The 144,179-nt window shown below is 38.6% G+C and overlaps 2 protein-coding genes and 1 pseudogene across 15 annotated transcripts in view; 1 reads left to right on the top strand and 2 right to left on the bottom strand.

Annotated features, from left to right (window-relative positions):
• Positions 1-6,302: 6,302 nt before the first annotated feature.
• LOC112825307 (large ribosomal subunit protein uL30 pseudogene) lies at positions 6,303-6,959 on the bottom strand (annotated as a pseudogene).
• Positions 6,960-14,267: 7,308 nt separating this feature from the next.
• GLCCI1 (glucocorticoid induced 1) lies at positions 14,268-117,713 on the top strand. Its single transcript, XM_073898878.1, has 8 exons — positions 14,268-14,846; positions 48,104-48,255; positions 69,908-69,994; positions 89,541-89,654; positions 94,483-94,635; positions 100,137-100,347; positions 113,470-113,590; positions 114,793-117,713. Exons 1-8 carry the CDS (start codon positions 14,396-14,398, stop codon positions 115,136-115,138), a joined length of 1,635 nt encoding a protein of 544 aa, XP_073754979.1. The 5' UTR covers positions 14,268-14,395; the 3' UTR covers positions 115,139-117,713.
• A 16,297-nt stretch (positions 117,714-134,010) lies between these two features.
• The window catches only part of ICA1 (islet cell autoantigen 1), a 142,793-nt gene continuing 132,624 nt past the window's right edge, over positions 134,011-144,179 (bottom strand). For 12 of the 14 annotated variants that reach the window (XM_073898862.1, XM_073898872.1, XM_073898864.1 and 9 more), the window contains 3 exons: positions 137,338-137,433; positions 136,468-136,557; positions 134,011-134,273 (listed from right to left, as the gene is read on the bottom strand). In XM_073898862.1, the coding sequence (XP_073754963.1) occupies positions 134,152-134,273; positions 136,468-136,557; positions 137,338-137,433 (308 nt within the window). In that variant the 3' untranslated portion in view covers positions 134,011-134,151. The remainder of the gene's footprint in view (positions 134,274-136,467; positions 136,558-137,337; positions 137,434-144,179) is intronic. The other 2 variants (XM_073898863.1, XM_073898873.1) reach the window with 2 other exon arrangements.

Consider the following 144,179-nt stretch of genomic DNA (forward strand, 5'->3'; position numbering starts at 1 on the left):
AATAGCTTAGGTAAGAGATGATGGTAGTTCGTGGACTAATGTAGTAGCAAAGAACATGGAGAAAAGGGGATGGATTAGACATCTATTTATGAGGAGCAAATGAGAGGACAAGCTGATGGGTTGGAGTTAGGGAGGGAAGGAGAGTAAGAAATCGAAAATATTGCTCAGGTCATGTTATTTAGAATAAGTGAGTGGATGGTAATACCATTTACGGAAGTGGGAAAAAAATACAGGTAAAACTTCTAGATAGAGGGGAAAGCAGGAATATAGAAATGAAGAGTTTAGTTCTATTTCAGATACGTTACTTTCAGATATTCATGGAGATCTGACACATCAGATAGGCAGCAAAATACTGAATTTGGAGGAAATGTCTGGGCTGGAGAGATTAATTTGGGAGTTGCCAGCATGTTAGAGTATTTAATGTCATGGAAATGCTTGAGATCACCAAGAAGAAAGCAGAAGATAGAGCCTGATTTTTAAAGGCGATTGGAGGAAGAAAAACCCTTGAGGGACACTGAACGAGACTGGTTAGAAAAGTGGGAGGCAGAAATACATACTTAGCAATAATTACTTTGAATGTAAATGGATTTAACACTCCAATCAAAGACATAGGGTGATGAATGGGTAAAAAAGCAAACCCATCTATATGCTGCCTACAAGAGACTCATTTCAGACCTAAAGACACATGCAGGGGTGCCTGCATGGCTCAGTTGGTTGAATGGCCAACTCTTGATTTTGGCTAGGTCATGAGCCCTGGAATTCCCTTGGAATCAAGCCCTGCATTGGGCTCCCCATTCCTCAGGGAGTCTGCTTGAAATTCTCTCTCTGCCCCCCCCCCCCCCCATGCTCGCTCACTCTAAATAGCTGACTAACTAACTAAATAAAATCTTTAAAGACACATGCAGATTGAAAGTGAAAGGATGGAGAAACATTTATCATGCAAATGGCTGTCAGAATAAAGCTGGGGTAGCAATACTTTTATCAGACAAAATAGTCCTTAAAGACTGTAACAAGAGACAAAGAAGGACACTATATAATAATAAATGGGACAATCCAACAAGAAGATATAACAATTGTAAATATTTATGGACCCAACACAAGAGCACCCAAGTACATAAAACAGTTAATAACAAACATAAAGGAATTGATAATAATACAGTAATAGTAAGGGATTTTAACACCCCATTAACATCAATGGACTGATCATCCAAACAGAAAATCAACAAGGAAACAGTGACTTCGAATGACACACTAGACCAGATGGATTTAACAGATATATTCAGAACATTCCATCCTAAAACAGAACACACATTCTTTTCAAGTGCACAGAGAATGTTCTTCAAATAGATCACATATTAAGCCACAAAACAAGTCTCAACAAATTCAGAAAGAGCAAAGTCATACCATGCATCTTTCCTGACCACAACACTATGAAACTAGAGGTCAACCACAAGAAAAAATCTGGAAAGACTACAAATACAAGGAGGTTAAATACCATGCTGCTTAATGAATGGGTCAATCAAGAAATCACAGAGGAAATCAAAAAGTACATGGGGAAAATGAAAATTAAAACACAATGGTACAAAATCTTTGGGATGTACCAACAGCAGTTCTAAGAGGGAAGTTTATAGCAATACAGGCCTACATCAAGAAACAAGAAAAATCTCAAATAAACAATCTTATCTTACACTTAAAGAAGCTAGAAAAAGAACAAACAAAACCCCAACAGAAGGAAGGAAATAACAAAGATTAGAGCAGAAATAAATGATTTAATAAATAAATGATTTGGTTTCTATTATAGACACTAAAAAAAACCCGATAGAACAGATCAAGGACACCAGGAGCTGGTTCTTTGAAAAGAGCAACAAAATTGGTAAACGCCTAGCCAGACTCACCAACAAACCAAACCAAACAAATGAGGGAGGACTCAAAATCATAAATGCCAAAGGAGAAATAACAACAGACACCACAGAAATACAAAGGATTGTAAGATTATGAAAAATTATATGCCAACAAATTGGAAAACCTAGAAAAAAATGGATAAATTCTTAGAGCCATATAACCTACTAAAACTGAAGCAGGAAGAAAGAGAAAACATGAACAGATTACCAGCAATGACATTGTATCAGTAATCAAAAAACTCCCAACAAACAAAAGTTCAGGACCAGATGGCTTCACAGATGAATTCTACCAAACATTTAAAGAAGAGTTTATATCTATTCTCAAACTGTTCCAAAAACAGAAGAGGAAGGAAAACTTCCAAATTCATTCTATGAAGCCAACATTACTCTTGATACCAAAACTGGATAAAGATGCCACAAAAAAAGAGAACTACAGGCCAGTCTCTCTAATGAACATAGATGCAAAAATCCTCAACAAAATACTGGCAAACTAAGTCCTACAATACGTTAAAAAAATCGTTAACCATAATCAAGTGAGATTTATTACCAGGATGCAAGGGTGGTTCAATCTTCACAAGTCAATCAATGTGATACATCACATCGATAAGAGAAAGGATAAAAACCATAGGATCATTTCAATAGATGCAGAGAAAGCATTTGACAAAGTACAACATCGATTCATAATAAAAACTCTCAACAAAGTAGGTTTAGAGAGAACATACCTTAACATAATCAAGTCTTATATGAAAAACCCACAGCTCACACCAGACTCAATGGGGAAAAACTGAGAGCTTTTCCTGTAAGGTCAGGAACAAGACAAAAATGTCCACTCTCACCACTTTTATTCAACATAATACTGGAAGTTCTAGCCACAGCAATCAGACAAGAAAAAGGAATAAAAGGCATCCAAATTGGTAAAGAAGTAGTAAAACTTGCACTATCTGCAGAGGACATACTATGTATAGAAAACTCTTAAGACTCCACCAAAAATACTACTACTAGAACTGATAAATGCATTCAGTAAAGTCACAGGATACAAAATCAATGTACAAAGATCCGTAACATTTCTTTTTTTTTTAATGCTTTATTTATTTATTCATGAGAGTCAGAGAGAGAGAGAGAGAGAGAGAGAGAGGCAGAGGCAGAGGGAGAAGCAGGCTCCCTGCCCAGCAGGGAGCCCAATGCAGGGCTCAATCCCAGGACCCCGGGATCACGACCTAAGCCAAAGGCAGATGCTTAACCATCTGAGCCACCCAGGTGCCCCAATCCGTAACATTTCTATACATCTAATAATGAAGCAGCAAAGAGAAATTAAAGAATCAATCCCATTTACAATTGCACCAAAAATAATAAAACACCTAGGAATAAGCTTAACCAAAGAGGTAAAAGACCAATACTCTGAAAATTATAAAACACTGATGAAAGAAATTGAAGATGACACAAAAAAGTGGAAAGACATTCCATGCTCATGGATTAGAAGAATATGGTTAAAATGTCTTTACTACCGAAAGCAATCCACAGATTTAATGCACTCCCTATCAAAATACCAAGAGCATAATCCATAGAACTTGAACAAATAACCCTAAAATCAGAAAAGAATCAGAAAAGACCCAAATGGCCAAAGCAATCTTGAAAAAGAAAAGCAAAGCTGGAAGCATCACAATTCCAGACTTCAAGTTATATTACAAAGCTATAATAATCATAACAGTATGGTACTGGCACAAAAATAGACACATAGGTCAATAGAACAGAACAGAAAGCCCGGAAACAAGCCCACAATTATATGGTCAATAAATCTTCAATGAAAGAGGCAAGAATATGCAATGGGAAAAGACAAACTCTTCAACAAATGGTGTTGGGAAAACTGGACAGCTACATGCAAAAAGGATGAAACTGGACCACTTTTGTACACCACACACAAAAGTAAACACAAAATGGATTAAGGACTTAAATGTGAGACCTGAAACCATAAAAATCCTAGAGGAGAGGACAGGCAGTAATTTCTTTGACACTGGCCATAGCAACATCTCTTTAGGTAGGTCTCCTGAGGCAAGGGAAACAAAAGCAAAAATAAACTATTGGGACTACATCAAAATAAAAAGCTTCTGCACAGCAAAGGAAACAACCAACAACACTAAGACAATCTACTGAATGGGAGAAGATATTTGCAAATGACATATCCCATCAGGGGTTGTATCTAAAATCTATAAACTCAACACCCAAAAAACAGATAATCCAAATAAAAAATGGGCAGAAGACATGAACAGACATTTCTCCAAAGAAGACATAGAGATGGCCAACAGACACATGAAAGATGCTCAACATCACTCAACGTCAGGGAAATGCAAATCAAAACTACAGTGACCTATCACCTCACACCTGTCAGAGTGGCTAAAATCAAAAACTCAAGAAACAAGTGTTGATGACGATATGGAGAAAAAAGAACCTACATGCATTGCTGGTGGGAATGCAAACTGGTGCAGCCACTGAGGAAGACAGTATTCATGTTCCTCAAAAAAATTAAAAATAGAATTACCTGGTGACTAACATAACATAATAAAATTAAATTAAATTAAAAAAAACAGAACTGCCCTATGATCCAGTAATCACACTACTGGATATTTACCCAAAGAATATGAAAATACTAATTTGAAAAGATATATACACTCCTGTGTTTATTGCAGCATTATTTACAATAGTAAAACTATTGAAGCTGCCCAAGTGTCGATTGACAGAGGAATGGATAAAGAAGGTGTAGTGTGTGTGTGTGTGTGTGTGTGTGTGTGTGTGTGTGTGTGTACAATGGAATATTATTCAGCATTAAAAAAGAACAAAATCTTGCCATCTGCAACATGGATAGAGCTAGAGAGTATAATGCTGAGTGAAATAAATCCATCAGAGAAAGACAAATACCATGTGATCTCACTCATATGTAGAATTTAAGAAACAAAACAGCAAACAAAGGATAAAAGAAGAGACAACCCGGGGCACCTGGGTGGCTCAGATGGTTAAGCATCTGCCTTCAGCTCAGGTCGTGATCTCAGGGTCCTGGGATCAAGTCCCGTATCAGGCTCCTTGCAAGGTGGGGAGTCTACTTCTCCCTCTGCCTGCCGCTCCCCCTGCTTGTGTGCTCGCATGAGCTCTCTCTAATTAAAAAAAAAGGAGAGAGACAACCCCCCCAAAAAAAAACAGACTCTTCACTACAGAGAACAAGTGGATGGTTACCAGAGGGGAGGTCAGCGGGGAGAATGGGTGAAATAGGTGATGGGGATTAAAGAATACACTTATCATAATGAGGACTGAGTAATGTATAGAATTGTTGAATCATTGTACATCTGAAACTAATATACCACTATATGTTAACTACACTGGAATTAAAATTTTTAAAAATTAAGTAGGAGAAAAAAGAAACAAACAAACAAAAGAAACAAAAAGAAAGGAGGAAAGAAAGAAAAAGAGAGAGAAGTAGAAGGCAGACCAGGCAGTTGCAGTTAGACTCCAATAGAAGAGATCTTTTGTCAAAAGTTGAGCCTGACCAACTATGTTGAAAACGCTAAAAGTCAGATTAGGATGAGGTCCAAGGAATATTGATTGGGTCTGGCAATATGGAGGCTGTTGACAACATTGATTAGCAGTTTTCAGTGGCATGTGCGGGTAGAAGCCAGAATAAAGCACATTGAACAGGAAATCAGAGTTAACTTGTAGACAACGTTCTCAAGAAGCATTGCTGTGAAGGGATCAGGGAATTAGGGCTGCAGATGGAAAGGGATAAAACAAGAATCTTTATTCTGCTTTTTAAAAATGTTCCAATGGAGCTTGTTCATACATATTTGGGAATAATCAAGCATTGGATGATGAACAAGAGGGAGGGGAAGAAAGGGAGGAATTTAAATCACAAGTAGAGGAAATGATTTTTGGTAGGAGAGCAGAAAATGCATCACTTGTAATAGAAGGGAAAGAAAAATTGGGCCAAATGTCAAAAGATTTGTAGACTTGATGGTAGGGATATACTGGAGTTGTATCAGGAGAGACAGTTGTGGGGACGGTTTTAGATGATTGAAAAAAGAAGGGGGGTAAGACACAAAATAATCCTCTTGCAGAACTGAACATACTGTCAGCTCCTCTCTCTCTCTCCTCCCCCTCCCACCTAACTTATCTTCAGAAACACCAAACACTCTCCATTTTATTAAGGAGGGCTTCCTTTCTGCCTTCTTTTCTAGTTAATTTTTTTTTCTCCATTTGAGAGTAGTCATTTATTAACTGACCAGATCACAAAAATAATCATGGTAGATACCTTAGGGCATCCTTCTAATAAGCCTATTGATCTGGTCTTCCCTGTTGCTAGCCTCTCCACCTTCTACAAAATGGGTGGTCTTTTTCTTCATTCCCCCTCGTGGAGAAGATAATTTGAGGGCCCTAAAAAGTTTTTTTTGCTTCTTTGAAACGTTTTCCAACAGTATAGATCGCGTGAATCAGATCCTCCATGCAGATGATGTCATATTCACCAAGAGATCGGGCAATCAATGTGTTATCTGTCAGGGCAATTCCCTTCTTATTGATTTTGCCATAACCACGCTTGTAGATCAGTTCATTCACCAACTTCAGGTCTGGGTACCCCCAAGCTATATACGGTTCCACAATCCTTAGTCTGTTAACTGAAGCCTTGTCGAGCTTAACGAAGGTGCCACTGAAGATCTGGCGAAGGCGAGGAAGCTGCAACACCTTTCCAACCTTTGGGTTCACACCACTGATACCTCGGATCCTGATGACAAATGCCAATTTGGGTTCCACAGGTACGTAGACGTTGCCAGCTTTTCTTGCCATCCTCGCCATTCGGATCTCAGTGCTGTACATCTGCCTACATTCCTTGTGGTAATGCTTAGCTTTTTCACAGATAAGCTTCCTTCTTGCCTTTCGAAGCATCTTCTGAGCAAACTTCTTCCTCAGACGCTTGATCTTCAACTCTGCGAAATTCCTTCGCTTCTTCTTAAGGGTTTCTGGCACAGCAGGAACCTTCTTTTTCTTCTCTTCTGCACCCTCCATGGTTCCAGCCGGAAAAGAGTCTTTTCTAGTTAATTTTGTTCTTGATCCTCTTGTCCTTTATTTCTGCACTTTTCTCCCCTGTCAACTTCATTTGTGCCCCTGGGCTTCAAATACCACATATACGTAAATACCCCAAAATCATCTCTCTGCTGTTCTCAACTTCGCTATCATTTAAAAACTACCGTCAAACATTTTTTTCCCTCTTTCTTCTTCTTGTATCTATAAAAGATGGTCAGTACTAACCAAACTTATTGTGGTAATCATTTTGAAATACTTATATGTAAATCCACTCTTTATGCTGTATACCTTAAATTTATACCATGCTGTATGTCAGTTATAGCTTACTAAGACAAAGAAAACACTGCGTCCACTTGAATAGCCTCTGGTTCTTTTATTTATAGCTGAATTCATAATTATCTTCTCACCAAACCTACTCATTTTCCTGGCTGCCCTGTTCAAGCCACTACTATCCTGCCAGCATTACAATCCCAAAGCTTTGGAGTTGTCTGACCTACTTTCAAGGTCTATCAGTTGAGAAGGTCCATCACTTTCATCTTTTCCTCCTCTCAACATCCTCTGTCATTCCCCTAACTCTCATTACATAAACTCACATGGATTATTGTCCAAGTCTGCTAAATCATCTTCCACTGTGCAGTCTCCGATCCAGGTTAGAAACTGTCCTTGCGTCAATCTTCATGAAGCACAGCTCCACTCATGTTCTCTCCACCCACTCAAGAATCTGACAGCTCCTCACTGCATACTCTATATAAAGTACAAGACTTGCCTACCAACCTCCATGGCCGGTCATCAGCAGATCCAGGCTTATCGTTCATTAACAATCAATCAGGGTAGACTCTCCAATTGTCTCCTAACATATCCTGTGTCTTCCTAATGACAAGGCTTCCTCATATGCTTCTTCCGGATGTCTTTCCTCAAAAGAGGTCTTTCCTTCCCATCACTTCCATATTATACCTCTCTCCTCTCGAAGACATGTCTAGACATCATTTTTACCTTGATTTGTAGACATAGCTTTTTGCCTCTGACAGACCACAATTTACCAGTGTGAGAACCAGTGTGCCCTACAGAGTATACAACAATGTCTGACACTCTGAAGACATTTAATAAGGAACTTGATGAAGCCTGCTGCTATTGATGTGCTATTAAACCTTCATATAGGCCTATTAAATGTATTAGTACAGGCCTTTTCAACAGGATGTGGAGTAGGACACTAAAAATTGTGTACTACAAAAAACTTAAATAACAAGAAACTTCTCTTGTCAAGCACTGCTGATGAATTGATTGCACCTTAACAACAGTTCCTCAACTCACTAATGTAGTAAAAACTAAAATTCAGACACATAACAGGAAATTAACACACAACACATTTTGATCACTCTAAAGTCTCATAAAAAAATAACACTATGATAATCAAGCATACTCTCTTCACAGGACTACTACTGCTTAATGCATTGTTGACACCATGTTTGGAATTAAAACAAATGGAATGCCACAGCATGGAAAGAGAATATTTGCAGTTTCTTTGGTCCCCACATCTTTAGCCTCTGAATGTCCTGGCTTTGTACAATATAGTCTTTTAGTTAAATGATAAAAGTCAACTTGTATATCAGCTTTGGGAATATGCCCCGGCATCATAGTTGGGTATAGAAATTGCTGAGGAAATGAAAGCTGAAAAACTGGGGGTCCTCATCACTGTTTTCTATCCTTGTAGGAATAATTACATACTTACTCTTTAAAAATAAAATGTACACTATATCTACTGCTTCTTTTGAACTTCTTTTAGAAACAAAACAGAGGGGAAAAGCTCCCTGCCATTGGTCTTAGCAAGGGTTTTATGGATACGACGCCCAAAGTACAAGAAACAAAAGCAAAACAAAGTGGAACTACATTAAACTAAAAAGCCTTCTGCACGGCAAAGGAAATGGGCAAAGGACCTAAACAGAGACTTTTTCCAAAAAACATATTCACATGGTCATTAGGTACATGAAGAGATGCTCAACATCGTTAATCATCAGGGAAATGCAAATCAAAACCACAATGAGATATCACCTCACACTTGTTAGAATTTCTTTTTCACAAAAGACAAGGGATAACAAGTGTGGTTAGGTGAGAGAAGGGAACGCTTGAGCACTGTTGGTGAAGATGCAGAGTGGTACAGCCACTATGGAAAACGGTACGGAAATTCCTCAGAAAGTTAAAAGTAGAACTACTATGTAAATCCCACTTTTGGATATATATGCAAAGAAAATGAAATGAGCATCTCAAAGAGGTATTTGCAATCCCATGTTCATTGCAGCATTATTTACAATAGCCAAGACATGGAAATGTATATAAAATATATATAATACAATGTAATACTATTTAGTCATAAAAAAGAAAAAAAAATTCTGCCATTTGTAATTACATGGATGAAACTTGAGGGTATTTTGCTAAGTGAAATAGGTCAGATGCAGAAAGACAAATACTATACATTCTCACTTATATGTGGAATCTTAAATAAAAAAACAAAAAACCCCAAAACTTATCAAACAGAGAACAGATTGGTGGTCACCAGGGGCAGGGGGTGGGGAGTGAGGAAAATTGGTGAAGGTGGTCAAAAGATACGGACTTCCAATTATAAAATGAATAAATTCTGGAGCTATAATGTACAGTGAGGTTACTGTAGTTAACAATACTATATTGTATATTTGAAAGTTGCTACAAAAATAGATTTTAAAAGTTCTCACCACACACACAAATGTAACTATGTGAAGTAAGGGATGTTAAATAATCTTATTGTGTTAATCTTGCACTACAGACCTATAGAGTGCAAAATCATTACATTGTACGCCTTAGACTTATACAATCTTATATCATTATATCTCAATAAAGCTAGGGAAAAAGAAAGCAAAAATTTTATTATTTACATGAAATGTTACTTTCTACTTAAATACAATTTTTTTCAGTTCCTTTATACAGGCCTCTTGGGAATAACTGTTCCTAACAGTGCGAGAGAACCGACTAGAAATCAGCAGATGTCATTCCCTAACTGTCCTCAACTGTGCTTCTCTGTCAATTTCACTTGGTTATTTTTTTTCCTGCAAATTTCAACTGCCTGTTTCTCTATCACCAATTTCACTGTCCATTTCCAACCCCTGATGAGCCCCCAATAGCCAATAGGACTAATACTTTTCACTTTGCCTGTTTAAGGACCAGAACACAAGATATGCTCTTTTTTTGAACACCCAACTCCAATGCAAATATCTGTATGGTTTATAGGAGCCACATGGAACATTTTTCCACTCTGTGGCTATGTCTTTTCAGCAGATCTACCCATGGTTATATATATTTTTCTGTTAAAAGGCACAGTTTTGGTTCAACAAGCACTGGTAAAAATATGCTACTCTTTCAACAATATTGAGCAAATATTGATTGTCTACCATGTACCAAGCACTGTTGTGAAGATTCAGCAGTTATAAAATAAAAAGTCTTGCTTTCACAGCTCTTACATTCTAGACGGACAGAACACAAAATAACTATAATATATAATAGGTTGGATTGTGATAGGTTTTCTGGGGGAAAGAATGTAGGATAGAGAATTGAAAATGCCTAGGGGTGCTTGCAATTTTAACAAGGGTTTTCAGAAAAGCTCTCGTCATGAAGGTGGTGACATCGGAGTCAAGAGCTGGTGGAAATGAGGGAGCAAGCCACGTGGGTATCTGGGGCAAGAACTTTTCAGGCAGAGGGAACCCCTAGTGCAAAGGTGCACGTAGGCTGTCACAAGCAGTAAGGAGTATTACTGTAAGCATCTGCCAGGGACAAAAATTCAGGCAAGGCTTTTTTTGTTGTTGCTATAAAGAATCCACCTACAAGAGAGTTTAATCAGCTTAAGATGAACATCAGTGCAGATCTGTTCAGTGTTCTCTCTCAGCCATGACCTCATTGCTAATACTGACAGCCTGGCCTGCCTCTTAGATTTGGATGAACCTTGGATGTGCAGCCTGGCAAACCTGGATGAAACCAGAAAAGAGAGGCTTGATAGCTGAGTAGGCCCAATGCTTCTTTACCTCATTTTCTCTCCCCATGGGCCTGCATATTAATCATATGTAGCCACTGATTCCAAGTTTAAATTTAATCCATAATATGTCCACTACTGTATATGAACTAAGAAGTAAATATAATAGAACTTTACCTCAAATGAGCTAATGGTGGATTTCTGTCCCACAGACAGCCAAGACATAAGGCTACTGGGAACAAAGGTGGTTCCCATGCCACCAAATTGTTTTTTCAATGTTGTTTTCTTCTAGACAGGGCAACATAGGAAAGAGATCATTACTAACATTAAGTATCCTATAGAATTTGCAGAGATTGTCCCACTTATATTCAACCAATAGAAATAATCTGCTCTGGACCTTTCTATCCCATAGCTAGCACAGTAGTACAACAGTGCCCTGCTAGCCAAGCAATCCACACCTCCTTCTAAAGGTTTTCCAATTTACTGAGGAGAGTATTTTCCTAAAGTTTCTGTTATGCCCTGAGAGCCTACTCTCATTCTTGATAAGAATAAAACATTATTAAGAACTCAACAAGTGGATATTTGAAAGCAGGGTTTAGTTTATTTTAGCCCATTTTTTATTTGTTTGGAGACTGAATTCCTTACACATGAAGATCAGTACTTATTTTGCGAGAATAAAAGTTTAAGAGACGATCAAGATTTCTTTAGCAAAGAGAAGCTGATTGAACATCCAAATAGGTCATGATGACTTATAAGTAACTGAAAATAGGATTTTAATGTCATAGTAGTTCTCTGTGTGGGTTGTTTAGATATGCATTAGACGGCTGATTTAATTGGCTATGGTAGATTTGAAAGACATAGAAAGCCTTTAAAATATGGCTAGGTATGTGGTTTTAGATCCAAATCAAGTATTGATCATTATGACTGTGGCTTGGTATAAATTTAGAATTATTGTAATCTAATGTGTTGAGGTTGTTCCATACTTATATTTAGGAGTGGCCAGAGAGGACATTTCTATAATGAAACTATGCTGTAATCAAATCAACAACTTAGTAATTTACTAGCTTTTTAAACTTCACATATTTTAATCTTTCAAGATTTTTATGATATGCTAAAAGTTATTGCAAAGAAGCTACTTTTTCCTCATAAAAGAATGCAATTTCCTAATTAATGAAGTCTTTAATTTTAGATGGAAAAACTAACTCAATAGATTACACCAAATTTAAAAGAGAATTTACTGTATGTATAACTAAAATACATGTTATTGTGGAAAGAAAAACATATAGGTAGTGGGCTATCTTCACTTGTAAAATTTCTTTTGAACTAATGGGAACTTATCTCACACTCATGGACTGTTGTAAATTACCAGTCATGTATTCCACAGCTTTAAGCTGTGATGTGCTAGAACAGAGGGCTTACTCACAGATTCAAGTTAGTTCACCTAGGTTGGATTCTTAGCTCCCCACTTACTAGCTAAGTAATCTCAGGCAAGATATTTAACTTTTTTGTGCTTTAGCTGAGAACATATCTACCTTGTGGATTATAGTAGAGCTAAATGAGTTAACACATAAAACATTCTTAGACCAGTGGCTGGCACGTGATGAATGTTCATTAAATGTTAGCTATTATTCTAGTGTGTGATAAAGGGAGGAACTACCACCGTTCTTAATGGGAAGTACTGGATGCAATTCTTGAATTTTTATTGGGTTTCATCTACTTTTTACAGAAGCTAGTATGCTTTTTGGACTGAGAGCACAAGGAAGCAGAGAGGGATGGCTCCTCTAAGTGAAACTAAACCCTGCATATAGTGCCTAAAATCACAGGAAGCTTGTCAGTGTGGGCAGACACCAAGAGCAGACCAATCTGAAAACCCACTTCTCTATCTTATTATCTCATGGAAATTAATGGAGAGTATCTGATGTAGACCCTTAAATTAACTGTTACTGCATAAGGTTTATTTATTTTTTTCTGAATAAGGTTTAAAACGTTGGTTTACTATGGGGTAAACTTAGGTTTTTGATAGTCATCCAAAATCTTCCTATCTATTCAGTCTCACTGCAGAATAAAAACTAAATTTACCACAGTGGATTGTTACATTAAGTCTGGTATTTATTTCTCCCAAGAGGCCATCTGCTTCTGGGGAAAGGCAACAGGGTGCCCTCCATTAATATATCTAACTGATGGTGTAATGATGTACAATTCCTTGTTAACCCTTGCAATTCAGTTACTGTCTTGGAACCTAAGATGGATTCTCTTTTCACTGTATAACTACAAATCTAAGGATAGACTTTTATAAAAATATTGGCCCCTGGTTCAGTCCAGCTTCTAGACTTTGCTTCTGATGCCTTGAGGTTCTTTTGATCCATTAGTCTAGCTGCCACAAAAACTCAGATTACTAAAGTTAGAGGGGAAGGGATGGGTTCTTCTGGTTCCAACTCTAAAACGTCCCAACAGAACAGGTGTACTTGCAAAGTAAAGTTAGCCTTAAGTGTCGTCTATCTAAAGTTGTACAATCGGCACAGGAGGGTGGAGCCCTCGCAACTGGCTTACCGGGGTGTGCGTGTGTCTTTGGGTGTCGAGGCACGCGCAGGACACGCACGGACCCACTTTCCTACGGCAGCCCAATCAAACTCTGGCTCTCACCTCAAAGGCTGTCAACTCTCACGCCTCTCCCTGCGCGCACAGCCAGCCCCCTCCTCACTCTTCCACTACCTCACGCCCCGCCTCCAAAGTAGCACGCACCACTCTCATTGGCAAGTGCTCCTCTCACTCCTATTCCTCAACCAATCACTCGAGTTCTGGTGGAGAGCGGCGGAGCCAATGGGAATGCTCGTTGCGGCAGCTGCCGGGTCCGAGCGCCGGGGAGGCGGTGCCGGGGGCGGGGTGCGGGTGGGGAAATCAGTTGCCATTTGGAGTGAGGAGCAGGCGGAGGCGGCGGCGGCGGTGTTTGCGGTGGCGCGGGATCCGCGGAGAGCCAGACACCTCGAGGCCCTTTCCTCCTGTCCCGATCCCCAGAAGCAGGGGTCCGGGCCCTCCCTGCAGTTGCCGGGCGATCCCGCGCGTGCAGCCCTGCGAGGCAGCGAGCGGCCCCGAGGCTGCGTGATCCGGACTGTTGCCCCTCTCCCCTGTCAGCGCGATGCCCGGGGCGGCGGCGGCTCCGGGCTCCTCGCGGCCCCAGCCGTGACCGCCACACCGAGCACGGCCCGCCGGTTGGGGCCGTTGGGCGTTTGTTTTTGCAGCCTTCCCCTCCCCCCCTCGCCGAGGCGGCGGGGGTGCGCGTTGGGAAGGGGGAGCCGAGAGACTCCTCCTCCTCCCCGATACCCCCGCCCCTCCCCCTTACACACTCGCACGCACTATCGCGCCGGCTCCCACACGCTCGCGCGCCTCCCGCTCTGCGCCTCCGTGTCGGCCGGCGTCGTCCCGGGCCCTCGGAGCCACCATGTCCACTGCCTCCTCCTCCAGTTCCTCTCAGACCCCTCATCCCCCGCCGCAGAGGATGCGGCGCAGCGCCGCGGGCTCCCCGCCCGCCGCCCCCTCCGCCGGCAACGGGAACGGTGCGGGCGGCGGCGGCGTGGGTTGCGCCCCGGCTGCGGGAGCCGGCCGGCTGCTGCAGCCCATCCGCGCCACGGTGCCCTACCAGCTCCTGCGGGGCAGCCAGCACAGTCCCACGCGCCCACCCGCCGCCGCCGCCGCCGCCTCGCTGGGCAACCTCCCGGGCCCCAGCGCGGCCCGCGGCCCCAGCCCGCCCAGCCCGACGCTGCCGCCCGCCACGGCCGCGGCCCCTACCGAGCAGGCGCCGCGGGCCAAGGGCCGCCCGAGACGGTCCCCCGAGAACCACCGGAGGAGCAACTCACCTGAGAGACGGAGCCCCGGCTCGCCCGTGTGCAGAGGTAGCGAGCCCAACCCTTCCGTCCTCCCGGGCTGCGTCTTCCCCGACGGTTCCCTCCGTGGAAACTTCAGCCTCTCCGGGCTTCTCTTTGCTAGTGCATTATCGAAGGTGTGAAAGTGGCTTTGGGAATCTCACCTCCCTGCGGTCGCTGCGGGGCTTGGAGGAGCGAACTGCAAAGCAACTTTTATTTGACCCACATGCCGCCCCTCAGATTTTATCTTCCATCACTCGCCTGCATCGAAAGGTTTTTCAGTTTGTGAGCTGATTAGCTCACTCATGTGTTTGCTGTTGGTAGCGGGGGAAGGAGGAGCTGGGCGAAACACTTAAAAATACACGCACACAAACTCTGGCAGCCGATAAGGTGGTGGTTGTAATCCACAGCCTCTTTGTGCTTTCCTACAAAGTTCCTAACGTGTCTGTGACTACTGGGATATATATATATTTCTTCTGTTTTGGAAGGGTGATGGCATTAGTTATGAGGATATCTGTTGGATGTGTAGAAGAGACAGTTTTGGATATGCAATTGAAGTGTATAGTGTTTTGGTGGGGTTTTTTTTTTTTTTTGGTCTCTTTTTTTCTACTTTATATAGTCATATGCATCAGAGCCGTACTTCGCTGAGAATCGTCTGTGCCCAACTCAAGATTTTCATGGTAAATTTCTAAAGACCTATTTGTGGAGTGTGCTCACTTTTTCCTTCCATTTTTAAGTACACTTAACAGTTCAGTTGAGCTGTTAAAGGATCTCAAGTTTCTTTTTTGTTAGGTGTCAAAGGTAATGGTGAGCTAGTGGATGCTGTCGGTTTCCCTTAATGTTTTGTGTTTTGGTTTGGTTTTGTTTATGTCTGGGGACAGTGCATGATCTAGTTGGGTCCTGGGGGAGAAAAGGAAGATTAGCCAAAACAGGGACTTAAAGCTCATAAGGAGTAGCTAATATAATTAGATACCAGGCTAGAGCTACAGATGCTGCTGCAGCAGCAGCATTGTGGAGACAACTGATCATACCGAGTGGGGAACTCTCTGCTTGGAAGGGAAACACTGTGGAGCTCTGTACGTTGATGTGGTATGTGGAAAAAAAAAAATTTTAATGGAGCTTTTTAATGAAAGACTTGGAGAAAGTGATTATGTTATGATGGATTGCAGTTTTGGTGGTGGTGTTTTTTTAATATTTCTGGCTGGTAATTAGCATGTTGCTAAGGCACTTGTTTTCAGACCACTTGATGGTGTGGCAGAGTAGGATGTAGTGCAGTGGTATGTGTACATGAGCACCAAGAAATACCTCCTGTAATCTGTATGCGCCAGGAGGAATTTGCTCCCCCACTCCTCCCCCAGGTCAAGCCAGCTGCTGCAGAAACTGACATCCTCCAGCAAATCCTGAATGAATGAATGAAAACAACGTGATCGCCCTAATAATGACCACAACTGAACACACATCTTTGGCTGTATTTTATAGAAAAGGCCACCATTTTCTAACAGATTAATGCCATATGCAGCTCCCTTGCACATTTTCTGGAGCTATATGAAATGAGAGGTAAAAGACGAATAGAAGGCAGCAGTTAGAGAAATTTTTGAGTGATTTAACTTCAACAGTGCATAGATTGAGTTTTGGGATTTTCTTTTAGGGACTAATGTGACAGCCATAGAATAAGCATCTCAGACTGTACAGAGGGTTTTGTGGGCAAAGTAAGAGTAGTTGCTGCAACAATATAATGGCCACCTAGTGCCTCCTCCCCTTTTGTTGATAAACACTAACATCTTACAACACGTCATAGTACAACTTGTTTTTCTGCATCCTTCAAAAGCCTTAATTGCTTAAGAATTACATGGTCCATCATAAAGTAGTTTTAATGAAATTTGTGATCAGGCTTAAACTATCCCCTTTGTTGTAGTGTGGCATATCTGAGTTTAATGCAATTTTAATGTAATCATGATGAAAACACTTCCCTGAGTCTGGTTGTGCAGCAGACAGATTTGCATCACTAGAGAGCTTGTATTGGGAATAGAAGAGGCTTTTCTGCTGTTTTTAACACCAGGTGGTTTTATCAGTTTCTTACATTTAAGGGATTTTGAATGCAGGCTCTTGAGCCCCCAGTTCCCTGATTATATTACCTTTATGTTACTTCTCCACATCCCGCCTTGCTCCTCTCTACCCATATTAAAACTGCAACTAATCTATTCTGTTTAGCCATTTAAAATCCATTCTGTGAACATTTGAACATTTTTTTCAAACATTATCTACTCAGTTTCTTTTGAATTCTGTGAGGTTCTGACTTCAGTGGATTTTAGCCTCCACAGGTCAAGGTTCCTGCCGCCGCGGCCGCTGCTGCTGCTGCAGACACTGACATCACTATACTGCATGAATGAAAAACAACAACGTGCTCCATTTCTTGCTCTCCACCTCCTTCCTTTTCTGCACACTCCTCTGTGTGTGTGTGTAAGATGGTGTTACGCTGCATTTGAAACTACATTTAAAAATGTTAAATTAAGTAGATGGTGGTTCAAGGGATATGTATGTAGTATAGAGGCATATTGTTTACAAAAAGCTTCAAGTGCTATGAGCATTTAGACTGGAGATGTCATAACTGAGCTTTCAGTATTTTTTTTTTTTATCTGGACTGGTGGTTATGGAAGAAAATACAGAAGCTTTAAACACTTTTCTTTGTAATTGTTTTACCAAGAAATTATGAAACAACATGATTTCTAAACATGTTGGATCATTATTATTTCCCTCTTAAACATTCTTACTATGCATATTTATAGGGTTAAATCTGTAGTAATAAAGAAATGATGCTCAGATTATTTCACAAAGCTGAGGAAAAGCTGAATTCTGTAAAGAGGTACAATCACATTTTAACATATTAATTTATAAAATTCAACAAGATGGCAATTTGCTTTATTTTTGGAGCACAGTTTTAGATGATTTAAAAGGGTATCATAACAAGACACATCTTTACCTGGACTTTTACAAATTAAAACTATCTTGTTTATGCATGTGGATCATATTTTTGTTTGCATTTTTTAAAACTTCAAGGTTTGTTATTTATATTCATTTCTTTACTTCTGCCATTAGCAAAATGTCACCCTCCCCCTTGTTTGGTTCTGAAGGGTCTTGAAGTGGTGAATGACAAGCTGCTGAATGCATCCTCAGGCTCCCTGTGATGTGTTTGTAATAGATGTAAAATCATAAAGTATTATGCAAATAGTTATTTTTTTGTAATGGTAATACATAAAGTCTACCTTTGAGATAAATAGGACAACTCAAATGAGAATATAGCGGGATGTTAGTGTTAAAAATTAATAATCTGTAAGCTAAAATCATATGTAATAACCAAAAGAAAATAAAGTTGCTTCTTTCTGAAACCTCAGAGCAAAACCTATGGATTTAGAAACCTAGCAAATGCTCACAATTTTACTGTGCAAGATAAGATAGTAAGTAGCAATTGCAGATCCTATTGTGGTTTTTTGTTTTTGTTTTTTTTAAGGATTGAGCATTAGGATGAATTATAAATTCTAAAAGATATAAAATCAGTTGCATTAGAGTACTCTGGATGGAGAATACTGCTTATTTTTAAGTGTACCAAATCTAGTTAAAAAAACATGGAAGAGCTTGTAATTTATATGGCTCCTGTTATGGAAAATAGCATGCGTTGATTCCTGGTTTAACATAACATTTATTCAGGCCTAATATGCTAGCAGATTACTAACTAACTCTAGAGTGAAATTTGATTAGAATTTTTCGTGATTATTATTGAGAGCTTTATTGTTTTATGCATTAAGAAGTTATGATTATATTTTAAAAGAAAATACAAAGCCAGCCAGCATGTAATGTTGAATGACTTCATGCAATGTGTACGTGTATGTCTTTGTGTTTTAATCAATTAATTTGCTTTCAGTTTTTTAATCTTTTCATTAAATTTCCCCTTTTGAGTCATTTTTATGCTCTGCTCAGTTTGTGGAACACAACATTTTTAATTACTTTTTTCTCCCCTTAGTTTTTAGAGATACTCAGGCATTCTCTTCATACAAAGTTACCTCTCAGGGTATTCTTAGAAATTAAAGTCCTTCTCATGGCCCCCTCTTTTAAAATTAATTTTCTTTGAGTGCTTAGAGGAAATTGTTTCAAAGCTCTCCTGTACTTGAGTAAAAATAGTTAAGAGTTGTAGGGTTTTTTGTTTTGTTTTGTTTCTAAAATGACAGGTTTCAAATACTGGTTTTTGAGAAAGGTTTTAGGCCTTTGAGAACTACACTAAGTATCAGCAGCATTGATTATTTAGCCTTTCCCATCAGTTATGGTGCATAAGATTTCTAGGTCACTTAAACAGATAAGTGAAATTATAGAAGTTATTTCTTCTTAAACTACTGTCTTATGATCAAAGATTATACTCCTCTCAAATAATGTATGCTAAGCATATTGAATATCGTACACCTAAGATATATAAAAGCATCTTGGTCAATTTAACTGTATGTGTAGTTTTGTGTGTGTATACTGAGCTAAAGATTATTTCATTATTTACAGTACTTATTACAGAAGGACATGTCATTCACTGCAGTGTACATTTCTTCAAGGATTTAATGCAAATTAGGAATTATGCATTGGGAAATGCTGAAGGGTAATGACATCCTTGTGGTCTTTATTTTATTTGTGATAATGCAGACTAAATGTGAATAAGAAAACAAATAATTGGGCTCCGTGGCAATGAATAACAATGGAAATAAATGGTAATGTTCAATAAATGGCTAATAGGAGAAGGTTTTTCTTAAGTCTGAAACTTAAATTTCTAGACACCTGTTTTATCAAAACTTTCACATGTCGCTAATCTGCGAAAGAGTACATACTGACAGCCATGATATTCTTAATTTTAGTTCAGTCTTTTCTCCAGTGCTTAAAATTGCTGGACACCACCACCAAGACAGGCTTTTCCACAGCACCTGTGCTTGGCGCTGTTGTATTTTGTTTTCAATATATAATTTTGTTATTAAATGATAAGGAAACCGAATCACTGGTGCTGTTTCTGTCCTTTTATACTTGTATTTTAATAAGAGGTTGATTTTGAGACTGATAGTCTTTTAATTGAGTTTGCCAAAAATGGAGGAAAGAGAGAACACTGCTCACCTATTAATATGGGGAGCCTAAGGAACTGATGGAAGAGTCAGAAATTCCCTCCACCTAAACTGACCATGAGTCCACCCATCATCCGGCTGATTCTAAAAGAATAAGATTTGTGTTTATTCTGCAAAACAGATTAAAAAGAAAGAAAATAAGGATTTTCCTTACATTATGAACAATTTTAGAGAAAAATACTTCTCCAGTATTTCGGTTTAGTGGGGACAAACATGGCAGATACCTTTAAGCAGTGTTGTTTACTTCAAAGGAATGTTATTGAGGCAAATAACAGGAGGAGGCAAGTTCATGAATACCTGAGTAACTTCCCCTATATTATGTTGTGTTTCTAGTTGTAGGTAGAAAGGAAGAAAGCATTTTAGTGCTTTTTTATATACTAGGCAATGTATATGTTCATTTATCAAGAAAGTGCATTTGAAGTGCAAATCTTCTGATTCCAGATCTAGCGTTTATTCCACAAGACTATCCCGTTGCTCCTAACTCAAAAAGACTCTGATATTGGTGACCAGCTGTGATTTCTGAGCTAAAAGAATTACTAAAGAATAGGTTTTCTGTTTTCACAGCACTATTACACTTTGCTAGGATGTGCCTTGACATTTTCAGAATGTCTAAACATGTAAGACACAGGATGGTCAGTGTAACCGGAATGGAATATATGTGGATTGGTCATATTTCTCCATTGTTCTTAAAAGTATAAGTGTGTGTGAGAGAAGGCAAGAAAGTGGGAAATCCTTTTTCCTGAGGACTCAGGGATATGAACTTGACTGTTTCTGGCCCTGTTCTCATCTAGAATTTGTGTTGTCCTTGAATCATAGTGAGAAGTACTTTTCTCCACGAATGTTAGAAGTTAGTTACACATGGTGGTAAACTAATGAATGCTTCAGGAATCACTAAGCAGAGACTGGTCTCAAGTGATTGTCTCAGCAACTGGTGCTAGGTTAATTCAGCCCTCCCAAGAGCTAACAAGTTATCACTGCAATTTGTGGGTTTGAACTGTGAATGTTTGTAACTTAATGAAGTGCCACCATGGTGCACCTTAATGATGGCTCACCAAAAATAAGGATGAATGGAAGAAACTAGTGAAACCCACTGTTGTGTGGCAAAATCAGTGTCCAAAATTGTCTTACAAGTCATTAGAATTAAATCTACTAAACATGTGAATGTTTCATAAACTGCTACAACTTGCTGCCTAGTGTTACTAAAGATCAAATACCTACCACCTACTGACAGTATAAACTCCTTATCTAGCCAGTATAACCACAGGGAGAACTTTTGTGAATAGTCCATATAGCTAATTTTAACTTTTACATTACTAAGAAAGAAACTTTCTAAAGGCATCATGCACTTGTTTTCTTAAGCAGAACAAACAAGACGTAAGTGAACTCTTTGTGGCTTATTTAGCTTTATTAATACTGATATACCTAACAAAATAATTATTATAAATCGTATTGAATATAAGATTGAATTAGCATTGACTGACAACTAGAGTTGCCCTGTAACTGATTCTATAAATTTGCTTTTGGGATTGTCTTTTTTTGTTTTTAGAGATGGAAAGAGAGACTCTTAAGCAGGTTCCATGCCTGGTGTGGAGCCCAATACAGGGCTCAGTCTCATGACCCTGAGATGAAATCAAGAGTTGGATGCTTAACCAACTGAGCCACCCAGGTGCCCCGGGATTGTCTTTTTTCTGATGAAAGTGGAATGAAGCAATGTGTGACTACGTTATTCCTTAATAGAATAACTTAGCTCTTTTCTCCAGAATTGTCACATTAAAGTCCAGGTTATTTCCTAAATGGTACTATAAGAGTCTTAGAAACAAAAGTATACTGGAAAAATATTAAATTTGGAGTTAAGAGACTTGGGTTCTATTTCCAGTTTTAACATTTCACTTACAGCAAGTCACCAATTCTTGACATCTTATTTTCTCTATCTTAGAGAAGATAGAGCCTGGGTGGCTTAGTCGGTTAAGTGTCTGCCTTTGGCTCAGGTCATGATCCCAGGGTTCTGGGATCAAGCCCCGCGTCGGGCTCCCTGCTCAGTGGGGAGCCTGCTTCTCTGCCTCTGCCCCCTCCCTCGTCTCTCATGAATAAATAAATAAAAATTTTTTAAAAATGAAGTGAGAGGTGGGATTTTTAAGATTTTGGTTAGGTAGAGAAAAAATTCTGAAAGGAAAAGTAAGGTTATTAAACTAGATAATTTTTTTAAGTATTTTAAGTATTCCCCCCAGCTTTATTGAGGTATGACTGAGAAATAAAAATTGTATATATTTAAAGTGTACAGTATGATGGTTTTATCTGTGTATACACTATGAAATGATTATCACAGTCAAGCTAATTAACACATCCATCACCTCACATAGTTACCATTTGTTTTGGTGTACGATGAGAACACTTGAGATCTACTCTTGACAAATTTCAAGTGTACAATACAGTATTAATTAACTAGAGTTACCGTGCTGTGTAGTATTCATCATTATTTACCCAGAACTTGGTCATCTTATAATTGAAAGTTTGTACCCTTGACCTGTATCTTCCCATTTCTCTCACCTGCAAGACCCTGGGAACCACCACTGTACTCTCTGCTTCTATAAATTTGACTTTTTTACATTCCACTTGTAAGTGAGATCATACAGTATTTGTTTTTCCGTGTCTGGCTTATTTTATTTAGTACAGTGTTCTCCAGGTTCATCTGTGTTGCCAATGGCAGGATTTCCTTCTTTTTTTTAAGGCTGTATAAAATGCGTGCACGTGTGTGTGACATTTTCTTTATCCATTCCTCCATCAGTGAACATTTGTTATTTCTGTATCTTGGCTATTGTGAATAATGCAATGAATGTGGGAGGGCAGATATCTCTTTAAGATACTGATTTCATTTCCTTTGGATGTATGTACCCAGAAGAAGGATTGCTGAATCATATGATAGTTCTAATTTTAGTGTTCTGAGGAACCCCTATACTGTTTTTTTTCCCTCCAAGATTTTATTTAGATTCAAATTAGTTAACATGTAGAGTAGTATTAGTTTTCAGGAACAGAATCTAGTGATTCATCACTTAACATAAAACACCCAGTGCTCATCACAAAGTGCCCTTCTTAAAGCCCATCACCCTTTAATACATCTCCCACTCCCCTCCTCTCCAGCAAACCTCAGTTCTCTATCTTTAATAAGAGTTTCTTATGGTTTGCCTCCCTCTGTTTTTATCTTATTTTTCCTTCCCTTCCCCATGTTCATCTGTTTTGTTTCTTAAATTCCAAGATGAGTGAAATCACATGGTGTTTGTCTTTCTCTGACTGACTTATTTTGCTTAGCATAATACGCTCTAGTTCTGTCCATGTCATTGCAAATGGCAAGATCTCATTCTTTTTGATGGCTGAGTAATATTCCATTCCATTACACACACACACACACACACACACACACACACACACACACACACACATCTTTATCTGTTCATCAGCCAATGGACATTTGGGCTCTTTCCATACTCTGGCTGTCATTGATAGTGCTGTTATAAACACTGAGGTGCATGTGCCCCTTTGAATCAGTATGTTTGTATCCTTTATAAATACCTAGGAGTGCAATTTCTGGATCATACGGTAGTTCAGATAGTTCTACTTTTAACTTTTTGAGGAACCTCCATACTGTTTTGCAGAGTGGCTGCACCAATTTGCATTCCCACCAACAGTATAAGAGGGTTCTCCTTTCTCCACATCCTTGCCAACATCTGTTGTTTCCTGAGTTGTTAATTTTAGCCATTCTGACAGGTGTGAGGTGGTATCTCATTGTGGTTTTGATTTGTATTTCCCTGATGATGAGTGATGTTGAGCGTTTTTTCATGTGTCTGTTAGCAACTGTATGTCATCTTTGGATAAATGTCTCTGTTCATGCCTTCTACGCATTTCTTAACTGGATTATTTTTTGGGTGTTGAGTTTGATAGGATACTAGCCCTCTATCAGAAATATCATTTGCAAATATCTTCTCCCATTCCATCAGTTACCTTTTAGTTTTGTTGCAGAAGCTTTTTATCTTGATGAAGTCCCAATAGTTCATTTTTGCTTTTGTTTCTTTTGCCTCTGGTGACATGTCTAGTAAGAAGTTGCTATAGCTGAATCACAGAGGTTGCACTGAATGTGTAGATTGCTTTGAGTAGTATAGACCTCTTAACAATATTTGTTCTTCCAATCCATGAGCATGGAATGGTTTTCCATTTCTTTGTGTCTTTTTCAATTTCTTTCATAAGTGTTCTATAGTTTTCAGCATACAGATCTTTCACCTGTTTAGTTAGGTTTATTCCCAGGAATCTTACGGTTTTTGGTGCAATTGTAAGTGGGATTGATTCCTTGATTTCTCTTTCTGCTGCTTCATTATTGGTATATGGAAATGCAACAGATTTATGTACATTGATTTTATATCCTGCCGCTTTGCTGAATTCATGTACTGGTTCTTCCATTTTTTTTGGTGGAGTCTTTTTGGGTTTTCTACATAGATATACCGTTTTCTATTCCCACCAATTTACATTCCCACCAATGGCATATCCTTGCCAGTGCTTTTTATCTCTTACCTTTTGATAATAGCCATTCTAGCAGGTGTGAGCTGGTATCTCACTGTGATTTTAATTTGCATTTCCCTGATGATTAGTGGTGTTGAGCACCTTTTCACGTACCTGTTGGCCATTATATGTCTTCTTTGAAAAATGTCTATTCAGCTCTTTTGCCCATTTTTTAATTGGGTTTTTTGTTTGTTTTGTTTTGTTTTTTGCTGTTGATTTGTAATAATTCCTTATATATTTTAGATATTAACTCCTTATCAGATGTATGATTTACAGATATTTTCTCCCATTCCATAGCTTGCCTTTTCATTTTATTGATTTTTTTTTTTCCTTTACTGTGCAGGAGCTTTTTAGTTTGATGTAGTCCCACTTATTTATTTTTGCTTTTGTTGCTTTGCTTTTGGTGTATATCCAAAATGTCATTGCCAAGACTGATGTCAAGGGGATTTTTCCCTCTATTTTCTCCTAGGAGTTTTACAGCTTTGGGTCTTATTTTTTTTTCTTTTTTTTTTCTTTTTATTTATTCACGAGCGACAGAGAGAAGAGAGGCAGAGAGAGAGAAAGGCAGAGGGAGAAGCAGGCTCCCAAGGAGCAGGGAGCCCGATGCGGGACTTGATCCCAGGACTCCAGGATCATGACCTGAGCCGAAGGCAGACACTTAACCATCTGAGCCACCCAGGCGCCCGGGTCTTATTTTTAAGGCTTTGATCCATTTTGAGTTAATTTTGTATTTGGTAATAAGAAGATGGTCTGGTTTCATTCTTTGGTATGTGGATATCCAATTTTTCCAACACCATTTATTGAAGAGATTGTCCTTTTGTGCCATTGTGTGTTCTTGGCACCCTTGTCAAAGATTAGTTGACCATACATCTTTGAGTTTATTTGTAGGCTCCGTTCTGTTACATTGGTCTATGTGTCTGTTTTTATACCAGTACCATATTGTTTTGATTACTGTTGTATAGACTAGATAATTCTTAGTAAAATGATCATTTATTGAGCTTTTATGTCAGCCACTAGTCTTCACTGAAACCTAGTGTAAAGTACTTTTATAACTTCTCTGTGTAAATGACATCCTACAAGTTAAGTAATTTGCCCAAGGTCAGGCAGCATGCACATAAGGCCCAGAGGGCCCATATAACTCTTAAGTCCCAACTTCAAGTTAACTGAGAGTTGCTTTTGGAACCCAGTTCATTATGGGACAGGAAAGCAAGCATAATGGGTTATCCCATTGCTTATACAGTTAAGTCATAGAAAGGCCAAAAATAGCATTAGAGGGTTGGGTGAAGAGAAACCTAAATGGGACTAGACTCTAGGGTCCACAGAACTTAAAATAGTTGCAAGTATTCCCAATGATTCAGGCCTCAGGTATGCATATAAGAATGTCATAGCATTTCAAAACCTTATTATGCCATTAATAAAGCCTTTCTCTTGGTCCTAAAAGGATCTACCACTTTGTTAAAGCAGAATTTAGATTTATTTTTTTTAAACTGCCTTTCGTATGAATTCTCAAAATCTGGATAGAGTAAGGTCTTTTGTATTTTCTTATTTGACAGTTTAAACTTTACATGTCTAATGTCTAATAAAGCATCATAAGGCTCCATTCATCCCTAACATGATTCTTTACTCTTGCCATCCTTTGATATTTTATTTTATTTTTTTTTAAAGATTTTATTTATTTATTTGAGAGAGAGAGAATGAGAGATAGAGAGCACGAGAGGGAAGAGGGTCAGAGGGAGAAGCAGACTCCCCGCTGAGCAGAGAGCGCGATGTGGGACTCGATCCTGGGACTCCAGGATCATGACCTGAGCCAAAGGCAGTCGCTTAACCAACTGAGCCACCCAGGTGCCCCATCCTTTGATATTTTAGCAGCATTCAAAATAGTACCTTTTTATATGTCACTCTCATGGCAAAGCAACAAGGTGCACTGTCTTCTCATAACTGCCTGAACTCTTCCACTTTCTCTGGGTTTGCTGATGTGATCCAGAAAAGATATTCTGAGCTCCATTATAATATTATCTTCCATGGTGATTTGGGTTTTTTTGTTTTTTTTTTTCAGTGTCATTTGTGCTTATTGTAAGCTCTCTTTAATAGTCTGGAACATGAGCCATTTCATAAGTAACATTAGAAATGATATTTTTATTGTTAGGATATTGAAAGTGTTGTATAGAGTCTGTGTGATGGATTGAGTTTTCGTGATATTTCTTCTGTAATTATATTAACTTTTCTAGTTAAATACATCAGTTTATAAGTTGAATCAGTGAAGTAATATTTCTATCTTAGAAGATAATAAAAACTGGTAGGGCTCAGTTGCTCAGGGTTACATCAGGTCTAGCCATAAAAAACTTTGCTAGTCTCATGTATACCTGTGAAGTGATCTTTCCATGAAGGTACAAAAAGATCATAGTGAAATATAGATTTGTTTATATATGAGCTGGTAGTCTGTAAACAAAATATTTTTACAATATCTTTGAGGGTTCTGTGACAATGTCATTTTCTTCTAAAGTATTGTTGGAGGCAATCTGATATATTGCTGTGAAAAGAATCAGCTGTAAGTTAGACTGTTTAAGTGTCTAACAGTTACTAAATAGAGGTTAGCAAACATTGCTAAATGCAGTTTCATTAGTTTCTTAGAAGTGGGGAATTAGACTGTGCTCAGAAATAAGGTTTTTTTGAAAACTACAATATTCTGCAATATTTTGGTCAGGTAGCTTAAAAAACATTTTAAAATCCTTTACATGCCAGAGTGACCCATTATTAAAAAACAAAACAAAACAAAACCTCTAGTCAGTCACATTTGCTTACTCTTTGGCTTTTTGGTTAACATATGGCCAAAGTTTAGTGTAGCTTTAATGTAATTTCCATGATAACTGTTCATTTATTCAAGAAATGTTTCAGTTACTGTACTAGTTGCTGGCAGTATGTTAGTGAGTAAAACTAATGGAATTCCTCCTTTTTTTACACAATAAATATTTTTTGAATCCCCACTGTATCTGAGGAACTCTGACCCTTACAGAATACATATTCTAGGTACAGTTGATGTACTCACGTTCATATTTCGCAACCAAGTCAATTCATTTAAAATCTGCCAAGATTTTAAACCCACTCTTTTCTCTGAGCTTTGGGCTTCACATAGGAATATGTTCCTTTGCTTGCTTTTCTAAGTTAAGTTGAGCTTTTTGGTATTTATTGAATACCAAATATTCTATTTATATGTGTTTTTCTTTCATTAGATGAAGTCTAGGAGACCTTCCTTCTGTGGCTTTTCTATAATATATCTAGGTCTAACTTATATTCTTGCGTGGGTGTACAATATTCTGCTATAGTTGGCCTAGGATTACATCATTGACACTTTCTGTGCACCCATATACACAGATACCCTCTTGGTATTCTGAACGTTATTGCTGGATGTGGCTGGCTTCTTGTATAGAAATGTAGTAGTATGTAGTAATGATGTGTGGTGATACCTGGACATTGATGTCTTGTGAGACTATTGAAATGAGTACAGCTTGGTTTTGGCTTAACATCTGCTATTATTGAGCTAGAAGAGAATGGAAAATAAGCTTTTCATATGTTGTATTACCAGTAATTGATACCTTGGTTGAATGCACAATGACTTATTTGTCTTTACTATACTCAGAATTTAGTTTTCATTTTTATCTATTCATTAAAGTTTTTATCTTAAAGAATTATTAGCCTTAAAGTCTTTGGTATTAGTATTTGGATATATTAGTTAATCTTTAAGACAGTTGTCCTGTTCTACTTTGTACTAAGCCAAGTGGTCAAAAATAACATCGTTATACAGATATTCCCATTTAATGGAATAAGTATTGCACCTAATCTCATGGTAAAACAGATGTTAGGTGAAGTGTATGTTCTGGGTCAGTTTTTTGTTTTTGTTGTTGTTTATGGAACATTGAAGAAATTCTTATAATCCCTGAATATAACCATATAATAAACCATGTAAAATTGTATGTAGGAATTTTAGAAAATAGGAAAGCATAGTAAAAGTAATGAAATAAATTAGTGTTAATATTTGCTGTGTCATTAAAAATACTATTCCATTCTTGAATTAAGTGCTTCAAAATGTAAAAGAAAGTAAATATAGATTATGGTAGCTGAATCTTCGATTAGACTGACTGTATCATTCCTATAGTTAATATAGCAATTCTAGAGACTTTAACAGTTTACTTATGATTTTTCCTCCAAACATTGTCGTAATGTTTCTGTAATTCTGTATTCAGAGTGATTTTGATGGATGTGTGTGCTTCACCAAATAGCACCTTGTCATTTTTAGTGTTCCAGTGTGGAGCATAGTGGCTGGTACTTAGAAAGCCCTGCAGCAAACACTTGATAAATCTTTACATAGGAATTACGAGAGATTTATTTTGGGTATATAAGGGTTCAAATCACTGAACAGTGATTTTTATGACATGCAGTCTTATAGGTATCTGGCAAAGATGAAAATTAATAGATTACATTTGTTTTGCCATTTTCTAAAATTCCTAAATGTTTGGGAAACTGATGGGTTTTATCTTCATTTAGGGCCTATCATTCAGTGGTAGTATGTAAGGTTGGAAAAGCACTGATTTAAACCTTCATATGAAATGGGAGCTGGGTGCTCCTGCTGGTAGAAATAGGTGGGACAGGGGTGGATGATGTCAGGACAGTCCACATTTTGAAAGATGGAGAATATACTTCTACAGAGTGAGTTTCTAAGTTACAGTGAGAGTTCTGTTAAGTGAATTTTGGCCTGTTGAGGCTGTGTGGAATCAGCTTCTAAAGCTGTTAAATTTAGAGAAACTAAACTTGTCATTCCCCAAATTCGATGGGCTTTTTCAATTAAAATTCTAAGTGTTTTTACAGTCTTTCATAAAGATCATGATTATACTAAGCTCCAAGTAAGGAGAATGTAAATCACATATTAATTTGTGCTGCCTTATAATGTAAAAAAATTTTAACTGTAGAGTGGATTTTGGGGTAGTTATTTGCTTTAGAGAATGTCTAACTTATGTGCAAGTAAAATTATTCAATTTACCAAAGTGTTATTTACACAAACTTTTTAGGAAGTCAGTTACACAAGGTTGAGGTTCATCTGAGGTTGTAAAAACATATTACTGAATAGTGTAATTTCTCATTGCTGCATAAAACGTTCTACTGACATTTAGCAGAATTAACTAATATCCTAAGAAGTTGTTACAAATGAGCATGAATAGGTATTTTCCATTCCCTTTCTAGTCTGAATTTAAAGATTCTAAGAAATTTGGTATTCAACTAACCCCTAAAAGGGAAAGAACTCATATGCACTAATGATTTTATGTCTCACATTTCTCTGTGGAAAGATACGCTTTTAAGTTATTAGATAAATATTCCAAGGCTTTTTCTGGAATATTTTGTCCTTATAAAAAGAAGTTATTCAGTTATAATTTCCTAGCAAACTGTTTCTAACCAGCTTCATGGAGGAAGTATTTCTTCCTTCATGAAAAACTTTCACAAAATCTTCTATTGTTACTAATGTCAGGAAGACAAAGCAATAAGAAGTGTAATTAGACTAGAAAGATGATTAGTGCTGTGGATCATAATTTTATTTATAATTGTATATTACTATAGGCTGATTTTAACTTGGTTTCTTTATATACTTACAGACCAGGAAATTAATTAACCAACTAATATGTTCATTCTGAAGGTCTATACAGTATGGGAATGTGTGTGTGTGTGTGTGTGTGTGTGTGTGTGTGTGTGTGTGTAAAAGAAGTCCCTTAAATTCACATGCCTTTATCAGCAATTACTGGGTAATCACTGGCTCCTGATACTTTTCTCCATACAGAGTAGAGATTCGTGGTCATCTTTTCATAATACTTTAAGTACTTTCAATATACTGGTGGTAGTGACTTAGGGATTTGGTTTATCTCATGTCAGATGAAAGCAGTGGACATATAACTAGGTATAATTCTAAACATCTCCCTTGTGATTATGGGGAAACTTGCTATTTATCATGTTACAGTTATATTTCCTTCCTGGAGGCATGTTTTGAATGCTGACTTCTTTGACTAAACTGTTTACTTCAGGGTTATTTGGTAAAAAAATAAGTTTGTTGGGTTGGTTCGGAGAAACAAATTAATCAGTTAAAATATAAATTCCCTCTTCTAAATCATCTAACAGTTTAGAATGCCAAACCAGTTATATGCAGTTTAATTTTATTAACAAATGTATGATAATTTTCTCTGCTGAAGTTGGCTTTGTGATTTTTTTTTTTTTAAAGATTTTATTTATTTACTTGACAGAGAGAAACACAGTGAGAGAGGGAACACAAGCAGGGGGAGTGGGAGAGGGAGAAGCAGGCTTCCCGCCGAGCAAGGAGCCCGATGCGGGGCTCGATCCCAGGACTCCGGGATCATGACCTGAGCCGAAGGCAGATGCTTAACGACTGGGCCACCCATGTGCCCCAGGCTTTGTGATTTTTGAGCAGAAGATTATGTTGGTATTTAATTTCAAAGTTTAAACAAGCACTGAAGGGTGTAATTGCATTTCTACAGACAGGAGAGGGTATTCTAAGTGGGACCTGTGTATAGTAAATTAAAATAGACATTATCCTTACATTCTGCAAGTTGTCATATCATTATAAATGTCTTTGGATGTTTTGCTCATGCTCTTTTTTTTTTTTTTAAAGATTTTATTTATTTATTTGAGAGAGAGAGAGAGAATGAGAGATAGCATGAGAGGGAAGAGGGTCAGAGGGAGAAGCAGACTCCCCGCTGAGCAGGGAGCCCGATGTGGGACTCGATCCCGGGACTCCAGGATCATGACCCGAGCCGAAGGCAGTCGCTTAACCAACTGAGCCACCCAGGCGCCCTTGCTCATGCTCTTTATCTTCTTGTTAGTCTTGTTACCATCTGTATAAAAGGTTTTAATTTAAAGTGTATTCAGCCGGGGCGCCTGGGTAGCTCAGTCAGTTAAGCATCTGCCTTTGGCTCAGGTCATGATCTCAGGGTCCTGGGATCGAGGCCAGAATCGGGCTCCCTGCTCAGTAGGGAGCCTGCTTCTCCCTCTCCTCCTGCTTGTGCTCTCTCTCTCTCTCTCTGTCAAATAAATAAATAAAATCTTTAAAAGAAAATAAAGTGTATTCAACCTATGTTTCACAGGGTAGAATATATCCTACTCTCTTAGTTAGCATGCTTTTAAAATGTGGCCTATTTTTCTATGCTATTGAGAGAAAAACAACTTATTAATAACTTTTACCTGATATAATTCCAAATTTGGGTCATGTGCTCTAATCATATATAATAAGATATGATTAGGAGTACAGTTATTAAGGTAAAGAATATCAAATGAGTTAAATTTAAACTCAGAGATTTGGTACAGAAATGGAGTTGAATGGTTTCTTTTATTTGCTAATTGGCACTATGGTACACAACCTTGATTAAGACTTTCAGACACAGGGCATCATTGGGTTAAGTTCTGACTTCCTGTCAGCATAATCATTGACTTTTTCCTCCTCTCTCGTTTCTCCCATCCTGCTCATCACTGTATCTTGTCCCATCTCCTCTGAATTATGTCCTGAATCTGGTGGCTGCTTTCCATCCTTTCCATGTTAATTATTGTTGCTTGTACTGTTGTGGTTTCCCCTGCTAAAACCTCCCATCTTTAATCGAGCCATCATACTGCTATAAGCACAGTCTTTCTTAAAAAAGAAAAATCTGAAGTTTAAAATCCTTAGCTTGGCATAAAAGACTCATCTTGGCACCCTCTGTTGTGTACTTCATGTTCTTTGCGAACTGAACTCACTTTTTATTGATAATGGCGTTATCCTTTTATAGCTCCATACTACATGTTCCTTGTCAGGGTAGGGTACAATAGATTACCTTAAATTAGATTAAGTTAGATTACCCTCCTTGTGGTGACAATTTATGGTGATAATTAGTGAGATTGTAAAATCTGGCCCAAACTATCTGCAAGGATAATTGTAGATGCTAGTGCTACCTACTTTACTGCATCTCAGAGTTTAAAGAAAGGTGGTCCACCAGCTTTTACTACTAGAACTACTTTGAAAATTCACCTTGGAAGATCTACTGTATTCTCATCTGATTCAACACTTTGGCAAGTGGGGTTCATTGTTATTAGTACTTATGTCAATATGCAAGAAATACTGTATCAAGTTTGATTGTGTGACTTTGGTGGAATGTATTTTTATATAATTTTCTATGTATTCTCACTAACTAAAGATTCTATATCTACTCTTTGACTGCAGTTTTAAAAGACCATCTTCAAAAAAGTTCAGAGATGTTTTCCACAGTGGTAGCCTTCTAAAAATAAGTCCATGGTCTCCCAGGGTGCTTGGCAGGACAAGAAGTTTAGTGTATTTATTAAATGGTCTTATTTCATATACACATGGTTCTTGAATATACACCATATCAAGAGTTTTGTATTGAATGAACCTATTTTAATTACCTGTTTGTGAAGTACCTGAGCACAGAAATTTTAGTCTTTTAAAAATAGATGTGGAAAATAGGATGACAATAGGACCTGAATTCGAGTGTTTGTCACTGTCTTGTACTTTATTCACAATGATTTTTTTTTTGGATGAGCCTCACATACAGAATATTAAAAAGAAATATGGAGCTACTCTATTTGAGGCTCTTCTAAAAAGTCTTCAGTAAGGAGGTCCAGAATATATGCCAGGTGATTTCTAGTTTTTTAATACTTATGTCATAAAGGCCAAGGGAAGATGGATAAATGATATCCACAAGTTCAACAAATGTTTCTTGAGTAGTTGTGCTAGGTGTTAGAGAAACCAAAAAATTGGTGGGATGGAATCAATCTCTGGTAGATAAGTCTTTCATTAATCATTTAAGTATGAACTAGGTACAAACTAAACAGGTTAGTGAATGGTATTGGGTTTTTCTTTCTTTAAGTGAAAGTACAATAGCTAAAATATAGGTGGAAAGAGAGAAAGGTACGTGAGTGACTTGATATCTCCATCAAAAATAAGTTAACTGCATTATTCATAATGTTTAGACATATATTGTTCAGTACTTGTATCTCAACACTACATACGAAGGATTTTAAAGATTCTTTTTCTTCTTTTTTTATTTGACAGAGAGAGAGAGAGAGAGAGAGAGCACAAGCAGGGGAAGCAGCAGGCAGAGGGAGAGGGAGAAGCAGACTCCCCGCTGTACAGGGAGCCCGACGTGGGGCTTGAACCCAGGACCCTGGGATCATGACCTGAGCCGAAGGCAGACGCTTAACTGGCTGAGCCACCCAGGCACCCTCCCCCTCACTTTTTCTTTTTAGAGAGAGAGAGTGCAGGAGCAAGGGAGGGCAGAGGCAGAGGGAGAGAGAGAAGCTTAAGCAGGCTCCACACCCCATGCTGATGAGATCATGACCTGAGCCAAAATCAAGAGTCAGACACTTAACAGACCAAGCCACCCAGGCGCCCCAGGATTTAAAAAATTCTAACCAGAGGTAAAGAGGGAAAGAATGTAGAGAAAGGGGAAATATAAATCCAACTGACCCACCTTCTTTGTGTAATTGGCTTCGTCTGGGTTGGTTTTCCTCCCACATTGAGATGGGTCTTTCCAGTATATCTGGAGATGTTTGTGAGGGTTTTGATTCCAAATGCCCCAGCTATTCTATTCAGATAGAATAGAATTGTTATTGATTGTTAATGATTTCAACCTGTATCCAAAACTATAGTCTGATATTTGTTCACTCAGTTCTTGGGCACTTGGGTTGAACATTGTTATTTCATCATTTCAGGAAAAAAATAATTCAGATCTAATATAATAAACTCTGAAACTTTGTGACTTTATTCCATTTGTAGGTCCTAGGCAGTGCCTACTGAAGTACAGTTCAATCAGTATCAATAGACTATTTTTGACTAAGATTATGGGCAGTTCTGTGGCTATTTTAGAGGAATAAAATATGATGCTATTCTAAAATATTTTATGACACTTTTCCCTGCACTTAGTCATGCCACTAGTAGTTTTATTTTTTCTTAAGTTGCTCTCAGTCCCTGGCAGCATTTCCTGGCAACGTTTTATGCACAATATTTGTTGAATTGTTGAGGTGGAAGGTGTTCTGTGTATGCAAACACAGAATTGGTTTTTTACCACGTTCTGTTTTACTCCATAGCCTCGACAAAGGTGTCATTTGTATAAGACATTTTCCTTCAGGATGTTTCCTGCAGCTTTTGGCCATTTCCAACTTTAATGAAGCATCCAATTTTGGATAAACTGCTGCTTCACAGCTACATATTTGATTCTTTGGTGTCAATATTTAGGAAAGAAAATGCTAGAATAAACATCTGTGTTTCCTTATTTCTGAAGCCTTCATTCTGTTCAGCCTATTGGTTCTGGGTTTGTAGAGAAGTGTAGTTAGTTGTGTATTTGCCAGTCAATGACATGTTCACCATTGCTGGACTGGGGGACACAATGTGGGGGAAAATACAGCTCATAGACTAAGTTTAATTTATTAGATTCTTTTTTGTTAAGCAGATCAGTGATATCCACACATATTCCAGTATAGATTTCCATTTATCATCTGCCTACCATCAATAAATTTGCTTTCCTGGCAGTCATATCTCATTGGGATTAAGCAGTTAACTCTTTCTAGGCCTTTACTCTTAACTTCTACATTTAACCATAGAGTTAACCTATTATGCTATTATGAGCTAATCTATAGTTATTATTACCTAAGCAAAGTGTTTATAGCTTAGACTTAAGTGCTTAAATCTTACCTTTGTTTATAAATTGTATGTTAAAATAGATTTGGATTTAGAATTCTTACAAATATTCAGTGTAGATATCATGAGAAAAAATATTTAATGGTCTAGGAGACTGTAGTGCTTTTTGTGTTATATTCATTCTTAATTCAAATAAGGGGTCGGAATGCTGATAATTTCTTTTTTCAGAAGCTTTTCCAGAACCAGAGGAACTATAGTTGTCATACAGATTTCTAAAGATCTCATTTTACATGGTATAATTTATCCTTTTTCAGTAGTGGTAAGACCTTTATCCCATAATGTTAGTAGTCATAATCAATTCTTTCTCAGCCTTGAAAATTATTTTAAGACTCTTTGTTCTTTATTGACATACCCAGTAGATGGCGGGATAGTGTGAAAAGAGCCTGGTTATTTTTGTCCCTTCTAGATTTAGCCCCTTACAAGGAGGTCTTCTTCAAGGCTTGTTTCCATCCTGTCTTGTCCACATGACTCTCTTCAAACCTCTCAGTCCATTGCCCTAGCATTCCATTTGTCGTGGTGAACTCTATCTTTTCCCATAAAAGGAACTCTTGTCCATTGACCCCTTCCTGGTTCTTGCTGCAGGCTTCCATAAGGTGCACTTGGAAACTTCAATCTGTGATTGCCCTCTCTAGAGGGAGGGGATAGGCAAAAATCCTATCAGTGGAGTGACTGTGGATGCTCCATTTCAGGTAGTTTCCCCTCTAGGTTAGGCGAGAGCTCATTTCTTTACCAGGCTACCTAGGAAGAAAGTGTACCTCTCTAAGGCTAGCTTCAATTTTTCTTGGAGTCAACACAATCACAATATTAGAAGAATATTAAAATTTTAAAAATATATGTATCTGGTTCTAGGAGGAACTAAACTCACATTTGGTTTGCAGCTATTCTGTAAATTTGTAGTCTTAGATTCAAATATGCTAAGAGGATAACTATGTGAATTTCAGATCTTCCTCTGGTCATTACTTCGTGTAGTGATAGAAGACTTGCCTTAGCACTATTAGGCAGTCTGCTGCTCCCTTGTCCTTTCAAAGTTACTACCTGAATGGCTCATACCTCCTAGCAGTTTTTATGTTAATTCCTTTCCAAGCTCTTGGTTGTATGAAGCTTAGTCTTTGGTAGATTCTTCAGGAAAAACTCATGGGAACAATATTCCTTGTGTTCTCCATACTTTATGTAGCAGGAACTCAGCTATAGTTTTTAATCTGTGCCTCTAATACTTGTAGGTCACTTTAGCTTTATTAAGATGTGTTCAATGTAGGCTGTTGTGGATAATTTTCTCAAGATAAATAAATAAATACACACACACACGCATATGTATACATACACATATACTTTTATTTTAGGGTTTTTTAGGTTTTTGTTTTTTTGACAGTGCAGGAGGGGAGGGGAGGGGCAGAGGGAGAGGGAGAGAGAGAGAATCTCAAGCAGACTCCATGCTGAGTGCAGAGCCTGACAGGGGGCTCGATCTCATGATCCTGAGATCATGACCTGAGCCAAAATCAAAAGAGTCAGACACTCAACTGACTGAGCAACCCAGATGCCTCTGTATGTTTTGGTTAGTTGCTTTTGTTTCCTTCAGGGACTCCTATTAAACATGTTGAACCATCTTGCTTATGTTACATATTAATCATTTTCTCTTGAAATCTTTTGATAAGTATAAAATTTGTGTTCCATGTTCTATTTCTATTTCTGTTAAGGCATTGCCCATTGTGCTTTTGGTAATTTAGTCTTCATTCCTGAAATAAATTTTTTTTAGGTTTCTAAGTCTTTCCTGAGTTTGGTCACCTCTCTTTTTATTATCTTCCTTGCCCTCAAACACATCACTTCTGATTTTTCTAATTCTGAGATTTTTCGTTGCTTCTATCATTAAAAAAATATTTTTTTAGCTAGTTTTGACCTACTAGTTTACAATTTTCATCCTATGTGGGCATGTTTTTCTTGCATGTTTTCATTATCCATAGACCATCATTTATTCCTTGTGCCATTTTCCCTCATGGTGTAATTATGTGGGATTAATTAGCTTTTTTTTTTTTTGCTCACAGTTTAAGGGAAATGAATTTTCCTGTACTTTTAGGAGGGATACCTCATTCAGGATAGCTTTTCTAGCCTCAAAACTAGTATTCTCACTTCTCGTTTTTATAAAATGACTTAAAATCTCTTCCTTCTGTTATCACCCTCCTTGACTACCTTCCCCAACTTTATCTCAGCTTTCCCTTTGCTTTGCTTATATTGTCCCTGTAACGTTCAGTTTAGATTAGACTCACAGTAATTTCTCTTTCGTCTTGGACTCTGTTGGAAGCAGCTTTTGTTAGGTTTGAGACTAGTCATATAGTTCCAGTACTTCAGACTTTCTTCAGTTGGTGCCTCCTGCACTCCTGTAGAACCCCCTCCCAATTTTGGCTACTGTTCTCAGATTGGCCTTTTACATTTACCTTCTGGTGATTGGTGTTCTTTTGTTCTCAGGATCTTCAGAAGCCCACATTCTTTCCTTCTGCTGCCTCTCACACAGATGCTGAAAACATGAAAACATTAACATGATGGTTAATTTCTGAATCTTTGTCCCTACTAACTTATATTTGAAGTTTTTGTGGGGCTATTTTGTGACATTCTTATCTTGCAAATGCTGTCCGTGAGTCTTTGGTTTGGCTAGTTTTGTTGCTCTGTTGTCACAGGGAGCTTTAAAATCTTTTCTGCTACCATATTTTCTCCTTTTGGAATGTTTTGACATAACTTTTATATGAAGAAGTGTCTTAAATATTGAATATTGATTTACTGTTCTACCTAATGGAGAGAAAATGCTACATATATTAGAAACCTGCCATGATGCTAAAATAAAAAATAAGACGTTAGTATTATGAAGTGAAACTGTTCCTGGACATATAGAGAGAGGGTGTGTGTTTGTGTGTGTGTGTGTGTGTGTGTGTGGGAGAGAGAGAGAGAGAGAATTACTGTATTTATGGACATAAATTCCAAATAAAAGTAGCTGAAAAAATGCTGGTAATATTCTCTTCTAGATGGATGGATTTTTTTCTGTTTGTGACTTTCTTCCTTTTCCCTCATTAAAAGGTAAATTTTGAGGAAAAATGCCTTTGTTATATATCACAATTTGGGGGAAGTTTTTCCCTACTATAAAAAATCCAAGGGTTCATCAGTAATATTGGTTGTTACACTGTGGTCAAAATATGATTCATTTTGTAGCCTTTTTTTTTCCACTTTATAACATTTATTTTCCTTTTTTCCCTTTCATTTTCCAAGTTTTTATTTAAATTCCAGTTAGTTAACAAACAATGTAATATTAGTTTCAGGTGTAGAATTTAGTGATTCATCACTTACATACAACACCCAGTGTTCATCAAAAAAAAGCAAACCAGAAAACAGACTCTTAACTCTAGAGAACAAACTAAGCATTACTGGAGAGGGCATGGGAGTGGGGGAGGATTGGGTTAAATGGGTGATGGTTATTAAAGAGGGACTTGTTTGTTTCTCTTTTTAAATTGGGATATAATAGTGAATCTACCTCATTTGGTTAAAAGTTTTCCAAATGTTGGGATGCCTGGGTGGCTTAGTCAGTTAAGCATCTGCCTTCAGCTCAGGTCATGATCCCAGGACCCTGGGATCGAGCCCCCCACATTGGGCTCCCTGCTCAGTGGGGAGCCTGAGAAGCAGGCTCCCCCTGCTTGTGCTCTCTCTCTCTCTCTCTCTCTAACAAGTAAATAAATAAAATTTTTAATGATGCAAGAAAAAATTTTTTTCCAAGCTTTAACTGGAAGTTTGCTCTTTAAAACAAAATTTTAAAGAGCAATTTTGCAGAATCAGTCTTCTGATTACAGAATATTTGCTTTCCTTTCGATTACAATATTACTTTCCATCTTTGACCATCTTATTTTGGTTCCTTTATAGTTTCTAATATGCTGTGATTATTTCTTTAGTGTCTAAGCCCATTGGTCATAATGGATTTAGATGTTTGGAGTCTCTATGAATTGAATTCATTGGAAGTTCGTAAGCTTATGAACCTTCTACTAATTATGACTTTACCAAGGTTTTTTAAAGGACTATTATTTTGGGGCAGCTGGGTGGCTCAGTCAGTTAAGCGTCTGCCTTCAGCTCAGGTCATGATCCCAGGGTCCTGGGATTGAGCCCCGTATCGGGCTCCCTGCTCAGCAGGAAGCCTGCTTCTCTCTCTCCCACTCCCCCTGCTTGTGATCCCTCTCTCACTATGTCTCTCTCTCTCAAATAAATAAATAAAATCTTTTTTAAAAATAATAAGAAAATAAAGGACTATTATTTTGCCACCAGAAAAAAATGAACTAAAACATCTATAGCATCTTATCTGCCATATATGTAATTGCTTTGTAGATGTATTCCAAATGTCAGAGCTCCATCTTACTTTGTTGTGTATTCTTCCATTGCTTGTCACCAGGCTTTATGGTGATCTTAGTGAAGTTTTTTTTATAACCTTGATTCAAAAAGATACTCTTTTGGGTTTCCTTTAAAAATAGGCTGAAGGCTTTTCTCCAAATGTCTTTTCTCAATTTATGTGCCATTTGACACAAATTTGATTGAGTGAGCTATAACCCAAAGAGTCATTCCTAAATGGCTGTGTGACTGCATTTTTTTAAATAACTGTTTTTCTTGACAGACCTCGGGTTACCGGCTGTGTCAGGCTTCGTTTGGTCAGAAGCATGTTTGTTTCTCTTGTCAACTTCTTGATTGGTTCCTTTCCAGATTTCTGCAGGGCAGCCATATGGTCATTTCTGCATGTTTTCTAGATTGCCTCTGTGGCAGAATTCCAGGTCTGGTTGATTAGTGTTTCAGAATCTACCCACACTAAGAGGGCTTCAGTTTTTGCCCTTCAGTTTGATTTCCAATAGCATGTTCAGATCTCTTGTCCTTACTTTCTCTTATCTGAAATTTATTTAATTTTCATGATTTTATTTTATATGGCCAATGTATTTTCATATTCTTATATGTCAAGGAAGAAAGACCCATAAAGGCCATTAGTAAAGTCCCTGGACTATGCTGATTTTGGAGAACTGAACCTAGTAATAATTGTACTAGATGACCAATATTAATGTATGTTAGATTGGCTAGAGAAGTATACTAGTTTCCTTTCTACATTTTTTAATTATTGGTTATACAGTTAAAAATATTTTTTAGTGAATTTATTTTGAAAATCATTCTCTATAACTCAGGTAAGGAGAAAATTACTCAATGTTAGTGATGTTAAAGAAAAAATTATTTATGAGACTTGTTAAAGGTAAGCCAAACTTCATTCAGAGAGACTATCATGTCTGAATGAATGTAGTGTAGGGACCACTGCCATGGAGTTTTGGAGTGGGGGAGAGAGATTAGGCTCAAACTCTGAATACAACAAGGATTAGTAGGGATTTCTAGGCAAGGAGCAGGGTGAGTATTAGTGGATGAAAAATTACTACGGAGGAAGGATGAGGGAAAAAATTATAAATATAAATTTATAAAAATATAAAATACAAGGTTTAGTAGGGATTTCTAAGGCAAGGAGCAGGGTGAGTATTAGTGGATGAAAAATTACTACGGAGGAAGGGTAAGGAGGGATTCTGGCTAAACAGACCTCACAGGATTATTGTTAAAGGTAGGCCAGGGTGATCAGATATCACATGGGGGGGGAGGTGGAGGTTTAGGAACCTGATCAGATATGAAGGGTGATCAGAAAATGAGGGTGGGGGATTCTTTCTAAAATTGGACAGTGCAGAGATAAACATGGAAGCCCAAAAGTTAGGGCCTACTTGAGAATCGTTCAGAGGAGACTGACTAAAGTTTGGTCAAGGAGAAACTCTTTGACAGTGATAATAATTTAAAACTATAACTCTCAAGGAAGAGGTCTTATTACAGAAATACTGAAGCAAACCTCTGATAACAGATCTTTAGCAAGATTATGGTTAACCTCAGTGAGCCAGTAGGAAGAATATTTCCAGCCTGTATTTATTTATGGTTGTTCTTGATCTCTGCTAGATCAGGAACTATATCATTTCAAGTTGAAAAGACAATTTAATGTCTTCAGTCTTGGCTCAGTTAATTTGTTATTTTGATTTCAATGATGAAGATTGAAATTGTAATATGAATGAGTTAAGTTAGACATGAAAAGCTCATTGATTTTCTGGTAAATGTTGTTTAATAAACTCAGGCTTAGATGCTTTAATCAAATTAATTATTAACATTTAATTTTACTCTGCTTATATATTTGATTTAATTTTGCTCTTGTACTTTCATTTTATAAGGGAACCTACTTAATATATTTTTTCAGACTTCCTCATATTTTTCAGGAAGTAGATTTTATTGTACTTAACTTTTATTTGCATGCAGAATGCCCTGTTTGGGTGGGAAGGTCTCTGTCCAAAAGAGATTTTGGACTTTGTTATCTCATTTTCTGGTGCCCCTAAGCATTCTCCCTAGAATGCTCAGTATTAAAATTTGAAGGTTCTTATGTCATGGCTGGCTCTAAGTTTAGAAAGTGACCTTTTGAAGGAGATGATGAATGTTTAAATTTATTAGATTCTAGGGGCGCCTAGGTGGCTCAGTCCATTAAGCGTCAGACTCTTGATTTCAGCTAAGGTCATGATCTCAGAGTTGTGAGATCGAGCCCCGGGCTCTCTGCTCGAGGTTCTCTCTCTCACTCCTCTGCCTCTCCCCCACCCCACCACTCACGCCCACTCTTTCACTTTAAGAAAAATAAATAAAAATAAAAAGTATTAGATTCTAGAAGTTTAGCTGCTGGGAGCCGATTTCAAAGAATTGGGTGATATTTTTGCAGCAGGATATTTCCTTAGGTATATGTAGTCAAACTTCCAGTGCCTTTAAATGGGAGTAAGTTATTGTCATAAAGGATTTTATTTTTGAGCACCTACAATTCCAAAGGGTCTAGTACCAATCCTTCAGACATAGGTTCTTAAGCTTTTAGTAGCATTAAGAGTCACCTGAAATGCTTACTAAAAATTCAGATTTCTTGATCCACTACCAGAGAGTCTTACATGGTTGATAAGAAATCGGGCATAGAAATGAGCATATTTAACAAGTCTTACACTTTGAGAAGCATTGCTTTAGGACTTCTGTGTTTCCTAACCCTTATGATGTATCTGAATCAGTCTAGTTTGGTTTAAAAAAATATGTTGAGAGCGCCTGGGTGGCTCATTCAGTTAAGCGGCTGCCTTCGGCTCAGGCCTTGATCCCAGGTCCTGGGATCGAGCCCCGCGTCAGGCTGCCTGCTCCGTGGGAAGCCTGCTTCTCCCTCCTCCTCTCCCCACTGCTTGTGCTCTCTCTCTCTCTCTCTCACTCTCTCTCAAATAAATAAATAAAATCTTTAAAAAAAATAGATATCATCTTTGCCACTTAGTAAGGTTAGTTTGGAAGATGTGGTGGCTTGTTTCATCTGATTCTGTAGGTGAAGTTCTTTAAGTTTCCAATATCCAATAACTTTTTTTTTTTTTTAACTTGTGGAAGTTTTACTTTGTTTTCCACTGCAGATTAGCTTCTTAAGTCATGGGATTTCCAAACTCACTAACCAGCCAATCCTCAGGCATTGCCACTAAGTAAAAATTGTTGGGAACAAATTAATTAATGAATTTGACATCATGTTACATTACTCTGGCGGGTTTTCCCTGTTTTAAACAGTGCTTAGTTTGCTATTCAAATTCAGGGTTACCTAATATATAGCTTCTTGCCGTTAAACCTATTTCATTATTATTACTTTAAAGTTGAATTTCCAGTTGGTTGTGAGAGAGCAAGAATTATTTTGTACAGTCCTCAGTAGGTCCCTGAGGAGCCCCAGGCCTACCAACTGCTCCTGCCATGTGGCTTTCTATTCAGGGAGGCAAAGAGGGGCTGGAAAGTGCAACCTGTAGATGAATGTAATGAGGAAGACTTTCTACAGATTGTTACTATCAACAGTCATTTTCTGGTTCTGATATAAGGATGATAGTACTGGAAATGGATGTGATTATTTTTTTCCTATCTTTTTTTTTTGCTGAAGTTAATTATTCTGTATTTAATCCTCAAATATTTAAGTAAGGGTATTAGCAACAGGACTGGTAAGTAGCATGGCAAAAACTCTTACTACCCCTTTGGTGTATTGGAGAGCTATATTCTTGCTACTTGCTGAGTAGTTTATTTTTTGCCTTTTTGCCTTCCTCTCCTTCATTGGTGTGCACTTGCTGTGCATATACTGCTTTATATTATGGTTTAATTATATGTATCATATCTCCCCCAACCAGTATATAAACTCCTTGAAGAGAGTCTGAAACTTATTTTGTAATTTCCCTTGGTACATGTAACAGTACTTTCCATATGGTGTAGACATTTAGCAAGTTTTCTTTAGTAATAATGATTACCTGGTTTCACCACTTAATGAAGGTACTGTTTTTCTGATGCCTCTTTACCTTAGGTGATGATAGTAAGTATTTATTTAATTGATTTCCTTTCATACTTTACATAAGTATAATTCAATATTTATTTTAGCAGTTCTATTAAGTTATTCAAGCTCTTGTAAATTAATTCAAAGATTGTCTATAGTAATGCTTGTTTCTAGCTCATACGGTGTCCTCTTGTTTGATCTAACTTGAATTGAGGTAATTTTGTAATTAGTAGAGAAATACTGTGATTACCCGATTCAAAACTGAATACATATTCTAATCACAACTGTAATCATGAAATAAACAATTTATTGTGTTGAGTATATAAATAATGCAAAACCAGTGTTGATTTTCCTTGTTGCACTACATTGTAAAACCTGAATTGGTAGGAGATGATACCATGAAATAAATAAACAAAAATTTGTGAGAATCAGGGCTTAGATGTTGAGACAGTTAAAGACTAACTCATTGCCATGATAGTTTGGATAATAGTAACAGGTCATCTTGTTGGAATAGAATTGCATCGTTTATGATCGACCTTTTGTTAAATCTAAGGCTTTCGTGGTATTTGATAGATGGGGTTATTATGAGTAATCATATCCTGGAAGAAGCTCTCCTTGCCAATTTTCCACCTATTCTGAATTTTTACACTTCAAAAAATTTGGAAATTAATAATACCATGTCTTTGAAATTTTCCTGGTTGTGAGTTGTGGTGAGAATCTTTATTTTAAAGAATATTTTTGAAATAGGACATTTCAAGAATATTTGCCTCATATACTTTAATTTCCTAAAAAAATGATGACTGGTAGAGTGAATCTTGTAACAAGATATGGATACTGTGTTGTCCTAACTTATTTTTTCCTTTTAAGGCAGACGTGTTTATTTGTTTGTTTTGGTGCTGGTAATGTCTGGTGCTTATCTACACATTCTTAATTCAGTTAAGCAGTAGGGTAGTAAGACATGAAATTAGACAGAGCTAAGTGGCCAATCGATGCATTGAGTCTATCACCCAAGTTTCAGTCCATTAAAGTGAGTGAGGCCATCTACTGAGATACAAGGAGAAAACATAATTTCTTTTTTTTATAAATGTATATTTTAATTTTTTATTCCATATCATATATGTTTGTTTTGTCTGTTTTATAATATTTAGCATATTAGTAATATAGTACATACATTTATAAATAAATGACTACACATGTTGCTACATGCTTACCTATTTACCAATAGGAGTACTTAGTCAAAATGGCTTGAAGACCACAGTTCTGACAAAGTAGCTAATCATAGAGAATGGATACTAAGAGGAGAACATGTGCTCTTTTGAGAGTGATAGGCAAAAGTCCAGTAATTACATAGTAAGAGTTACTAAATATAAATTAAAATATATAGACCAAGAGGCCTATTTATATAGATTCTTCATTATAAAACATAAAAATGGACCCAATAGTTTGTTTTCCAATTTAGGCGAAGTTTTAATAGCTGTAAGTAGAGTACATACAACATTTTAATAGTTGGAGCAATTTAAGTGTAGGCACAGGTTTTTCACATCTTTTCCTGGTTATAGCTGACCTTTATGTAGGACTTTTTTTTTTTATTTAGTAGTGTACTGCTATAAATGTTGGTCTTTTTAAAGGGATAATCTGTTTTTGTCTTTTGTGTCCTCCTGGTGGAGGGAATATAAAGTAACTTCTAAAAATTTTAAACAAATTATTATAAATTAGATTATGAAAGACATGTTTCCCAGAGTTGCTAATATTTGTGGGTATTGCTTTTATAGCCAGAAAAAAAATACTTGAAAGAATTAATAGAAATAACTTCTACTACTATAAACAGTCTACATAGATATTAGCCATGACAAGAAGAGAGAAGAAAAAAACAGTGAAATAGAGGACACATAGCAAGGAAGCATTACAAATAGGAAGAAAAAAGTTACATGACAAGTTAAATTTATTATAGCAATAACATAAGTGGGCTAAATTAACTTTCTACAAGAAGGCATACTATTTTTTTCAAAAAGCCTAGTTTATATACTGTATACAAGAGACACACATAAACAAAATGATTGAAATAAATTGAAAATTAAAGAATAGGCCTACCAGACAAATTATAATAGAAAGCGAAGGGGGTCATAATGTTTAATTTGAAAGAGTTTAAAAAGGGATAAATGGAACAGATTATAATGGTGAAATATGCAAACCATGATGATGACATCATGGATCAGTATATGTCAAATTACACAGAACTAAAATATAAATGATAAAAAATTGCAAGAGGGCGCCTGGGTGGCTCAGTTGGTTAAGCGACTGCCTTCGGCTCAGGTCATGATCCTGGAGTCCTGGGATTGAGTCCCACATCGGGCTCCCTGCTCAGCAGGGAGTCTGCTTCTCCCTCTGACCCTCCCCCCTCTCATGCTCTCTCTCTCTATCTCATTCTCTCTGTCAAATAAATAAATAAATCTTTAAAAAAAAAAAACAGTTGTCTTTAAAAAAGAAATTGCAAGAAAGAGGGACATGTGGGTGGCTCAGTTGGTTGAGCATCTGGCTCTTGATTTTGGCTCAGGTCATGATCTCAGGGTCCTGGTATCAAGCCCGGTGTGAGGCTCCATGCTCAGCACAGAATCTGCTTGTCCCTCTCCGTCTGCTCCTCCCCCCATGCTGGTGTTCTCTCTCTCTCAAATAAATAAATAAATAAATAAATAAATTGTAAGAAAGAAAGAGAATTATTAATTCTCAATAGTAGTTTCGAAATTTGAGAGTTCTCTTCTAAATCTGTGAAAGATCCAGTGGTAATTGTATTATTCCTGTATTCTATATTTTTATTTCAGTTGAAGTACAAGACAAAGAGCTATAGATTCTGAAAACAGAAAATATATCTTCTCCATGACTCATGAAATGTTTATAAAAATTGACCGTGTTTTTGGAAAATTCAGGTAATTGCAGAGTAGATAGAAATAGGTCATCCTAGGTTCTCTGCCCACGGTGAAGTGAAATTAGAGCTAATTAATAAAGATAGGGAGGAAATTTGTGATTTTCATATCTTCTCTAACTCTCGGGTTAAAGAAGAAATCAAAATTGCAGTTTTAAGATACGTAAGTAATATAACACCAAAGTATGCTGTGTTTTGTTGTCTGATGAAAACTACTTCTGTATTCTGGCTTCAGGAAGATAGTTAAAGAACAGCGTTCAATAACAAATGTTTTTGACTGTTTGTAATGTGCAAGCCATTTTAGTTCCGTGTGAGCTATAACCCTGAATAAGACTCTTGAGCCTTGGAGCTTGTAATTCAAGGGATTTTATTATAGAAAGCACATCGATGGTAAATTAGTGGGGATGTATATATGAAAAACCCTCTATAATTTCTTTGTAAAGAAACTACAGAGTTCATTATGATCATTTTAATTTTCAACAGAGGTACTTACAGTATCCAAATGAAGAGAAGTAGATTGTTACAGTAGATTGAATGGTATAGAATGTCTGGAGATCTTGCTTCCTTTTTACCTCTGTCTCCTGTTAGCAGTTCTCTTTCATTGGACAATTCAGTTTTATCCCTTTGGGCTTCAGATTCTTCATACATAAATGAGGAAATTGAATTAAAATATAGAGTTCTTTATACACGTTATTTTTGTGTAGCTGTGAATAAATTGATCAAATAAGTATTGAGCATTGACTCCTTTTCAGTTTGTAGAGACTTTTAAACTTAGGTTCTGGTTGGGGAGAAAGACAAACTTAGGATTCCATGCAAGCAGAGCTGGACACATGTATCTTAAACTAAAGATAGAGATGGAGAAGGAAAAGCCCTGGGAGAGGTTTCACAGAGTTGCTGTGACACCTGAGCTGGTCAGGGAGATAAGAGTTTGTCAAGTGAACAAAGAAGGAAAGCGTTCTAGGCTCATTAAATAATAGAATGTATAGAGGCAGGGAAGGGAGTGTTTTACATTTGGGAAACTGCAGTTAGTTCATTTGGCACTTTGTAGGTAACGTGGATTTCTAGAGGAGTAGCAAGACATTAAACACTGAGGTCTATGGGAGCCAAATTGTGAAAAATACAGGCTGTAAGTTAAAGACAATGATTAACCATGGAAATGTTCTTTTGGTGGTGTTGGGAGGTAGCCCGGTCAGATTTAATTGAGATGGATGCAGAGATAGCAGTTAGGAAACTGGCAGTCCAGGTGAGACATGAGAGAGTCTTAATTAAAGTAATGGCAGTGAAGATGATCGGTAGATTTTAGAATACGTCTCTAAAATGGGTGGGCTTCATAGCATCTGTAACAGCCCTGGAAGGATATGCAAGATTTAATATGTGAACATATTTTCCTTCAGAGAGGGTCTATACGTTTCATCAGGTCATATAAGAGAGCTATTAGGGTAAATACATATTTAGGGAAAATCATTCTTTATAAGCTATGAAGTTTAAATAATTTTAAATTTTACGTAATTTGTCAGTGACTAATCTCATTTTTTTTTTCACTTTTTATAGTGGACAGGCCAAAAGCTCAACAAGTTCGAAACTCTAGTACAATCAGACGAACCTCTTCTTTGGACACGATAACAGGACCTTACCTCACAGGACAGTGGCCACGGGATCCTCATGTTCATTACCCTTCGTGCATGAAAGATAAAGCTACTCAGGTAAAAAGAGCAAATCAAAATCAGCTTTATTGTCCTGCAGTTCTTCTGTTTTGATCACATTAAAGAAAATGTAATTTCATTAAATTTTTCCAAATTTGAAATATAGTGTATTCAACCAAAGAAGGAAGCCATTTCTTTCTTTCTTTCTTTTTTTTTTTTTAAGATTTTATTTATTTGACAGAGAGGCACAGTGAGAGAGGGAACACAAGCAGAGGGGGAGTGGGAGAGGGAGAAGCAGGCTTCCCGCGGAGCAGGGAGCCCGATGCGGGGCTCAATCCCAGGACCCTGAGATTGTGACCTGAGCCGAAGGCAGACGCTCAACGACTGAGCCACCCAGGCGCCCCGGAAGCCATTTCTTTTAATAAACTTTAGACTAATTGCTTTTTGTCCTTTGGGTTTTAAAAGTTTTAAAAGTATTTAAAATTTAATAAATAGCACATCAGTCTATAGTACACAGTTTTTGAGACATAGTTTTAAGAATTGCTTAACAGAAATGAATATAACAACTAGTATCTATATGAGAAAATAGAAATAATCTTTGGAGAAAAGTTTACACAGTTCTTGGAAATAATTTACAAAGTATTAACACATAGTTTGTCATACTTTTTCTATGTGTGGAAGGTTCCCCAGCCTTTTTGATTTGAGAAGCTTTTCCTTCCAAGTCAGGGAAAAATCTGAAAACATCTTAATTTATGATTTCTGAGTTCTTGACCATATCTTCATAATAGTAGTCAATCAGCATTATGAAGAACACTAAAAATATAAGAGATGTTTGTGGCCTTAAAGAACTTGCAGCATAGTTAGGAAGATAACATGTAAATTTATGAAAATCAGTAATAGGATATAGTATATAATTAGATGTGTGATGAATAGAGCACTTAAATATGAGAGAATCCAAAGGAATGAGAAGATTTGGGGCTTCATGGGTTAGGGAAATGGAAGGATTAGAGCTTCATGTCTGAAGGGAAAAGGGAGATAATTTTGGACATGATTTATGAGAATCTTCTCAATTTTTGTAATTTTCTCAGACAAGCTTGAAACCATGAAATCAGCTTCTTTATCATTCATCCTATCAATTTTGTCTTTGTAATATTTTATGCTGTCCCCGGTCTTTTGCTTTCCATTCTTCATTTTGTGAGGAGAAGGATCAGTTGGAGTTGGTAGGCAGTGGGATTCTCAAGTAGAAATAGCTAGTAAAACTTAGAGATGTAGACCTGGACACTTAGAAACGGATGCAGGTACTTCAGGACCACCTTTCTGGAGGAGTTGGGTTCGCAGGTGTGATAAAGTGTGGACATGGAACATAAAGGACGAGACGAAGGCCTTAGTCTGGAAATGCACAGAGGGAAAGAGGGAAGACTGACGTGCTCACCCAGAAGCAACAGGAAGAGGAGGGAGGGGTCAACATTTATTGACTATGGATCATGTGCTGTGTGTTTTATATCCTGAGTTTCATTTAATTCTCACAAGAATCTTATAAGATGACACAGATGGGGAAGCAAAAACGCAGGATCGTAAAGCTAGAAAGTGTTGGAGCCAGGTTTCTAACACAGGTCCTTTTGTCCATCATCCTCAGCTTCAGTTTTATGGTGCTGTTAGGATGAATGGAATACTGCATGCATGTATCAGCTAGTAGAGTAACTATCACTATGCTTCAAGATAAAAGCTCTTCTTTTTAGATTTAAAAAAAAAAATCCCACTTTTTATTGAACATGTACTTTATGCAGACACTATTCAGAAAGAGAGGAGCCAGAAAAAGAGCAAAAGCTAAGAGAAGAACTGAAATAGTCTAGCCTTAGAAGCAAGGGAAAGATTTTTTTTTTAAAGATTTTATTTATTTATTCATGAAAGACAGAGAGAGAGATTGAGAGAGAGAGAGAGGCAGAGGGAGAAGCAGGCTCCCAAGGAGCAGGGAGCCCGACGCAGAACTCGATCCCAGGACCCTGGGACCATGCCCCGAGCCGAAGGCAGACGCCCAACGACTGAGCCACCCAGGCGCCCAAGGGAAAGATGTTTTAAGGAAGAATTGTTAACACTCTCAGGTTCTAAAGAGAGATTATGGAGAAATAAGGGCTGAAGTTAGGAATTCAGGGTACATTATCTTGGAGAGTGTAATATTCATGATATGATAGAGGAAGAAACTCAGATACCAAGAGTTAAGAAGAGAGCAATATAGAGATAGAAAAAAGTTTCTTAATCTTGTCTGTTTCTTTATCTGCACAACGAGGCTAGTGAAACCAACCCATGATAATGTTATATGACTAAATATGATAATATTTGAAAATGAGTATGTCAGTACCGATTAGTAGTAGTTACAGATAGGATCATTTGTAACACAAATATAAATGAAGACCCATATACCATGTATGTATACGTTAACAAACCATTACATAAAATATATTTTGTCCTCCTCCTTTGACAAATAAACCTTCATGTGGACCTTGAACTTCAGGTTTGAACTAAGAAGTTGGATTCTTCAGACTTACATGCCAGAATGTGTCTGCATGTGTTGAGCCCATCCCGCCTTCTGAGCCTAAACCCATATCTCTTCCACACACCATTCTCTTCACATGGCTTCACACATATGTTTCAACTCCCCAGTCCTCACATCCATGATTCATTCATATTCCTTGAGCAAGTGAGACCCAGGGAATAGGTTCTTTCAGACCTTGGAGGCGAGGCTACTCTGTTTAGGCAAAGGAATTCCTGGGTCTAGATTACCCAGGGCATAGGCTGTGGCAGAGGTGTGGGTTCATGGTGTGTATGTTCTTTTTTTTTTTTTTAAGATTTTATTTATTTACTTATTTGAGAGAGTGAGAATGAGAGAGAGAGAGAGAGCATACGAGAGGGGAAGGGTCAGAGGGAGAAGCAGACTCCCTGCTGAGCAGGGAGCCCGATGCGGGACTCGATCCCAGGACTCCAGGATCATGACCTGAGCCGAAGGCAGTCGCTTAACCGACTGAGCCACCCAGGCGCCCTGTGGTGTGTATGTTCTTTTGGACCCATGGTCTCTTCACCTGTGAGGAGGGGTATGACTAGAAGAGGGCCAGAGCAGCTCCCCCTAAAACTTGAGGTCCAGGGACGAGGTCTGCCTGGATCTCCATGTAGATCATTTATTTGAGAAAGGACATTGAAAGGAAGATAAAACATAGGCCTCGTTTTACAGATGAGATACTGAGGCCTGGAGAAGTTAAATAATTGGTTGGTAAGATAGCTAATAAATGAAGAGATTTGAACCCAGATGTGGCTGATTCCAAAGCTTTTGCTTTTTCTCCAATTCCCCACTGCCTCTCATAGTAACCGTTAAAGCATATGGCATTTAACCTTGCTTGCTTCAGAAGCATAAGAAATGGTCTTACCCCCAAGCCTCTGTTGGTTTAATTAAAGATACAAGAGATGAACGTATGAATTTTTTTTTATTGTCACATCCATTCTTCTTGGATTAACTCGAGCTCTTAGGGAGGCAAGTAGAAGTTTTTGTTTATTTAGGGGAAGTCAGTGGAGGGAGCATAGTACGATCTGCTTACTACAGATATTAAATATCGAGGCTGTCTGGTTTTGGTGGAGGATGTCTCTAGTATTTTCTTCCTTTTATATTTCCATATTTCAACTACTTTAATTATTGAAGGCTAGGAATAAAATTCTTAATGTTTAATATACTTACACACTGGGCCTTCTAGAAAGAAGTAGCATAGTGTTGGGGAAAACACTGTGGACTTTGGAGATGGATCATGTGTTCAAATCAAGGCCCAATATGAGAGAACCTTCTGCGATAATGGAAGTTTTTTATATCTTGATAGAGGTTTTGGTTATGTGGGTGAATGCATTTGTCAAAACATATGCAAGTATATGCTTGTGCATTTTACTATATAACTTAATTTTTAAAATATAGAGCAGTAAACAAATAATTGAACTCTGTTTAGGGGTGAAGTATACTGCTGTCTGCAGCCTAGTTAGAAGTGAATCACAAATAAGATCAATTGATGGATAGGCAGATATATGATGAAGCAAATAAAGCAAAGTGTTACATATAGAATCTGTTGACTTTATGAGTGCTCACTAAGCAGTTTTTTTTTTTTTTTCGGTAAACTGGTTATGTTTGCAGTTTTTTAAATAATGTGTTGGGAAAAGAATGATGTCCCACTGAATTAACTGTCATGTGGTCCAAACTTCACTTTCCTTTTCTATAAACTGAAGTTAGCAATACCCAATTTGCAGAATCATGCATTTATTCTGAGGACTAAAAGAGACAGGTTCACATGTTTAAGGCCAGTGAAGACATGGATCATTGCCAGCTTATTAGAATAATCTGTGTAGCTTAATAGAAATAAAAACTAAAAACCCATTTGTGGAATTTAATATTACTTTAATACATTAGCCGTGCAGATACAACCTTTTTTAAAACAAAAAATTATTGTCAACTCTTAAAATTGAACTTGCAGTTAAGGTTACAGTAATCAGACAGTAGTATTTTCTCAGTTTTCACCATATAGTCTAAAACTTCCATCTCTAGACAGATTTAAAATTCTGAATGTGAGTGTGTTTTTAAATGAGAAAATAATGCATATAGTTTTTATAAAGTGGTCAAACAGTAAAAATAGAACAGTAAGAAAAGGTGTTTCTTCTAAATTCCCAGGTATAGTAGCGATGAGGGCTTGTCACAGATATATACATTCTCTCTTCATGGCACATGGTAGAATTTTACTTCTCTGCCCACCTAAAGTTAAGTTTGGCCATGAGACTTACTATGGGAAGAAGCTTTAAAGAGCTGGTGCACCAAAACCAGACGAGGACACCACAAAAGAAAATTATAGGCCAACATCCCTGATGAATTTAGATGCAAAAAAAACCTCAACAAAATATTAGCAAACCTAATTCAACAATACATTAAAAGGATCATACACCATGATCAGTGGGATTTATTCCAGGGATGCAAGGGTGGTTTGACACCCACAAATTGTTCAGTGTGATACACCACATTAACAAAATGAAGGATAAAAATTATATGATCTTCTCAGTAGAAGCAGAAAAAGCATTGGACAGAATTCAACATTTGTGATAAAAATTTCGAAAAAGTGAGTATAGAGAGAATGTATAGAGTATAGAGAGAGAATAAAGGCCATCTGTGACAACCCCATAGCTAACATCATACTCAGTGGTGAAAAGCTGAAAGCTTTTTCTTTAACATCAGGAACAAAATAAGGATGCCCACTCTCACCACTTTTACTCAACATACTATTGGACGTCTTAGCCAGAGTACTTAGGCAAGAAAAAGAAATAAAAGGCTTCCAAATTGGAAAGGAAGAAGTAACACTGTCACTATTTGCAGATAATATGATGCTGTATATAGAAGACCCTGAAAACTCCAAAAGACTGATAGAACTAATAAATGAATTCAGTATGAATTTGCAGGATACAAGATAAATATACAGAAATTTGTTGTTTCTTTACACTAGTAACGTATCAGAAAGACATATTAAGAAAATCCCATTTACAATTGCATCAAGAGAATAAAATATGTAGGAAATAATCCAACCAAGGAGGTGAAAGACCTGTACACTGAACTATATAAGACATTGACTAAAGAAATTGATGAAGACACGGATAAATAGCTATTCCATGCTTATGGATTAGAAGAATTAATATTGTTAAAGTGTTCATACTACCCAAAGCAGTCTACAGATTGAGTGCAATCCCTGTCAAAATTCCAGTGGCATTTTTCACAGAAATAGAACAATCCTAAAATTTATATTGAACCACAAAAGACCCTCAATAGCTAAAGCATCTTGAGAAAGAACAAAGCTGGAGACATCATGAAATCCTTATTTCAAAATATATTACAGTGCTATTATAATCAAAATAGTGTGGTACTGGTATAAAGACAGACATATAAATCAATGAAACAGAATAGAGAGCCCAGAAATAAACCCGTGCATATATCATCAATTTATCACAAAGGAGAAGAGAATATACAATGGGGAAAGGACAAGTCTCCTCAATAAATGATGTTGGGAAAACTGGACCACTATCATATATTATATACAAAATTTAACTCAGATGGACTAATGACGTGAATGTAAGACCTGAAACCATAAAATATTCTAGAAGAAAACAAAGCTCCTTGACATAGGTCTTGGTGATGATTTTTTGGATTTGACATTAAAAGCAAAAAACAAGTGGGACTACATCAGACTAAAAAGCTTCTGCATAGCAAAGGAAACCATAAACAAAATGAAAAGGCATCCTATTGAACAGGAGAAAATATTTACAAATTATATCCAAAATAGCAAAGAACTCCTATAATTCAATGGCAAAAGAACAAACAATCCAGTTAAAAAATTGATAGAAGATCTGAATACATATTTTTCCAAAGAAGACATTTAGATGACCAGAAGAAATATGAAAAGATGCTCAGCATCACTAATGATCAGGGAAATACAATCAAAACTACAGTGAAATATCACCTCATACCTGTCAGAATGACTGTTATGAGAAAGACAAGAGACAACAAGTGTTGACCAGGATGTGAAAAAAGGGAAATACTTGTGCATTGTTGGTGGGAATATAAATTGGCACAGCCACTATGGAAAAAGTTTTTGAGTTTCTGCAAAAAATTAAAAAAAAATACCGTATGATCCAGCAGTTGTATTTCTGGGTACTTATCCAAAGAAGACAAAAACACTAACCTGAGAAGGTACATGCACCCCCACGTTCATTGGAGCATTATTTACAGTAGCCAAGGTGTGGAAGCAATCTAAATGATCATCAACAGATAGATAAAGAAGTTGTGCTATGTGTATACAATGGAATATTATTCAGCCATAAAAAAGAATGAAATCTTGTCATTTGCAGCAACATGAATGGAGCTTGAGAGCATTGTACTTAAGTGAAATAAATCAAAGACAAAGACAAACATGATCAAATATAATCTCACTTATATGTGGAATCTTAAAAATAAAAAGCTCACATATACAAAGAACAGATTGATGGTTGCTGGGAGTTGGGGGGGTGCGTGAAATGGGTGAAAATAAAATTATTTATAAAATAAACAATTTGTCTAGGGATGTAATGTACAGCATGGCAACTATAGTTACAAATCCTGTATTGCATATTTGAAAGTTGCTAAGAAAGAAAATCTTAAAAGTTCTCATTACAAGAAAAAATTTCCAGAACTATGAGTGGTGATGGTGTTAGCTAGGCTTACTGTGGTGATCACTTCACAACATATACAAATATTGTATCATGTTTTACATCTGAAGCTAATATAAGGCTATATGTCAGTTATATCTCAATAAATTTAAAGAGCTGGTGCATTCACTCTGACAGGAGTAGCATCAAACATACTTATTTTACTAATTGTTTTTCTTCTTAAATTGGAAGGGATTCTTTACATGTGAAATACCATTTCATCGTTGAAAAGAGTATGTTATCTTGACTCATAATCTGTAAGACGGTGAATTTCTTTAATAGATTACTTAATAATTGGTCATGACTACATTTATGGAATAAATGCTATTTATGGAGTCCTTTTTTTAAAATATACAGTGGTGGGGCATTAAGCGTCTGCCTTCGGCTCAGGTCATGATCCCAGGGTCCTGGGATGGAGCCCCGCATCGGGCTCCCTGCTCGGCGGGAAGCCTGCTTCTCCCTCTCCCACTCCCCCTGCTTCTGTTCCCTCTCTCGCTATGTCTCTGTCAAATTAATAAATAAAATCTTAAAAAAAAGATTTTAAAAATAAATGAATAAAATATACAGCAGCAAATGAAGTGTTTGTTAATATTTATGTTTTCAGAATTCAGAAATGAGGTCTGAACTTTTTTCTTTTACATAATGTAATCCTTAGATTAGTGTTATACTTGCTTCATAAAAAGATTTTGCAAGATTTCCTTCCTTTGTGCTCTGGCACAAATGGTGAAAATACCATCCCAATTATCTGTTACTTGAGTCTGAAAAAATTTTACCTATGAAGCTAACTAGACTAGTATGTTTTCAGATTGTAACTCTTCAGTAAAATCTCATTTTTTTCCATGGCTCTTGGTTTCTTTTTCTTTTTTCCTTTTTTGTTAAAGATTTTTATTTATTTATTTAACAGAGAGAGAGAGAGAGAGAGAGAGAGAGAGAGAGTACAAGTAGGCAGAGCAGAGGCAGAGGCAGAGGGAGAGGGAGAAGCAGGCTCCCTGCTTGGCGGGGAGCCCAACGTGGGGCTCGATCCCAGAACCTTGGGATCATGACCTAAGCTGAAGGCAGCCGCTTAACCAACTGAGCCACTCAGGCACCCCAGTTTCTTTTTATTTTTTCAAGATTTTTATTTTTATTTATTAGAGAGAGAGAGTGCACGCACACAGGGAGGACGGGCAGAGAGGGAGGGAGAACTTGGTGTAAGTACACTCTGCACTGAGCTTGGATCCCAGTGGAGCCCAACACGGGGCTAAATCTCAGGACCTTGAAATCATGACCTGAGTAGAAACCAAGAGTTGGATGCTTAACCAGTTTCACCACCCAGGCACGCCTTTGGCTCTTGGTTTCTTTTAGTTTCTTTTTTGTTCAATATTTTCATTTGAATATAATCCATTTCATCCAGCTTTTCCAAGTGTATTTGCATAGTTTCACAAAATATTCTTGAATAATTCTTTTAATTTCTTGTATATCTGTAGTTATTTTTTTCACTTATATTGTATATCTGTGTTTTGAGTGATTAAATTTATTAGGTTATATGGTATTAAATTAGGCTATATAGTATTTTAAAAAAATTTAAATGTTGAAATTTGTTTTCCTGTTTTTCTTTTTTTCTAGTTCATTGCTGTCTGACTTTGCTCTATCATTGCCTTTCTTCTGCCTCCCTGGAGTATATATATGTATTTTTTCTCAATTCTAGAGATAAATGCTTAATTTTTGTGTTTGTGATATTTTCTGTTCAGTAATATAGTTGTTTTATGCCAAGACTTATCCTCTGAGTCCAGCTTTGGCTAGTATATAATGTTTCCATTATTCATATTTGCAAGATACTGTGTAGTTTCAGTTTTGATACCCTGTTTAGTATGTGAGAGCATTTTGTTTTTTTAACTTCTAAATGGTTAAAATTTCTTTTCTGAGTAAAAATTTAATTTCTGGCTCTATTGTATTTAGAAAATAGAATTATTTATCTGTGGAAACTGCAGTGAAATTTTCTTTGTGGCCTAATATAAGATTGGTTTTTTTCTTAATGTTCTGTGGGTATTTGAAAACAAGGCATAGTCTTTACTTTTAGATACAGAATTAATTCATTACATATTAATTCAGCCTTATTATGTTATTCGGTTTCCATATAGCCCCTTTATGTCTGTTTGTTCCATCATAAGCTGGCAGTTATTGAATTAAAATTTCTGTTGATGTATGTTTCCAGTGGCCATTGCTTTATATATCTTAATAATATACATGTATAAAGATTTATGTCCATTTTATTTTCCTTTTGGTTGGCATTGTTTATTATTATAGAATACGCTGTATCTTGATTAATATTTTGCCCCTGAATTTAAGCTTTTCATAATATAAGTTAGTATTGAAAACTCTGTTTTATTCATTCATTCATTCATTCTTCCATTGGTCAAGAGCTCTGGTTCTGGAATCAAACTGGTTTTGAATCTTGGCTCCAGCATTTTCCAGCTTTGTAATTCTGGGCAAATTACTTTACCTCTCTGTCTCACTTTTCTTATTTATTAATGGGATATTGTACCTCGTAGGATTATCATAAGGAAATATATTTGAAATGCTAGGAATAGGGATCAACACATTGTCAATAAATAATTGCTATTATTATTTACATTTACCAGCAGAGACAGGGAAAGATAGGTGCATGTTTGGATAGTGGCCTTGGCACTGTAAATTCACAGCTAGAAAAGGGGAACTTCAAAAGGAAATTTCTTCGTCCTTTCTCCCACCTCATTCCCATGTTTTTTTATTTCTTTGTTTTTGTCTTTTGTCTTTCTGTTCTGGTAAATCTTGCTTATTGCTGGAAATAATTAGCTTTGCACTATTTATTTATTTGTGTATCTATTTATTTATTTGTTTTGGAGTCCTCTGCCATATTTCCCTAATAGGGAAAAATGGTGTGGTGAGCATGGCAGTTTTTAAAAAATTTCTGATGGGCAATTGAGGTGAGAATAGCTTTTACCGTATATAAATCTTTCCATTTAGATGTCCTATCTACTCCGCTCATTCATTTTCCCTCCAAATTTGGTATCAGAGAAGACTTCAGAATTTTTCTCGTTTACCTTTTGTATTTTTTGAAGAGTAAGAGATGGGATGGTTAGATCCTAAGTGAAATTCTGCATACTCTGCTTTTATTTTCCAGATGATGTTTTTCTTTGGTATTTTATTGTTTAAAATTAATTTTCAAAATTTGAAGTATGAAACATTTAAATATGCCAGTAAGTACATAAAATAGCATTTTAATTTATTTTTCTTAATTTCATTAAATTTGAATATATGGAGTTTTATGATCCTAAGTCTATGCCAGCATCTTTCTCTACAAATTTATTTATTTATTCATGTATCTATTATATTTATTTATTTATAGAGCAGAGGGTGGTGAGAGGGAGAGAGAAAATCTTAAGCAGGATCCATGCCCAGTGCGGAATCCAAACGGGGGGCTCCATCTCACAACCCGGAGCTGAAATCAAAAGTCAGATGCTTAACCAACCGAGCCACCCAAGCACCCCTATTTTTATTTATTTTTAAGAATCAGATCTGGAATAAGTCCTTCACATTGGCTTTAGCCGCATTTGATAAAGTCAGCAACTCTGAACTAAAATATATGAATTTTTGCTGTTGAAATTACATTTAAAAGAATCTATCCTTTTCCTCTCTTTGTGAAAGGAGCTTGGCAGGAGAGGAATTTAATCAAAGGAGTGGATGATATCCCTCAAATAGTAATAGATATGAAAGAGAACTTTCAGTTTTACCACTCTGATCAAAAACTCATTTCCTGACCAAAAGTCATGCTTAATACAGGTGTTTGGGTTTCCTGTGTCCTTGTTAAACAAGTTTGTTTAAGAAGCAGCAGTTGATGGAACTATTTTGGGGAGTGGGAGGCTTCTCTGGAAATGGAAACAAGTCTAAAGATTTGACCATTGTGGCCTCTTAGATTGTGTTCTGGGGACCTAAGTTGTTTTTATTGAGCTGGTCCCTAACTGGCTGTCGAGTGAGTGTATAAAGATTCCTTCCTGTTGAAGATCACCTTTACTCTCTTTCAGCTATGAGCTAATTCAGAGACAGAGGATCATATAATCCTAGAGTTTAACAGTCCACGTGAAAGTAGTCATGTTCCTAACTTAGGGAGTAGTATTTTTGGTTGGCAAAGGAATATCCTCAGCTGTACTGATGAAAAACTAAAACCCATGGCTAAAATATTTAATATTTGTCATTTCCAAACACTATGTCTAAAGTTATCAGAAACTCAAAATTCTACTTACTAATTTTCAATAGGTAGGAAAATCATTTGATTCAGAAGTAAAAGGTTTTTAGCAAAGAGCCTTTCCCATACTCCTGTTATTCATATAGTGCTTGGGGTTCCTCCCATTATCAGAAATATTTAACAGGTAGCAAAATTAACCTGCTTTCCTTAGTCTCTTCCCCCACACCTTTACCCCTAATTTAGCTGTAGGTAGAATTATGAAATAGGTTGTATTTATTTGGAACAACCCTCTTAATCTATCATCTTGACGTTTGTTGTCTGGTACATTTGTTCTCCTTTTATATCTTTTAGCCCATCAATTTTCTGTCAAAAATCCTATAATAGTAATAAATAATTAGCATTTACTTAGACATTTGTTAGTGACATTAAGTTTTAAGAACTTAAGAATTAAATCCTTAGCCAAGGGCATAGTATGAGAAAGCAACATGCCTTTCAACTTAATAACTACTTTGTATAAATGAATGATTGGGATAGGATCTATCCCATTCCTAGGAAACATTAGTATGAACCGAGTGAAAACAGTTTTCATTGCTGTTGGAATTCTCATAGCTTTTAGGGGATAACACTGGTACCTACTGCAGTGAGGATTACATAAAATAATCCATGGTAAGCTTCGAGGACAGTATCTAGGACATGGTAGATATTGGTAAATGTTAGTTGCCTTTGTATTAGAATCTGTAATATTTTACTGTCAGGAGGCTTAAATATAATGATAGTGAATTTAGTGACAGAAAAAGTCATTATTACTAATACCAACAATTGGTATGCAGTTATGAGCATTAAGTCTGAATTGGTAGGAAATGGCATAGAAATTATACAGATAACTCTGCCACATGATAGGGGTCTGAAACTCAATAAACAGTTCCTGGTAGGTCAGGATTCACTCAGTCCTAAGTAGCTATTGTTGCCTACTGTGCAGTCTTACAAATAAGAAATGGCACTTCAGATTGGTGGGTCCAGGTATGGGAAAGTGGAGATAGATTCTTAAGGAAACTCCTTCCTTCATCATCACTTAGGTATCCCACTGATGATATTCATGCCATCAGTTGAGCACTGTTAGTTTTTATGACTTTGGAATGGTGTGAAAATATTTTTAGAAGATATCTCGTAGTCACTTATGTTGCTGATTTTCTGTCAGGCATGAGAGGTTTTTTTAAAATGTTAAAAGCTATCAAGGAACAACAAAGGTAGTTTATCTCTTGGATAACTCAGAGGCAGTTATACTCCAATGTGATTGTTAAATATATTTTTAAAGTGTTTGGGAATATTATTTTTAAAAAGTAAAATTGCTTTTACTTTTTTACATGTGGAATCAATTTTTTGAAACCCAGCAACCGAGGTAAATTGTAATTTGAAAGATTATAACACCAAAGAATTAATTCATTGTAATATTCTCTAAAAACTGAAAATTAGATCTCATTTGATTTTAAATCTCTTCCTGATAGTAGTGATAAAACTGGTCAGAAAGGGTACTGTTAGGTGTAAAGACCAAGTAATAAATTGAAATATTGTTTATACTTTTAATTCCTCACATACCCATTTCCTTTTGGTTAAAGCAGAAGCTGGTTATTTGTCAAGAGTCTGTTAGTAACTCTGTTTCTATAAGAAGCCAGAGAATAGTATTTTCAGTGTACACTTTATGTTATATCTTTAATTTTTTTGTTAAATGTTCTCAACATGACTTGAGAAACCTAACTGGATAGATTATTAATGTGCAATCCCTCCTGGCCTCTTCTATTGTATTTCTTTTTTTAAAGATTTTATTTATTTATTTGAGAGAGAGAATGAGAGAGAGAGAGAGAGAGAGAGCGAGCACAAAAAGGGGGAGGGTCAGAGGGAGATGTAAGCAGGGAGCCCGATGTGGGACTCTGTCCCGGGCAGTCGCTGAGCCGAAGGCAGTCGCTTAACCAACTGAGCCGCCCAGGCGCCCCGTTCTATTGTATTTCTTGACTAGTACCTCTGTGTGATTTGAAACTTGGCAAGAAAAGCATGACAGAAAATATCAGTTATTTTTGAGAAAATGCAAATGATGCTTGAGTGTTTCAGGTTCAGCAATACATGGCTTTTTTTTTTAATTGAAAAATGAGGCTGATTTATAATTGCCTCTTTGACTTAACTATTTTAGTAACAGTTTTATTGAGATATAGTTTATGTACCATACAGTTCACCTATTTAAAGTGTACAGTTTCTTTCTTAATATATTCAGTGTTGTGCAACCATTGCCATAATCAATTTTAGAATATTTTCATCACTCCAAAAAGAAACCACTGTACTCATTAGCAGTCACTCACTGTTTTCCCTGAACCCTCTTTCTCTCAGCCGGAGGCACCCACAAATCTACTTTCTGCCTCTGTAGATTTGTATATCCTGAACAGTTCATATAAATGGACTCATACAATATGGGGCCTTTCGTATCTGGTTTCTTTTACTTAGTATAGTATTTCTAAGATTCAGCCATACTGTACCATATATCAGTACTTCATCCCTTTTTATTGCTAACTAATATTCCAGGGTGTTGAATAAAATTTATTTATACATTCATGGGTTGAAGTACTGCTGTGAACATTTGTGTACAAGTTTTTGTGTGGACACATGTTTTTGTTTCTCTAGGAATTGCTGGATCGTATGGTAGCTCTGTGTTTAACTTTTTCAGGAGAACATTTTTGTAGATATTTTTCCCTTACATAATTAAAGTGTACCATGAAAGGCATATCTGAACTGAATTATAACTTCCTGTCAGTATTTTCATCAATAACTTTCCACTAATATTTCTGAGTATTTGACATTTCAGTGACCTTCACTTTTCAGTTACTCTAAACATTAAATATTCCTGCTTATCTGAGGTCTCCAACTCTGTTCCCATAGCCGATAGCTGGTGATCTACGTTTAGAACCTTGGAGTTTGGAGAAAACCCTAATCCCCTTGTCAAAAGAAACCAGTCTACTGAAAAATATTTAATGTAATGTATACTAGCATTCTAACTTACATGTAACTTATGTGTAACCTGTCTTCCAAAATAGATTTGACATTTGTGTCTAAAGTTAGGGTTTTCTCAGTGTAGACATATAGCCATACTCACCAATTCTATAGCATAGCTATATTATTTTTTTAAAATCCTGTTTCTAATTTTGAAAACAGTAATCATTGTAGAAAATTTCGAAAATACTGAAAATCACAGAATAAGTTGCCTATATTCCTAATATCCAGACATAGCCATTTTTTAACATTGTGATATATATCCTTTTATATTTTGATTATTTACATTTAAAAAATAAAACCATTTAAAAAAATAGAATTCGGGGGGAGTGCCTGGGTGGTTCAGTCGTTAAGTATCTGCCTTCGGCTCAGGTCATGATCCCGGGGTCCTGGGATCGAGCCCACATCAGGCTCCCTGCTAAGCAGGGAAGCCTGCTTCTCCCTCTCCCACTCCCCCTGCTTGTGTTCCTTCTCATGCTTTGTCTCTCTCTGTCAAATAAATAAGTAAAATCTTTAAAATAAATAAAAATAGAATTCAGATGATATGATAGGTAGTGTTTTGTCATCTTTTTAATAAGTCCTAGCATTTTCCCATGACACTAAATATTCCTAAGCATGGTTTTAAGTCTTTTTTTCCTGATTTTTTCTCATTCAGCTGAAAAAATAAATTATGGATTTACTATAGCATTATCTAGAATTCTCACTATTTATAGGTTGAAATATTTCTCTCTAGTCTTTTTCTCTTTGTGTGTATTTGTTTCCTAAAGTGGGATTGTAGTCCATGTGCAGTGGTTTTTATGTTGTAAGAATGTGCCACAATTTTTCATTTCCCTACTGATAGACATTATTTCCAGTGCAACTCTGGGTGTACATCTCAGGTTAATTCTTGGAAATAGAATTACTATGAATATTGTTAAGGTTGTTGGCACATTTATGACTGCTTTTTCTCAAATTAGCATTTCTTACAGAGTAAGGCAGATGATTTCATTTTATCATATGCAGTAGTTGATTTCTGTGGTATTTCCTGTTTTCAGAAATTGCAATTCACCAACACCCTCCCTCCCCCTCACCTTAAGCTTAAGAAATATAGCTTCTTAAGTCTTCTGAGTAAGTTCCTTGGTACTAATCTGGAAAATCACAAACCATTACTTCACAGATTATCATTCAGTTGCGTTTTGAGCATATTGAGGCCTAATGAGATAACAGATTTTATACATTTAGCTTAAATACTCAGGCATGTTAATCCTTGCTAGGGACTACTGTTTAATGTTCCTTAGTAAAGAAAAATTTCTCCCTATTAGTATAACTTTCCACATGGCTCCAAATGATATATACATTAGCTTAGCTTATGTTAATTTCCAAAAACGTAATTATATGCAAATTGATATTATACTTGTTAATGGATATTAGCCTACAAGGAAAATGTGTGGGTCAGTCTGGCACCTTGAGTGCAGAATCTTTCTTACTCATTTTTATTTCCTTAGTCTAATAGTGGTTTTCAGACTTTAGCTTGCATCACAATCATCTGGAGAGCTTGTTAGAACGTGGGTTGCTGAACCATATCTAAGAATTCCAGGTTTAGTAATTCTGGGATTGACCCTGAGAATTTGCATCTCTTATAAGATCCCAGATGAGGCTGATGCTGCTCATCAGCAGACCACACTTTGAAACTGGTCTAACCTAATGAGCACATAACTTGCTATATAATTGAAGTGTGATAAAATATTTGATCATGTAACTGCTGCTGTCACTAATTCCTAAGCTTTTGCAGCTGAACTCTTCTACATTTTTTTTTTTAAGATTTTATTTATTTGACAGAGACACAGCGAGAGAGGGAACACAAGCAGGGGGAGTGGGAGTGGGAGAAGCAGGCTTCCCGCGGAGCAGGGAGCCCGATGCGGGGCTCGATGCAGGGCTCAATCCCAGGACTCTGGGAATCATGACCTGAGCCGAAGGCAGACGCTTAATGACTGAGCCACCCAGGCGCCCCCTTTTCTGCATTATTTGTTAACAAGTGAAACAGCAATTTAAATTTATGCTTAGTTATAAAGCTATTTGTATTTGTATACTGTTATCAGAAGAACAAGGGATAATAATAGAATCATATAATCTTTTTTGTGCTCCTTTTAATGCTTCATCAAGATAGACTTTTCAAAGTAATCTTTTAAGTTAAAAGTTTTATAAAAGTTTAAGCATTTTTTTATTAGTGGGGGAAAAGTAAATCTCTAAATGATATGTTTATAAATAATGATTTGTAATTGTCTATTGTAAAGCTTTTTATAACTTAAAATCAGTCTACAATCATAATTATTAATTTAAGTATCATTGATTTTCATGTAATTCCATTTCATTTCTTGCCAGGTTGATCAGTACTTTAATGCTAAGGATCATCTCCTTAAAGCACTGTAAAACCATTAGCAGTCAGTAATCATATTTCTATTATAGATTATAAACTACATTAAATTCCAAGACCAAAGATTAATTGTACAAAAAATAGATTTTTCAGTTTTACATAAGGGGTGCCTGGCTGGCTCAGCTAGTGGAGCATGCAACTCTTGATCTTGGGATCGTGCGTTCAAGCCCCACGTTGGGCATAGAGTTTACTTAAAAAAAAAGTTTTACATAAGTTTTAAATAAGATTACAAGAATTTTATGAAGTGATTAGTTTTTTTGGTTTTATGGGGGGTTTTGGAAGTGGCTTTGGGCTCTTGCATATTGAAAAAGTGTACTTTCTTGCTAGGAGTTCGTTTAATCTGTTTTGAAGTTGATAAAGCAGGAAAGCACATTTGCCCTTGCTAGTTTGTGAATAAAGATATAACAAAATTACCCAGTATTCACGTCTGTTAAAGGACCGTTATCCAAAATATACAAAGAACTCTCAAATAAGCTTAACAGTAAGAAAACAAACAACGTGATTAAAAAATGGACCAGAGACCCTAACAGATACCTCACAAAGAAAGATGGCAAGCAAGCATATGAAAAGATGCTCTGCATCATTTGTCATCAGAGAAATACAAATGAAAACACACCTATTAGAATGGCCAAAATTCAGGACAATGACAATGCAGAGAAGTAGAAACTCCCATTCATTGCTGGTGAGAGTGCAATAGCCTACAGCCACTTTGGAAAACAGTTTGGTGGTTTCTTAGAAAACTGAACATAGCCTTTTCACACCATCCGGCATTCATGTTCCTTGGTATTTACCCAAAGGAGTTGAAAACTTCTGTCCACACAAAACCTGGACACAGATGTTGATAGCAGCTTTATTCATAATTGCCAAAACTTGGAAGCAGCCAAGATATCCTTCAGTAGGTGAACGGATAGGTAAAGTTGGTCCTCTAGACAACAGTATATTACTGAGCACTAAAAAGAAATGCACTATCAAGCTGTGAAAAGACAGGGAGGAACCTTAAATATATGTTACTGAGTGAAAGAAGCCACTCTGAAAATGTGACCCCTACCGTATGATTCCAACTACATGACATCTGGAAAAGGCCAAAAAGGAGAAAGCTAAAAGATCAGTAGCTGCTAGGCATCAGGGGATGTGGGGAGGAATGAGTAGGTAGAATACAGAGGATTTTTAGGGCAGTGAAAATACCCAGTATGATACTATACTAGTGGGATACATGTCATATATACATTTGTCTACATCCATAGAATGTACACCACCAAGAGTGAACCCTAGTGTAAACTGAACTCCGGGTGATAATGTTGGGTCAGTATAGGTTCATCAGTTTGCAACAAATGTACCACTTTGTTGAGAGATGGCCATGCATGAAGGGAGGAAATGGGGTATACGGGAAATCTCTGTAACTTTCAGTTTTGCTGTGGACCTAAAACTTCTCATAAAAAAATTATCTTTTAACGAGTGTATGGTCCTGTGCCAATAGAACTTGTTTTCTGTGTATTTCACTCATAGAAGAAGAGGTCCTCACATAGGAAACCCAGAGGTAGTGGATGGACCTGAGGGTCGGAGAGAAAGCTTCATGGGCTGGACTTTGGACAGTTCTGAGAGATGAAAATAGAAAATGGACTTTTCCACCTATAGGTATCCTTATCACATAGAGGGAATTTTTTTTAGCCAACTACCTTTTGGTCAACAGTCTTGGAAATGGCTTTGGTTCTGCATTATTCAAGTGTACACTACCTTGGTAGTGTAGGTGGAGGCAACTAGAAAGGAAGAATCCCCTTAGTGTGGTGAATGAAAAGCAAGCAATTATATACAACATCAATTATTGAGGATTAGATTTCTTTCTAAGCTCTCTGTGGAAGATGTTGAGAGTCTGCTTGTAAAATAAGTGTTCTGGGGTTATATAAATAAGAGAAAGTAAAGCAGGTTTTTTTTAAAAAAGTGTGTGTATTTGAATTTTTGAAATGCTAATTGCATTGTACATGGAGTATGGGAAGGTATGAAATACAGTATTTCCCAAATTAGTTTGATGATCGAACTCTTATCTATATTCCAACATCCAGGAGCATGTTATAAGTAGCACAGTTCATAAAATTCTACTCTAGATCAGTGGACAGTCCAGTCAGAAGGAATTGCTTACTGATATGAAAGGAAAGAACTTCTGCTCTTTGTGTTGTGTATGTATTTAAATAGTAAAGCATTTCTCAGATCCTCAGATTTAATAAATTAGATACAAATTAGTTCATCTTCTGTGACTTCACAAGCATGAACTTTACATAGATTTAATAAACCAAGGAGCCGTCTTTTGGTTTTGCTTTGACTAAAATACCTTGTTCAAAATCTGTAATTAAATGTATAAAACACTGCTCTCAATAGAACTTTCTGCAGCTATGGAAATGTTCCACATCTGTGCTGTCTTGTATAGCAGCCAGTAGCCACTAGCCACATGTGGTTATTGAGCATTTGAAATGTGCTAGTGCTACTGAGGAGCTGAATTTTTAGTTTTATTTCTTTTTCATTAATTTAAATTTAAACTGTTGCATGTGGCTAGTAGCTGTTATATTGGACAACGTAGTCTATAGAATATATTTGCAGACTAGAGCATTTTTCATACTATTTATTTTAAACTGGTGTGATTAAAATGAAATTACTTTTTGGGGAGTTTTTTTTTGAAAAGTTTATAGTATGATGATTATATTTAAACAATTTATATGCATGTAATTCTGCAGCCACATGACTGAGAAGTCTTCTAATGGTTTTGCACTCTTAAAAAACTATTTTACTAGCTAGATGTCAGGAACATAAATGTTCCTTTGTAGTTAGTTTTTATTTCTTGTGTATAAATAACACTATACTCTGAAATAATCAAATAGGTTTTCACATTCAGTTTTAAGAAAAGAATGATAATATGAAGAAAAAATCTGTGAGATAAGAGACCTCAGATGTAGTTTCATTTGCCATTGGCATATTTAGTAATATTAAGACAATTGTGAAAGTTTTGTGGCTATTAATTTATCTCTAAGTTGGAGATATAGTTTATGTAAATGTCTTTTGAAAAAGAGTTGTACAAAATGAAAGTAATTCCTGTTATAAATGTAATTGTTAAATAATTATGGAACACACCAGAAATTTCACTCATTTTCTGTAAATGTACTTTTGAGTTTTAAACCTTGTGATCCTTAATCATTTGATTTTGACAAGAGTAATGCTTACACTTGGTAGAAAAGTAAAAGTAACAAGGCATATAAATTCTCAAAACTTTGACGAAGATAAACTGTCATAACTGAATAACTTTAGAATAGTTGATTATTAAAGATATGACTACTTGGTAGGGGGGTGCTAAATTTTTTCAGTGAAGTTTGACTTATCTAGGCCTGAACTTAGGAAATTTTAATAACTTAGTTCTTTGCAAACAGCTTATTTGATATAGTGATACCTTTTATCCTTGAACTTGTCAACTGAATAAGCTGTTTTGCTCTGTTATCACTAAATAGCTTCACTTTGGTATTTGAACTGGTTAACCAGTTTATTTGTGTTTTTATTCAACTATCATTTAACTGTTGGTTTTATTTTGGGATATTATTATTTTTAAGAGGTGGTAATTATTCAAAAAGTTGTTTGCAAGCATTTGAATCCTATAAAGTAGAACTGATGGCTTCTTCATAAGAAGCCATATAGCGTCAACCTCAACATAAAGATTGATTTTTTTCAGTATGCAATAAGTCATTTTTAAAGCTATATATATTTATTGTGCTAATCATTATCCTTTGTCTGTCTTTAGTGATTTTTACTTTCCCTAATTTGCATTACACTGTTTTCTCATATCTTAAGGATGATATTTTAAGCAACTACTAAATAGTCTTGCTTATTTGATTTAGTGTTTTGTGTTACGTTTGGGTCTATATAGTGTCTGTTACTGGTTAAATTATTGAAAATGAGGTTTTAGGTAAAAACAATTCTCTTTTCTGACATGTAGCTCAAGTTCTTTTTTAAAAAAGATGTATTGCTTCAGATTATAGTAAGTTTATTTAGCTTAATGTTTTTCTTTTTCATTATTATAATTTTATGTTTTCATTTAAAGATGCTGGATGTTGGGGTGCCTGGGTAGCCCAGTCATTAAGCATCTGCCTTCGGTTCAGGTCATGATCCCAGGGTCCTGGGATCGAGCCCCGCATTGGGCTCCCTGCTCGGCGGAGAGCCTGCTTCTCCCTCTCCCACTCCCCCTGCTTGTGTTCCCTCTCTTGCTGTCTCTCTGTCAAATAAAAAAAAAATTTCTTTTAAATAAATAAATAAAGATGCTGGATATTTTTCAATACTATTGCTAACACCCTTTCCTGAGTATAGGAAGAATAGTACAATCAACCCTTTATCTAGCTAGATATTTGACATGTAGGTCATCTGTGATCCCACTGCTTCTGAGCTAGTTCTGTTAATCTCATTTCCATCTATTTTACTTAGTAGAAATGCCATTTTATATTTAGTTTGGCAGTCTCTTTAAAAGCACCAATATGGGTATCTTCACAATTCTCTTTTATTTGATAACTTTGTTATTAATGTTAATGTCAAAAAACAAATGTTTGAATAACATTACTCAGAGATGTTGTAGATTGATCATACCTAATTCAGAATATGACAGAATGTTTTAAAAATTTCATGGGTCATGAAAATCTTAGCATTTAAGGGATTTTAGTATTTAGTATAACCCCTTAACTGGTATGTGCTAAGATTTTGAAATATCTTTTAGTTGCTGTGAGATTAAGAAATAGAGACAAAGTTCCTTATTTTATTATTTTTATTACTTTTTGTAATTAAAGACACCCAGCTGTTGGGCAGAAGAGGGAGCAGAAAAGAGGTCACATCAGCGTTCTGCATCATGGGGGAGTGCTGATCAACTAAAAGAGGTAAGTTATTTCTGTTTTCAACCTGTAACCTGTTTTAATCCTAGCAAATTATCTTACTGTTTCATGAATATAATATTTTCTTTATTTGTGCTAACCTTACCTCTTTCAGAGTTTAAGCATTGCCTTCCAGGTTTGGGTGAACAAGTCTGAGTTTACTTTATTTGTGCCCTTCTTATCATTTATAAATATTTGTTATGCACTCATTCAGCTTGAGCCTTTCCAGAGTGAAGTCTGGTTTTATGTAACAGTCTCTATATCTTGTTTCTTTTAGCCATCTTCTGTTCCCACTTCAGCTCTCTTGTTTCTGAAAAGTTTTTTCTGCTTCTCATAGCTTTTTTGTAATATCCAACATGTTGTTGCCCTTTGAGACCCAGTAGTGCAGTAGAATCCATGTCTTTTAGGAATAGTTTTTATGACTCTTTCCTTTATTATCAAAACCTAAATTATGATCATCTTTATGTATACTTTGGATTCTTTTCCATGATAGTGTTATTTTTATCCATATTAAATTCTTATATAATTGTTTTTATAAAATTACAGAAACTTAGAGTTGAAAGGTCATCTAGTTCATCTCCTAAATAAATACTCCTTAAAAATGTGGTCATCTAGTCTATTATGATCATTCTCAGAGAAGTTCATCACTTTGCAAAAGAACCAAATGAGTTCAATTGTTTTAGGTTAAGTTGTCAGTTTGTTTTGTGCATTGAACTCAAAATTATACCCCTAAGTTTGATTCTACCTTTTGTATCAATTAGGTAAGTCTGCTTTAAATATTTGAAAGGCTAGCAACATGTGTCATTTTTTTTCAGGCTAAAGATTGACATTTCTCTCATATTTTTCATATGTCATCTTAGCGTTACTTTCATATACTGTAGGTTATCAGTATCTCATACACTGTGGTGTCTAGACTGAATAGATATAGTCTGTTAGCATGATTTTGTCTGTGACTGTAATACATTTTTAGTAGCTTCTTTATTTTATTGATGTAGAGAAATCCTCAACTTTTCTATATACCCTGTACACAAGCACATATGCACAAAATGAGTTTTTCCCAGAAGCAACAAAAAAGAAAGGAGGGTGAGTCTAATATGTCTAGTCTAAAATAGTTGCACATCTGTGCATGGAATATGAATAACAAAAAAATGAACTTGCAGTTTTATCTCTGAGGTAAATACAATCTCGAAGTTATAGCCAAGATTTGGCATAGTTAAATTTTGGACTACAGCAACACGTGATATACACTATTAAAAAAGGAATGTCTGAGCTAACTGAGATATTTGCTCACTGTCCCCACAGAGCAAACACAAAGCTGGACAAAACTATCAAAACAACTAATTTAGTGCTCTGGAAATCAAACAAATTGAGAAACTTTATTCATGAAAAGCACTGAACTCAGGGTATAAGAACAACACAGATTTGTGGTGGTATCTGGTGCTACTCCTCATCCCCAGCTTTGTTGGTGTGGCATTTCAATCAGGATGGGGCAAGCCTTGAAAACTGGAAGCTGTGTAGCCCTAGCTGGAGAGAGAGCACTTGATAGGAAGTGTTGTAGATTAAAATAGTGTAACCTTAGTTGCAGACAAACGGAGGACCAGTGGCTTCTCTAGTCTAAGGTATAGTCCAATTTGTAGCAAGTAACAGACTCATGAAGTAGCAGGATTTTATAGAGAGCTCTAGGAGATAAGATAGTCATGGGGGATTGATAAGTTCACGACATATCCCAGGTTGACCGGAGGCTGTAGATATGCACAGCAGAAAATGGAGTGGGCTTAAGCCACCCCTGCATCACTGGTCAGTGATACCTAGGAAATATATGGAGAGGAGATTCAAGCAAGCCTAGTGGTAATAAAATCTGGGGCCATCTTGTGAAAGGCTCAGACTTTGAATGCACTCCTCATTCTACACATAAATCCCATCCTGGGAGTGGAAGCCTTACTGGATTGAGATAATTGAACAAAATCTCTCATCAGTCTTTAGTCAGACACTAAGGTGAACGCTGGAGACCAGCTTGAAAAGATCTTAAAAAGCCAGCCTTAAAAAGAAAAATGGGGTTGGGGGAATGGAGTAGAGACATCAGTGGCCACACAGTGTAGGGAAAACAGACTTTTAGTTCATCAAGATACTATAAAACACAAACAGATAAGACAACAACCACCCTCAAGGAAAATCAGAATCTAGAGTTGCTATAATGTATTATTTAAAATGTCCAATATCCAACATAAAATTTAGAGATATGCAAAGAAATAAGAAAATATGACCCATACTTAAGAAAATCACTAGAAATTGTATCTAAGTGTCTCCATATGTTGAATTTAGCAGCCAAAACCATTAAAGCGATTATAAGTATGTTCAAAAAAACCAGAGAAAACCGTGTTTAAAGCATTAAAGGGAAGTAGGGTGACAGTGACTCAATGAATAAGGAATTTCCACAAAGAGATAATTATTATAAAAGAGAAACAAAAACTCTAGAGTTAAAAAGTATAGTAACTAAAAGTTCACTCAGTGGGCTCAATAGCAGATTTGACATGGCAAAAAAAGAATGAGTGAATTCGAATATAGGTCAATAGAATTTATACACCTTGAAGAATAGAGAGAAAAAGATGGAAAAACGTCCAAAGAACCTCAGAGGCCTGCGAGAAAACAGTAAATAGATACACATGCACACAATGAGAGAACTAGGGGAGGAGAGAGAGGAGTTAAAAGATATATGAAGAAACAATGGTAGAAGACTTTCCAGATTTAATGTAAAATAATCTATAGATTCAAACTCCGCAAACCCCAAACTGGAAAACACAAAGAGAACCCATATAGATACATCATAGTTAAACTGTTGAAAGCCAGAGGAAAAGAGAAAATCTTGAAAGCTGGAAGAAAAAAAATGTCTTATTAACACATAGGGAACTGAACTAATAATACCTGTAATGGGTGACTTCCCATCAGAAACAGTCGAGACCATAAAGCTTGACATAGTCAAAATGTTGAAAGAAAAAAAATGTCAACCAAGTATTCAGTATCCAGAAAAACTAGTCTTCAAATTAAAGGTGAATTATTTTCAGATAAACAAAGATTGACAGAATTTCCTGCTGCTAGATGGTCTTATAATAAATACCAAAGGAAATTCTTCAGGCTGAGAGGAAATGACTCCAGATGTTAATTCAAATCTGTAGGAAGAACTTAAGAGTGTTGAGTAGTTTAAATGTTTAGTTAAATATAAAAGAGTCTGTAGATATATTTTTCTCACTTTCCACATTTAAAATACATATAATCATATAAAGCAAGAATTATAATACTGTTATGTTGGGTTATGACATATAGACATGAAATATACAAATGGCAAAGTACAAAAGAGGGACAAAGAAATGGACAAGTACTAGAGTATAGTTTCTGTTTTACTGGAATTATATTGAAGTGTTGTGATAAATTTTCTTAAATTTTCTTTCTCTGGGCGCCTGGGTGGCTCAGATGGTTAAGCGACTGCCTTCGGCTCAGGTCATGATCCTGGAGTCCAGGGATCGAGTCCCACATCGGGCTCCCTGCTCAGCAGGGAGTCTGCTTCTCCCTCTGACCCTCTTCCCTCTCGTGCTTTCCATCTCTCATTCTCTCTCTCTCAAATAAATAAATAAAATCTTTAAAAATAAATAAATAAATTAAGATGCAAATTATAATCCCTAGAACAGTTGCTAAGAAACTAACCCTGAAAAAATAGAAAGTAAAAAATATAGAGGGATTAAAATGGTACACTAAAAGTATTTATAACAAAAGAAAGCAATAAAGGAGGAACAGAGGAATAAAAAAGGCGTGACACAAATAGAAAATAATTAACAAAATGGCAAAAGTAAATCCAACCATAATAATTACATTAAATATGAATGGACTGAACATTCTTCTCAAAAGGCAGAGATTGTCAAAACTGGATAAAAACAACACTCAGCTATATATTGTCTGTAAGAAGCATGCCTAATGATACAAAAGCTTAACTGACACAATAGACTTTAAGACAAGAAGTATTACTGAAGACAAAGGCATTTCATAATGATAAAAAGGTCAATACATCAGGAAGATATAATAATCACAAATTGTGTATACATCTAACAATCGTCCCCAAATGCATGAAGTGAAACTATGAAAGGAGAAATAAAGTTTCTACAATAATAATTGGAGCTTTCAATCCCCATTCTCAATACTTCATAGAACAACTAAGTAGACACAAAATAAGCAAGAAGATAGAAGATTTCAACAACATTATCAGTCCACTTGACCTGACATATATAGAAAATTCCACCCAGCGACTGCATTCTTTTCAAACATATGGGAAACATTCTCTAGGTTAGATAGACCGTATGCTTGGCCATAAAACAAATCTCAATAGAGTGCAAAAGATGAAATCATGTAACAGAAATCTTAGAAAGCCCCAAAATGTTGTCAACTAAAAACACAAGGGAAATTTTTAAATATTTATTGAAAACAAAAAACTTAGAATTTGTGTGTGCAGATAAAGCAGTGCTTCATGGAAGATTTATACCTTTAAATGTATATATAAGAAAATAGAAAACTCTTAAATCAGTCCTAAGCTTCCAGCTTAAGAAACTGGAAAAAGAAGAGCAAACCAGACCAAAAGCAAGCAGGGGAAGGAATTAATAAAGGATATAGCAGAAACCAAACAAACAGAAAAATGTTAGAGAAAAATCAGTGAAACTAGAAGTTGGTTCTTTGAAAAGATCAACAAAGTTGACAAAACTTTAGCTAGACTGACCAAAAAAAGAAGACACAGATTACCAAAATCAGCAGTGAAAGGGTGAAATTACTACCAACCTCACAGAATTTGAAAGTATTATAAAGGAATATTATGATCAGAGCACCTGGGTAGCTCAGTCGTTAAGCGTCTGCCTTCGGCTCAGGTCGTGATCCCAGGGTCCTGAGATTGAGCCCTGCATTGGGCTCCCTGTCTGTGGGAAGCCTACTTCTCCCTCTCCCACTCCCCCTGCTTGTGTTCCCTCTCTTGCTGTGTGTCTCTCTCTGTCAAATAAATAAATAAAATCTTAAAAAAAAGGAATATTAGGATCAATTTTATGTCATCACTTTAGAAACTAAGGTAAAATGGATGCATTCTTAGAGAGACAAAAGTTATTAGAGACAAATTGTAAAAACTAATTTAAGAACAAACAGAAAATAGAAATAGACTTCTAATAAGAAAGGGAATAAGGAATTAAAAATCTTTCCACAATGAAAATCCCAGGATCAAATTTGGTGAATTCTATCAAATATTCAAAGAAGTAATGTTAATTCTTCACAAACTCTTTTAGAAAATAGGAGAGAAGGAAAAACTGCCCAATTTACTTTGTCGGGCCAATTTAACTGACTTCAAAGCCAGGCCAAAGACATCTCAAGAAAATAAAATCGCAGATCAATATCTCTGTTGAACAAAGAAGCAAAAATCCTTAACAACATATTAGCAAACCAAATCTAGCCACATATGAAAAGGATTATATACCATGAGCAAGTTGGATTTGTTCCAGAAATGCAAAGATGGTTTAAGATCTAAAATTCAATTAATGTAATATACTATATTAATAAAATAAAGAACAAAACCATATAATCATCTCAGTAGAGTCAGAGAAAGCATTTGCCAAACTCTCAACACCCATTCTTGATAAAAATCTTTACACAAACCAGGGGAAAAAAAAAGAACTTTCTCTTGTGATAAAGGGCATTTATGGAAAAAAAAAAAAACCCTACAGCTCACATCCTATTAATTTTTTCTTTAAAGTAGGCTCCACACCCAACATGGGGCTTGAACTCATAACCCTGAGATCAAGAGTTGCATGCTGTACTGACTGAGCCAGCCAGGCACCCCATCATATTCATATTCATTCATTTCAGTGGTGAAAGCCAGAATATTTTCTTCCTAAGATCAAGAACAAGGCAATGTCATCCACTCTCGCCTTGTCACTACTTCTGTTTGGTATTGCATAGAAGGTTCTAGTCAGTGCGGTCAGACAAGAAAAATAAAGACATCCATACTGTAAAGGAAATGGTAAAACTACCTTTTTTTACAGAAAACCTGTAGAAACTATATTTAGAAACTGCTAAGAAATATGCAGATACACACTACTAGACTAGTAAACATGTTCAGCAAGGTTACAGGATAGAAGATCAGCATACAGAAATCGGTTATATTTCTAGATACTAGATAGGAATAGTCCAAAAAATAAGAAAACAATTTATTAAAAAGATGAAAATATTTAGGAATAAATTTAACAAAAGCAGTGTAAGATTTGTACACTAAAAACAACAAAACGTTGCTGGACAAAATTAAAGATTTAAATAAATGAAAGACTTACTTTGTTCATGGATTGTAAGACTCAGTATTAAGATGGTAATTCTCCCCAGATTGATTCATTGTAATCCCTATTAAAATTCCATGTTTTTTTTGTTTGTTTTTGGTAGACATTGACAGGCTAATCCTAAAATTTATGTGAAAATGCAAAGGACTTAGAGTAGCCAAAACAATTTATTTTTAAAGATTGACTTATTTATTTTAGAGAGGGCATGGGGAGGGACAGAGGGAAAGAAGCAGGCTCCCTGCCGAGTGTAGATGCGGGGCTCGATCTCATGAACCTGAGATCACAACTGGAGCCGAAATCAAGAGCCAGATGCTCAACTGACTGACTGAGCCATCCAGGTGCCCCCAAAATATTTTTGAAAACAAGAAATTTGGAATATTTAAATTACACAATTTCAGTATTTCTTCTATTTCTTATAGATTTACATTAATGAAGTTAGCAAAAGAAAGACATAAATAAGTTGATCAAAATTGTGAATTCAAAAATAAACCCTTATATCTATGGTCAGTTGATTTTTCACAAAAGTACTAACACAATTCAGTTGTAAAGGACAATGTTTCCAACAATTGGTGCTGGGATAATTATATTCCATATATAAGGCAAAAAAAAAAAAAGTCCTTGACCGTCACCATAGAGAAAAACTAACTCCAAATTAATCATAGCCCTAAATATAGGCTTTAAAATTATAAGACTTGTGGAAGACCTTGTATTAATGAGCAAGGCATTTTTAGATACAACACCAAGAATAAAGCCATAAAAGAAATAATAATAATAAATTCATGAAATTGAACATTTATACTTCAAAAGACACCACTAAGGGAATGAAAAGACAAGTTTTGGAGTGGAGGAAATATTAGCAAATCCTATATCTGACAAAGGGCTTATATCCAGATTATATAAAGAACTCTTACAGATCAATAATAGGAAGACAACCCAACTTAAAAATGGATAAGACAATTGAATGGAAATATTTCACCAAAGATGTATGCGTGGATGGCAGATGACCACATGAAAAAATGTTCAACATTATTAGCCATTAGGCAAATGCAAATTTAAACCATAAAATACACCTACATACCCAATACAATGACTATAATTTAAAAGATTGACAGTGCCAAGTCTTGGCCAGGCTAAAGAGAATCTGGAGCCCTCAGATGTTCTTGGGAACATAAAATGGTACAGCCACTTTGGAAAACAGTTTATCAGTTTCTTTTAAAGTTAATCAGGAACTTAGCATATAACCCAGCAGTTCAGTTCCTAGGAATCTGTATAAGAAAACTGAGAACACCTGTCTAGATTGAGACATGTACACAAAATGTTTATAGCTGAGTCCACATATCCATGGACTGGTAAATGGAGAGACAAAATGTGGTGTATTCATGCAATGACATACTGGTAAGCAATGAAAAAGGAACAATACACTGAATATCAATAATGCTACAATGTGAATGAACCTCAAAAGTGTTTTACTGAGTTAAGAGTCAGCAAATTTTTTCTATAAAAGGCCAGATAGTAAATAATTTTAGGGTTTGTGAGCCCTATAATCTCTGCTGCAACTGTTCAACTCTGCTGTTGTAGTGTGAAAGCAGCCATAAACAATATGGAATGGGCTTGGTTATGTTCCAATAAATTTTATTTACAAAAACACATGGCAGGCTGGATTTGGCCTTCAGATTCTGGCTTGCCAGTCCCTGCTAAGTGAAAGAAGTGAGATGAGTAAGACTACATATTATATGGTTCCATTTAATTTTGAGATGCCAGAAAAGGCAAAGTTAGAGAAAAGGGGAGAAAGCGCATTTGTGGTTGCATGTGGCTGGCAGTGGGGCTGGAGGAGTCCTGCAAACAGACTCAAGGCAAATTTGGGGGTGTGATGAAAAAGTTATAAAACTGCATTGCGATTACTGTTGTACAGCCCTACATAGTGATTAAAACTTACTGACTTTTTACCCTTACAATGAATGAAGTTAAGGGAATGTAACTCATATCTCAGTAAAGATGAAAAATATAAAAGGAATAGATATAAAAGACTGCTGGGTTTTCTTTGGTGTACCATGAAGATATCAAGTGCTATATGATATGTAACTGAGGCTAGCAAATGATAAGAATACATTGGTAAGGACAAACAGTGAAAAGAAGAATAGTTGTAATAGATGACAGAATTGGAATTTGAGGAAATTATGAAAAGCCAAAACTATTTTTGAAAGACGTATTTTTAAAAATTGAATACTACTAAAATTGTGCTACTTAAAAAATAACTTTTGACCTGCTTCCTTGAAATAGGATCGAAGTCAAAAGTAGCACACATCCTTTTTTCCTGAATCACATACATATTCTCCCCCTCACATAATTTGAATCAAGATTTCAGATTAAAATGTCAGTGAAAGCACCTGTATAATCTGTCTCCACTTTGCTCCAAGTTTATGAGAATACAATGTGAAAATTTTTCTAAGAAATAAGTAACTACATTCTAGTTACATTTAAGACAAAGAAAATCCCTGCAGACCATGAGTAGACAAGAAACCCTTAGTCATGGGTGAGTATTGATGCTGTCTGGCTCACAGAAACCTGGGTCATGTGGGCCAGGGCTTAAAAAGTGGGTTTTTAAGCCAAATGTAAGAGAGTGTAGATTGCTAGACATTTTAAGAATGCTAAATGTGTCTTACAAATGGTAGGAGGTTGGAACTGGGCTGTCTGCATAAAGCAGGGAACTGGGACCATGTTTCTAGGCCGTAAAACTAGACCTGAAATAACTCCACCTGACACTGTTGGTGTTTTCCTGTGGGCCAAAGAGGCAACTATGCAAAAATGGAAATAGTAACCATATGTTGTGTGTGCATGTGGCATCTGGAATAGAGCTCTACCCATGTGGAACCAAAGCCCCAGTCTTTCTAATTTAAGACCTGCTCTGGGTCTGTGCAACTCCAGAGGGATAGTGTGAGCAACCATGAAACAACATGGCAGGAAAGAGCTCACAAAGGGTAAAACTTCCACATAAGGTGTGTTTGCAGGCAAGTATTTTAGGACATGTGAGGAAATCTGTTACCACAAGAGACAGCAGATACATCAAATAGGATCATTTACATCCAAGGAAATAAGACTAAGAACACAATCTCAAAAAAAGCACTTTAAGTATAAGAATGTGTAAGAATTTCAAATGAGGGGTGCCTGGGTGGCTCAGTCAGTTAAGCATCTGCCTTCAGCTCAGGTCATGATCCCAGGGTCCTGGGATTCAGTCCCACATCGGGCTCTCCGCTCAGTGGGGAGCCTGCTTCTCCCTCAGCCACTCACCCTGCTTGTGCTCTCTCTCTCTGTCAAATAAATAAATAAAATCTTTAAAAAGAAGAATTTCAAATGAAATCGTAACTGGCAATAAGAAAAGGAATAAACAAGAACAGGCAGAATGATAAAGGACTGATGACAAATCTTATAAATAACAAAAATTGAAGAAATTAAAAATAAAAAACTCTTTGGTAGATTAAATTCACATAACAGGAGAGAGAATTAGTGAATCAGAATTCTCAAGTGAGAGTTGCCAGTCTGGAAGAGCAAATCTTCTAGAAGATAGAACAAAAAGATAAAGAGGTTGAAAACATGAAAGAGAAGTTAAGCATGGAAAATAGACTGAGTTAGGGGTTCCAGGAGGTAAGAATATTTTGTAAGCATCGGAAAGAGAAATTTTTTAAAGGTTGAAAGTTTGCTATATTTGGAGATCAATTGAAAAAGCCCACCAGTTTCAAGGAGGATAAATAAGGCAAAGAAAAAATTACCCCCCCCCTAGATATAGTGTAATGGAATTGTAGATCAAGGACACACACACTTTCTTGCAATTAGGAAAGAAATGGCAGATTATCAATCCATTTGTCAGAAATTACAATTGATACCACTATACATGAACTTGTGGGTTGTGTTCATGTTAAGGAAACTAATCCAAGTGAGGCATTTTCCTTTATGAAAAGATTACTTCTCCTCCTTTGAGTTATTTCGCTAGACAGTTGTCAGCCCAACTAAGCAAATGTGCAAATGCATTTTTCCACCTGTTAGAAATGTGGTTCCCTGCTTATAAAGCACAATTTAAAGTTAATTTATAAAGCATAACTAGAATTTAAGGAGTCTGTAAGTAAACGATAAGGGTTTAATTAACATCACTTTTTACGGTACTTCATTTGTATATGTTTAGTAGAGTAAAAGAGAAGAAAGGTATCTTGAAGATATGGTTTAGCATATATCATCAGCATTTAGTAGCACTGCATTTGTTCATGGAATAACATCAAATGAGTAAGACTGTATGCCCAATAGCGTGTGAAGGATCTCGAATTTCAAAAGAAACAACAGATACTGTCTGCTTCTTAAAGAACTTAATTACACATTGGGAAAAACAACTAAGACCTGAAGGAATAATCACAGAGGACTTTATGTTAACTCCCACTGTCCTTATTTAGTGAGAGAAGTTCGTCTCTGGCCCATGGTGCAAAACTAGAATCTGATCACTCTTACACCCCTGTGGTCCCTTTGAGCAAGCATGCTTTCTAGTTGCTTTTAAAATAGTCAAATTCCGGTAGCTTTGATGGTTCTAGCTACTCCCCTTGTCCTAGCTAGGGCCTACTATGGTTGGGTAACTGCCTCGGTGAAGTGATCAGGGAACCTCCCCTTCTGTTTCTTGCTCACCTTCTTCCTCACTCCTTTGGAGTTGGAGCTCTGGAGCGAGGGGGAGGTAAGGGGAATAGAAATATGGCTCCTTGACTGGTTTATATATATTATAAGATGTCTTTACATCCCCTGGGCTTGACAGATTTTTAAAACTGACTTTCTTTGAGAGTAATTTCATGGAGTCTCTGGAGATCCCTTGTTGCTATACATCTCTTCCCTACTGTTCTGTCTTTCTCGGTTTGTAAGTCCCTTACTCCGTCCTTAGCCTCTAGAATCATAGAAATAACATTCAGTTTCTCAGCTGCTGAGTCAGTTCACTCTTCTAGGCGGCCCTCTTATGTAGAACCGAAGACAACTCTGCACAACTCTTCCCTCAGATTTCCTAAATGGATCCTGGTAAACTCTTATACATTCAGTATCTAGAGTAGAAGTCAGATACCAGTTCATCATGTCCCCTTATCTGTAGAGAATATAAATCGATCTTTCCAAGTTGTTTCTTAAAATTCCTTTCTCTGGGTGCCTGGGTGGCTCAGTTGGTTAAGCGACTGCCTTCGGCCCAGGTCATGATCCTGGAGTCCCGGGATCGAGTCCCGCATCGGGCTCCCTGCTCGGCAGGGAGTCTGCTTCTCCCTCTGACCCTACCCCCCTCTCTTGTGCTCTCTCTCTCACTCTCTCTCTCAAATAAATAAAATAAAATCTTAAAAAAAAATTCCTTTTTCTTTATTTGAGAAGTATTCCCTCTCAGGTCTTGGATTTTACTTTTTCCTACTTACAGTTGTAATAAATTAGTCTTTTACTATTTCATGGATGCTGGCAGAAGGCATGAAATGCCTGAATTAGGGACAGTGGGCTTTGTTATTCCCAGCACAGCAAGTATCAAGACTATCAAGTTTGCCTTATTTCCCCTGAATCAAGTCCCATGGGGTGGTGGGGAGAGCCCAAATGGATTCATGCACATATAGTAGGTCACATTATAGGAGAGGAATACAGAGTTTGGGGGAATGCACTATTTTTATAGTAAGCAGTTAGCAAACCTGCTCTTTATCCCAGAGGGATAAAGAACATAAATAATACTGTTGTATTGTTGTTTTGATTTTTCTTTTTTACTATCTCTGATTTTCATAGAGATAAATTGAAAAAGGGGTTTGCCATTCTTAAGTCCTTCAGTGGAAATAAGGAAAAAGCATGGGTTGCTTCCTTATCTCACCAATAAGCTTTTCTTTCATTAGTAAAATAGTTTTTCTTAGATGGAACCAGCTGGAGCAGTAAGTGAAATGATTAGGGATATTTCTCACATCTGATCAAACTGTGATAAATACATATTATTGATGTGGTCTTCCTTTTTTAAGTAAGCAAAATAGAAGTTTCCTTATATACCTTCTGCCCTAACATTTTGTTAATTTTTGCTATTAAAATTTTTTATCATATTATACCAGGGGAAAATAATTGCAATAATATTTTTCTCTGGACCTAAAAGACAACAGTCTGAAGAATTTTGATTATCCCTTTGAACTCAAAGGAATTATGTGATAAACTTTAAAAAATACAAATATTTATCTAATAAAGTCTGTCTAAATCCATATTAAATTGAATTAGGAAGATGTTTTATAATCTTTTCATTATTTAAAATGGGTCCAATAGGAAGAATTTTTAAGGTCATACAAACTTTCAAAAAAATAGACACTGATCAGTAGGTTCGTATGTTAACGGCTTCATCAAATTTTTGTTCATCTTTATTTCAGTTTCACATCTTGCAATATCTTCAACATTAGGAGAGGAAGTTACTTTGCAAAGTGGTTGACATTATGAGCTAATACACAGTGACTGGTAATTACTTGCAGTTGAACATTAACATAGAATTACTTCCAGCCACATTGGTAGGTAATAGGAAGAGGTTATAAATTAAAGGCTAGAGGACTGGCTCTGCCACTTATTAGCTGTGTTACATTACATTGGGTAAGGTATTTTATTTTTGATAATGTGTCATCATCTGTAAAGTAAATATAATAACTTCATGGGATCAAGCAGGTTTGTGAACTAAATGTTTTTTAAATGTTAGTCTGGTGGTGTTACTTACATGCCTCTCGACAAATATGCCTTATTGGTGGCTGTAAATATAATTCTGTATTAAGGGCGCCTGGGTGGCTCAGTCTTTAAGCGTCTGCCTTCGGCTCAGGTCACAATCCCAGGGTCCTGGGATCGAGTCCCACATCGGGCTCCCTGCTCAGCGGGAGGCCTGCTTCTCCCTCTCCCACTCCCCCTGCTTGTGTTCCTGCTCTCACTGTCTCTCTCTGTCAAATAAATAAATAAAATCTTTAAAAAAAATAATTCTGTATTAAAACTTACATGTATAGAAGTCCCAAAGCTAGCTGTATCTGTGGGGATGAATTTGTATGTGGGAGTATCTCTCTGTTCCTGGGTTAGCAGGTTTACGTGTGTCTGCACGTGGTGAGTAGGGTATGTCTGTCTGGGCATGCAAGGGTTGATGTGCATGCAGGTGACCTATGCATGTATATGTGCTTGCATTTATCTGTGTTCGTTCTTTATGGATGTTTGTGCCTGCATATGCCTGTGTTCATCTCATGGGGCTGAATGAATAGCAATTAGTTCATTAGGGTTTGCCTATTGGCACTTTAAAAAAACAGGAAAATAACTCTATTTGTATTTATGGCAAGATTATAAGAAGTTCTAAATTTTTATTTTTGGTGTTAGATTAGGCACTATTGCATGTTAAATTCCTTTGAACACTGACAAGGGGTATGTTAAATTTGTTTTTGGACTGCAGAACCTTTGTTTTGAAACACTTGATCTTTTTAAACACTAAAGTTTGTCACATATTCCTTTTTTTTTTCATATAAAAGGGAATGACAGCTTGAAGTTCATGACTTCTCAAACTATATTTTCAGAAAAAAATGCTAGGTTAATGTCCTTTATAGCTGTTTCAGGGTTTTTTTGTTGTTGTTAGTTTAGCAGTTGTCAAAATTTTCTAAGATTTTGTTGTCTCCCTGTAAAGTTATTAACTTGTTTCTTTAGAGAGTAGAGAATAATGCTTAGGAGAGCAAACTCTGGAATTCTACTTCCTAAGTTCAGATATTTGTTTCAGCACTTAACTGTGTGGCTTTTAGTAAGCTTTTTAATCTTCTACCTCAGTTTCCCTCACCTATTAAATGGGGACGATAATAGTACCTATTTCCTATGCTTTTATTAAAAAATGAATAAGGTAATTTACATAAAAGTGGTATAGTGCCTCCTTCCTGGTTTTAAACTAGCTCTCTTCTCATTTTTTTTTCTTCTCTTCCCGAAGCCCCAGGACCCTGCTTCCTTTCCTACTGCTAGCTCTTAGTCCTTTTAAGTTAAGATTTCTCATTTCCCTGGCCTACTCTGGAGTGGAATTCATTGTGAGAAATCTTTCTCTTCCTTTCAGCATCTGAGGCGAAGGTACTCAACCAGTCTTTTGAGGCTGAGTTTTGTTTTATTTTGTTTTTAAATTTTAACAATAGTGGGGAAACTAACAAATAGCAAATGAATGGGGACGATGTTAATTAGGTTTCCAAAAATTTACAATAAAATGTATTCCTAGTTCTCAGATTTTAAGTGGGGCCAGTCTCTGATTTTTCTTCATCTAGTTCACAGATGTTTTAGTCAGTTCTTTGTATTTATGCTAATTCTTCTCTCTACACTTATTATTTCTTCTTTGTGACCCAGGGTCACTTATTCCCTGGCTTTTTTAAACCTTGGAGCTCATGTGCTTGAAACCCCTTTCATGTTTAAAGAGTTTCCTCTCTCCTTCCCTCTTAATATTTTTTTCTTTGAGCTTCATTGAGCTATAATTGACATACAGCATTGTGTAGGTTTAAGGTGTACAGTGTACTGATTTGACCGTAAGCTTAGTTAACACATCTATCACCTCACATAATTACAGTTTTTTTGTATGTAGTGAGAATTTTTAAGATCTATTCCCCTAGCAACTTTCAGATTACTGTACAGTATTGTTAACTGTAGTCACCATGCTGCACATTACATTCCAGAACTTCCTCATCTTGTAACTAGAAATTTGTACCCTTTGACCACTATTGCCCATTTCCTGTCCCCCATCCCATCTGTGGTGACCACCAATCTGCTCTTTGTTTCCATGAATTTTTTTTTTAAGATTCTACATATAAGTGAGATCAAACAGTCTTTTTCTTTGGCTGATTTATTTTGCTTAGCAGAATACCCTCAAGGTCCATTCTTAATTTTTTTTCTAAGGCCACAGAGTAGCTAATGAGTATTTAGAAACACAAAGTTAGATATATCTATAGTTTAGTTTAAAAAATCAAGTCAGTAAAGCTTAATGTTCCCTTTGTAAATGAGGGTTGTGTGGGCATTTCATCATAGTGACTGGGGTGCGTAGATCCCCTGAAGTGAGGACCAGGAGCTTCTGTGCAATGTGATAGAATGTGGGCCTACAGGGGCTGTCTTGAGCAGAGCTTCAGAGCTGTGGATGAGGTGGGACGGGTTGTGTTGTATGTGTGTGGGGCAGGAGTATTGCCCTTCTGCCCCTTCCTCCCAGAGACAACTTTGTGTCTACTTTCCACTGGTTCTAAAGTCAACTCTCCGCTGGCTTCAGATGGCCGTGGGCTCTTGAGCATCATAGGAAAAAGAGAAGGGAAATTCTAAGCAAAACTGTGGAAGATGAGAGTGTTTGCTGTTGTTATGTAGGCCTGCCCCTCTTCTGAATGTGGTTGTAAGCAGCACAGGGACCACCTTGTTCCAAAGCAAAGGAGGACTTAACGGTGTCCTGCTTTCATTTTACAAATTCTTGACTAAAATTTGTAATCTGAGTATATATGTTTAGGAAGATGGGCTCCCATTTACCCTAATCTCTACTGAATTGAAAACAAGAACGTAGCAATGTAATATTTCAGAGATGAACAATGTTATGTGAAAACAATAAGGTTGCATAGTTGAACTGGGTATTCCAGGCCAAGTAAGGTGTATACCGTGATGGATGCTTTTTGTTTTCAGGGATTTGTTAAGGCTGTTAAGAACAAAAACTTCTCTGGCTTACTTTGATGTTTCAAGGCCTTTAAAAATAGAGTGATTCGAATTGATCATTCTCAGATTATTTTTGTTTGTTTATTTTTGAAGATTATTTTTAAAATGAAAAATTACGAATTGCCTTGATTAATCTCTAGGCATTATGGGCTCTTCTGTACAAGCTCTTGCCAGTTTTGAAACAGCACTGAAACATCATTAATATTCAGAAAACACTTAATTTTATATCTCTATCCTAATTAAATGACTTGTACAATTTGAAATCCTATCATGGAGAATAATCTGTCCTGATTTATAATGATTACCTACTAATTTTGATTCCTTTTCTCATGAAAATTAATGTTCTCTAGAAGAAAATTATGTCATTTCAACAGAGAGCAGGGAACACAAATATTAACATAGATCATCTTACTTGTATATCTTTGCAACAACATTGTATGAGGGGTCCATAAGCTACAAAGAGCTTTAAGAAACTGAAGGAATCTAAAAAAAATAAATAATAACAAACCCCAAAAAACAACAACTGAAGGAATCTAAGGATCTTAATATAAAAGAACATAAACCATTCCGTTGTTTAGGTGCTTTATTTCCTTCCATGCTGTTTGTCTTCTATTTGCCATAGATAAAAAATGAGTTTTCTAGCAACCTATATACTTTTCCTCTTGAGCATTTATAGGCTTTAGTAGCAACTGTCTCTTTTGCTTTTTATTGCCATGGTTATCCAAGGTAAGTATTTAGCTAATATTAAAATACATTGTATTTTTGCTTTATGACCTTGAGGAAATCAATGTATTTTACAGACTTTACTTTGTGTTTACACTTTGCCTAAGTAGGTAATATAAAACTGGGCTCACTATAGGTGTTCAAGGCATAACTCTTAGTTGATTAGTGTCATCTTTTCTACAAAGAAAAAAGTAACTTCCCCCAAATTGCCAATTAGTCCCTTATAAAATGCTCAGGAATATTTTACTCCTGGTCTGGCATATTTGAAGCAGATTATACATCATCTAAAATATAGTAGGTTTTTTTTTTTTTTGAGTTCCAACCAGGTTGGTGTTCAATATAAGTTATTTCTGTTAGAAGTGTACCTTCTGTCAATACTTACGTACCAGTTTTGAGCTTTTATTTAATTTTGAGAAAATTTATTCTGCTATGATAAATTCTAAGGAAGATGTCCTACAGTGCTGCGGTGGCATGATAGAATCCTCTGTTTGCTAAATATTGGCATCCTAGGCTATATGCAGTTGGAGACGGGTCTGGTGGTTGCATTTTTATAACCTCAAACACTCTGGACCAAGGGCTCCCAAATGCTGATGCATAGAGACTATATAGAACCACAAAAATCGGTCTGGGACAGGTACAGGGATCTGCGTTGGTCAGGACTTTGTGAATTTGGGGTTTTTTTTGTTGTTGTTTTTGTTTTGTTTTGTTTTGTTGTTTTTAATTTCCCAGATGATTCCAAGGGACTTTGTGTGGGGGCCATTTCTCCAAACCAGAAATGGGCACAGTTTTCAATTCAGCAGACCCTTAACTGCACCATTTGATTGCATATGTAATCTTTTTTTTTTTTAATTATTTTTTTCATCATGATAACTATACTCTTTAATTCCCATCCCCTGCTTTCCCCATCCCCCGCCCACCTCCTCTCTGGTAACCATCAGTTTGTTCTTGATAGTTAAGAGTCTATTTCTTGGTTTGTCTTTGTCTCTTTTTTTCTTTGTTTTGTTTCTTAAATTCCACATATGAGTGAGATCGTATGGTATTTGTCTTTCTCTGACTTATTTCAGCATTATACTCTCTAGCTCCATCCATTTTTTGCAAATGGCAAGACTTCATTCATTTTTATTTTATGGCTGAATAATATTCCAGTGTGTATATATACCACATTGTCTTTATCCATTCATCTATCAACAGACCCTGGGGCTGCTTCCATAGTTTTGCTATTGTAAATACTGCTACTATAAACATAGGGGTGCATATATCCCTTTGAATTAGCATTGTTGTTGGGGTGTGTGTGTGTGTGTGTGTGTGTGTGTGTGTGTGTGTGTGTGGTGGGTTTTTTGTTTGTTTTTTTCTTGGTAAATACCCAGTAGTTTAATGAATTCCAAGCCATATTGCAATAATGACTTTTCTCTTAAACCTGGGAGTGTTACCATTCCATATAGGAGAATACACCCTAAGTTATATTTGCTTTTAAAAGTTACGATTATAGCAAATGTCCACCAATAGATGAATGGATAAAGAAGATGTAGTGTATATGTGTGTGTGTATATCTCCATTGTAATGTTATTCAGCCATGAGGAAGAAGGATATCCTGCCATTTATAACAACAAGGTTCAAACTTGAAGGCATTAGGCTAAGTGAAATAAATGAGGCAGAGAAAGACAAATATTGTATGATATCACTTGTATGTGGGTTCTAAAAAGGTTGAACTCATAGAAACAGTACAGTGGTGATGGTGGTGGCTACCAGGGGCAGGAGGGTAGAGGGAATTGGGGTTGGTCAAAAGATACACACTTCCAGTTAAAAGATGAATAAGTTTTATGGATATAATGTATAGCATTTTGATTATACTTAATAATACTGTATTGTATATTTAAAAGCTACTAAAAGAGTAAATTTCAACTGTTCTCACCACAAAAAAAGAAATGGTAATTATGGGACGGGGGAGAGGTATTAACTAATGCTATGGTCGCATCATTTTGCAGTATATTCAGGTATCAAATCAACATGTTCAATAACTTTTAAACTTCCACAATACTGTATGTCAAAATTTATCTCCATAAAACTGGAAAGTAAAATAAAAGTTGAGTGACTAAAGAGTAACATATGGTAAGATATTCGATGCTAGTGAGTTGCTAATACTATTTACAATTTTGAAGTGTTTAGTGATTGATAGGCTAAGATGGGAACTTAGAAACTAAAGTGGTCTCTGTATTAATGTATTGGCTTTGACTTTAATCAATTAGCATCCAAAATACTAGTTTTTTGCCTTATAAAAAGTGTTTAAAGAAGAAGATATTCATGGTGTACAAAGGTAAAATCTGAAATAATGTGGAAAACTTTAGTCTGCATGTTTACCAAAACACTATTTTAACTGTACAAGTGCAGCATTTATAGCCTATTTTTTATTGAAGTATAGGTGACGTATTAGTTTCAGTTGGACAACATAGGGATTCAACATTTATATACATTTTGAAATGATTACTCCCACAAGTCTAGTTACCTTCTGTCACCAAACATAGTTATTACAATATTACTGACTGTGTTCCCTATGCTGTACTTTACGTCCCTGTGACTTATTTGTTGTATAACTGGAAGTCTGTACCTCTTATTTTCGATAGTTTTAATCCTAGAAACTTGGAAGAATAAATCTTTGCAGTGAAATACTATCTCTTCTTGAAACCTGTGAGGAAAAAAATGATTTATTAGTATCCAAAAATTAAAATAAGAAGTACTTAAAAACTGGTGCTCACTTTTGTTCTCATCCTATTTCTCCTCCCCTCTCCCCAAAGCAGATTGCCAAACTGAGGCAGCAACTACAACGTAGTAAACAGAGTAGTCGGCACAGTAAGGAGAAAGATCGTCAGTCACCTCTTCATGGCAACCATATAACAATCAATCACACTCAGGTAGGCTAATTTCTTGTCCACATTTGAATAATTCCTTTTAAAGGGTTCATTATAAAGGGGGGGATCCATTATTTTAGGATTAAAAAATTAATAATATAAATCCCTAGCTCTACTAAATGACTACTACTGGTTAAATTGTTGCAGGAAGTTTTTTCACCCCTCTATATACATAATTTTCTTTTAATAATAGACCTAACAGAGTGTAGTCACCTCAAGGATGATTGATACTAAAATCCTAGCTCATTCACTTATTAAGCAACTATGGGCATTATCTCATTTAATCTTCCTACTAGTACCTTAAGCCATCTATATCTCTTTATCTATATTTACCCCTATTTTACATAAACAGAAATTGAGGATTAGAATTCTGTTGGGGATCCCCCAACTGCCCCCCCCGGAACATGTACTTCCATGGAATAAGTTTGGGAATTGCTCTTCTAGACCAAATTCACTTAAAATATTGATATAAATTTTAGTAAATCAAATACAGTAGTATAGAAAAAGAAACCCAAGTAGTAAATCAAAACAAATCTAAACAGGGTGTTTCAGAAACATATGGATGATTCAGCATTAAGAAAGGTGTTAGTTTAGTTAACTGCATCAGAAGGTCAAAGTAGATGCTGAACAATACTTGATAGAAACTCAGTATTGTTATGTGATAAAATCTTATTAACTAAAAATAAGACACTTCCCAATGTGACTTACTGCAAGTGTAGTGAGATCCTAACAAAATACTGGAAGCATTTCTGTTAAAATAAAAATCAAGTCATAGATGCCCATAATTACTGATACTACTTGCTAGTGGTTTAGAGGCTCTGGACAGAGCAGTGAGAAAAAGAAACAGCTTTCATTATCTGTATATGATATGATTATATTTAGAAAATCAAAGTGAATGAACTAAACCATTGAAACCAACAGGATAGCCAGTACCAAGTGTTGGTGAGGATGTGGATCAAGTAGAACAGACATTCATTGCTAATGGGAACACAAAATGGTACCACCACTTTGGAAAACAGTTTGGCATTTTCCTAGAAAGTTAAACACACATACACTGACTATAGAGCCCCCAAATTCCACTCTTTCATTTCTAGGCACGAGAAATAAAAACCTATGTCCAAACTAAGACTTTTACATCAGTGTTCATGGAGGCATTATTTATAAGTCAAAAAATGGAAACAAATATCTATTAGCTGGTGAATGGATAAAACGACATTTCATAATACCCATGCAATACTACTCAGCAGTAAAAAGGAAGGAACTACTGATACTTACGAGAACATGGTTGAATCACAAAAACATCACGCTAAGTGAAAGTCAGAAGCAAAAGTCTACATAGTGTATGATTCATTATGTTAAGTTCTCAAAAAGGCAATATTATAGAGACAAAGTATGATTTTTTTCTTACCTGGTAGAAATAATATATTTTATTCTTACTCTGTTTATTTCAAGCAACTTTTCTGTAAAGAGCCTAATGCATTTATAGAAGATCTATTGACTTGCTGATTTAACAAAAAAGACTTAGGCAGGTGTTCCTAATTTACATTGAATTTTTGACATTGTGCTTAGGTATAAAAACAATTATCTGCCATACATACTGAAATATTTGTAGGCGAAGTATGAAGTCTAGAATGTGCTTTAAAATTACCTAAGAACAGAAGAAAAGTGGATACTTGATGAAACAAGATCGGCAGATGTTGGTAATTTTTGAAGCTGGATGATGTGCACATGAGAGTTCATTACGGTATAGTATTTAATTATGCTTATGATTATAATTTTTCATAACAAGAAGAAAAAACTGAGAACTTAGACGATTAAATATAAACATAAAAATCAGTAGTTTCTCTTATATGAATGAAGGTAAACCACTGTACCCTCTACTTAGAATACTGCTAACACCACATGTGTGGGAGGCTTTCCCATACCATTTGCCAACTCTCCAGACACCAGCTGAGTGTCTTACAATTCAGTGTAACACTAACTACTCGGAGTTGGCACAGACCCCACAGTTTAAGGGCTCAGTCCTACAAGACTGCCCACCCTCCCCCCTTAAGATGCCAGTCACAAGTCCCAGATTGTCATCTGTACTTCTGACCGTCTGGCTATAAGGAAGGAATTCCCAAAAACCACTTCAGGTTCAATAATTTGTTAGAGTGGCTCACAGAACTCAGGGATTCACTTATGTGTACTCTTTTATTATAAGGGATATAATTAAGGATGCAGACGAACAGTTCGATAAAGAGGTACATAGGGCAAGGTCTGGAGAGGTCTCAGGTGCAGGGGCTTCTGCCTCCATGGAGTTGGGGCGTGCCACTCTTTTGGCATGTGGGTACCTGTTCACCAACCTGGAAGTTCTCTGAACCCATAGTTGAGATTTTTATGAAGGCTATCACATTGGCATGATCCATTATTAACTCCATCTCCAGCCCTTCTGCCCCCTCCAGAGGATGTGTGCGGCTGGAAGTTCCAAGCTTATAATCATGGCTTGATCTTTCTGTTGACTAGAAGCTATCCAGGAGCCCCTCAAGAGTCACCTCATTAGAATAGAAGACTCTTTCTTCTATCACCCAGGAAATTCCAAGGGATTTAGGACCTCTGTGTCCAGGTCCAGGGTGAGAAACCAAATACTGGAACCCAAAAGATGCCCCTAGCATACCTATCACTCAGGAAATTACAAGAATTTTGGGAAATGTGTGTCAAGAAGCAGGACAGACATCAAATATACGTTACTTGTTATGTTACAGTTCTCAAACACGCATATAAGAAAAATACACAATGCCTAGAATTTGACATAAATAAGCAAATTATAAGACTTTATTGAGGATATGAGATAGAAAACCAAGACCTAAATGGGAAGTCCCAGCACATTCATGTATGGGAAGGGAAGACTCAATATTTTTCAAATAGCAATTTACCCGAAAGTAACATACAGATTGAGTTCCAATGGAAATTGAGAAGGACTTGTTTTGTTACTTGAAAAGTTGTTCTCAAAGGTCATATGGAAAACTAATGCCAATTAATAGAAAATTTGAAAAGGTTTTTCCTATAAGATACCAACATGTACTATAAAATAGCAAATAAAGTGAAGCTCTGTATAGGGATTATCTGTTAAGGAAATGAAATCAGAATCAAATCAAATATAGAAATCCATAAATCAAATATAGAATCATAAAGGTTGGCAGTTTGATTCCTGGGTGGCAAAAAACATACTACCTCACACCATACACAAAAATAAATCATGATAGGTTAAATATTTAAGAATGAAAAACCTTAAAAGTACTGAAAGATATCTGATACTAAAGTAAGCAGCACATGTATGACAAAGAGGTACAACTTCAATATGAAAAAATCTCATGCATCAATAACAAAGGACATTAGCAGGCAGCGGTTCACAGATGGCAGAAGCACAGCACTGAGTACAGGAAATATTATTCATGTGTTAATCAGTGATTAGCAGTCCACCTCATTATGAATCCTACAGATCAACTTCAATCATTCTGAGTAAGATAGAGAACATGTATTATTTTTATTTTTACCTTGTTCATCTTTGTTTTCCTTATTTCCTTTCTGTGGTAGAAGTTTCTTGAGCATCAAAAGGCTTATCTTACTCTTAACTCTAAAGAACAGACGGTTACCAGAGGGGAGGTGGTGGGGGGGGGGTTGCCTGAAGTAGGTGTTGGGGATGAAGAGTACACTTATCATGATGAGCACTGAGTAATGTATAGAATTGTTGAATCACTGTATTATACACCTGAAACTAATATAATACTGTATGTTAACTATACTGGATTTTTTTTTAAGATTTTATTTATTTATTCATGAGAGACAGAGAGAGAGAGAGAGAGAGAGAGAGAAAGAGAGAGAGAAAGAGAAGCAGAGGGAGAAGCAGGCTCCCCGCTGAGCAGGGAGCCTGATGCAGGACTCGATCCCAGGACCCTGGGATCATGACCTGAGCCGAAGGCAGATGCTTAACCATCTGAGCCACCCAGGCGCCCTGGATTTTTTTTTTAAAAGACTGATCTTGGGCATCTGGGTGGCTCAGTCGGTTAAGTGGCTGCCTTCGGCTCGGGTCATGATCCTGGGGTCCTGGGATTGAGCCCCTCATCAGGCGCGCCCTGCTCGGCGGGGAGCCTGCTTCTCCCTCTGTCTGCTACACCACCTGCTTGTGCGCTCTTTCTCTCTGTCAAATAAATAAATAAAATCTTTAAAAAAATTAAAAAAGGCTTATCTTACACTTTTTGGTACTGTCTGTGACAGCCATGAGAGGTGGTTAATTCTTGAGAACTCCTCCAAAGGACTTTTGAAAACAACCTTAAAGTTGTTAAGTGAGTGTTATTGAACTGAACATGATATATTGTTGCCACATTATTTAATAATCCATAAGGTTTTCAAAATGGAAATTAAAAATACTAGAAGGTAACTGTAACAGTGAAGGAAACAAATCTTTTAAACGCACACACACAGCTGTCCAGTAAAGCCACACGATCCACTTAACTGACATGATTTCAACTATGCTTTTTCAGTAAAAACAGCAAAGGGAAAAAGAAACAGTGCAGAAGAGTCTGTCTGCTGTCCTAATGAAATAGTGTATATGTTATGCCATTATACCTTTACACGTCACCTTAAAGGATTATTTTGACTCTAGTTTTTACCTTCTTTTAGAACCTAAATTTCTGTATGTGAATCTGAATTTATAAATTGTATTTGAAATGTTGAAATAACTCCACTCATTTGAGTTTCCTTTTTCAGATTTACCGTGCTCTTTAGTTCTCGATTTCTTGAGTTTTTTGGCCACCAATAATTTGACACCACCTTATCTTATGTTTTGCAGGCTACTGGATCAAGATCAGTCCCTATGCCGCTGTCAAATATATCAGTGCCAAAATCATCCGTTTCACGTGTGCCCTGCAATGTAGAAGGAATAAGTCCTGAATTAGAAAAGGTATTCATTAAAGAAAATAATGGGAAGGAGGAAGTGTCCAAGGTAAGGTTACATGCAGTGTTTGAATCCTTTTTTTTTCTTTAATATTTAGAACTGTCTTAAAAGTCCTTTTTTTGGTAACAGCTTTATTAGCTATAATTCACATACCATCAATTTACCCATGTGAAGTGTACAACTCAGTGTTGTTTTTTTTTTAAGTATATTCACAGTTGTGCAACCATCACCACAGTCAATTTTACAGCATTTTCATCACCTCAGAAAGAAACTCTGTATCCTTTAGTGATCATCCCTCGTTTCCTTCCAGTGCCCCCAGCTGTAGGCAGCTACTAATGTACTTCCTCTAGCTACAGCTTTGCCGTTCTAGACATTTCATATAAATGGAATCATGCAATACGTGGCCTTTTGTAACTGACTTTTTTCATTTAGCATAATGTTTTTAAGGTTTACCCATGTTGTAACACTTATCAGTACTTGGTTCCTTTTTATGGTCAAATAGTGTGTGAATTTTATTTTAGCTAGTCATCAATTGATGAACATGGTCTTGTTCCTACTTTTTGGCTATTATGAATAATGCTGCTATGAAATTCATATACAAGATTTCATGCGAACATGTTTTCCTTTCTCTTGGGTGTATACCTAGTTGTGGAATGGCTGGTTTGGTAGCTCTTTGTTTAACCTTTTGAGAAACTGCCAGACTGTTTTCCAGAGTGTCTGCACTACACCATTTACTTGTATGAAGGTCCAATTTCTCCATCTTCACCCATACTTGTAATTCTTTTTTATTGTAGCCATCCTGTTGGGTGTGGGTATCTTCTCATGGTGTAGCTTTGCATTTCCTGAAGGCTAATGGTGTTAAGCATCTTCTGTGTGCTATTGGCCATTTGTATATCTTCTTTGGAAATATGTCTATTCAGATCACTTGCCCCATTTTAAAACTGGATTTTTGTCCTTTTATTATTGAATTGTAGAAATTCTTTATGAAGTTTATTTTCTAGTAAGTTTTTATTAGATGTATGATTTGAAAATATCTCCCATTCTGTGGGTTGTCTTTCACGCTTTACTTTCTTGATGATGTCCTTTGAAACAAACACTTTTTCAGTTTTTATAAAGTTTGATTTGTTTTTCTTTTTTTTTTTAAGATTTTATTTATTTGAGAGAGAGAGAGTGCAAGCATGGACAAGCAGGGGGAGGGGCAGAGGGAGAGGGAGAAGCAGACTCCCCACTGAGCAGGGAGCTCCATCCGAGGACCCTGGAATCATGATATGAGCTGAAGGCAGACCGTTAACTGGCTGAGCCACCCAGGAACCCCTGGGTTTTTCTTTTGTTATTTGTATATTTGAAGTCATATTTAAGAAACCATTGCCTAATCTAAGGTCACAATGATACTTGTGTTTTTTCTAAGAGTTTTTTAGTTTAACCTTCCCTTATGATGAGGTCATTGAACCATTTTGAATTTGCCAAAAATGCTTTATAAATTACCTATGTGCCAGAAAAGAAATCTGGACACTACTGCATGTGAACCTATATTTGACCACCTCTTAAATGTATACTCAACAAAAGAAAACATCAAGTAGCCTTTGACTTAATTACCCCTGTGATTTTTTGGGGGGGGAACCAAAATAATGATTTAATTTATGTCAAATATGTGTCTTTCCTTTAAGTAATGTGCAGGTTTTAAAACTGATTTAATTTCAAAATCCAAACAGTTCAATTTTATGTTTATAAGATTAAAAAGTAAGACTTTCTTTCAATTCTCAGTATTGCTTAGCAGATATGACCATTATGGGAAATATCTTGTATATCATTCCTGATATGTATGTGTATTCTAATACCTAGTGAATCATTGTATGATGTACCATAACTGAGAAGTCCTCTGTCGATGGGCATTTAGATTGTTTTCAGTTTTTCTCATCACAAGCAGGGCTTTAGAAAACATGTACTCTTGTGAAATTGCTGGATCAAAGCATTTGTGTGTTTTAAATTTTGATGAATATTGCTAAAATTATCTTCCCCCAAATTTGTGCCATTTACTCTTCCTAGATGTTTCATGTTAACATTCTATTTTGTATTTATCATACTATAAAGGAGCTCTTTGGAAATTATGCTGTCTCCTAGCTGTTGATCATTAAAATGTTTTCTTAATACATTAAGTAATGTCTAAAAGCATTAAATGTAAGGAAATGAAATTTTCCAAAAAATTCACTTTAGTGAAAAATCTAATTTTTTGAGGAGGAAAGAATCTGTCACATATTTGCTGATTCCTTAAGAACTTCAAAACAAAACTGTACTAGGATAGAAAACTTACTAATACAGCTTTAGGAAAACAAAAACACTAATTCAGCAAGATACATGCACGCCTTTGCTTATTGTAGCATTATTTACAATAACCTAGATATAGAAGCAACCTAAGTGTCCATTGATAGATGAATGGATAAAGATGTGGTGTGTGTGTGTGTGTGTGTGTGTGTGTGTGTGTGTGTGTGTGTGTATTTAAATATGTATAAACTTAATATATAAAATAAAATATATGAAAAGCATATATAATTATATAATAGACACATGTTGGAATGTTACTCAGCCATAAAAAGGAATAAGATCTTGCCCATTTGTGACAACATGAGTGGACTTAGAGAATATTGTGCTATGTGAAATAAGTCAGAGAAAGACAAATACCATATGATTTCCCCTATATGTGGAATCTAAAAAACAAAACAAGCAAACAGAAACAGATCCATAAATACAAACTGGTGGTTGCCAGAGGGGAGCGGGGAGGGGGATGGGCAAAATGGGTGAAGGGGATTAGGAGGTCTATGCTTCTAGTTATAGAACAAGTAAGTCAGGGACCTCTGGGTGGCTCAGTCAGTTAAGCATCTGCCTTTGGCTCAGGTCATGAGCCCCATGTCAGGCTCCCTGCTGAGTGGGGAGTCTGTTTCTCTCTCTGCCTGCCACTCCCCCTGCTTGTGAGCTCGCTCTCTCTCTGACAAATAAATAAATAAAATCTTTAGGAAAAAAAAGAACGAATAAGTCACAGAGATGAGAGATGAAAGGTACAGCATAGGGAATATACTCAGTGGTATTATAATAGCATTATATGGTGACAGATGGGAGCTACATTTGTGGTGAGCATTTCATAATGTATAGAGTTGTCAGTTCACTATGTTGTACACCTGAAACTAATGTACATTTTACTTAATGTACATTATACTTAATAAATAAAATTTTATATATATATGTTCTGCTTTTAAATAAGTCGTATTCTAATTTCATAGTAGCCATTTCAGAATTACTCTAGGGTAACCTTCACACTTATAACTAAAATATTGATTTTTAGAATTTTTTAGATTGACAATTAAGTGTGCCCCAAAGTTTTAATAAACAAAATGTCACCATTAGTGAACCTGCCAGGAGCTAAAAAAAGAAAATTGTCCTGTTAAGTGTATCAGTGTTCTAAGCCTTTATATTTCCCATTGTTATTTTGCATAAATAGTTGTTTTTAAAAATCTGTTTCGTTCTTATAATTCTTATAACCTTCCAACAAAACAGAAGTTGGTTAAGGAAATGGATATATATATATGTATTACTGTTATAGATTTAGAAAAAGGAATACAGAAAGACTATGTTTATCAAAAAGGACACAAATGAAAGAGAGCTCAAATTCTTAAGTATTTTAACTACAAATCTGTACATCATTCTGATTTTACTGATTACCAATACTGACGCTTTTATAAAATAACATTTTCCTTGACTTATATATCTAAATTTTAAGAAATAGTTCTGTCGGGCGCCTGGGTGGCTCAGTTGGTTAAGCGACTGCCTTCAGCTCAGGTCATGATCCTGGAGTCCCAGGATCGAGTCCCGCAGCCTGCTTCTCCCTCTGACCCTCCCCCCTTTCATGTGCTCTCTCTCTCTCTCTCTCTCTCTCATTCTCTCTCTCAAATAAATAAATAAAATCTTAAAAAAAAAAAGAGTTCTGTCATGAAGGCCTCAAATACATTTTTGAAAATGCCCTTCGCTCATGGGTTACCCTGGAACTTCACACATCTTATACTGCTATGCAATTTTGTCCAAAAACACCTGCACCAATGATTTATTCTTTGTTCTTTCTAAGGTTTAGTGCAGAGTTGTAATTAAAATCTAACTTTATTTAAATGAAAGAAAAAAATTTAAAGTAACATTTTCTTAGCATTTGACCAAGTAAAGTAATATTCCTTTGGGAATATATCTTTCCTTAATTGGAAAGTTTTACCTTTTTATTTGTTTACAAAATGAACTAATATTTACATAATTGAATATTCTTTTTATAGTAGAGTAGTCATTGTCAGGTTGTGACAGTGCTATAGGTTTGATTTAATAGCATTGTGTAGATAAATGCAGTTTGTATTTCAGTAGTTAATGGTTTCAGCCTTCACTTGATTATTTGTTATAGAAAAAGTTATCCATTTTGAGTCTTGCCTAATTTTATCTTACTCCATTTTTCTCTCTGACAGTGTTTCTGAAAACTCTGAAATGACAAAGCTCAGAGTAAAAACAGTGAAAATACGTTGTAAATAAACTAAGAGTATAGGAATATATTGGTACTTTTTCTTAGCCTTGCAATCTTGCCTATATAAGAACAAACTATTTTAAGTAATTAATATATAGAATTTTACTCACTGAACTTTGTTAGTAGGCGGATTAGGAAAATGGAGTAAGATTTATCTTTACAGCCTAAGCAGAGTAGGGAGGGGCCCCTGTGACAGAAGCCCTGAGGCCATGTAATCAGCATGACATCAGCTGCACTAAGCTGGGTAGGTTCTTTATTTGTAAGGACGCTGGAAAAATGAACTCTATGGTCTCTTCGGGTCCAAAATACGTTTCTGTGATTATAGTTTCATTTCTATTTCTTATTTTTGCTGCGCAGAACAATGCATTAGAACCAAGCCAAATTATGAGTCGTCCTACATAGATGGATACCAAAACAGTAGAATTGTTTTGTGTTATATTAACATCCTTTATGGAATAGTAATAGAATAAATGTCTTTATTAGAAATTTTGGGTAATCTGTAAAGGAAGTGGAAAACATGGTTCTCTTCTGATCTCTAAAAAATATAAAGAATGAACAGACAGAAAAATCTCTACCTGCGGGTATGCGATTCGGCTTTTCTTACTAGCAAGTCAGAGTGACTTCTTGAAGTTCGAGCACTTCGTGCAGCACATGTTTGTTGGATGGATGTCTGCCTGGGCCAGACATGGTGGTAGGCGCTGGGGACTCCCCTACCCTTGGGGAGCGCTATGGGAAGGGCTAGCCTCGGGTACCTACAGAGAGCTATGGAATTTGTAGGACAGCTTATCCTTCCTTAGTGGCTGGAAGGAAACTTCTCGCTCAGTCGAGACAACGTGCAGAAATCAGGACACAAGACTGGTGCCTTTATTGTCTGAAGCCCGACCGTGGCGAGACGGTCATGGAAGGTGAAAGGCCGGGCCGTGCGGCATGCTGCGTCCCCTGTAGGCCCTTTGCTCGTGCGCCCTGGTGCTGCCACGCGTGACGCTTGTTTCTCTTGCAGCCGGTGGAGATCCCGGATGGCCGGAGGGCCCCGCTGCCTGCCCACTGCCGGAGCAGCAGCACGCGCAGCATCGACACCCAGACGCCCTCGGTGCAGGAGCGCAGCAGTAGCTGCAGCAGCCACTCACCTTGTGTCTCCCCCTTCTGTCCCCCCGGGTCCCAGGACGGTAGCCCTTGCTCAACAGAAGACTTGCTCTATGAGCGTGATAAAGGTGAGAAGGGAATCACCCACTTAGACAGAGGGTTCGTTGTAGGGCCGTGCTCGTTATACTCTCTTCGTCTCAGACCATTGCATCCCTTTTTTCCTTTGGTGGAAGGGTGGGGTCGTAAAGGATTGGTTAATGTAGGTTCGTTCATTGGCTTCCCGTACCCTCTTCTTTGTGACTCTCACAAACATCTTCCATAAATGTGTCAGAGGAGCGCAGCGCATGGTTCTGACAGCTAACAAAAGCTATCCCATGGAGTGCACACAGCGTTACACCCTAGAACACACAGGGCTTGCCTCCGTATCATCCGAGCTGATGATGCTTGTGGTAGAGGTTATACTGCTCATGCCTGACGGTAGATGTTGTCATCCCAGGTCAGCTTAGGAGGAAGTAATTTCTAGATACTCTTTTGGAAGGATGGGGATATTTTTAACTAAGTAGGTAAAGTTTGATAAGTACCTACCAGATATCAAGGGTTGTTGGGGTATGTAAAAGAATTGTTAACTAACTCCAACGAGAGGGCGGCACCTCTGGTATTTTTGTTACTTCTCAGGCCTCAGCTGTCTCCCCTGACTCTCCTGTCGCTGTGTCAGGCACCTGGCCACCACTTACTCTCTCCTTTCAGTTGCTGGCCCCCTCAGACCCAGACACAGAAGGCAGCAAAGATAGCCCAGCTTCCACCTCCCTAGCTACTTCCAAAGAAACACTGAACGCACACACATTTACTGCTTCTCACCATAGAGAAATCCACCGTAGGCGACCAGACTTTGAAAACTTAAAAAGGTAAAGGTTACAGAATCTTATAGGATTTTTGTGGTCCTTGTCCTCATTTGACTGTCATTCCCCTTTATTTGTTTTATTTGGAGGTATTATTACATTTAAATGGCCAGATTTTAAGTGCTCAGCCCATTGAATTTTTACATATGCATGCACTCATGAAACTACTACCTAGCTGAAGATACAGAACATTTTTAGCATCCCAGAAGGCTCCCTCGGGCCCCCTTCCCTCTCCATCTGGAAGTAACCACTGTTCTGATTTCCACCGCCATAATTTAATTTTTCCATGTTACTGTATTTAACAGAAATGGAATGGTGCATGTGTATTCTTGTGTCTGGCTTCTTTCACTCATCATTATGCCTAACTCTCTGCTGAGATGTTAAATAGAAGTTTCTTTGGACTTTGTCTTCTGCTTTTCTTTCTGTGGGTGGATCTCAGCGTTTCTCTGCTTGCTTTTCACCCTTTCATGATTGACAAGCCTTGTGCACTTCCTGTCTCCATTAAGGATGTCTTGAAGGCAGTACCACAGGCATCTCTTTGCTTCAAGTGCGAAGTCCTGATAGATCATAGAATGTCAGACGAGGGAACCTTGATTTCACTGAGGCATCATCCTAGTGGCAGAAACACCTTTAGTCACTTCCTCATAACATATACTATGGATGTTTCACAGTTAAACAAACAAGAAAATACCTTGCTTCTCATAGGATTTTGAAGGTCATTGGAAATATTTAAAGAATAGTAATTTGTTTTAGGCTACCCCAGTGGTAAATGGCAAGACAGGTCTGTCTTGATTCCAAAACCTGTATTCTGTGTTATATCAGTAGAAAGGATAAGTGCAGTTCAGGTTGACCACTCTTGCTGTTTATTAGTACGTGTAGCTGGGAAAAGTAAAAAATAGCAGTAATAATAAGGCTAGGCAGTTAATTTCTTGAGTTTTGTTTTCTTCTAAGTTTAATATTGTGGATAACTGAGAGACACTGAACCAAAAAGGAAGTGTATTAGGAAGATGATGAGTGAGTTACACTCTGGTTAACTGTTTGTGAGATTGCCTTCGGGGCCTCTGTGTGCCAGTATTCAGTGAGGCAGGTAAATACATGGTTTCTGCATTTCAGAAAAGGTACTCACTTAGATCCAAGTTTAAACCAGTATATGTTTTTACATAGAACATATGTAAGTTTAAAGGGTACCGTGTAATGATTTGATACATGTATAGATTTGCAAAATGTTTACCACAATAAGGTTAGTTACCATATCCTTCACCTCATGTAATTACCATTTTGTTGTTGTTGCTATGGTGAGAACATTAAAATTTTACTCTCCTAGCAGCTTTGGAGTATGCAATGCAGTATTATTAACTAGAGTCACCATGCTGTACCTTAGATCCCCAGAACTTACTCATCTTATAACTGAAAGTTTGTACTCTGACTGTCATCTTCCCCTATCCTTGGCCCCTGGCAACCACTATCCTCTCTATTTCTCTAAGTTCGATGTTTTTAAGATTCCACATATAAGTGAGATCATACAGTATTTTTCTCTGACTTATTTCACTTACCATAATGCCCTCAAGATCTGTTCATGTTGTTACAAATGGTAGGATTTCCTTTTTTATGGCTTAATAACATTCCTGTGTGTGTGTGTGTGCGTGCACATGTGTTTATTTTCTTCATTCATCCATTGAGGGCCACTTAGGTTATTTCCATGTTTGGGCTATTATGAATAATGCTGCAGTGAACATAGGAATGTGGGTGTCTCTTCAAGATAGTGGAATAATTGAATTCTGACCGTTTTTTAGATAAGTTAGACCTTTTTCTAAGACTTCTCCTTTTTTTGTATGTTTTCCTCTATGTCTTTTTATTCTTTCATACCAGATATCTGCCGGCATTACACAAATTTTTTTTTCCCTTATGTTCCTCTTGTTTTATTTTTTTTAATGTAAAATGAGAACATTGGTCCAGATCATCTCTAAGACCCAAGTTTTTTTCCTAATTAAAAAAATATTTCTTAAGTGAGGTGATAATACCTACCTCATATCATTATTGGGGTTAACGAGATATTGTAGCAAAGTACTTAGCACAACCATTGGTCCATAGTAAACAATAAATCGTGTTGGGTGTGGCTAATTGTGACTTTTTAAAAATCTCTGTAAAAATTATGGAGATCTCAGAATCATTTTAGACATTTTTCTGCTTTCTACAAGACTATTTCAGCTTGGGAATTAAGACCCTAGTTTCTTAACATACTGACCATATTTAGCTTTGAGCATTACTTTGTGATTAAGATTAAGCTGATGTTACTCTTCCCTGGAAAAATAGGTGACCTTATATTACAGTGTGAACTTTCTAGTTCTTAAGTAAATCAAGTCCCCTCTTTATGAAGAAAAAATTAAAATAACATCTATCATATATGCATGTATGTCTATACGTACACTCACATGTGGATTTTAGGATCAGGAATGGAGGTTTATGTATTTAACTGAGTTCATTTTTCCAGTTTAAGAAACATTTGTTGAACATGGACTGTATGTCAGGTTCTCCACTAGAGAGTGGAAAAGTAGAGATGAATAAGATGTGAAATCTGTTTTTAAGGAATTTATGGTCTAATATGGAATAATAACGTAAACAAATAATACACTATTATACAAGTAGGTTTAGAATACCAAAGGTACTGAAGAGGGAGTTGTTAGTTTTATAGTTTCTGAAACCTACACATGTTATGTCATTTAAACTATAGAAATAGTCTCTGACTCATTACTTCTCTATGTACAGTCTGAATTTTGTGTTTTTTGAAGATACTCATTTGTCTTCTAAGTTGCATTTTTCAGTAAAGAAAAAAAATGGAAGCTATAGATTTTGAATAGGTTTGTTAACTCTGAAAACGGCATTGATACTGTAATTTTGTAATCAACTCGAATATATTTGGAGTACCTACATATTCTGCAGTTCCTGTAGAGAAACTTTTTCTGTGGTAGAATAGCTGGCTCAGACATTGTAAGGCCCCTGGATAGGCATGCTCGAGAGGGGAAGGGGTAGCCATTGTACATACATGCTCTCACGAGTGATGTGCTGGTGAGCTGATTAATTTTCTGATACTCATCTGTGACATACTTATCTTTTTTCTGATTTTGCTAACAATACTTCTTTCTATTCCTAACATATATTTTTTTCCATGAACCATGTATAATTTGGGACCTATAAAATAATTTCAGTTGATCAGTATATTGGTTTTTTTCTTTGGCTGTTTCAGTTGCAGTGCCAAGACAAAAACACTCTGACTATTGAAAAAGGTCCCGCCATTAAGAGACTGTTTTCAGATTTGGGATTTCTTTGTTCTTTCTTTTTTCCTTTTTTGCTAGGTTTTCCCAGTGACCTAAAGACTGAAGGCAGCCTGGTCACATGTATAAAGTTGTCAGGCTAACTAACCTAGTACCCACCACAGTTCCTACATTATGGTCCATGTGGAGAATTCAGGATCCAGAATAAGAGCTCTCATCTTGACATCCTCAGAATATACCCTAAGAGTTAGCCTAAATTTTTTTACATTATCATGCCCAAAATGCAAGGAGGAAAATAGTCATTTATATAATACAGATGGCAGCATCAGAATATTCTTTTAGCAGCTCTACCAGTGCTCCTGATGGTGGCCAGAGTGGAGCTGGGCGAGCCACAGGCTCGAGACATGAACCTGCCACTTAGAGTTGATCTTTGGCACAGTTCACTTAGGCAGTTGTTCTACAATTCTGCAATTTTGCAAGATACTGTGGAAACATTGGTTATTCTAATCATGAAGTCAACTGAACCATTCTACTCAGGCCAGCTACTAACAGTCATATTCCAAGAGTCTATAAATTGGGTACTTGGAACTTAAACTGAATTTTCCCACAAGAACAACGTATGTTATGTGGATGGAGTTTCCCAAGACCTATTTACCTCATACTGTGATTAACTCATAAATATTAATATTCCTAAACTTTGGGTGTTAGGACTGAGTATCCGTTGGTTGTAGGGGAGAAAAAAATAAAGTATTATCTTGTCTTTCTGGGTCCAGGGCTGCCCCTAGTCAGACTTTTGAAAGAGACTCTTTTTGACATCATCTTATTCCTTTCTACATACATTTTAATTCTATTTGCATTTATCACTAGGGCTCCTGTATCTCTAGGGCTCTTCTTTGACCTTTGCCCATAACAGACTTTAACCCTCTATCTTCTAGAGAGCCTACAATCAGCCGAGATTTTGTGGTACTTTTTGTGTTTATTCTGTGAAAATAAATATGTTGGATGTACTGCTTTTAGCCACTACATCTTAAAATCACTGCTTTTGAGCCTGAGTCTGTTTCCTCTATCAAAAGAATCTCCTCATGTATAGGAGGAGATGTTCTAGGATGCCTTATCTTAGAAGAACCTCTTGGTGGTAAAATCCCAAAGAGTATAGAGATACAACACTGGAATTATTCCATAGGTTAATGATGACCTGTTCTAGAATCCTGTCCCTAACATCATCTCCCTGATTCTCTCTTTCAAGATAATATGTAAAATCATATATATTCCCATTGCCTGACAGCACAGAAGAAGCATCCAGTAAATGCCTATTTCCGCTCTTTAGAAAATGTTCACCGTTGCCCTGATGGCAGATGCTGTGCTAGCGGCCTATGGATGATGAGTTATTGCATCTCAGTTCCAGTAGTTACAACCCAGATTCTAGAATAGAAACAAACCAAAATTTATTAACATGCCTACATATATATATTTCACTTAATCTCCTATTATCTATTTACCAGAATATAAGCTCCAGTGGGAGCGGGTAACTTCATTTTGCTCCTTGCTTTCTCCTCAGCGAGTAGAGTAATGCCTGGCCCAGAGCAGTGCCTAGTGGAGAGTCTTTCGAGTATTCCTTTGGGACCTTTCTTTATAGTATGTCCATTTTTAAGGGTATGTTTTTATAGCTGTGTTGAACATCAGTATCCATTTCTTTAGGTTATTAAATAGTATGTTTTAGGCTTTTGAATGTTCAGGAAGGGTGTGATAATGTCCTCCTCCCCCATCATCACCAAAAAAACAGGACCGTAAAGAGAACTAAACAACTAAGAGTATACTCCTTTAGTGATGGGCCTTTGGTGGAAAAGAAGCCATGAAGTTCAAATCCCCCTATTGAAATGATGTGAAAGGAAGTAGCTTTGCTAAAATCCATCTCATTTTCCACTCTGATCATGACTGGGGAGAAAATAGGGTATCAGCTAGAGGAAAAGGGGATCTATTTAATTTTTTCTCCCTGTTATCTTTTGTGTTCCTCTAAGAAGAAATACCAACACGTAGAGGCCGTTCCTTACACTGTGTCTCCTCGTGAGACTAACAGAAGGCAAGCCCAGTGAGGCTGTTACCTGAGCTATGAGATTTTAGTTAGAAGCATGGAACGTGAGACTGGAAGGAACGTGATCGATCGCCTGTCTAGTCCCGCCCTCATATCTCCAGTGAGGGCACTAGAGTTGAGATAGATCAGAACTTAGTGAGACAGAGAGCCTAACGGTAATGAGCTCTGACTCGGGTACAGCCGGGTTGAATCCCTGCTCGGCCAATTACTGAACCATGTGTCCTTGGGCAAATTACTCAGCCTCTCTGTATCTCAGTGTTTTCCACTATAAATTAGGGATAATGATGGTACCTGCCTCATAGGATTGTTACAGTGACTAAATGTGCTCAGGTGAATGTCATCTCCTGTAGTATTACCACAGTCCTAGGAGTAGGGACAGTGTTGTTATTTTAAGAAAGGGGAATCTGAGGCGTAGAAAATGAAGTCACTTTCCTGAACTCTTTGGAGTACAACAGTGATCTTCTGTCGGAACCTCATATGACTACTTGCTGCCCTTGCAGGAGGAATAGCCTCATACAGGCCGTGAGCTGTGAAAGGCCCTGGTGTGTGGAGAACAGTCAGAAACTGTGTGGCTGGAACACAGGGGTGAATAGTGGGGAGCAGAAAGCAGTGAGGGGGGAGAGGTAGAAAGGCCACTGTTTCATAAGGGGCCTTGTAGGCCTTGCGAAGAGAAATGAAGGAGCAAGCACAGATCTTTTTCAGCTAAAGGTCATGACCAGCTTTATCTTTAAGGGCCACACGCAGGTGGAACCACAGAAGTGGAGAGACAGCAGCAGGACAAGGTAAGGTGCCCTTGAAATAGCCTCGTCCTGTGGTCTCCAAACTTGGTTTATGACACGCCCTCTCAGCAGTGTTTAATCTGTTCATAGATTTCTAAGTTATGTATATATTTAATTCAATCCACAAACTAAACATGTTACTAGCGAAGCGTACTTTCTTACTCTTAAAGATAGAAAGTGAGTATGTATAAATGTTCTAATATTCCTGCATGTCAGCAGATTGTTTTGTGTCCCTGAGCTGGGAAACGACAGGTGCAGGTCAGAACGAGGCGGAGGGCTACCAGAGGAGTTGGAGGGCAGGGGCTGAAGAGGACTCAGCCGCATCTGGGGGCTGATGGACGGATGAGGTGAAGAAGGGTAAAGGCCAGGTTCTAACAAGAGTTCTGGTTTGAGAGATGCGGAAGGTGATTACTACCATTAATTAGGCACTGAGTATCAGAGAAGGAACAGGCTTTAAGGAGAAGACAGTGTTAAGTTTAAGATTCTATGTTGGTTTCTGCCCAAAGACATTATAATACCATTTTTCTTTTGCAAGAACTGGGCGGGGGGGGGAACGTAAATACTGAGTTTTACCTAATACGGTAAGACAACAATTAAAGCATTTTGCTTTGCCTTCTATTTTGCACATAAGTGCTCAGTAAATATTTAAGTGAGCATTTAAAATTAGAGTGAAACTTTTATTAGAAGTGTTTATTTTTCCCCATTAGGATACTTTAGGAGCAATTTAATATGAACAGTGTATTTTAGTTTTTTGAAAACTGATGTCCCTGGAAATATTTCCATTTAAAAAGCTCGAGTATAAAAACTAAGATTATATCAGAATGATCTTCCTGAGAACCTTAATTACTTTTCAAGATACAAAATATTCTGTATAATCTGAAATTTATTTTCGGTATAGCCATTGTGAGTTATATTTACAAGAGGCAGGATTTTAGTCCATAAATTGGTTTGAGGACTATGTTCAATACAGTAATTTGCTTTCATTTTTAACTGCCATGTCAGATAGTCAAATTCAGAGTGAGGAGTTAGCCTATCAACGACTCCAGGTCACATTTGGAGGTAATAAAAAGCCCTGTTCTGCATATCAGGATTACGTTTGTGGAAGAAGGATTGTAGTTACTGTGAGTACACAAAAAGGAGCAGCTATGATTTGTGTGCTTAATTTACAAATTGTTATCAATTCAGTGAATACTTAGGGAACACTAAATGATTAAAACACCTCCACCCATATGACAAATATTTAATTAATGGAACCAAACATTTGGAATGTAAGTTGAGCCCAGTATTCAGAACACAATCTTATTTGAAAGAGAGTTCAGAAACTTAAGTAGTGAAGGTTCTGATAGTAGTTTTTCCTCCTGACCCTTTATTGCATGCTGGTCTAAGGGAGATATTAGTGACAACTGATGTCTTGTTTTATTAAAATTCTGTAACCTTCTCATAAAAGGTTGACTTTGAAATTTTAGAGACACCTTAGAGACTATTTCTGAAAGACAGATTTTCTCCTTATTTGTTCCCAATTTGGTCTTGGAGTTAACGGGACACATTTTCAATACAACTGGTAATAACGACTGGTTCCAAAATTTGTTGCCAAGAAAGGCTATACATTTTTGTGTTCCCCTGATTACATTAGGCCATTGAACCACACTACACCTGATAATTTCATTTCCTGAAGCAAAAGAAGTAATTTTAATACTAGAGTGGTAACTGTTTAGGTCCTATTTGGTCAATCATATTTCTAATCTAACTCTATTGGCTAACTTTTCATTATGTTCCTCATCTGTCATTGAGTATAGTTTTGGTGGAACTCTACCCTCACTCACCCAGGCTCTTACTCTGCTGTGAAGGCAGAATAAGAAGGACATTCTTCTGGTTAGGTCTTCACAGAGGAATCTATAGAATCTGTGCTTTAGACACTGATTTGAATTTCAGGATAATAGATTTCTATATGCTGGAGGATGACCTTATGAGCTGGTAGAGTTTGTGCTAGGCAATCTAACCTGGGGAATCTGGTATTCAGATATTACCCTGCCTCCCCACCAGACACCAAATCTTACCTTTATGCACCCGAATAGAAGTGGAATGTGTGGATCTTTTAAGAATAACTTTCTCGTTCTTCTCTTCTGCTGAGAGAAAGTAGAATAGGTGCTTAATTTCTGAATGGTTCACCATTTTAAGTTTGCAGACTAGGAATGACGTGTTCTTTGTACTGTTGCAGTTGTATTTATTGAGAGCTCACTGTCCCGGGCCCTGTGCTGATTCTTTTATACACATTTTTCATAGTTGTCGTATGAGTGGTTAGTCCCATTTTACAGATCAAAACAGGGTTCAGACTTCTCCTAGGTCATGGTGTCAGGCCTGGTAGACGTCACAGGCAAGGTAGCCTGACTCCAAACCAGTGTTTTGACATTTTCATGATTGGCTCTCAAATTTGGCTCTGCGTTAAAAGCATCTGGGGGATTTAAAAAAAAGGGAGGGGGGTGGAGCACACGCTGGGGAGGAGCCCCAGACTAATTAAATCAGAATATCTTAGGGATGAGGTCTGGACAGTGGTATTTATTGGTATTTTTGGAAACATCTCCTAATGGGTCTAATGTGAAACCAGAGTTAAGAACCGCTGCTCTGTAATTACATAGCTTGTTTTAGTACTAATTTCACTTAATTTGATAAAGTGATCTGATAGTAGGAGATAAAGCACATCTAAAGACTTCGGGCTAGAATAGAACCATGGCAAAGATTTTACATACCTACCCACAGAATGACTTAACTGAATAATACGATTTTTTTATACTGAAATTGTGGACCGTACTTAATATACCAGAAATAATGAAGGCTGTATATAAGGAGAAATTCAGAAAACTCGTAACTATAAAAGTACATGTAGTTTAAAAAATACTATTTCTATATGGAATTCCATTGTTTAAAATGTCTCTAAATTTTCCAAGCTTTAATTCATTATCATGAGTTTAAAAATATTTGACAAGCTACTTGTATTTTAATGGTAAATATGGTACACATATGTAAGTATGATCTATTATAATAGCCAATAAAATATTTCCATACTCCTGATTTTCAGAGTTGGGTGATTCTTTATAAAGATAGATAAGACTGTTATAAATACAGGCAGAATCGTATTTGTTACATTTCATTTTATTGACATTGGCTATGATGTAAGAACATAAAATAACACTTAATGTGAACTACATGTCTAGTTACTTCCTACTGAGAGGTAACAGAATGTGAAAATTTATTATGTGTGTGAACAAGAGGGATTGAATTAAGATTACTGTGAGACTTTTCATCTTGAATCTCCTGAGCAGGCATGCTTACCTCACATTTATGTTCTGTTACTGAAATGTTTATTAAATTCAACACAGAGTTTCAAATGAATCAATTAGACTCCAAGTCTGGAATGGATAGAATAGGTTGTTCATGTGGGTTGTTTTTATTTATTTTTTAAAGATTTATTTATTTACTGTAGACAGAGAAAGAGGGAGTGTGGGGGGAGGGCCAGAGAGAGTTTTAAGCAGACTCTGCACTGAGCACAGAGTTCGATGCGGGGCTCGATCTCACAACCCTGAGATCACAACCTGAGCTGAAACCAAGAATCAGACGCTTAACCGACTGTGCCACCCAGGCACCCGTATGAGGGTTGTTTTTATATCATGCCATTTTGTAAAGCAAAAAATATATATACCTTGTATGTTAGAACCCTTAAAAATGTCACAGAATTTAGGACTAGTGGTAATTCCTTTAGTTATCTAGAAGCTCAGAAAGGCAGTTGTGTTCAAAGTTACACAACTAGTGACAGAGCTGAAACCTCAGATGGGGTTTCTCCATCCCTGCTCCTCTTTGTCCTCTACCAGACTGCATACTTACCTGAGGAAAAAACTCCAGATTCAACAAATCTGTTGATGGTTTCAATTTTTTTCAAGCTTTGTCTTTCCAGACCACCAAACATTCAAATAAATTTACATATATATATATATTCTCAACAACAAAACCCAACTTTTTTAATTGAAGAGGCAAAGAGATATAACAGTACTGAATACTATCTTTCTAGGATAGCAGTATGTTTATTTTTTAACATTAATCAGCCCCCCACCCCCAAAAAAGAACAAGAATGTTTTAAGTGGGTAAAACTCTCAAAATATAAACCTCTGAAATTAGAAAAACGTTTAAGAGGAAACACTGTTTAATTTAGCGTAGATGTTAATAGGAAGATAATCAGTTTTACAGATTGTCCAACTCACATCTAGCTTTCAGTTCCGGGAGAGGCCTTTGAAGCCATTCCTGAAGTCAGCAGAGAAATCCTATGGTCGGCCTGGTGACGTAGTAAAGAAGTAGAGCCCAGAAGACTGCAGCTGGGGCCAAGATGACTTTTCTGACGTGCTGATGGGGAGAGTTCTCGACCACTGACATGGTCACACCCCCGCCAGCAGTCCAAAAAGGCTTGTCACAGCCATTGAGCCCACGGCTTCAGGCCAGTTGTGCCCTCCCCCAGGGACTGCCGTCACCAATGGGAAGCTCCACGGAGGCATCACACGTCACCTCTTGGTCTTGCATTGCCTCTACGGGCCTTCTTGCTGCTTGGACGGGAAAGCAGGGTCAGGCTGTATTACACTGAGCTCAGGGCCTCGTTCTCGCCACTTTTTGACCGTGGACCAATCTTTTCGGTCTAGCCTCGCTCAAATAGAGAGCAGCAAACTCAGACGCCAGGTTAATGGTGTTTTGCATCCACCTATGGGAGAAAAGTACATTCTCCCTCCTGCCTCCCATTTGTTTAAGTAATGTAAGATGAATGTCGAATCTAAGAAAATCCTTACATCTGAATGGCACGTGAAGAAACCGAACTTAATTCTAAGACCCACTTCCTTTCACAGGACTGTGTATAATCCGTAGGAATATCCATAATAGTAGTGACAGAGAAACTGGGGGGTTTTCTAGGTTTCCTAGTGGTGTGGCCTCGTTATTTGGTAGGCACTGATTTCCCAGAGTTATGGCCATATTTAAATGTAAGCACGCATCTCCAGTCCCAAGACTAACATAGATGCTCTTTGAATCATTCACCAAATACACCAAGTGTGCCTCAAGAGTCTACTTCTAAGCATGTATTATACAGTTCATTAATGATGATAAAAACATTCCTATTACTCAGATTCTGAATGTCACGCTGTGTTCTGTAGCCTAAACTAAAGCAACTCATCAAAATTGTGACAAGCGTAATTATGGTAGCAATGCCGTCTTTCAAAAATATACATAAAAACCATACATCTCAATAGATCATGTGCTTAGTATTTTAGCAGTGGGGATTTTTTTGCATTAAGCCAGAATTTGTTTAAATGGGACTATTGTATTTATACAGGTATGTGACTGCCTTTACAACTTGGCATCTTACAAAGATAATGACACATTTTGGTGGATTTGAATTTCCAAAATCCTTTGCCAGGTAGGAAAGGGAGAAATTACATATAGGTCTTATGGCTTTTCATGAATAGACCATTTTCTTTTTTTGGTCAAAAATATGAAGAAAACATATTAGGTAGAGATGCTTTTAGACTTCTCATGCTTCTAGTAGCAAAAATACAAACTGCTGGAAAGATTCTTTTATATAGAGACCTTTTAAAGGCGAAATTCTGAGCGAATTTTTATTCTTCATAGTGGGCTAAGGGGAAAAGACATTATGTGTTGTAAACCTGTTTTTCCCCTGCATACATTTATTCATGGTGTTTAGTAAAAATAATGTTTCTGCTAAGAACGTTCATAATGAAGATGATTCCTCATACTAAAATTTTCAATTAAATTGGTGGGACAGTGAGAAAACCTAGAGGACCCTGTATTATAACCTCTTATAATTCTTTTGCATGATTTATACATATTACCCCATTCATTTACATTTTGAAATACATGCTCTACTGTATTCGTCTTCCAGATTATAGCTCTACTTTATTCAAAATGCAGTTTCTGGACCAAAATAACCTCCTTTTATGTTCTGTGGTATGGCAGATTACTGTTGCATCGAAGCTTTTATTTCTAAGAAATGTACTACATGAAAGTGTTAGTAATAGCTTTGCAATAAAGGAAGCTCTGTGGTGGAAGCAGAGGGGCCATAGTGGATAAACTGTGCAAAAGGCTGCTTGTTTGGAAATCAAACTTAATTTAAAAGAGCTTTCAATCACTAGTTAATATAACTGCTTTAAATTTACAGACAGTGGGAGTAGCTCACCGTTACCCAAGTACGCTTCATCTCCCAAACCAAACAACAGCTACATGTTCAAACGGGAGCCCCCAGAGGGATGTGAGCGAGTGAAGGTCTTTGAGGAAATGGCGTAAGTAATGTCTTTTCTATCAGCTGGGATCTGCAAAGCTGTAAAGCTTTTTACTGAGACCAGTTGATCACAGATGAATCAACTACTCCATCCAGCTGATAATGTGTTTCAAAACCAAATTATGAAAAGGGAATTGAATAGGCAGGAGGAATCTTAGTGGACAACTGGAGTCTGTGTGCTGGAAATACATAAGCTAGTACAAAGAAACCTGGAAATTCATCCCTACAACCTAAAAGATCTATTTTTTAATCACTACAAATTTTCCTTTCAAAAAGCTCTATGAATTTGGATGGCTAACAAGAAGGCGTTTAGCGGCAAAGTTAATACCCAAGTGTGGCTGGCCTTATGACAGGCCCCCACAGGCCAGAAAGAAACTAACCTGGTCTCCCTGTAGACACATCTAGCGTGTGTGTTCGTTTAATGTAGACTTCTCGTTCGCAGGGTCTTTTTTTCTTTTTGAAATTTCAGTGTGCATAAATTAGAAATTAAAGGAAACAAAGTTCATGCTGTAAATACTTGGCAGAGTGGCTCAGGAAGAAAAGAAAAGACAAGACAAGACTGTGTGGCTGTTGGACTCACTCATCCCTTCGTCCCAGTGCAGTGCCTGGGGGAGGCCGCGGTTACTCTTGCGACCTGGAAGGGGACAGAGACCGGTCTTGCAGGAATGCAGGAGTTGATGGCTTAGTTCCTGGGAATGGGAAGGGAGGAAAGGCTTAAAAACCCTGCTCTGTTGGGCTGACTGGCTCTTTGAGAAATTACTGAAACTTTTTTTTTCTGATCTGTTAGTAGAAGTATGTATAGTGATGCAGAAAAAGGAGAAAATGCTTAAAACCAAATACATGATTAGGTAATCCCTCTCCCATTATACTTTTCCTTAACAGAAAAGGTCATTCTACCTGGCATAATCTTTAACTAAAGCATAGGAGGTTTTTCCATTTTCCTAAATGATTGAAAGCAAACTAATGATCTCTGAAAAAATTTGCCCAGTCCTTTTGAAAATCCTTTTGTCTCTGATACCACTCGGTGCTGTGTACGTCCCTGGTCTGCCAGCTGACTTGTGCTATGGAAGATGTTTACCCCTCTGTGTACACTTAACTCATTCCCTGCCATTCACATTGTAGCTGTGGTAGAGAACTCCAGCTAAGTCAGAAAGCTTGGAAGCTTTTAGTGATTGTGAATGTCATTTTGTTTTGTGGTTTTAGGTCTCGTCAGCCTATCTCAGCCCCTCTCTTTTCATGTCCTGACAAAAACAAGGTTAATTTCATCCCAACCGGATCAGCTTTCTGTCCTGTAAAACTTCTAGGCCCTCTCTTACCTGCCTCCGACCTGATGCTCAAGAACTCTCCTAACTCAGGCCAGAGCTCGGCCCTGGCCACCCTGACCGTTGAGCAGCTCTCCTCCCGGGTTTCCTTTACGTCTCTTTCTGACGACACCAGCTCGGTGGGCGCCCTGGAGGCCTCCGTCCAACAGCCATCCCAGCAGCAGCAGCTCCTGCAGGACCTGCAGGGCGAGGAACACATCTCTGCTCAGAATTATGTGATCATCTAAAGCAAAGGGGGAGCTGGCCTCTACCCTACCTTCACGGATTAGGAACTAGACCTCAGACATCTTATCTGCATGGAGTGACAAACTTTCTGAACACCACCACCACCAACAGAATACTTATCAGCATCGTAAAGTATCTCTTAACACTGATCTTGGCAGGGACGGAACTCCTATTCAGCAGTTTTTGTGGAAAGCAGTACTGCTTGCAAAATGTGTGTGTCATTCAGCATTTTAAGTGGAGACTATGCATTTCATAGTATGTTTGACAGATTAGTACTGTGTCCTGTGTTTTGTTCCAAATTCTTCAGTATAAATAAGCTCTATATCAAAAAGTTGCCTGTCTAAATAGAAGATGTCTTGCTGTGTTTTGTCCTATGGAAAATACTGTACTTCAGGATTATGTTTACAATTGATCCAGGTGTTTGTTTCTAACTTCTGTAATACATACAATGCAAAAAAATAATAATAATAAATGGCCACAACAGTTGCACAGTGCCCACCCTATGGCCTAGCTTCAGGTACTTCAGTTGAAGTCTAAACTCAGGTAACTTGGAATGTATATCATATTGGGATATTAAATATTTCACAGCTAAAAAGCTAAAGAGGGAACATCACTCTTTTGCCTTTCCTTATTTTATGCATTTCCCTTTCCTCATTACATTCCACATTCTTAGAATAAGAAGTGCATTCAACCCTAGGAGAACAATAATCCTGGACATGGGTGAACATGAGGAGAACCAGCAAATCTGTGGTGTCTGACATCATTTTTGTCATGCGGTTACAAGTAAAACAACTGTTGAATTCACTTTTCAACATGTGTAAATGTGGCTTTTTTTTTTTTTTTTAAACAAGTTCAGGTGTTGCTCAGTTCATGACTGTTACAGTGTTGCAAAGAAAGTGTCTCCGGTACCAGACTGTACATAAACATTCCAGTTGTGTGTGATGGAATTTAACAACAAGAAAGTCTAGGTTTAACAGTAAAACAGTGAACTCTCACAGGGGATGGGAGAGAGTTTTTGTTTATGTTGGCCATCAGCGTCATGAAATGCTGTTTCAGCTAAAGGCATATTGATGTTCAGTTTCTCTCTTGGAAATTCTTTAATTTGAGGGTTTACAAATGACACGCTTTTGGTTATTGTTTTCCTCGAGCAGTTGAGGTGCATGAGTTGCATTCATGTGGAGAGAGAACGTGTGGGTCTCAGAAGTAATGCAGCACTGGAAGCTGGCTGTTTGTGGGGACTTAGAAAAAGCAGCAGTTTGCGGCTGTCTCTTCAGGCCTCTCCTCACAGTATCGTGGATGGTTCTGTTAGTATTTCGGATGTGCAAAGTAAAGCAAAAACCCAAGTAAATTGCCTTGAACTTGCAGACTTGACCTGAATTTTCAACGAAGTTGTGTGAAGAGAGCCCTAGATAATCCCGAGTGGTCAGTGGAAGAGCCCAACTCTCAGACTTTGTTTTCTGCAGCACAGAGCGTCTCCAGAAGCAAAGGGAAGTTTTCGTATTTTTATTCCATTGCTTTTAGTTCAGTAAAGCATAGAGTTGTTTCATCTGTACCTACAGTATATGGCACCGTTTTCTTAAGAATTAGGGGAATAAGGTGCCTACAGTCACGGGAACGTTTCAGTTCCCTTCAGTCATTCCTTGGGGTTTTTTGTTTTATTTTCTAAGGAGGCTGAAGAAGGAAGAGGTGATAGAGAAGAAAGCAACACCATTGATTTTTTTAAGAAATGATATATATATATATATATATGTATATGTTTGCGTGTGTATGTATTCTATGTATTATTTTGTTATGAACCCAATTATCTTCTTTCCACCAAAGTTTGCAGTAATATTCTCTCCTGAAGGTGCATTCTGGCTCCTTTAAATTAGTCAGTGTTATATTGTAGGAGACTGTCATGGAAAAGGACTCAGTTTACTTTTGCCATTTTCACAGGGGAACCTTTTAAAACAATCTCTTCAGCAGCAGACACCTTTAACCCTAATAATCTCAGGCCTTGATGAAAATACTATATTTTGTAGATTATGGTTAAAGGGAGAAAATTATTAGTTCTGTAAGATAAATATGAGCTCCATTAACTTCTGATATCTGGTTTAGCATTACATAATGTGTTGATCTTATGCTCTGCTTTTGTCCAAATATGATGCAATAGTATCGATATCAATTTCTGAAAGATGGACTGAATGCTTTTTTGGTGATGAAATCTGATGTACGGTATTTATAGTGACATGTGCTTTTATTTTCTCATGAGAAACTAAATATTAATTGTGTTGTACATTTGTTCTTAGCATATATTAAAGTTTTGAACCAAATGTGTTAAAGCTTATGCTTTGCCATGTAAATTTCCCAGAAGTTGTTGAGCTCAAATGTATCCTACATCCAGCTGTAGAAATTTGTCAGAAATTGTTTAAATTTTGTATATAGTTGTACTGTTTAATTCTAGCCACTGCGCTGAACAGTATTCGAGTTACCATACAATATGGCTTTACACAAGGAAATGTGTGGCTTTTGTTTTGTATTTTTTCAGTATAGAAGTTCCTGTGTCTTATTTAAATAAAGTTATTAGTAAAACTGGAATAGTTCACATATGTCTTTGGAAAGACTGGGTTGTTAGCATCTTACCTTGACAGAGACGGACTCAGATCAGGGTGATGGCAGTACCCAGCGCTCACTGAATTCCTGACCTGCATCTCTGGCACCAGAGGGACTCTGGATGAGACTTCCCAGCCGGTTTCCTCCGGACGTGTCGTTGACATGCTTTCCATCACAAGGTGAGGAGCCGGATGACTAAAGTTCAAGTCTTTGTCCTCCTCTCCCAGCTATGAGCACCTTAAAGAGAGAGAACACTGTCCCCACCTCTTTATTTTATACCCAGGAAGTATTTATGGAAGTAATTTGTTTAAATTCAGTGACATCACCTCAAAGGAAGTGGGGTATTTCTTGCAAAGAAAACTGCAGCAAAAAAAATTTTTTTTAATTTTTTACTCAGTATTTAGGTTTAGGTTCGGGGTAAGAGGGACAAAACCTCAACCGAATGACAGAGTGTTGATGTTATGCCCAGTTATCCAAATAGGGTCATGCTAGGCCCCATTTTGGTCTCGGGCCACTGCCTGAGAGCAAAAACCTCTTTGAGAAATAATTTACCAGCAGAGTGTTCCTTTCCAAAGCACATCTCATCAAAGAGGTTGTTAAGATTTTACCTTTAAGATTAACTTAAAAATGACTAATGGCTGTGTTTCGGGCTGAAAAAAAAGTAAAACGTAACTTTTTTTAATGGTGAGATTTCTCAGCCACCTTCTTGAGAAAGATATATAATTTAGGCAGGTTAACCATCTTAGGTTAAAAGTTCCACTGCAGGTGACTGTGAAGGAAAAGTGGGATTCTCAGCTCCTCCTCTGTTTGACTCTCGGTCATATAAGCTTAATATAAACAGCCCTGAGGAACAAGTTCATATTTGCAAAATGAAACCTAAGGAACCAAAACCAAACCTAAAGAACATGGAGGGAGAAATGAGGTCTAAGAACTTATAGATGCTTAGCCTTATGTTAGCTAAAACTAATCACTTGAAGTTTATTTGTGAATAGTGCAAAATTAACTGTTTGCCCCCACCCTTTCCCCTCTGAAGTTCCATTATTCCTTCGTGTTCCCAGCGGCTCCTTCCTTTGACCCCATCTGTGGGACTCACGAGTCTTTTTCCGTGCCTCTACACATCTCTGGTGAACTCTGGGCTCTTTGGAGCTGAGGAGCTTTGTGAAGATGGATCCTTTAATTCACACCTTGAGTCAGAACCGGAACGCTATTATCCAGCCCCCCGGTTCTGGTTGCCTAGAGGACATCTCTTCTCAGACTTCTTGTCTCATCTCTGCTTCATTGGTTAAGTGGAATGAAGACACTGTCTTGTCTGATGTTGTCCCAAATCGGCTCTTCTCCTTTATATTCCAATTCTTCCTTTTTCCCAGAGGACAACTGGAATCCCATGTCCTGACGTTTTTCTCCACCTAAATCACATTTGCCTTTCTGTCTTCCTATTATCTCGCTGTTAAATTTCAAGCTACAGCTCAGACAGCTATGTCTTGTGGATGAATTTCTTTTCGCACGGAATTCTGATGGCAAGGAAACAGACTTCCAATAACCTCGATAGCTGTAGACCAGGGGTCAACCAACTCCTACTCATGGCCAAATCTGCCCCATGCGTATTTTTGTAAATAAAATCTTACTGGAACAAAGCCACACTCACTTATGTATTACCTATGGCTATTTTGCAATACCGTGGCAGAGTTAAGTAGTTGCAATAGAGACAGTCTGGCCCACGATGCCTAAAACAATATTTTACTATCTGGTCCTTTACAGAAAAAAATGTACTGACCTTTGCTATAGACCAAAGAACAAACTGGATATAGGCAACTTGGATCATACACGTGGTGGTTTTTAAAATATGTCCACAAATTCTTTTGATACTCCTCTCGGAGAGGTAGCGCTTCATTTTCCTCCCCTTGAAGTGTGTGCTGGACTTATGAATGGAATGCCGCAGTGATGGGCTGTCACTTCCAAGATCACGTTGTGGAAAGACAGGCCTCTGTCTCGGGCGTATCTCTCGTGGATCACTCGCTATGGGAGAAGCTCTGCTGTGAGAACGCTCAGGAAGTCTGTGGAGAGAGACCCACATGGCAAGTAGCTTTGGCTGCCAGCTAACGAACTGCGGGGGCCTGCCGGCCGCCATGTGGGTGAGCTTGGAAGCGGATCCTTCAGCCCCAGTTGAGCCTTGAGATGATTGCAACCCCAGCCAGTAGGTTGGCTGCAGCCTCATGAGAGACCTTGAGCCAAGCCTGCTAAACCACACCTGGGTTCCCGACACTCAGAAACCGTGTGAGATCAGCAGTTTGTTGTTCTAAGGTGCTGGGTTTGGGGGCAATTTGTTATATAGGGTTGGACAACTAATACAACACAGCAGTGCCCTCCGTGCCTCTCCCCACCCACATCGACCCATTACTGCCACGGAGATCTCACCTAGGGTCCTGTTATGCCATCCTGTCCCCTGGGTCCAGAAAGTGAGGCTTGCCTTTTTAGAATGAACGCTTCTTGAAAAAAGCCCTGTTGGGGGGCGCCTGGCTGGCTCAGTCGGTTAAGCGTCTGCCTCCGGCTCAAGTCATGATCCCAGGGTCCCCGGGATCAAGTCCTGTGTCGGGCTCCCTGCTCAGCGGGGAGCCTGTTTCTCCCTCTGCCACTCCCCCTGCTTGGACTCTGTCTCTCTGACAAATAAAATCTTAAAAAAAAAAAACGCAAAAAAAAAAAAAAAAACACAAGCCCTGTTGGACTAGGTTGAAGACAAAGCTTCCTCATACAGGATTTTGTCACTTGGAACAACTCACGCTGTTACATATACTGTATGTGCCTAAAAATTATCTTGTCTAATATTAAACTATCTTATCGAAGACAGTGGGGGGAGAAATTAAACCCTTGCAGAAAAGCATTCCCTGTGGAAAATGATACAAGAAGAGGTGGGACAGGTGATCAGTTTTCAAAGCTGGAAAAAAAGAAAAAGCAGAATCTCAAGACAATAAGAATTATTTCCACCTTGAATGTCTTAGTTTTTTTCCTTAGTGGGAGGCTGGTGACCCACTGGTTCTAAAATGGCCTATTCCATTTCACAGGCGTTTGCGTCTCCCAAAGAGAGGAAGGTTGTTTCAAAGGTTCCAGATCAGTTTGGTGATGGACCCTCCCATTTAAAACAGCCATTTTCTTAACACTAAGAATTTGAATAATTAGATCACTTTTCCTACAGACGATTTTCTGATAACAAGGAATGGGGGTCCCCTTTCACACTATAAATTCTACTCAAGTCTTGGCATCAGTTTTAAGCAAGACTTTGATGACATTCCTTTAGAAAGAATTGGGTAAGGTCCCGGAGGCAATGGATGTTATTTCAAACCACTGTCTGGAAGCAAGCGGGATAAAAGGTGGATGTAGGGCTCCACAGGACCTGCCAAATGGGGAGGAGGCTTCATGCAGGAAAGTCAAACCATTTCTCGGGTTTTCTCTTCCACTTCGTAAAGGGTTACACTCGAGGGACAAAAGTTAACAAAGGACACGGCTCAAGTGCTGCAATAAACAGCCTGCCATTTTCCATATGGACCGAAATCAAGGCATACAGGGTAATCTTAACTCACTCTTAATCTGCCCATTTGATTACCGACAAAAGCCTGGTGTGGTCTCTCCTGCTTCCCTTCCCTGTGACCACCCTGGGAGCTATTGTATGGGGAACGGATTCCTTTTCCAATCCCTGACCCCTTCTGCCCAACACTCCCCTTAGCCCATTACCATTGCAGCTGGTGGTGCAGGAGGACGGTCACGGGGAGGGGACAACCAGGGAGGAGGGACTGAAGATGGTTACACCCGGGAAATAGGGCCTGTGGCAAAGGGGAAGAGAGTGTGAGGCGAGCTTTCATAATATTCGTATGTCCTTTTGAAATACCTAATTTTTTTTTCCTGCCAACGAGTATGTATTCCTGCTGTCATGTTTCATCAAAGAAGACAAGGAAGCAACCTGACCTTCTTGCTGCAGCATTGCTGGCAGCCCTCTTCCCTGTGCTCACACCACCTTCTCCCCACCGTCCGTCCGTCATCCAGTCTGCAACAGCCAGTGCATAGCACTGGGCTGGCTGCTTTTCCTAGTCCCTAGTACAAAGACGAGAAATTCGAGGAAAGTGATCAGCATGGAAATAAATGTTTAACCTCACTAGTAATCAGAGCAATGCAAATTAAAACAATAATTTGTTGCCTTTAAATTGGCAAAGATTAAAAAGAAGGATGATAGTGCTAAGGGGGTGGAGGGGGTAGGGTCACTCTCACATCTGCTATTAGAAGGATAAATCAAATCAGTACATCCTTTCTGAACAAGAACGTGGTAGCACTTACACCTAGGGGTGAAAAGCAGGTCACAAACTAGTGTGATTTCTTGGTTTCGTAAAAATACATATATATGTGAGTTAAAAAAAAAAAAAACCATGAAGGATGTACAAAAATTTATAGTGGTTATGCTTGGGTTGTGGATACTTTGCCTTAACATTTGCATTTCTGTTTTCCTAAGTTTTCTCAGAAACCTTATAATTTGAGAGAAGAATGCATGTTAATTTCCAGGTATCAAGGGAGGGGGGAGAAAAGTAAGGAGGAAAGAAAGGATATGGCAGCAAAAGATAGAGTTTTAATGGAAATGAGCAGCAGATCTCTTAAAGTCAAGGTGGCTGGAGAGACTGCCCGGAAGAGTAAACTTGGTTCAATGGAAGAATCCAAATGTACATATAGTTTCATGCCCTTTCCACTTTCTCAGAAAAAAAAAAAAAAAAAAAAAAAAAAAAAAAAGATGGCCTCAACACCCTCATACTCCCATAGACAGGACTGAATTATTTAAGCCTAGAATGACGTTTGGGGAAGTCTGGAGTTGTAGTTCAGAGGACAGACCATTCCCTGGAGCGTGGCCCGTGCCACCAGCCCTCCATCAGTTGAGATGGATTTGTGAAGTGGGCACCAGAGAGCCCAGAAATCTGTCCTGTCTTTTATCCTTCTTGAATTGCCTCATCTAGAAAACGATAGAAACCTGAAAATGGCCAAGAGATTGTTCTTGAATGTGATCCATATTTCTCAATACACTCTTGATGGAGAGCTGTTTAGTCTCATTTTAGAGATTATCTGAAATGGATGAACATGAGATGGCGGTCAACCAGAATTTGCATTAGAGAAGACTGGCGATCGAGGCCCTAGACAGGCTGTAGTGGGTCCCTTGGCTCGAGAATCACCAGTGTAGCATCTGGCTCCTCCCATTCGTCTTTGAATGTGTAGCAGCGTAAGCCGCTTGGGGATTCAGACATGTGCTTATTTCTCTTTCTTGGTACGTTTTTCCCCCTTATGCACCAAACTGAGTCTCAGCACGTTGCCGTTTGTGATTTTGGTCAGCTGACAGGCCACACCTGTTCCGGCATGTTGGAAGCCAGAGGCAGTGTGGCATAAGGGAATATGGTCCAGGACTGGCCTTCAGACAAGAGTGAGCCCGGGAGTCTTTATTTGTAAAATAGCAATAATCATCCTCAGTCAGCTTTAGCCATAACGAAAGAACCCAGCCTGGGGGGCCTAACCAGCAGAAATTTATTTCTCACAGTTCTGGAGGCAGGAAGTCCCAGATCAATGTCCAGCAGTGTCTGGTTTCTAGGAAAACCTTTCTGGCTTGCAGACAGCTCCTCACATGGCCTTTCCCCTGTCTCTTCTTATGACACTATCCTATTGGATAAGACGCCACCCTTAGGACCTCATTTTACCTTAATTACCTCCCAAGGCCCTATCTCCAAATACATTGAGTCTTCAGGGTTCACAACATTTGAACCAACAGCTTCAACATCTGAATCTTTGGGGAGACACAATTCAGTGCAGGGCAAATACCTGCCTTCCATTAGGGAAATGCAAATTAAAACCACAATGAGATATCCCTTTGTACCCACCAGGATGGTTATAATAAAAAAGACAAGTAGTTACAAGCGTTGGTGAGGATATGGAGACATCACAACTCTCACATACTGCTGACAGTCCTGCAAAATGGTGCAGCCACTTTGGGAGAACAGTCTGGCAGTTAGTTGCTCGAAAGGTTAAGCATATGACCCAGCCATTTCATTTCTAGGTATAGACCCAAGACCGTAAGAACATGTGTCTACACAAAAACCTGCACACAAATGTTCATAGCAGCATCATATATAATAGCCAAAAAATGGAAAGAATTCTAATGTCCATAAATTTAATGATGGGATAAATGTGTTAGAGCCATGCGATTGAATATTAGTTAGCAATCAAAAGTACTGACACATGCTACAACATGAATGAGCCTGAAAAACATGCTGAGTGAAAGAAGCCAGTTACAAGAGACCATATATATGATTCCAGGCATATGAAATGTCCGTTACAGGCAAATCCATAAAGGCAGAAAGTAGATTAGTGGTCGTCAGGGTCTGGGGTAGGCTGGAATGGGGAGTCATTGCTAATGGGTACAGCATTTCTTTTGGGGGTAACGGAAAGTGTTCTGGAATTGGATAACGGTGATGGGTGCAGAACATTGTGAATATACCAAAAATCACGGAGTCCTACACCTTAAAAGGACAATTTTATGGTATGTGAATTGTAATTCAAAAAGTAGAACTCAACATGCCAAAAATTCCTACTGTGTAGGGTAATTAAGAGGATGAAAGGGACTTAGGTGCATGTAGCAGTGTCTGGCATAAAGCATCCCACTGCTAACGGTCCGTGTAGGGTCAGAAAATGTGAAGGTGGTAAAGCCATACACATGGTTCCATGAGCCTAAAATCTCTGTCTCTAGTGTCCTCAAGGACACTCACTGCATGGCCCTACTTCTTCCTCTGCTGTTCACTGTCATTTGCATCTCTCCTCGCCTTCAGCAGGTGGGTCAGCCAGGCACCCACCAGCCTGGCTGCCATGTAAAAAGCCCGAGGGTGCGCCCCCCCACATCATTCTCCCACAGACCCCACGGCTCCCCTGCTCACCGCACCTCTGGGCCCAGCTCTCCTTACCTGCCCACACCCAGAAGGCAAGGCTGAGAGGACGGGACCCTTCAGGCTCCAGCCTGGGACCACTCCTGTCTTTTCCAGGTGCTTTGTCTTTAACCACGGGCCTAGTTTATACGGCAGGAAAACCAGCCTGTTTGGTCCTGGGCTTCTCTCACCCCAGGCTTGCCATTGAAGCCCAAGATAAAGCAGCGAGGGCTCCCCTGGGGCTGGTTCTGAGGGCAGGTAACAGATGGGCGGCAGAATGCAGGTAGCAAGAGCTCGGGGTCGTGTGTTGTCAGGATTTGTTCTCTCCCTGCTAGTTTCTTCCTTTCCAGCTGGAGTCCAAGTCACAGCTCACCCAGGATGGCAGCTCCTATTGGCAGGATAAAAATACCCCTCAGTTTGACTGTGGAGGCCCGCGCCTGGCCAACTCCGCCATTCAGGGCAAGGAGAGAGGAAACAGTCCAGGATGGTTGTGACTTCCCCACAGGGAAAGGTGGTCAGAGGAACCTCCTGCTCACTGGCATGTGCACGAGGCAGGCTTTTAGTGCTCAGAGGAGGTTCCAGTCACACTGGTGCCCTCGGCATTAGCATGAAACCTGTGATTAGCGCGATTCTGACTTTTATTGCTCATCGACCCCCTTTGAGAATTTATGGAAGCTCTAGACCATTTCCTCAGGGGGGGAAAAAGAATCCACAGAGGTGCATTTTCACACACACAAAAATTACATATCTCAGAGGATGTACGGAACTCTTGAGGCTAAGAGGTCCATAAATCCCTAGACCAGAGTAGAGTGCAACAGGGATGGAAGAGTTTATAACCCAGCCCTCGGAACAGCAATGAAGTGTAGGAAGAGAATGGAAGCAAGGGTGTTCATCTGTCAAGTGCTGTGTCCTGAGAATGCCTTCTGTTTGTGCCAGGGACAGGGGACAGCGGACGATGCTCTAAGTGTGGTAGTGACCCGTGGGGCACCACGGATCAGGTCCAGAAATACCAGCAAGGAGACACCTCAGACCAAAATCAGTAAGAGAGCTCCCTGGGAAGTGGCTGAAAAAGGAAGCCCCAGAGCTGATACACAATCCAGCCTCTACTGATGAGGCATTTGTAAAATCAATTGCCTTCTTCTTGGATGCCAAAAGGGTCTGGATGCAGGCCCCTGTCGGGTGTCAGAGATTTCCTGAGCACTTTTCATCAACTCTCTGCTAAGGGCAAGTTATAGAAAAGTCACTCACCCAATTGCAAAGGCCAGCAGTTATCCACATTGAGATCTTTCCCCGGGGGTGTATTCCAGACGTGGGAGAAGGGGCATCGCATTGTGCTTGGATGGACCACTGAAGTGCTACAAGAATGTCAGGCAGTAGGAGTACAGGAGAAAGGAAGACACTGGTCAAGAGCCTATGGAGCCTCAGAGTTCAACTGAAGTTAATCCTGTTCTCCAGGGGAGCACTGGTTCAAGGAATATGGCCAAATGCTTGAGCACTCTACAGCAAGCTTTTGGATATGTTGAGAACAGTAGGGCCCTCAGGTCAGCTTTCTACGAATTAATGATCAGAAGGCAGGACATAGGTATTATATTAAGACCAGAAGTTCTCTTTTCAGAGGAAAATACAAAGAGGTGCCATTGACTCAAGAAAGCTAGGTGAGCAGCAGCTGAGCAGGGATGCCCGTGCTGACGAAGCGACTTGGGCTGTTTCTGCGGTCTGGCCTCTACTAGCCATCTCCCCTCCTCCACCGTGTACCTGTCTACACTGCACCTCTGCTGCTGCTTGCTCGGTTTCTGATGACTCAGAAGGCTCCTATCACTTTATAGTAACTGTGCATGGCTTCTGTTCATCTTGGTATCTATGCTGCTGTAACTGACAAATTGTTTTGTATCATCACCAGCTCGGAATCAAAGGCCGGAGAAGCTGATAAACTCTGACTCCTCTCTGGGTGAAAAGGTCTTGTGCCAGGCCCACCACACTGGCTTCCTGAGCTAGTCAGCTGAGACCAGGAGGGCCTGTGGCTGCAGCGTGACGTACAGGCTAAGACCACGTTCCTTGTAGCAGAATGGGAGCCGGGACTGCTTAGAAGTGGGACGTGCGTGTCACTGACATGCTTTGTCAGTGCACTCACACAGAACTGCCCTCATCTCCCGTAAGACAGAACTGCTGGCATTACCAGAACTTGGTCTGCCACAAAGACAACAAAACAGCCCACCAAAAAACCCCCTCCTTTAACACACATATATTGTTTCTTTTGACCAAACTAGATTTTATTTAAGGTTTTCAAAGTCAGCTTTAAAGGCCAAGAGCCTTTTTAAAGCAGAAATAGAAGTACTCATGAAATACCCCGTCTATGCTGTCCCATCTCCCAGGCCCCGGCAGTGAGGCATGTGGCTATTTCTGGCCAGGGGGCCGTGGAAGGAAGAAAAGTGGGTTTTTCTTTGGACAAAACACAGCACAACCAATACGTGACGGCGCTCCACCTCTACCTTTCCTTGCTGTGGTGCCCGAGCAGCTCAAGTGTTTCGTGTCATCAGCCATAGGCTGGTGATGCTCCATCAGCATGTGTCCCTGGGCCTTCGTGGGGCAGAGCCCCACTGACCCACACTGGACATAAAGCATAAGTGAGGAAGTAAGGAAATTTCCTGGCTTATAAGCCACTGAGATTTCTCAGTGCTTGCTGCTGAAGCATAGCCTGCCCTATCCTGACTTACCCACAGACGGATCGCAGACACCTCCCAGGAGGACACTGTGAATAGAGTGATCTTCTGTGGACCTTCCAGCTGAGCAGACTCCCAACTCTGCAAACCCATGGAGTCTCTCTGCTTCCCTTGTTATTTCAGAGGCTCACTGGCCATGTAGAGCAGCATCACTTTGTGAAAGATCCAGAATTCAATTTCTTTCCTTCTTTCATTTCTTTAAGACCATACTTATTGAGGATTAATTAACACACATAAAATTCATCCTGTTTAGTGTAGGGTTCCATAGATTTTGATAAATGCACACAGTTGTGTAGCCACCAATATAATTTATAGATGAGTTCCGACCTGGTGCCTGGGTGGCTCAGTTGGTTGGGCGACTGCCTTGGGCTCAGGTCAGGATCCTCAAGTCCCAGGATCAAGTCCTGCATCGGGCTCCCTGCTCGGCGGGAAGTCTGCTTCTCCCTCTGACCCTCCCCCCTCTCATGCTCTCTCTCTCTCATTCTCTCTCAAATAAATAAAATCTTTAAAAAAAGAAGAAGAAGAAGAAGCGCTCCAACCAATGCCAACTTTTCCTTGGGCCTCTTTGGAGGGAGTCCAGCCCTCCCCCTGGCCTCAACCCTTGGCCACCACTGATCTGAGGTCTATCCTTATAGGTTTACCTTTTCCAAAATGGCATACAGATGGAACCACACAGATATAGCCTTTAAAACAAAAAACCTTTTTATTTTGGAATACTTTCAGATTGACAGAAAATTTGCAAAGATAGTACAAAGTTCCTTACCCAGCTTCTGCTAATACTAACATCTTGCACAGATATAGTATTTTGACATAGTAGTCAAAATTAGGAAATTAACATTAGGACAATACTATTAACGAGACCATAGACTTTATTTGGATTTCACCCATTTTTCCATTAATATTTTTGTTCCAGGATCTGCCACAAGATTTGGTTGTCCTGCCTCCTTAATTTCCTCCCATCTGTGGTGGTTTCTCAGTCTTTTCTTGTTTTTCACGACCTTGACACTTTTGAGATACATTGGTCAGGTATTTTATAGAACATTGCTCAATTTGAGTTTCATGTTTGATATTTCTCTTACAACTAGACTGGGTTATGAGTTTTGGGAAAGAATACTGAGAGGTGAAGTTCCCTTCTCATTGCATCATGTCAGAGGTACATGATAGCAATATGAATCCTCGGGTGGTTGTACGAATCAATAGTTGCTTCATGTTCACTGCTAAATAAGATCTCACTGGATGCATGTGCCACGGTCTCTCATTCACCAGGGGAAGGATATTTGAGTTTCTGGTTTTTGGAGATTATGAGTAAAGCTGCTACCAACATTCACATCTAGGTTTTTGTGTGAACACATACACACACACCCATATATATATATATATATATATAATTTTTCCCCCTCTAGGGTGAATTCCTAGGTGTGGGATGACTGGGTTGTATGATGTGTTTAACCTTATGTGAAACTGCCAAACTTTTCCAAAGTGGCTGTTCCATACTGCTTTCTTCTCATCAACAGTGTGTAAGACTTCCAATTTGCTCTGCATCCCAATTCCTTTTGATCAGTGTTCTGGGGAGTGGTTCATTTTAAAAATACCCTTAAGTTTGGCAAGTTTTGCAGCATGTCCCTTCTGACTGGCAGAGAACCCACTTCATTTCTCCTGGTCTCCGCACAGAATTCTGTCCAACTCTGTGGAAAAATCCGGGGCAACTTACTCATTAGACTTTCTAGTCCCTCCTTACTAGCTTCTGCCACTCTCGTGATGCTTAGGAACGAGTTCATAAGGGGTGGGGACAGAAGATGGGGCTTGGAGAGTCTCTCAGAAAGCCATGGGGAGAGAGCAGCTTCTCATTCCCTATCTTCAGTATCGTTTACCAAGCAAGTGACCTTCTGGGATAGAATGGCCACCCTTGTGTGCTGCAGTGTGTGAGCCCAGTGCCACATCTTTGGGGCATCAACTCAGTCCCTGTAATGACTCCATTAGAGGCAATGGTACCAGGGAAGAAGAGAAAACAGAAGTGCAGAGAGGGTTGTGACTTATAGCTGGTGGAGTCTCAACTTGGGAGGCTTGGCCACAGATTTCTCCAGCTTCAGAACCCAAACTCTTCACAAGTGCCCTACACCACTGTCCTGGAGTGCATCCCCCAAGGTGTGTTTGATAATTGGCAAAAAAAAAAAAAAAAAAAAAAAAAAAGAGACAGAGTTGGGAGGAGAAAAAAGATGTGGGCTCTTAAAGGAGTTTTGTGTGTCTTTGAATTCCTTTCTTCAGCTCTCTGTTTCTAGCAAACCCCTTGAAGTAAAAGAAGCCTTGGCCCAGCAGTTAGGCAATGTGGGTTCTAATCCGGTTTCCCACTAAATTATAGTTTTAAAAATACGTCCCTCAGTTTTCTCATCTGGATATCAGCAGGTAGGATACAAAGAGCTTTGTGGTCCCTTCTCACTTCCTGGCTGTCAGCTATAAAAGAGCTGCACAGTAGGCACCAAGCCTCCTAGTCCCAGGGCTAGGGGTGGCCTCCAACGGGTTTCTGGAAAACATTCCAGTTCTTTCAGCCTCCTGGCCCCACACCCCCTCCAGAAACAATACACAAGTGTGTCCTCAAGGTCATTCCAGGGGAAACTGGAGTGGATCACCATGGCATTTTCCTGCCCAGGGATCCATTTATCCCTCTGGTATCAGCAGCACAGCTTCCCCTAGAGGAACCATCCTTTCTCCATCCCCAGTCCTGGAGGCTCAGGCTCCAGGGACAGGCCCAGGAAAAGCCGGGGAAACAGCCTATTTCCCACCCCCACCCACCTTGATTCCAGGGGCTGACTGAAGACCGGACACAGGATTCAAGGCAGGCTCAACTCCAAGACTTTGGCTGGAGATACGGGTGGCCATGTTGCCTCCTTATGAGAAGTCTGTTAGAATGAAGCAACATGGAGGGAATCAAAGGTGGGAGCCGAAGAGGGGGAAATTGCTGAGACCCCTACCTGAGCCCCCATGCCTGAAGCATACACCCAGCCGTTTTAGTTAGCTGAACACATAAATCCACCCTCATTTTTTGTTGTTGTTTAAAAGAATTTAAGTTGAATTAGGTTGCAATAATTAGGCATTTTTTGAGATTTTTTGAGAACCCTCTCTCAGGGTTCTGGAATCCTAGTTCTTTATTTAAAAAGAAGGAGGACGAGGAGAAGGAGAGTAGTTGTAACTTGTAGTAGTAATAATAGTAAACTCTAAAAGCCCCACGAAAGACAAGGTCTAATGTGGTGTTGGGAAACACACACAGCATGATTACCACCACTCCCTGCCCTAATCCCAGCACAAACATCACTCATTTATCAGAATTCTTCTCTGTGCAGCATTCTTGGCAGCCACTGCCAATCACTAAAGTTGGCTCCAAGTTGAGTTCTATTTTCCAACAAAGCATCACTGCACTGTGCGTGGTGCCAGTCAGAGGACTAGAGATGGTCTGAATCAAAGGACTAACTGCCATGGCCTGTCTGGAGGACACTGATCATAAAGACAGTTGCACTTTGGTATACTGACAAAATCAATAGTGCCAATAGTTAAACCCGGAGCCATTGCCAGGGTCGGCCCCTAGGGAGGGGTCTCTGGGCTGTGGTGTCTGAGAGAGGGAAGCATGGAGCTCAGTTAACTGGCTTCTGGAGCTGAGGCATGGGCAGAAGGCATCTTGACCCAAATGGCTAGGCAGCCTCCCATGGCACCCCGGGGGCCTCGGCTCTGGCCCACACTCCATGTAACTCTGGCCACGGCATGACGGGGAGCCCCCTCTACATGCCCACTGGCAACCCAGGGCTCTCGGGGCTGCCAACTCTGAGCAGACCACGTTTTCTTGGGCATAAGCCTCCGACAAAAAGTTCTAAGTTGGTGCCTTTCTAATTCTGAAGCTGACGGATGCTTTTCTCACTCTCACACAGCTCAAAATCAACCTGACATTTCTAAAATTACATTTTGAAGGCAATGAATCTATAAAGTGCACCAAAGCCCATGCCAGCTGGGAGAAAAAGAAAGGAGAAAAGAGAAATGTTTCTGGCTCCCTCCCTTAAATGTGAATATTCTTTCTATATTGGCTGGGGCAGCAGGAGAAGGGAAGGGAAACTTGCAGACCACCTAAAACGGCAGGGAAGTTTTCAAGGAGCAGGTGCTCTCTGAATTTCCCCGAGGGTTCCAGTGCAATTGTGGTGCAGACCAGCCTGGAGACACGGGATGAAAATGAGGGAGTAGTGAGACTGGGCGTGAAGGGGGTGGAGCACTTTTGTTTTCCTCCAGCCAGAGACAGTCCTTCTACAGGCGGCTGGGGAGGGGCCCCGAGGTGGGCCCCCAAGGAAGCCCCCCGGCTGCACGGCACACAGACCTCTTACAAGAGAACAAGCCAGCAGCTGCTTCTCCTTAAACTAGAGAGGTGGCCGAGGGGGCTTTGTGCGAGCCAGGATCAAAACACGCCTATCAAGAGGGATCAAGAGCCTGGCCAAGTGCATTGCAGATGGGAACGGGAATTGAATTTTTTTTTTTTTAAACAAAAATGTAAAGAAAATTCAGGGAGAAAATGCCTCCATGTGCAGTACTTTCCTTTTACTGGTAGCAAAGCCTGTTCAACTACCACAATCCTCCACTCCCCTTCACCCACAGATCAACTTTAAAATGCAACCTGCTAGTGTTTAAAGTGATCCATTCAACAGAGAAGGACCCCACACCCCTTTGCCCCCTCCCGCCCCCCCAGCCAGCTCCCTGTGCCTCCAGCCTGGATGGAGCAAGTCCACCCCTCCTGCTTCGCTGCTTCGTCCTCTTCCTGCGGCTTCTGTGGGCTTCCACGGCTGTAAGCAAATGTGACCCAGGAGGAAACGATGAGTCCTTAATCCTCATTCCACACAGGGCAGCTCCATTCAGGAATCATGAGTCCAGGGCTTGCCAGGTGACTCCAGGCTGGTTATTACTAGGGAGACACAGAAGATTTGGGGAAACAGGGACCCTGCTCTCTGGGGTTGCAACACCTAGTGCTAGAGGCAGATGCATACATAGAGGCCTCCCAGGCCAGGCAGAGCACCTAGCATGTGCTAATCATGAGACAGACAAGGGCAGGAAGGAGAGGTGAGGGGTGGTTCCTTGAAGAAAAACTGCGTGCTACACTTAAAGGAGGTGGGATGCGAGGAGCTCCTGAGGGGCAAGTTGGAGTGTGCTGGCGGCTGAGAGTAAGGAGAGGGGGCCGTCCGGGGTGGAGTGTGCAGCAAATGATACGCCAAGAATCCAGAGGAAGGGCTTAAGGATCCAGAAAGCTTTCCTGTGTATGTGTGGGAGGGCGGGTGGGGGCCCTAGGGCTATATCCTGATATCCTCAAAGACCATGTGTGCCAGGCTAAGGAGTCATTCAGTGAGATTCTTACAAACAGACTCCGTGGACAGTCTGGGCTGGCCAGGAAGTGAGCAGAGCTACACCAGCCATATAACACACTGAGTCCCTGCCCCAACTCGCCTTCAGGTCTACTCCTGCACGGAGGAGGAGGAGGAGAATGCTTTCCAGGCCCCCAAGGCTGTCTTGCAGAGGATGGTGGCTACTGCTGTGGCCAGGTCCTTCCATAAGGGCACACCACAGAGAGCAGAGAAGCCGCATTCCTGTGTTGGGGAGGTGGCCACAGGAGACCCTTTCAGAGCTGGAGAGTGAAGCTTGCAAGAGTGCAGCAGAGACCTCCCTGACCCAGCTGGGCACATAGGACCAATTCTTGCTAATCAGCAACCGTGCCCCCACTCAGGGCCACAGGTGACACAGGGAAGGGAGGAGAGCCACTAGCCCCGGGGGCTCCACATGGGTGGAGTGTCTGAACCGCTTAAATGCCCACGTGCAAAACTTGCTCCCATCTCTGGCTGAGCCAACAGAAGTCCATGCCGTCCTCCCCTGGACTGCATGGGGGCGATGTATGGGGTCATGTCGACAGCCCCACACGGTGGGACTAGCCCTTGTCCTCCTCCTCCCTCCCCAGCCCCCACGTCCATGGCACCTCCCCCACTGAGTCCCCACAACAGACTCTATTAACTTGCCTTTGCATGTCAAATATCTCTGCCATTTAATTAAAAAAAAAAAAAGTTAATATCACAAGGGACTCCAGAAATACATGCTTTTGAATTCCAGCCATGGAGAAGACAGAAGGGGACACTGGCATCTGCAGCTATGGCTGCTTTCCACAGAAAGGTCCGTGCAGTGGAGACCAGCCCAGCCCCCTGCCCACGTGAGAACACACAGCCCACCCGGCCAGGGCTGGGGAAGAGTGTCTTTGGTTGGCCGGGCTTCACCCAGAGCTCACTGGAAGGTGGCTTGGCAGGAAGGGAGGGTCTTCCTGCAGCCCCCTCTAAGGGCCACAGAGGCAGGGGGTACACAAGGAGGCATTTGAGGTCTGTTAGCCTCCCACTGCCCATCTAAGGCTATAGGACTCATTATTTAAACCTAACACAGAACAGGTTTATGATTTGAACTTGGATCTCACGGTATCCCAGTGACACATCAGCAGCCATGATGCAGATGTAGGCAGGAGAGCCGGCAGCCTGGAAACTGCTCCTGGACAATCCTGTATTATTAGATCCACATAGAGAATACACTCAAACCCTTTATACCAAATAAGAGTAAATTATACCAATATAAACAGGGCCTCTGACCCTCTCATTTTATTAAAATGGCACATAAATATTAAAACAGCATACTGATCACTTCATACGTCTGCGTGCCCCCAGAGGTGTGACCGAGGAGTGGCACGTGGGCTCCCTCCGTGAGGCTGCAGACTCATGCATTGAGCAATTCGTGTTCTTTATCGGTTTTCCCAACAGCGTCAGGATTTGATAATGGGTCGAGGTCAGCAAAGAGGCTGAACCAGGCAGTCAGGTCTGAGGCAGCCTTCACAGGCTCTGGAGAGAGAAAAGAAAACATGAATGCAGGCCCCTTCCAAAGGCCCACCTCTGCCATGCGGCATGCAGGTGGGTCCAAGCTCCTCTGGCAAAGGGAGGATGCTAAACAGCTCAGTCAGACTGCCTCTAAAACTAGTTAGGGAATTCCATGTCTCCCTGTGGGCTGGCCGATAAACAATTCTACACCACGGCCTAAAGCTCAGTGAAGAACGAGCTCAGTGTTAACCCACACCTGTACCCCCGCTCCAGTGAACGGCACAGCCCACCAAGCTGCCCCAAACCTCAGACCCCGCTGCTTCAACACAAGCAGGAAATAACACTGTGATTTCAGAAATCAGACCGAATGGCTGAGGAAGCAAGGTGCCTTACAGTGTCCACTGGAGGAACCTTTTCAAATCTGCTGGGCCAAGGGAAATACTGTGGCCACTCTTTTCAGGCTTCAAAGCAACAGGCCTAGAGGAGGGTTGGCACCTAAGGCCTGGCCGCTCCTCTTTTCTCAGGGTCACTGCCCTCTTCCACCCTCTCCCGTCAGAGGAAGGAGGCCTTTGACATGCACCCCCTCCTCCCGCAGGGCTCTAAATTGCCCCCACACTCCCATTCCACTTCACCCTCACTAGAGCCTCCCCTTCAGCTGCTCTTTCTCTGAACCACCTGCCCTAACTTCCCGAATGACAACAATTAGAGAACCAATTCTTTTCCAGATGAGAATGTTTTCCAATGAGTGCCTGATGCAAGTGATTTCTACATAAGCTGGGGGCTCTTCTCTATATAAATCATTCCACATGAGGATCGAAGTTCATTGGCTTGGATGACCCAGGCTTTTTTCCCTTCCCCAACAGGTGGGAGTATCAAAAGCATGAAGAAAATGTCTGACAGGTTATCCTCCTCGCTGGGAGCAGCTAGGAATGTGCTTGCCAGCTGGCTTAAAGAGTCTCAGAGAGTGTTGGTGGGGCACGCTGCTCCGAGGTTATGCCAGGGTGACGGAATTGTCGCACATCAACAGGCCTTTGGTCTTTTCATGAAAATGGCACTGAAATATTAAGATAATGTGCCAATTGTGGTATACTTCTGATTCCCGTCTTTTTTAAATATAATCTCTCATAGATTACTTTATCATGAGATAATCAATGCATTATAGACATAAAATTACTGCAAGCAAGGCTAGTTAGTAACATGCAAGTTATTACCGTTTAACATTAATTGAATTCCATGGGCAATTAGCCCGCAGAACACTTGGCTTAGTTTGACATGATAAAGTGAGACTTAAGAGATCTCAATATAGTTTGGTTGGGTCGTAGAGTGGGAACAACTTTTAAAAAAGGGAATAACTCATTTTTAGTCATGTAGGAGGCCATAACAGAAAACTATGGAACAAGACTGATTTAAAGAGAGGATGAGCCTATTTCTAGTCTTGATAGGGAATATCAAGATATCTTAAAGATATCTCCAGCAAAAATATGCTACACCCACTCCCCCTTCCTCCTAACCTCCCAAACATCTAGGGCAGCCCTCAGAGATAGCTATGGCCTTGCTAGGAGGAGTCAGGTGACTGTACTTTGGGGTCAGCCCTCACATTCCTTAGACCTCCACTGCTAGAGTGTGGGAAACCAGGTGCAACTGCACAATACCTAAAAGAACATCATGGGAATGCTTCTGGATGATAAAGACACCACCTGTTACTTCCTGTGATCAACACAGGGAAAGTGGGTGATGACCAAAGGAAGAGAGAGGCAGCTGCAGATACAGAGATCTTCAGTAGAGCACATGTTCTCTTTGGGGGCCTATCTCAAAAAAGAAGAGTCCCATGAGCTTGAAAGGCCCTCCCGTGACAACGAAGGAAAGCCAGCTCTCTCCGAGAAGCACTAATTAAATGCCTCGTTTGGTGGTGGCAATGGTATTTTCAGTTAAAGACAGCAGACCTCAGTGGCCTTTCCTACCTTGCTGTATCCACCCGATGTCGGGCAGCACCCAGTCACGTGGAGATGGGTATTTGATTCCTCCTCATTTGGTTTGATAAAGGGAATTATGAATTAGGACACTATGCCAGAAAAAGTCAGAATGCAAAACTCTCCACCCTTGTAGCCCCTGATTTGCACCCTTGGGTGCTCAAACAGAAATTAGTAAAGAAAGACAGAAAATAGGCCAGTGGAAAGGAAGGCAACTGTCATTTCCAGGGAATAAAACACAGTATTACCTTTCATTGCAGGGCTGTTGTCATTTGGACTGCTTGCCTGTGGTGCTGGCCATGGAGTAGGAGGAGGACTGACATTGCTCTCTGACCAGCCTATTGTTCAAAACCAGAGGTGGTTAGGGCTAGGGAAGAGCAGACACACCACCCCGCCAGTTGCTGGGTGCACACAAGGTCTCACCCACAGTGGCCTCCAAAGAAAGGGAAGAGGGTGGTGTGACAAGGCCCTTCTGCCATAATCCTCGGACCTGGGATAGGTTTTAGGGGACAGTAGATATGTATAACCATGCCCAATTCATAAGTATGGAAAATTAGGGAAAAGATTGATTTTGAAAAAGAAACTGTGAAATTGCTAAGGTTAAGACATTTTTTCTTTTAGCTCTATCCCCATTTTTCTTCTCAAGGAACATTATTTCATGGTCACACCAAAGATTATCCATAGCATTCCAAGGAAATTAAGTGCCTTGCCTTTCTGTCATAAATGGAGAAAGCTTAAAGAAGTGGCCACCAGTAAATGCAACAATATAACTAATAAACTGCAAGTCTTCTCTACTTCATTATGATCCAGCTCATTTATTCTCTATACAGCTAATTTAGATTGAGAAGTTTAGTTAATACACAGAAATAAATGGTAGTCTAGTCCAAATATATGAGGGGAAAGCAAGCCCCCCTTAACTTGATGCTTTATCTTACAGTGGCATTTAGCCTGTGAAACCCAACATTCTGTAACGTCCCTGCGTTCTGCCCGCCCCTCATGTGTACATGGCATTGTGCATTTGGCAGTCCTGCTTTGGGGGAAGCAAGCCTCGTTTCCCAGGGCATTCACTAAGTGTGCTAGATGTTTGGGTATGGCTTACATTTAATTTAGAACTTTACCAAATACTTCTTTGCACGTCTGCTTTAATTCTTGGTGTGGAAGTCCTGTCTTCTCAGTGAGACAAGAAACTGTTTCTTCACTCTGCTCCAAAATACCTAATGCAGTATAGGAAAGGTGTTGTGGACTAAGTCCATTCTTGATTCTCACTGTGAAACACAGACCATCAGATGATGCACCACTGTTGGGTCCAGTATTCTTAAAACGGTATTCTTTTACTGGGATGCTCTGGTTATAGCATCAGAAAAGGTTTTGTCTCTGATAAGGCCCTCATGAGACAACATGTTTGGATGGCACAGTTCAGCTGGGGCAGTGAAACCAATTTCTGGAGCAAGAAAGTCACGGAGTTTATGCCAAAAAAATTACAGGATTTCATGCTATTCATTTCCCCTGCCATTATTCTAAGATGCCTAATAGGGGACTTAACTACGGAATCCTACTATATTTATTAGTTTGCAGTTTTGTGTCATCCCCTAGAGTTGTGAGCTTCCTGAAGGCAGGAATCACATTTTATTCATCTTTACATCCTTTAGCACACCGTCTGGCACATGAGGGCTGTTGAATTAGGATAAACTCTTGGAGAATATTCTTAAACCATGAGAATTACACTTATGAAGCATTATTTTAAAAGATGGCAAAACAATGCTTGGCACAGATGTTATTAATACTCACTGGCTGAATTATTTCATTTTGGGCAAGTGGCATACAAACTTCTCTATGAAGACTAACCAATGACAAATGAAACAAGTGGCCTGTGATCTATCTATTGGATCTAAAACAATGCGAACATAGAGAGGGTTTTTTAAAGTATTACTATTCATTGGAAAGGTATTTGAATATGTCATTAACATAATTCATAAACAGTCAAAAGCACCAGATTCTGAAGGAGCTTTCTGGGATAATGGAAATGTTCTAATGCTGGACTACAGTGATTATTGCACAATATAAATTTACCAGAAATCCTTGAATCACTCTTTTACAATGACTGATTTTTTATGGTATGTAAATTACAGTTCAAAAAAAGTTATAAAACTGATGTATTTGATGTAATCCAGGAGTAACACAACCTCTCTAATTCCTAGATAACTGGCCCATGAGCATTACTTCTAAGCACAAATCACATAAAACAGTGGTAAATGTGGGAAGTTAGAGCTGTGGATCCACAGTATGCCAAATAAAGCTGAAAGAGGCAGAATAGTTATAACTGAGTAAATTTTACCCTTTTCTCTACAACCCTGTCCCCAACACCAAAGTACTCAAGACCCATGGAACCTTTCCACCAACCCCTACAAGCCTGGCCTCAATCTCTCAGAGCAATGGTTCCTAAATTTTGGTGCCCACACCCACAGCATGGGTACCACCTGTGAGCTGGCTAGAAATGCAAGTTCCCAGGGCCAACCCTGACCCAGTGAATCAGAATCCCTAGGGGCAGAGCCCAAGAAACTGTTTCAACAACCCCTCAGTGACTGTTATGCAAGTGCAAGTCTGGGAAGCACTGTCATAGGTGGTCTCCAAGGAGGCTGCAAGGGTCACCATGTCCATCAGGATAAGGTCCATCACCTTGGCTGAGGCCAGAGCCAGACAGAGAGGCCCTCCTAGGAAACAGAGGGGTCTGTCTCAAAACCCCACCTTCTCAGGTCCTGCAGTTTTAAGCTCTTCAGTCCCATGAAGCTCTCTGAGTTCAAGGAGGCCCACACTTCCAGAGAGAATCTGAACTGACTCAGAGCAAAGCCAAATGAGATGTATAGAAGTCAACCCTCCCTGATCTCTGTATGATATTTGATACAGTGGGAACTCAGTGAGATTAATTCTTCCCATTTCAAAAATATGCACAACATTCATTTTTTAAAATGGTTGCAGAGAATGTTCGAAAAGCAAGGCAGGTTCAAAGCATTGTATTTTTCAGAGTATAAAATGGAACACATTCCTAAAGAAGGCAGAAATAAATCCACGTGTCAAAATGGAGCTCCCCTCACTTTACGTAATGAGCATGTTCCCGAAGTTATAAATAAATAAAATGTCTGTATATCAAGCCATATTTTAAAAGTACCAGAAATATAAATCATATTTCAAGCCCATCACTTCAAGGATTATAATGGCATATTCCTTTATAAAGACAATAAATGGCTTCTAATTGGATTCATTTGTAACTATGGATGATTTAATTTAATTTAATTGCTTGCCTAAACACTCATGAACCATAGAAGTAACATCTAGAATCAATGGATTTGAGGGCTTCTCTGCAGCAGAGGACATGAAGAAGGATGAATCTGAAGACATGCCCTCTTTGGGGACTAAAATAATGGGGACAGCATACCTCAGAATTTTCACAAAGACACAGGGTATCATTATTCCCTTGCCCCATAGTGAGAGGCAGAAACAACAGCTAGTTTGCCAAGTCACATTGTTTCCTTAGAACAGCTATTAAGTGTAAGTCTAACAATGGACTATATGTGCACGAGGGGAGAAAATGGTATGGCTGAGACACCAGCTAAGAGAAAAAGAAAAGAAAAGAAAACACCAAGCTCAGCTGCAATGTCATCCTCACTCATATCACTTTGGGAATTATTTAGGGGAGGGGTGCAATGAAAGTAATTATGGATGGAATGCGAAGCCAGATTTCAAATATCTTGGCTTCTGTCAAGAAAAAAATGCTATTTAAAGAGAACTTAGTGTAGCTAATATTCCTGTAATTGCCATCAACTGTTCTCTAGTTGGTGTTAGTTGGCTGAGGCGTTTTTAACATGAAGGTGTGGCTAGAAAGATGTCTCCCCATCTTTGAGTAATTGTGTCAGGAGAGGGTGGTGAAGGGTGGGGGCCATGGAGCAAGCGCGGAGAGCTCTGTGAACAAAATGACGATTCTAGCTCACAGATCCTTTGATATCTCAACTGTGCTACCCATTTGCAGGAAACACATATAAAATTTTATTGGAGCAATCCTGCCCCCTTTACTTACATAAGGGAAAATATAAATCAGCCAGAAATAACACTGGCCAGCTAGAGCAGTTAACTGAAGCCAAAAAAACACCATCCAGAGGAGCACTTTACCATGAATGTAATTTCACTAGCTGGGAGAGCAAAAGCCCGGGCTGGGTTGATGATCACAGCCTAAGGGCACTGAGTTGGGGTTGGCAGTGAAGGGGAAAGTGGGAACACCACAATCATGGTAGCCAAGCACCACCTTGCCATCCACATTTCCCTTTCTGGGCCCGTTTTCATATCTGCAAAGGGTGGATAAAAATTCCTGCCTCATTAGGTTGTTGCATGAATAAAATGGGATCTTGTAGGTGAAATCAGGGAGCACAGAGGCTAGAGAGCAGGCCACCAATAAATCTAAGCTGAATCTAAAGTTTAGTAGAGCTCAGCAGACATGAGGAGCAATCCCTGACATTAGTTTAGGATTGCTTTCTTTTCATCTAGTGATTCAATGTCTGTTGTTCTCTCTCTCCCTTCTTGTCATCTATCCATCCATCCATCCACTCTTTTATTGTTTTTTTTAATTTTATTTATTTATTTTTTAAAGATTTTATTTATTTGTTTGACAGAGAGAGAGACAGCGAGAGAGGGAACACAAGCAGGGGGAGTGGGAGAGGGAGAAGCAGGCTTCCCGCTGAGCAGGGAGCCCGATGCGGGGCTCGATCCCAGGACTCTGGGATCATGACCTGAGCCGAAGGCAGACGCTTAACGACTGAGCCATCCAGGTGCCCCCAATCTTTTTTTGAACATCTATTGTATTCCAGGCACTCAGCCATGTTCTGGAAATATGATAGTGAGCAACATAAACATGGGCCCGGCCCATAACAACCAAAAGCAAGAGACAGAAAATTACACCAATCTTACAATGATGTGAGAGAAGAGGAATGAGTAAGTACTGGGTGTAAAGGGAATGGAGGCAGAAACACCTAACCCTCACTGCTGGTGGGGAGAGGGAGTCAAGGAAGGCTCCCTGGATAAAATGACATTGAAGCTGAGAACCTGAAGGATGAGAACTTAACCAGGGAAAGCAAGCATCATGGGTCTGAGGCGGGAGACATGCTCTAAGGAGGAGAAAGAGCATGTGCCAGACTCACTCAGTAAGTTCGATATGGCTAGAGTCCAGCTTACTGACATAATACATGGGTCTCCGGCAAAACAAGGTTATTAAGTCATGCTAAGTAAAGGTGTGGGAAGTGTAGGCAGCAACGGGACTGGGGTCAGGTTCTAAAGGACCTTGTAAGCCAAGCTGAGGAGTTTAGAACTTAGGCAAATGGTGGATATAAAACTGCAACTACTTGGCAAGTCACAAGACCTATCTGGGATTTCCTGATTTCCTCATTTATAAAATGAGGGTGGAGTAGATGATCATCAAGCCTCCTTCTATGGATTAATTGAGGCACTTAAATTCTGCACATACCCACGACCGGCAGATGCTCCTCAACAAGCTCCTTCTTTAATGGAACAAAAATTCTACTGGCTCATGCCGAGAGTGCCTACTCCGTGGTCAAACTCTAACTGCACCCCACAGTCCTCTCCAACTCATCTCAGATCAGTTACCTGGAACCAAGTTAAGCCAGGAATGGCAAGAGGTGAGCTTAGTTTGAGGAAAGGTGATTTTGAGATAATGCAAAGTCTGACATTACATTGGCCTTAAATAGAAACCCACCCAGATGGCAAAAGCACCTAGGCATGGTGTAAAACAAAAGAATATCCAGAAGGAATGCAGAGCTGTATGTTTGTGAGAATGTGGAACAAGACTCCTAACTTTGGTTTGCAGAATCCTAAATTAAAAGATGTCCTAATGCATTTATTTTGAGCAGATGGTAGTCTTTTCAGTATCAGCGTCTAATTCTAAATTAAATTTGGGGTATTGGTGGAGAATGGAGAAGAATGTCAAATGAGGTTTTTCAACCTCACCTTGTCTCCCACCTTGGGCAACCCCTCTGGCCAGCTCTCTTTCTAGGCACTTTAAGAGGCCTCCAGAAGGTACAATTTTCTCATCACTGTATGACAGGAAACCCCAGCCCCTATCATGCTGGTAACTTCAGAAACTCTTAGAAATCCTACATAAAATCAACTCCTCTTTTAAATGTTCAGCCCAACTTGATCCTAAATGTAAGTTACTTTGTTTTGCTCTCCTAGAGCTTGAAGTTGGGTGGGGGGATGAGGAAAATATGATTGTTATCTTACTAAATCTCCCTTCCTTTCTATTCACCCAGAGCACAGGGAAGCAGAGGGAGGACAGTGGACAAAGGAGGGAGGGAAGCAGAAGAAAATGGGGAGACAGAGGAGGGAGGAGATAGAAGAGGTGAAGGAGAAGTGAGGAGGGGAGAGGGGAGGAAAATGCAGCCTGTGGAAGAGAGACGTTGCTGCAGCTGGAGCCTGGAGAGTTCTCTTGACACTCTGACCTGGAGGATGCAGCCCCACCTGGACCTCACAGAGAACTAGAACAATGGTGGTGAGACGGAGCAGGAATGCACTCCAGGGAAGATGTGGGTGGCTGCTAGCACAGGCGAAGATTCTATAGACAATCTTGATTTCAAATTCTTTTTGGAACATCATCCACTTTTTGAGGTGGACAGGGACCCTGCCTCCCCACACCCACATTCCTCCTCCATGGCAACCACCTGTCCTTGTCTCTGTGTGTGTCCAGGACACCCAGGGCCAGACTAATCATGACAAGTCCTGCTCCTCTGGGAGCATCCAAGGAGAGGCCTGGAGGAACCCACAGAGGAATCACATTTACCATCAGAGACTTGGTACAGAGAAGCAACAGAATGGTGAAAGGCACAGACTCCAGAGTCAGATGGCTCGGGTTCACAGTCTGTCTGCCTCCTACCAGATGTATGATCTCAGACAAATTACCTAGTTCCTCTGTTCCTCAGTTTCCCGAGACCTAACAAGGAAATGATGATAGTACCTGCCTGGGAAGGGTGTGGTGAGGATTAGGTAAGTTAACTCTCTGCCACTGCTTGTTTCACTAAACCAACATGACAGAGAGCCTTTCTACTGCATGCTGTGTTTGAATACTTACTTGTTTCCGTTGTTTATTTAATTTGGTTTTTGAGCTGATCTGGATAATCAGGGGAAGCAGTTTCAATACAAGGTATCAGAAGTTTAACAGATGCTTTTGTAATTCATGTACAGAGATGGACTTTATCTAGACTATGGAAGTAATAAAAAGAATCTAGAGCCAATACTCATCTTTTCCTCTTTTTTAGGCAGGTGGGGAAAGTCCTGGCAAAAGCACAGAATGTGGTTCTAACTGGGTAACATAATCAGTCATCGAAGCAGGGTACCTGCTCTTTATTTGTACCACATCTGTTTTGAAGGTTCCCTGCATCAGGACAGCATCAGGGCTAGAACTGTGGGAGCACCTGTTGGGAATCCATAGGTGTGGTAGAAGCTACATGTGCTTCCTCTTTCAAACACTTAGGTTCCACTTTTTTTTTTCTGTCATTTTGAGTTCCATAGACATTCCATTTGTGGCTGCTGGCATGCAAAGGAAACATGGTAACTCAGAGGATATAAAACAACTCCTTTAACACTGGTCTTCATAGAATACCAGCAGAGAAGAAGAAACTTTTAGCAGCCAGGATAATCCTTTTAAATGGTCAATCAGATCATGTCCATCGTCAGTCTAAGACACTGTGATGGTTCCCAACTTGGCCTGGGCCCCCAAAAAAGGCCCAGTTTCTTCTAAAGGCTAGGTGGCCCTGTATGGCCAAGCCTCTGCCTCTTTGCCTCACTCCAACAACAGAGCTCTTCCTGCAGACCCCTGACCACACCAAGCACGTGCTGCCTTAGGCACTGACCGGCACTGTGTTCCCCCTGTCCCCATCTCCCCATGGCCGATTCCCTCACCTCC

Source organism: Callorhinus ursinus, unplaced genomic scaffold, assembly GCF_003265705.2.
Source record: "Callorhinus ursinus isolate GAN/ISIS: 27379988/994484 unplaced genomic scaffold, GSC_fseal_2.0 scaffold12, whole genome shotgun sequence".
NCBI classification, from domain to species: Eukaryota; Metazoa; Chordata; class Mammalia; order Carnivora; family Otariidae; genus Callorhinus; species Callorhinus ursinus.

What these genes read in the sequence shown, in the direction of transcription:
- GLCCI1 (XM_073898878.1), top strand. Translation starts at nt 14,396, where the DNA reads ATGTCCACTGCCTCCTCCTCCAGTTCCTCTCAGACCCCTCATCCCCCG. An exon ending in TGAAAGATAAAGCTACTCAG is followed by an intron (nt 48,256 to 69,907) that starts GTAAAAAGAGCA and finishes TTGTAATTAAAG; the next exon opens with ACACCCAGCTGTTGGGCAGA. An exon ending in TAACAATCAATCACACTCAG is followed by an intron (nt 89,655 to 94,482) that starts GTAGGCTAATTT and finishes TATGTTTTGCAG; the next exon opens with GCTACTGGATCAAGATCAGT.